Source organism: Pristis pectinata, chromosome 31 (assembly GCF_009764475.1).
Source record: "Pristis pectinata isolate sPriPec2 chromosome 31, sPriPec2.1.pri, whole genome shotgun sequence".
In the NCBI taxonomy this organism is placed as follows: Eukaryota; Metazoa; Chordata; class Chondrichthyes; order Rhinopristiformes; family Pristidae; genus Pristis; species Pristis pectinata.
The window spans coordinates 144,802-288,980 of NC_067435.1; the positions used below are offsets into that span (position 1 = coordinate 144,802).

Below are 144,179 nucleotides of genomic sequence, written 5' to 3' on the forward strand. Positions count from 1 at the left end.
TATCTTGTAAATATATCCCCTCATTTGAGGTTCTCTCACTATGGAAACATCTCCCTTGTCATGTCCCCTCAGGATCTTACATGGTTTACTCCAAACACCCTACATTGTTTTAACCTCTGAAGAATTTAGGTTTAACTTTCTTCAGCTGTTTGTGATAGGACAACCTTCTCATCCCAGGAATTAGCCTAGTGAATATCTTCTGAACTACCTCCAACTCTAGTATATCCTTTCTTAAATAAGAGGACCAAAAGTATACACAGTCCTGCAGGTGCAGCCTTCCCAACATCCTGTGCAATTGTAACTTTTCTATTTTTAAACTCCAGCACTATGGCAATAAAGGCCAATGTGCCTTTTTAATTATTTTTGCACCTGCATGCTAATTTTTTGCACAGGAGCACCTAGATACTTTGTTCCCCATTTACTTGCGGTGTCTCTCTATTTACAGAATAGTTTGCTTTTTTGATTCCTCTTACCAAAGTGCATGACCACACACTTTCCTATATTAACTCCATTTATCACATTTTTGCCCACTCATTCAACCGACCTATCTCCATTTGCAGAATCCAAGCATCCTCATCACAACATGCTCTACTATCTATTTTCAATTAATCAGTAAAATTGTATAACTTACCTGCATGCCTCCTCCAAGTCATTAATGTGGTTAGTAAATTTGTTGAGTGCCAAGGACTGATCCTAGAGACACTAGTAATTAAATTCCCCAGTGTGAAGATGCCCATTTATTCTAACTGTCTTCCATGTGATGACCAATCCTTTTCCATGAGCTTTTATCATGTACTGTAGCTTTTTGTGTGTTACGTTGGCGAATACTTTCTAGAAATCCAAATGCACAGGTTTCCTTTAATCTAACTCTGTCTATTACATCCTGAAGAACTCTGGCAACTTTGTCAAGCATGATCTCCCTTTCATTAAACCATGTTGACTTTGTTTTCATTAAATTTTTCTAATTGGCTGGCTACTTTTTTCTTTGATAATGGAACCCAACATCTTTCCAAAAACAAGATGTTGAGCTAATAGAGTTCTGCGGTCCTTACCTTCCACCCACCAACCTCTGCATTCAACATACCATCCTTCACAATTTCTGTCAGCTCCAAGTTTCCACCACTGGATGCATATTCACCTCCCCTTTCTGTAGGGATTGCTCCCTTCATAACTCCTTTGTATACTCTTCTGTCCCCACCCTACTACTTTCCATCTTTTGGCACTTTCCCATGCAATCATAGGGGGTGCAATAGTTGTAGTTTTACTTCCTCCCTCCCTGACATTCAGGGACCCAAAGATTCTTTCCAGGTGAAGCAGTGATTCACTTGCACTTCCAATCTAGTGTACTGTATTCACTGTTCACAATGTAACATTCTCGAAACTCGAAAAACCCCACACAGATTGAGTGATCATTTTGTGAAGCAATTGCTGATCTAGAAGGCGGAATAATAGATGAAGATAGAGAAGAACTGACCAATAAATTTGCTGAGGTGGAGTAAGAAATCCAAACACTTTCTCAAGTCCTTGCGGCTAAAGAGAAACCTGTTGCTGAGTTTAAGAAGAAGCCAGAATTGACTTCACTACATGAGCTTAATCAGTCCACAGGAGTGACCCTGAGCTTCGAGTTGCCTGCCCTGTTAAGTCACCATTCCACTCCCACTATGATCTCTCTGTAGACTCCTGCTCTGTTATAAGACCCAGCACAAGCTTGAGGAGCACCTTTTCATCTTCCATCTCGCACGTTGCAGTCTTCTGGACTTAACATTAAAGTCTTTAAGTCTAGGTAACATGTCTTTTGTTCTTGTCCATATAAGGACCATTTCTGCCTTCCATCCTGCTTTTCCTTTCTGTTTGTGTGTTGTCTGGCCTGCTGAACATGTCCCAGAACTACACAGCCATAAATTACACAACCATGATAGCTTATCCCATTTGCCACATACACATCTTACTGAAAACCAATTTGCATCTCTCTTTTCCAGATCCAAAACATTGACTGTTCTTCTTTCCACTGCATCTTTCCAGCTTTTCCTGCTTTTTTTTCCACTTTCTGTCTTTCTCCCTTCATGAACAAGGACAAAGCAATCACAGTTTTTGCTATCTCCTGGCACCTCCTGAGTGAATTTTGAGAAACTTCAACCATTGGCTCTACTATCTCTGCAGTAATTTCCTTTAAAACCTTCAGCTGCATATAATCTTATCCTGGCAACTTGTTTGCTTTTGGTCCCATTAGTTTTTCTGATACTTTGTCCTTCACGTTAAGGATCGGTACAAGTTTCTCCCCCTTATTTTGAAACTAGTCAATCTATTATCTTTGGGATATTTGCAGTGCCCTGCACCATGAAGACTGATGCAACCTATTGCATTCCTTCATTAAGTCTCCAGTCTCATGCTCCAGATGTCCCACACTTGCCTTAGCCTCCCTCTTCCTTTTTATGTATCCATAGAAACTCTTGCTATGTCTTTTAGTATTACTTGCCACTGTGGGTGGTTTGTAAGTTTGTAGATGATACGAAGATCGGTGGTGTTGTAGATAGTGTAGAAGACTGGCAAAGGATACAGTGGGATATAAATCAGTTGCAGATATGGGTGGGGAAATGGCAGATGGAGTTTAACCTGGCCAAATGTGAGGAGTTGCACTTTGGAAGATCAAACGTAAAGGGCAGTACATTGTTAATGGAAAGTCTCTTAACAGTGTTGATGTGCAGAGGGGTCTTGCAATCCAAGTCCATAGCTCCCTGAAAATGGTTACGTTGGTTGATAGGGCAGTAAAGAAGGCGTATGGCATGCTTGCCTTTATTAGTCGAGGAATTGAATTCAAGAGACAGGAAATTATGTTGCAGCTTTATAAAACTCTTGTTAGGCCGCATCTGGAATATTGCATTCAGTTCTGGTCACCCCATTTCAGGAAGGATGTGAAGGCTTTGGAGAGGGTGCAGAAGAGGTTTACCAGGATGCTGCTTGGATTAGGAGTCCACTTTATCATACAAGAGGTCCATTCAATTGTCCTATGAGATAGAAGCTGTCCTTAACCCTGATGGTGTGAGCTTTCAAGCTTTTGTATCTTCTGCCTGATGGAAGGGAGGAGAAGAGAGAATGTCTGGGGTGGGAGGGCTCTTTGATTATGTTGGCTGCTTTTCTGAGAGACCGAGAAGTATGGACAGAGTCCACAGAGGGGAGGTTGGTTTTCATGATGGACTGAGCTTTGTCCACAAGTCTCTGCAATTTCTTGCAGTTATGGGCAGAGCAGTTGCCAATGCAAGCTGTGATACATTCAGATGGGATGCTTTCTAAGGTGCATCTATAAAAATTAATGAGGGTCATTGGGAACATGCCAAGTTTCTTTAGCCTTCTGTGGAAGCAAGAAAGCTTAACAGTGCCTCTACTTTCTCAATTTCCAAATGATATTTACACCCAAGATCTTGAAGCTCTCAACCATCTCCACCTCAGCACCATTGATACATACAGCAACATGTGCTCCAGCCTGCTTCCTGAAGCCAATGACCAGCTCTTTTGTTTTGCTGACATTGAGGGAAAGGTTGTTGTCATCACAAAATGCTGCAAGGCTCTCTATCTCCTTCCTATACTATGTCTCATTCTTATTTGAGAGCCAGCCCACTACGGTGGTGTCATCTGGGAACTTGTAGATGAAGTTAGGGCAGAATCTGGCCACACGGTCATGTGTGTTCACCAGGTTGATCCCTCATTCTGAGGTATGACTGGTACTGCTCCTGGCATGCCCTCCTGCACTCTTCATTGAACCAAGGTTGATCCCCTGGTTTGATGGTGATGGCAGAGTGGAGGTATATGCCAACCCATGAAGTTGTAGATTGTGGTTGAGTACAATTCTGCTTCTGCTGATGGCCCACAGCACCTCATGGATTCCCGGTCCTGAATTGCTTAATCTGTTTGCAGTCCGTCCCATTTAGCATGATGGTAGTGCCACACGACACGATGAAGTGTATTATCACTGTGAAGATGGGATTTCATCTCCACAAGGATTAAGCAGTAGTCACTCCTACCAGTCCTGTTATGGACAGATCTGTGGCAGGTAGATTGGTGAGGATAAGATCAAGTAGGTTTTTCTCTCCTGTTGTTTCCCTCATCACCTGCTGCAAACACAATCCAGTAGCAATACCTTTTAGCACCCTGCCAGCTCAGTCAGTATTGGTGCTATCTTGGTGATGGACATTGAAGTCCCCACCCAGACTACATTCTGCACCTTTGCCACTCTCCGTGCTTCCTCCAAGTGGTATTCTACATGGAGTACTTTTGATTCATCGGTTGAGAGACAGCGGTAGTTGGTAATCAGCAGAAGGTTTCCTTGCCTAAGTTTAACTTGATGCCTTAAGATTTGGAGTCAATGCTGAGGACTCCCACAGCAGTTCCCTCCCAACTGTAGACCACTGTGCCGCCACCTCTGTTGGGTCTGTCCTGCTGATGGGACAGGAAGTACCCAAGGAAGGAGATGGTGGTGTCTGGGTTGTTGACTGTAAGGTACGATTCCGTGAGTATGACTATGCCAGGCTGTTACTTGACTAGTCTTTGAGACAGCTCTCCCAATTTTGGCACAAGTCCCCAGGTATTGGTAAGGAGGACTTTACAGGGTCATCAGGGCAATTTTTGCCATTGTTGTTCCTGGTACCTTGGTTGATTTTTGGTGTTTTGCCCAGTTTTGTTTCCTTGTGGCTTTCTAGCAGTTTATTACAACTGAGTGGATTGCTGGGCCATTGCATTACTGCCACATTACTGTGAGTCTGGAGTCACATGTAGGCCAGACCAGGTTAGGATATCAGATTTTCTTTCCTATAGGACTTCAGTGAACCAGATGGGTCTCTACAACAATTGTCTATGGCTTTCATGGTCATCATTAGACTTTTTAATTCCAGAATTCGAATTTGATTCAAACCCAGCTCACCTGGACTTTGCCCTGTGTATCGAGATTATTAATCCAGTGATAACAACACCGTGCCTCGCCTCCACCAAGGAAGGATGTTATTCCCCAATGAATTTAATACACCCCTCTCCATGGGTTTGCTTCTCCCTATCTGTGTAATACCCACCTCTGTGATCTCACTCCTCCCTATGTAGCCACCAATTTCCCAACCATATTTTCTCCAACTTATCTGTATTTTTCTGATGTTTGCCTCTTGAGCTTCTGCATCGTTGGTGGCTGTGCTTTCAGCTGGCCGGGCCCCAGCTCTGGAATACCCTTCCAATTCCTCTCCACTCCTCTACTTCTCTCTTTGGCTAGACTTTTAGTGACATGTCTCAATATCTCCTCTTGTGGGTGGCAGTAAACTTCGATATCAATCTCCAAGGTTCCTGAGAGCATTTTTGCCACAGTAAAACCAGTGAAGGATGTGGCTGTTATTGCAGTTCTCTTCAATCCATAAAAAGACATTGTGTTAAGAGAAGGAAAAACTCATTATTCTATATTGTTTATGACCTAATGACATCTCTGAGTTCTTTAAAGCCAGTAAATTTCCTATGAATTATTGCCATGTTGTAACATAATTCCAGTATGTGCACAGCACAGTCCTATGGACAGTATTTTAGTGATGTTGGTTAAGGTACAGATGTTGGCCAGGATGTATTATGCCATTTTACATCCACCAGAGAGGGTAGGTCACGTACTATACATCTAAAATCCCATCCAAAAGATGCATTGGCAACACTCCAGCACTTCCTCAGTACTAGACTAGAACATCAATCTAATCATGTGCTTGGGATATCAGAATTGAGGCTCACATGCATAACCTTCTGATTCACTGGGAAGCTACACACCATCCTGACTTGTACCTGCACCTCATGGACTACAGCAACTGGGGATGGGTAATTAAATGCTGGCTCAGCCTGTGAAGCCCACATCCTTTGAATGAATATAACGATATTCAAAGGCAGGTGTGCTGGCTGTAGAGTCAGTGATATTGATTGAGGCTCAGTTCCAAGAAGACTGCCAGGAGCATGGAGAGATAATGATTACTGAAGTAGAGATAGTGGTTGAAAGCTTGAATAAAAATTTCAATTTTATCAGCATTCACAATCTCAGGATGTTTCAAAGAACTTCTTGATTTTTCCAGTATTCCAATACAGGAAATGTGGCAAAATATTTGTGTACAGCAAGATCCCACATACAGCAATGTAATGATGACCAAATTATCCAATGCTATGGATTGAGAGTTAAATGTTTTCCAAGTTGCCTCTTTTTTTTCAAAATAGCCCTGTGGAATCTTTGCTTTCCACCTGAGAGGCAGTCTGGGCACTTCACCTGGAAGATGGCACCCTCAACAATGTTGCACTCTCTCAATAATATTCTAGAATGTCAGTCCAGACTTGTGTGAAGTTAAAGATCTCAAATCAGATGTAAATGTCAAGGCATTTTAATAACCTCGATCACAGAAAGAATGGCAACCATTTGTGGCGCCAAGGCCAGGACATGGAGCCACATGTCAGCAGTTGGGAAATGAGAAAGAGGAATGTTGGAAGGAGAAAAGTAAAGGATAAGACAATGACTCATTTTTGCCTTATCTGCCAAGGATGCCTCATGCTCCCTGTGTGCCCTCTTGATTTCCTTTTTAAGTGTACTCCTCCATCCTTTATACTCCTTCAGGGATTTGCTAGATCCCAGCTGCCTATACCTGATATATGCTTCCTTCTTTTTCCTGACCAGAACCTCAATATCCTCCATAAACCAGGGTTCTCTAATCCTGCCAGTCTTGCCCTTCTCTCTAACAAGAACATGTTGGCCTTGAACTCTCACTGGGACAGGCGATATTACAACTGGTTAATGACAGTGTATGTCAGATGCTCACCTTTGGTCAACCATCCACATTGGATTTATCGGAAAGTACATGGGGGAAGAGCTGTGTTAGGCTGCAAGATATTACTTATGGCAGAAGGGTGTCTGTGCAAGATAAAATAGGGTGACATCAGTATAAATAGAAATAAGATCCTGGCTATTATTTCAAGAACAAGATGTTCTTGGGTTCATCAAATTAGGACTAAAGTGAAAGATACAAAAGGGAAATTCCTTGTTCTGCATTTGCCAATAATGTAATCACAAGCAAGTGAGTTGTCACAGTGAAAAAGGAAAATTGACTCATATCTGTCCAGAACTCTAGTGTTCTCTTTTCTTCAAGAAATGTTGTCATTGTGGTGGTAAGGCCATCGATATCACATTGCGAGGCTTCTGACTAGTTGAATAGTGTCAGAAGCTAGAAACACCAGAGCTAGTTTTGAGGAACAGCTGCTCACACCCAGTGCTAACCAAAAGACTTGGTGGGGTGATGTGGTGGGGCGACTTTGAATTCTCCAACTTCTGGTACTCCTCATTGTCACCTCAATGTTCATGCGGCATGAACATTGAGGCCAGTAAACTGCTCCCCCTCTGTCCATTTTCTCTCTCCTCCTGATCTACACAGCCCCCGTCACCCTGTCTCTTTCCCCTCTTCCACCATCTGCATCTGCCGTCACCCACACACTCCTCCCACTGGTTCACCTTTCCCACGGCTCCCATCTGCCCTCCCCACCTCCCTCCCTTGGTTGCATATTCCACCTGCCTCTCCTATTAGATTTCATCATCTTCAGCCCTTTGTCACTTCCACCTATCACCTCCCAGCTTCTGGTGCTTTTCCCATTCTCCCCTCCCTCATCTTCCTATCACCGCTCCTCACCTGGATCCACCTATCACCTGCCAGCTCTTGCTCCACCCCTTCTGTTCTCTTTTTTACACTTTTACAGAGGGGCTATCTCCCCTCTATTGAGAAGGGTCTCAACCCGATACGTCGACTGTCCATTTCCCTTCCTGCCTGACCCGCTGAGCTACCCCAGCATTTTGTTTGTTATTGAAGTCAATGGAATCTACCTTCTAGAAACAAGAGTACAGCTTGTTACATTACACATTCAGAATAATTATCCATTTTTACACTGTGTTTTTAATGCTCCCTGATCTTTATCGTTGGGTTTTCAGGAATGATCTGTAGTGCAGCCTTTCCCAAGACTCTAAGGGTAATCTTGGGCTTTGCACATTCAGACAAAACTTGCCCTTCCTCTCCTTCAGAACTGCATGTTCCAATTTCACTTAAAGTGACTCAAACTGCTTCTCTTTAGTATGAAAATTCTATAAGTTTTCCAAAGTTAACAGGGGTACATTGCTTTAAACAATTTGCTATCTTCCATCTGTGTGTTGGATTCAGGGGAAAAACCCCTTACAATAGGTTCATTTGTGGTGGGCAGCATTATTCTGAACAGGAGTCCGACTGAGCTACCTGGATTGCTATGCTTTTACCTTGTCACCTATCAGTGTTCGGGAAGTACGGGGCCTTTGTTTGACATTCGGGATCCTACAGGCGGAGCATGTTGAAATTGAACACATGCCATTCTGAGGCCTAACCATTTCAAACGCACCCCCTCTACTAATAAGTTTTACACTGCAGCATCACCCCAGGCAGTTTGGTTGGACCAGGGAGACCACTAGCAAACTAATTGGGAAAGGAGTCATGAGTGTGGAGAGTAAGGGATCCAGAAGTTGTGGTACATTTTGCTCCTTTGGGGCCGATACAAATGACTGAATGCATACTGTTACTGGACCTCTTCCAGTCCCTCGCCTGTGCTGGTGATCAGAGGATCCACTGTAAGTCCCAGACTGTTCCAAACTAAAATACCATTAACAGTACAATTAGTACAATCCCAATTCATACATTTCTATTACCTGAATTAAGCAGGTCCATTGTGTTTCTGAAACATATCCCTTCCAAAAGGTGCCAACTGCATTCCCAAAGATAATGTGTGTACTGAGGTTTCTGATAATATTTTAAGGACTTTATCATTCTATTAAGTCTAGGACAGAGTCAACTTGACTGTAGAAAGCAGTTTGTCTGCAAAGCTAACTGTACAAGTTTTGCCTAGGCTTCCCATTCTGTTCTCTTTTTCCCTCTGGATCTGCTAGTTCCTGCTGAACATGTTAGTTCAGGTCCTGCCCTGTTGTGATAAATCCCTTGGTACCTGAGCTAGACTTCCTTCATGCCAGTCCTCATTATTCCTCATTCTAAGGGCTCGAGTCATGATAAACAGATGGAAATGGAATTGGCCCTGTTTCCAGTTGTGGGCTTTACTTCTCCCAGTCTGTGAATCAAAGTTGCTTAGAGTTGGCAAAGCAACTAAACACACTTGTTATGTAAGCCAATGCTGTTTTGTCTCCAGGCAAGGCACTCCATGTTGCATTTACTGTCTAACTACTTTGTGTGTTCTTGTCTTCAGATCTCTCCTCCCTTTCTCCCCATTACCTAGACAATGAGTCCAAACAGACGTTTTAATTGGCCTATCTGCCCAGAATCCTTCTCAGCTGAACTTCAGACGTGAATACTCCCTTATCTGCGTCGCTGGTTAGAAATCAGGAGCAGCCACCACCAGCCTGTCCCTGTGTACACCAGAAATGTCCCTGTGGTACATATTGTGTGTGTGTACCATGTTGTGTGCTTTTTGGTATGAATTTTGATATATTGTCTATCAGTTGTTGTTATTGCTTAACTGCTTTTTCCCTTCAGTAAAGGATGTTTGACGAGAAGGTCTATCTGAGTTATTTCCCAACTGAACAACATGGTTTCCCAACAGAAAACCAAAGAAGCTACAGTTGCTCCCTACCTTGCCACAGGAGGGTTTGTTATGGGAGTGCCAGCTACCAAATGGCTGCAGTTTCTTAAGAACTTCTGATCAGGTTTTATTCGGATACTTCATTTAATGAGATGATATAGAGTCATAGAGTTCTACAGCATGGAAACAGGCCATTTGCTGTCTAAGTTGCCTACCTGAGCTAGTCCCATTTGTCTGTGTTTGGCTCACATCCCTCTCAACCTTTCCTATCCATGTAACTGTCCAAATATCTTTTAAACATTGTAATTGTACCCGCCTCTACTACTTCCTCTGGCAGTTTGTTCCGCATACCCACCACCCCTCTATGTGGAAAAGTTGCCCCTCAGGTCTCCTTTAAATCATACCCTGACCACGGGAAAAAGATTCTGACTATCTATCTATGCCTCTCATAATTATATATTCTTCTATCAGGTCACCCCTCAGACTCTCTCAGGGAAAACAAGCTCAGTCTATCAAATCTTTCCCCATATTAAACTCCTCCAGGCAACATCCTGGTGAGTCTCCTCTTCACTCTCTCCAGTTCAGCCACTTCCTTCCTACAACGTGGTGATCGGAACTCTGCACGGTACTCAGCCTGGCCTAACCAGTGTTTTGTAAAGTTACAGTATATGACATCCCAACTTTTATATTCTATGCCCTGACCTATAAAGCCAAGCATGTCATATGCTTACTTCATCATCCTATCGACTTGAGTTACCAATTTCAGGGAACTATGGATTTTGAACCCCAAGATTCCTTAGTGCTCAACCATTTACTCTTTATGTGCAAACCTGCAGCACCCCCACCTCATGCTTCTGACGCCTAAAGCAGACACCTCAGGAGACTAAAGAGGTACTACCAGCACGGCCTCCACTAAATTGTTCAAATCCACTGGCAGCCTGTGGTGAGCCTGAACATCCATGTCATCTCCAAGGTTAACATCTCTTACGTGTCAACTATGCCCTTCATTCTCACCAGTTTTAATTATTAAATTAGATTCACGAGAATGTTACCAATATTGGAGGGCTTGAGTTATAAGGAGACACTCGATAGGCTGGAGCTTTTCTCCCTGGAGCGGAGGAGGCTGAAGGGTGACCTTATACAGGTGTATAAAATTAGCAGGGACTTGGATAAGGTGAATGGGTCACAAGTCTTTTTCCAAGGGCAGGGGAATCTAGAGGCCATAAGTTTAAGGTGAGGAAGGAATTTTAAAGGACATCTGAGAGGTAAGTTTTTTTTGCATAGAGAGTGGTTGATATCTGGAACATGCTGCCAGAGGAGGTTGTCGAATTAAATACAATCACTACGTTTAAGAGGCACTTAGACAAGCAAGGACTTAACCCATGCAGCCAAATGGGGTTAGTGTTGATGAGCTAAAAGGTCAGCATGGATGTGGTGGGCTGAAGGGCCTGTTTCTCTGCTGTACAACTCTATAACACACATGGAATTCACCTGGCATCTGACTGGGCTAGTGAGAAACCCAACAACTGTCCGTATTGACAGGGAAACCTCAGCTACTCTCAGTGCCGCCCAGTGTCAAGCAAACTCCATCATCACCTCAACAGTTTCCTCAATTTTCTTACCAGAATTCTGTAGTCACTACAGATAAACTTTCTGCTGGAATGAAGCTACAAACTGGAAACCATTGAATTTACATCTTCTCCACTGCAGAACCAAGGTCACTCAAACTTAATCACAGAGCTACAATACCCAGATGACACTCACTTATATGTTTGTTTGGAGGCTAAGCTCTTGACTGAAACATATAAGAGAATGAGCCTCTACAAAACTGCCCCTCCCAACTGGTAAAACACCACCCTCCAACAATCAAAGTCCATGACAAGACCCTGTAAAGTGTGGACCATTTCCCATTACCTTTGGAGTCACCATTCATTCAAAGAGATGAAATGTGCCGTTGCCCTTTGTTTGCTATCACTGCCTTTGTCCTTTTGAAGAGTGTTTGTAGATTTAGACCTTAAATCCAGCACAAAGCTTGCAATTTTACCCCTTATCTCTCCTCTATTTTTTCCCTTCTCACCTTAAACCTGTGTTCTCTAGATTCCACTGTCCTGAGGAAATAATTCTGATTATCCTATCTATGGTCATAATTTTATACATGAGGTCACCCCTCAGCCTTCTATATTCCATTGCAAATAAGCCCATCCTGTCCAATGTCTCCTTCTTACTACAGTCCTCCTTTTCAGGCAATATCCTGGTGAATCTCTTCTGCACTACCACATTCTTCCTGTAGTGTGGTGACCAGGACTATACCATAATGCTCCACACGTGATCAAACCAATGCTTTGTACAACCGCAGCATGATGCCCCAACTCTTATACTCAAATCCTCAGCTTATGAAGGCAAACATAACAAATGTCTGAGATCATATGGCTAGAATTCAGGAATAAGAAAAGTGCAATCACTATGATCGGGTTATACGATAGGCCTCCCAACAGCCAGTGGGTGATAGAGGAACAGATATGCAGGCAGATCATGGAGAGATGTTAAAAACAACAGGGTTGTTGTAGTGGGTGATTTTAACTTTCCCCAATAATGACTGGGACTCCTTCAGTACCAGGGGCTTAGATGGGGCAGAATTTATTAGGTGCATCCAGGAGAGTTTCTTGAAACAACATGTAGACAGTCTAATCAAGACACAAGTGTCTGTAATCCGGAGCAAAAAACAAACAGCTGGAGGAACTCAACAGGTCAGGCAGCGTCTGTGGAGTTATAAGATATTTATGGATAAGATTGGTCCTCTGGTGAATTGCTATATTGGGGAAACATAATTACAACAGAATTATGCAGTAACTGGAGAAAGTAGATGAGGAGTGGCTATTTGGGGTAAATCCATACCTGACACATAGGAATCTAGTGGCATGCAAAAGTTTGGGCACCCCTGGTCAAAATTTCTGTTACTGTGAATAGGTAAGTGAGTAAAAGATGACCTGAATTCCAAAAGGCATAAAGTTAAAGAAGACACATTTCTTTAATATTTTAAGAAAGATTACTTTTTTATTTCCATCTTTTACAGTTTTAAAATAACAAAAAACGAAAAGGGCCTGAAGCAAAAGTTTGGGCAACCTGCATGGTTAGTATTTAGTAACACTCCCTTTGACAAGTATCACAGCTTGTAAATTCTTTCTGTCACCAGCTAAGAGTCTTTCAATTCTGGTTTGAGGGATTTTCACCCATTTTTCCTTGCAAAAGGCTTCTCGTTCTGTGAGATTCTTGGACCGTCTTGCATGCACTGTTCTTTTGAGGTCTATCCACAGATTTTTGATGACATTTAGGTCGGGGGACTGTGAAGGCCATGACAAAACCTTCAGCTTGTGCCTCTTGAGGTGGTCCATTGAGGATTTTGAGGTGTGTTTAGGATCGTTATCCTGTTGTAGAAGCCATCCTCTTTTCATCTTCAGCTTTTTTACAGACGGTGTGATGTTTGCTTCTAGAATTTGCTGGTATTTAATTGAATTCATTCTTCCCTCTACCAGTGAAATGTTCCCCGTGCCACTGGCTGCAACACAAGCCCAAAGCATGATCGATCCACCCCTGTGCTTAACAGTTGGAGAGGTGTTCTTTTCATGAAATTCTGCACCCTTTTTTTTCCAAACATACTTTTGCTCATTGTGGCCAAAAAGTTCTATTTTAACTTCATCAGTCCACGGGACTTGTTTCCAAAATGCATCAGGCTTGTTTAGATGTTCCTTTGCAAACTTCTGATGCTGAATTTTGTGGTGAGGACGCAGGAAAGTTTGGAGAAAAAAAGGTGCATAATTTCATGAAAAGAACACCTCTCCAACTGTTAAGTACGGGGGTGGATCGATCATGCTTTGGGCTTGTGTTGCAGCCAATGGCACGGGGAACATTTCACTGGTAGAGGGAAGAATGAATTCAATTAAATACCAGCAAATTCTGGAAGCAAACATCACACCCTCTGTAAAAAAGCTGAAGATGAAAAGAGAATGGCTTCTACAACAGGATAACGATCCTAAACACACCTCAAAATCCACAGTGGACTACCTCAAGAGGCACAAACTGAAGGTTTTGTCATGGACCTTACAGTCCCACAACCTAAACATCATCGAAAATCTGTGGATAGACCTCAAAAGAGCAGTGCATGCAAGACAGCCCAAGAATCTCACAGAACTAGAAACCTTTTGCAAGGAAAAATGGGTGAAAATCCCTCAAACAAGAATTGAAAGACTCTTAGCTGGCTACAGAAAACATTTACAAACTATAATACTTGCCAAAGGGGATGTTACTAAGTACTGACCATGCAGGGTGCCCAAACTTTTGCTTCAGGTCCTTTTTCCTTTTTTGTTATTTTGAAACTGTAAAAGATGGAAATAAAAAAGTAATCTTGCTTAAAATATTAAAGAAATATGTCATCTTTAACTATGCCTTTTGGAAATCAGGTCATCTTTTACTCGCTTAGCTATTCACAGTAACAGAAATTTTGACCAGGGGTGCCCAAACTTTTGCATGCCACTAAAGGCCAGCTAGTTAGAGTTCAGGACCAGCATGTTCCTGCGAGGATGAAAAATAATGATGGCTAGATTTGGGAACCTTGGATGATGGATTAAGTTTAATCAAAAATAAAAAGAAGAAGGAAAGTTTGAGGAATCTGAAATCAGACAAGGCCCTTGTGGAATGTATAGGAAGCAGGAAAATACTTAAACAAGGAATTAGGAGGGCTAAAAGGGGCCTTTGCAAGCAGGATTAAGGAGAATTCCAGGAGCAAGACAGTAGTTAGGGAAAGGGTAGGACCATTCAAGGACAAAGGAGGGAATTTATGTGTTGATCCAGAGGTAGTAGGGGAGGTACTTTTCACCAGTACTCACCAAGGAGAAGGACAAGGATTGTGGTGAGGTGTTGCTATCCCATGGCATATCAACATTAAGAAGAAGGAGGCATTTCTGCATAGAAAAACCTAAAGGTGGATAAGTCCCTGGGGCCTGAGGAAGTGACGAAGATGATTGATGAGGGTGAGGCAGTGGATTTTGTTTACATGGACTTTAATAAAGCATTTGACAAGGCTCCTCATGGTAGGCTGGTTGAGAAGATTAAGTTACATGGGAGTTTATAACTTGGGTACAAAACTGGATTGTTCATTAAAGACAGAGGTTAGTGGTGGATGGGTGTTTTTCTGACTTGAGGTGTTCTACAAGGTTCAGTGCTGGGACCTCTGTAAGATTTGGATGAAAATACAGGTGGTCTACTGAGCAACTTTGCAGATGACATGGAAATTAGTGGAGCTGTGGACAGTGAGGAAGGTTGTCAAAGGATTCAGCAGAATATAGATCAGTTGGAAATGTGGGCAGAAAATTGGCAGATGGTGTTTAAACTGGACAAGTGAAAGGTGTTGCATTTTGGCAGTTCAAATGCAAGAGGAAAGAATGCAGTAAATGGCAGGACACTTAGGAGCATTGACGTACAGAGGGATCTCGTGGTGCAAGTCCATAGCCCCCTTGGAAGAGGCAACACGAAAAGATAGAGTGGTTAAAAAAAGGCTTTTTGCATCCCCATCAGTCGGGGCATTGAGTGTAAATGTTGTGAGTCATGTTGTAGCTGTATACAACTTTGGTTGGGACACGTTTGGAGTACTGTGTGCAGCTCTGGTTGCCCCATTACAGGAAGGATGTGGAGGCTTTGGAGACGGTGCAGAAGAGGTTCACAAGGGTGTTCCCTAGATTATAGAATATTAGCTGTAAGGAGAAGTTGCACAAACTCGAGTTGTTTTCTCTGAAGCAAGAAAGTTGAGGGGCAACTTGAAAGATGTATATAAATTTATTAGAGGCATTGATAGGGTAGATATTCAGAGCCCTTTTCCCAGTGTGGAAATGTCAAATACGAGAGGGAATAGGTTTAAGGTGAGAGGGGAGATTTGCAAGGGAAGTTTTTTATACTAAGAGCGGTAGGTGCTTGGAATATGCTGCCAGGGGAAGTGGTGGAAGCAGATTCAATATCAATATTTAAGAGGCAATTAGACAGACACATGAACAGGCAGGAAATAGAGAGATATGGACCATGTGCTGACAGATAGGATTAGTTTAGATTGGCATCATGATCAGCACAGACTTGGTGGGCTGAAGGGTCTGTTCCTGTGCTATACTGTTCTGTGCTCTAAAGGGTGTGTAGGAGGGCCAGGGGAGCCTCCAGTAACTGTCCCTCTATTCTTCATTACCCTTTGACACATTTGAGTAGCTGCTTCAACCTGTCAATCCCTTCCTTCCACTGGGTCTGTTCTGCAGCTCCAACCTCTCATTGACATCTTTCATGTTATTTTAATATCATCGTTTCAATTTCTGCTCCTGAATTTAGACTCAGCTTTCTTGAAATTCCATTTAATTATACCTTCTTTTTTTTCTATTATTCTTATTTGAGTTTGGAAGGAAGTTATTTCTGTCTTCAGGACAGTTTCCCCCCCTTATTTTCACACCTCTCATCCTCTTGCTCTTTCCAAAGGTGTTTTCCTTGCTTCTACCTCTGCATTCATTCTCACAATTTCATTCTGGGAGGAGGTGGTTGAGGAGGACTCTGATAGTGACTTTCTCTGTGGCAGACTGTAGTGAGAATCCTTGCAACTACCCTAATTGGATTTGTGGAGTTTGTGGGGAAGAAAATGAACAACATGGTTGCAAAAGGGTTAATGATTAACTGCATGTCCTTGCTACAGCATCATCAAACCTACCAAGAACCTATTGGTACACATACGGGACCTTGCTGTGATCAGCAGGTCTCTGTCATTGCCTTACTGTTAACACCGAATGGGTCGACTAGCCTCGGACACCTGAGGATCCACCGAAGAATATGTAAAGTACAGGGTTTGAGTCTCTGTTAAGGAAACAAAAGAATTCATATGTAGGGTTAACGTCCCTCACGTCCTGGGGTTAGAGGCCCCAAGGCCAAAGGAATAATGGAAGGATTGGAGTCGAAGGATGATGGACCCAATAAGGGGACACCGGTGGGCTCTGTAATTACGTTATGGTTTGGAAAGTATACTGTATGTCAGAAAATGAGTTCAGTGGACAAAAGATAATGGAAAGCCCTTTCCTCCGGAGGGAATCTTTAATTGGGATAGGATAGAGGCATTAGCTGAAACCCTGAATCATAGAGAGGAACAGAGTAAAACTGCAGGGTGGTGGGCATATCGGAACCGCAGGCAGGAAGCAGAGAAACTGGAGGAGGAATCATGGAGAATGAGGAAGGGGAAGGAGTAAAGTAGATGCAGGGAGAGAGAAGAAAGAGAAACAAAGGATAAGGAAAGTAAAGAACCAGAATTTTGGTTGGGAAAGAGGCTTAGCTGGCAGGGTAATGTCATCCACATGTTGACCAGACAATGACCAGGACCGAGCTGATGATGACGAGGAGCAGGGAGATGACTGGGACAGATTGTACCCTCCTTATCCACCTTTCACTGGTGGAAATAACAACCCTGAGGTTGCTGCAGGCCCTTGGGTATTACCTCCTTCACCCTTGGTGCTGTCCCCTCCCCAATATGTCCCTTCAGCTCACCCAGGACCAGAACGTAGAACATTACAGCACAGTGCAGGCCCTTTGGCCCATTATGTTCTGCCAACATTTGAAACTGAAAATTTGAACAGGTCTCTAAAAGCTCCTCATCCAGGGTCCTCAAAAGTTCATCCAAGTCAGGCCGTGACTCTGCACAAACCCTCCAGACCCTCCAAATGCCAATGAGAGCCTTTCCAAGATGGAAACCCCCTCCATGTTTATAGACCCTGGACTCCCTCTGAATTAAGAGCCACAGTGGAGTCCATGCCTAATCCCAAGGAAGACATGACAGAGTTCCAGTAGAAGATGGAAATTTTACAAAAGTGATACAGTTCCACCAAGGAGAACATTGAGGTGATGATGGATGCTTGCTTGGGGACTATGAAATGGAGGCAGGTACACAATAAGTGCAACTGGCCACAGGGCCCTGTGTCAGAGGCTGAACTAAATACCTTGTGGGGTAATGTCCTGACTGTGATGAAGGAACATTTCCCGTACATTATTGATTGGCACAGAATCAATAGCGCATTGCGAAAGTCGGACAAGGACGTTGGTGATTATGTTGAGTGCATGCGAGAAGTATTTGACAGTCATTCAGGTCTTGGCCCTAATCAGGGCGAGCCCGCATTGATTAATGCTATTGTAAATGGGTTGCAACCATGTATTAAGCAAATATTCTGTACTACTTGTATCGGCTGGGAGGCCAAGCCATTGGCCAAGGTTTGTGAGTGTTTTACAGCATTGTCAGCACCAAATCCACCATCAGCAGCAGAAGCAGAGGGGCCAGTTTGATAAAGTTTTATTGATGAAGTGGCAAGTTTGCAAAACGCTGCTGCTGATGGAGAAAAGTTGAACTGGCATAGGGCCGGCTGTTATCAAACAACCAAGGGTCTTTGGGTCACCCATGATGGGCATGCGGTTGCCCCAAGGAACCTTCTCCCTTGGTTTGCCCATGTGTGTTATTCTTTTACATGCATGGCAAAAGGGGGGAACGAATCATGTTATTCAACAAAGCTGATGTACACCAGACTTTGCTGCTTACGCCAATAAAGTTAGAATGAAATGTATGATTTGTCAAAAATATAATGTGGGAAAAACTGCTTCACAGCCCCAACCTTGGCAACCCCATGCAAATGGAGTTTATACAGATGCCTAAATGAACAGAAATGTAGCATGTACTGGTGATAATGGATATGTGTTTTAGATGGGTAGAAGTATACTCCACAAGGAGAAATGATGCCATAACTGTGGCTAAGATGTTGCTGGAAGGATTGCTCCTTGGTTTGGAATCCCGGAGATGATGTCAAACGATAACGGTCCACACTTCACTGGGCAAGTAGTAAAAGAAATGACAAAAGGTTTACAGTGTAAGTGACACTTGTCAGGCCCATACCATCTGCAGTCTACAAGGGTAGTGGCAAGGCAGAATGGAATTCCGAAGACAAAACTTGCTAAACTGTGTAGGGAAACAGGTTTAAAATGGCCAGAGGCCCTGCTCATCGTGCTTATGCTGATGAGGTTCAGCCCCAATAGAGTGACAGGACTGTCACCCCATGAGGTAGTAATGGGCTGTCCCATAAAGTTGCCTGTCAGTACTCCTTTGTTGAAGACATGGATATACACAGCATGAGCGAGGACATGTTGACCTACTGCGTAGTACTGACTAAGTCCTTGAGAAGTTCTCATTCGCAGGTATCGGAAGCACAGAAGGAGGCAACTAGCGAGACCTGCCGCATCTACAAGCCAGGGGACTACTTTTTTGTTAGAACGTACCAGAGAAGAATTGCTTAGACCCACAGTGGGACGGACTGTACCAAGTGCTGCTGACCACCCAATCTGCAGTGAAGCTCGAAGGACGACCAACATGGATACATCCATCACATTGCAAGCACACCCAGGTGACAGACTAATGTTTAAGCTATGCTCACTCAGCCTAATTGTAACTCAATGTGCAATGCATGGAAGCATAACTCAGCTGTCTTGCAAATGCAGGTTGTAGCCTCACAAACCAATAACACGGAATGTTGGATATGTTAGATAAGGTAAGATTTCTTTATTAGTCGCATGTACATTGAAACACACAGTGGAATGTATCTTTGCGTAGAGTGTTCTGGGGGCAGCCTGTAAGGGTCGCCACACTTCCAGCGCCAACACAGCATGCCCACAACTTCCTAACCTGTACGTCTTTACAGTGTGGAAGGAAACCGAAGCACCCAGAAGAAACCCACGCAGACACAGGGAGAACGTACTAACTCCTTACAGACAGCAGCTGGAATTGAACCCCGGTTGCTGGCGCTGTAATAGTGTCACGCAAACCACTACACTACTGTGTCTGCCCCATTTTTCTACCACTGCTGCCTCAGGGATACGCTCACACGTTTCCCTTGAATGAGAGCTGTTATAAAGGGCAGTGGGCAGCTTTGATAAGGAACGTTCCACTGTGGAGGCATGAGCCCTCCAAAGTGGAAACGAAGGGGGAAGCGCATTTTTATATCGGAAGGAACTTTACTCAAGGAAGCACTAGGGTGGGGTATTTAAAAATGGACCAGTGTCAGTACCTCGCTGACTACAATACCAGCGAGGCCTGCTTTAAATTCCCTAGCTTAGAACTTACAGGCCCTTCCAGCACATGGGAATGTAAGGAAGGGAACCACAAGGGACAGTTCCTAAGAGTGAGTCTGTTCTCCACTATGAAGATAAAGGTAGAGGTGTAACTGTCATTGGGTCTACAATCTCAGTTATGAGAGAGAATGGTGGCTATGGTTATCAAATGGATATTTTAGCGAGAACAATTCCATCTCCTGTACCTGGGGGGATCAAAACTGCACTGAATCGTGCTGGAACCTCATAGCTCTCAGAGACCTGAGACTGGCACACACCTGTAGGATCAGGTAGGACCAACTATAGGACTCCACTACCTGTGCCCCTAACTGGATGAGTTTCTCCCAGAGCTACACTGACTGATAACACATGCTTATTAGCTCTGGATTATTCTGGATTTGTGGTAACAACACCTATAAAACCCTACCCCTGTACTGGGCAGGGATGTGTACTATAGAAGTAATTGTCCCTGAGGCTTACAGGTAAAATGGTTTATGCACACACTCTTCACAACCATTTTCCCAGGAAGGGTCACCATAAGTGGAAGGTCGAGAATCCTGCTGCCACACAGAACACTGGGTTTCACAGGTTTATTTGAGTCCTATTACCTGGTTTGGGGGGTGGCAGAGTTGGAGAAGGCTGTGATTAATATTTCAGCCACCATAGAAAAGGTGGAAAACAACACCATAGATGATATACAGGCTCTGTAAATTGAAATAAAATCCTTATCTAAAATGGTGATTCAGAACGGTATGGCCCTAGACTTCCTTCTGACAACTGGAGGAGGGGTCTACGCTGCTGTCAATGAGCCTTGATGCTACTTTGTTGATCAGAGTGGCCGTCTGACAACAGATGTGTACGCAATACCAAAGCAGCTTAAGATTTTGCATAAAGTGGCAGAGAAAAAGTCCTTTGACTGGTGAGGATGGAGACCAGATGTTGGAGGGTGGTTGGTAGGCGTTGTAAAATGTCTGATAAAATATGTCCTCATCGCGCTGGCTACAATAATGGTGACCTCTGTGTCTGTGCAAAGAGCACTGTGCCTAGGCCATGCCTTATGTGGGACTATAAGAAACCAAAGGTCCTCTGAACTGAGTGTAATCTCCATATTCCCCGTACCTAAACTTGCAATAGAAACTGAGTAAGAAGCCTTCTATGCCTTGATGAACATACAGTATTATGATCAGTAAGAACTATCTTGGTTGTCCTTATCAGACAAAAGGGGGAGTGTGGAGTTTGAGTAGAAGAATATCATAGAATCATAGAACAGTACAGCACCATACAGGCCCTTCGCCCCACAATGTTGTGCCGACCTCGCCTAAGACTATCTAAGCCCTTCCTACCACATATCCCTCTATTTTAACTTCCTCCATATGCTTATCTAGCAATCTCTTGAATTTGACCAATGTACCTGCCTCCACCACTGCCCCAGGCAGCGCATTCCATGCCCCAACCACTCTCTGGGTAAAAAACCTCCCTCTGATATCTCCCTTGAACATCCCACCCATTACTTTAAAGCCATGCCCTCTTGTATTGAGCATCGGTGCCCTCGGAAAGAGGCGCTGGCTGTCTACTCTATCTATTCCTCTTAATATTTTGTACACCTCTATCATGTCTCCTCTCCTCCTCCTTCTCCAAAGACTAAAGCCCTAGCTCCCTAGCCTTTTGTCTTAATGCATATTCTCTAAACCAGGCAGCATCCTGGCAAATCTCCTCTGCACCCTTTCCAACGTTTCCACATCCTTCCTATAATGAGGCAACGAAAACTGGACACAGTACTCCAAGTGTGGCCTAACCAGAGTTTTGTAAAGCTGCATCATCACTTCGTGGCTCTTAAACTCGATCCCTCGACTTATGAAAGCTAACATCCCATAAGCTTTCTTAACTACCCTATCCACCTGCGAGGCAACTTTCAGTGATCTGTGGATATGGATCCCCAGATCCCTCTGCTCCTCTACACTGTCCAGAATCCTGCCATTTACCTTGTACTCTGCCTTGGAGTTTGTCCTTCCAAAGTGTACCACCTCACACTTCTCTGGATTGAACATCTGCCACTTGTCAGCCCAGCTCTGAATCCTATCAATATCCCTATGCAAGCTTCTACAGCCCTCCACACTATCCACAACACCACCGATCTTTGTGTCATCTGCAAACTTGCTAACCCACCCTTCCACCCCCTCATCTAAGTTGTTAGTAAATATCACAAAAAGCAGAGGTCCCAGAACCGATCCCTGCAGGACACCACTAGTCACAGCCCTCCAATCCAAATGCATTCCCTCCACCACAACCCTCTGCTTTCTACAGGCTAGCCAATTTTGAATCCACACGGCCAAGCTTCCCTGGATCCTTGGCCTCTGACCTTCTGAAGAAGCCTACCATGTGGAACCTTGTCAAATGCCTTACTAAAATCCATGTAGACCACATCCACTGCACTACCCTCATCAATCTTTCCAGTCACCTCCTCAAAGAACCCTATCAGGCTTGTGAGGCAAGATCTTCCCTTCACAAATCCATGCTGGCTGTCCCTAATCAGTCCATGTTTCTCCAAGTGCTTATAGATCCTATCTCTTAGAATTCTTTCCAACAGCTTACCCACCACAGACATAATGCTCTCTGGTCTGTAATTCCCTGGACTATCCCTACTACCTTTATTGAATAAGGGGACAACATTCGCCACCCTCCAATCCTCCAGTACCATCCCTGTTGACAATGAGGACTCAAAGATCTTAACCAACGGTTCAGCAATCTCCCCCCTCGCCTCACGAAGAAGCCTGGGGAATATTCCATCAGGGCCCAGGGACTTATCTGTCCTAATATTTTCTAACAACTCCATCACATCCTCTCTCTTAATATCTACATACTCCAGAACATTACCCTCACCTACACTGTTCTCAGCATCATCAAGACCCCTCTCCTTGCTGAATACTGAAGAGAAGTATTCATTGAGAACCTCATCCACTTCCACAGCTTCCAGGCACATACTCCTACCTTTGTCTTTAATCGGACCTACAATTACCCTAGCCATCCTTCTGCTCTTCACGTACGAGAAAAAACCTTGGGATTCTCCTTAACCCTGCTTGCCAAAGCCTTTTCATGTCCCCTTCTCGCTCTCCTCAGCCCTTTCTTAAGCTCCTTCCTTGCTACTCTATGTTCCTCACGAGCCCTGTCCGATCCTTCCTGCTTACACCTTATGTATGCTACCCTCTTCTTCCTAACTAGTTGTTCCACCTCTCTCGTCACCCACAGTTCCTTCACCCTACCATTCCTTCTCTGCCTCACCGGGACAAATTTATCCCTAACATCCTGCAAAAGATCCCTGAACATCGACCACATCTCTATAGTACATTTCCCTTCAAAAATGTCACCCCAATTTACCCTCCCAAGTTCTCGCCTTATAACCTCATAATTTGCCTTCCCCCAATTAAATATCTTCCCGTCCTCTTTGCTCCTATCCCTGTCCATGACAATTCTAAAGGTTATGGAGCAATGGTCACTGCACCCCAAATGCTCACCCACCGATAGATCTGTCACCTGACCCCGTTCATTACCTAAAACTAGATCTAATATGGCATTCCCTCTAGTCGGCCTGTCAACATACTGCATCAAGAATCCATCCTGGACACACTTAATAAACTGCGCCCCATCTAAACCCTTGGCACTAAGTGGGTGCCAATCAATATTTGGATAGTTGAAGTCTCCCATTATAATAACCCTGTTATTTTCACATCTCTCCAAAAACTGCCTCCCAATCTGCTCCTCAGTATCCCTACTGCTACCGGGTGGCCTATAGAATATTCCCAGAAGGGTAACTGCCCCTTTCTTATTCCTAACTTCCACCCATATTGACTCTGGAGAGGATCCTTCTACATTATCTACCCTTTCTGCAGCTGTAACTGTGCCCCGGACCAGTATCACCACCCCTCCTTCTCTCCCCCCCCCCCCATCCCTTTTAAAACACTGAAAACCAGGAATATTCAATATCCATTCCTGCCCCAATGTCAGCCATGTCTCTGTAATAGCCACAATATCATAGTCCCATGTACTTATCCAAGCTCTCAGTTCATCTCCCTTATTCCTGATGCTTCTCGCATTCAAGTAAATGCACTTCAGCCCATCCACCTTACTACTTTTATAGCCTGTACTCTGCCTCTCCATCCTCAAAGCCTCTCTACCTGTCAGATCTGACTTTTCCCCATCCCCTTCTTCCTCTGACCTACTCCTTTGGTTCCCTTGCCCCTCGCAATCTAGTTTAAACCCTCCTGAACTACCCTAGCAAATCTGGCAAGGATATTGGCCCCCCTCAAGTTCGGGTGTAACCTGTCCTCTCTGTAGAGGTCCCAATATTGTCCCAACTTCTCCAATATTGATTGGAATGTCCTTAACACAAGAAGTTAGATAGGGTGGGATTTTTTCAGTGCATCCAAGAAGGGTCTTGAAACAATATGTGGAGAGTCCAACTAGAGGAAAGAACCTAGTTTTGGAAAATGAGCCAGGCTATGTGACAGCCCTGATAGTGGGTGAACATTTTGGGAATAGTGACCACAACTTGTTACATTTTAGGATAGTTATGAGTAAAGATAAAATTGTATCTTGCGGAAAGGTACTAAATTGGGGGAGGGCAAATTACGACAGGACAATACACAAGCTAAGGGGTGTTGGTTGGGAGCAGCTGCTGTCGGACAAGTCCATGTTTGACATGTGGGAGATGTAACAGATTCTGCAGATACTGGAATCTGGAGCAACACACAAAATGCTGGAATAACTCAGTAGGTCAGGCAGCATCTATGGAGGCAAATAAACAGTTGACATTTTGGGTCAAGACCTTCCATCAGGACTGGAAAGGAAAACAGCAGAAGCCAGAATAAGAAGGTCAGGGGAGGGGGAGGATCACGGGCTGGTGGGTGATAGGTGAGTCCAGGTGGGTGAGGGACGGGGATGAAAAGGGGAAAGGTGGGTGGGTGAGGGAGGGGGGATGAAAAAGAGTGATGTAAGAAGCTGAGAGGTGATAGAAGAGGCAAATGGCTGAAGAAGAAGGAATCTGGTAGGAGAGGACAGTAGACCATGGAATAAAGGGAAGGAGGCAGGGAACGTATGGGAAGGTCAGGTTGGAGACTAACAAGGTGGAATATGAGGTGTTGTTCCTCCAACCTACGTCTGACCTCAACATGACAGTAGAGGAGGCCACGGATATACATGTCGGTATGGGAGTGGGGTGTGGAATTGAAGTGGCTGGCCACTGGGAGATCCTGGCTGTTGTGGCGCACAGAGCGAAGGTACTTGACAAAACTGTCATTTATTGCATTTGGTGCTCCTGGTGCGGTGCATCAGTGAGAGCCGACACATATTGGGTGACGGCTTCGTCAAGCAACTTTGCCTCATCCGCAGCAACAGCCAGGATCTCCCGGTGGCCATCCACTTCAACTCCATAACCCACTTCCATACTGACACGTCTATCCATGGCCTCCTCTACTGCCACGTTGAGGCCAGATGCAGGTCGGAGGAACAACATCTCATATTCCGCCTTGGCAGTCTCCAACCTGACGGCCTCAACATAGATTTCTTCAACTTCTGGTAATCCCTCCCCTCGTCCCACTCCTCCTTTTTCCCCTTCCCTTTGTTTTCCCTCATCCTGTCCCCCTCATCCCTTCTTTTTCTCCTCCCCTGCCTTCATGACCTGTCCATCCATTCCCCATCTCCTTCCCTTTATTCCATGATCTACTGCCCTCTCCAACCAGATTCCTTCTTCTTCAGCCCTTTTCCTCTTCTACCTATCACCTCTCAGCTTCTTGCATCACTCCCTCTCATCCTCCCTCCCCCACCCATCTACCTTCCCCTCTATTACCTGGACTCACCTATCACCTGCCAGCTTATGCTCCTCCCCCTCCCTCGACCTTCTTATTCTGGCTTCTTCCCTCTTCGTCTCCAGTCCTGATGAAGGGTCTCGACCCGAAACATCCACTGTTTATTTGCCTTTGTAGATGCTGCCTGGAGTTCCTCCAGCATTTTGTGTGTGTTGTCTGTCATATGGGAGTTGTTTAAAGTCCAGCTAGTGAGAGTTCAGGATCTGCATATTCTAGTAAGGAGTAAGGACAAGAATGGTAAAGTAAGGAAACATTGGATGACCTGAGAGGTCCTAAACTTAGTCAGGAAGAAAAAGGAAGCATACATAAGGTTTAGGAAGCTAAAATCTGACTGGGCCCTTGTGGAATATAAAGATAGCAGGAAAGTGCTCAGGCAGATGATTAGGAAGGCCAAAAGAGGCCACAAAATGTCCTTGGGGAGCAGGTTCATGGATAATCCCAAGGCATTTCATACATATTTAGAAAAAGAGGATAACTAAGGAGGGGTTAGGTTCACTCAAGGATAAAGGAAGGAATTTGCGCTGGGAGTCAGAGCAAGTGGCTGAGGTACTAGGTGAGTGCTTTGCATTGGTATTTTCCGAGGAGAAGAAATTGGAGGATAGTGAAAACAGAGTGGGGCATGCTAATGTGCTAGGTCTTCTGAAAAGCATTAAGGTGGATAGATCCCCAGGGCCTGATGGCATTCATCCCAGAATATTGAAAGAAGCAAGTCAGGAGATTGCTGGTGCTTTGACAAAGATCTTTGTGTGCTCACTAGCAACAGGTGAGGTCCCAGAGGACTGGAGAGTAGCAAATGTTGTGCCTTTGTTCAAGAAGAGAAATAGGGATAATCCAGGTAATTTTAGGTCAGTGATGTGTGGAGATGAGAAGAACATAGAACATAGAAAATTACAGCACAGTACAGGCCCTTCAGCCCACGATGTTGTGTCAACATTTTATCCTGCTCTACAATCTATCTAACCCTTCCTTCCCATTCTCTATCATTCATGTGTCTATCTAAGAGTCTCTTCAATTTCCCAAATGTATCTGCCCCACAACCTCTGCCGGCAGTGCGTTCCATGCGCCCACCACTCTCAGTGGTCCCTCCATCCCCCCATACCTTTCTTCAATCACCTTAAAATTATACCCCCTTGTGTCAGCAATTTTTGCCCTGGGAAAAAGTATCTGACTGTCCACTCGATCTATGCCTCTTATCAACTTGTACACCTCTTTCAAGTCACTTCTCAACCTCCTTCAAAAGAGAAAAGCCTTAGCTCGCTCAACTATCCTCATAAGACATGCTCTCCAATCCAGGCAGCATCCTGGTAAATCTCCTCTGCATCCTCTCTAAAACTTCCACATCCTTCCTATAATGAGGCGACCAGAACTCAACACAATACTCCAAGTGTGGTCTAACCAGAGTCTTATAGAGCTGCTACATTATCTGGCAGCTCTTGAACTCAATACACCAACTAATGAAAATCAACACACCATACGCCTTCTTAACAACCCTATCAACCTGCACGGTAACCTTGAGGGATCTATGGACATTGACCCCAAGATCCCTCTGTTCGTCCACACTGCTAAGAGTCCTGCCACCTTGTATTCTGCCTTCAAATTTGATCTTCCAAAGTGTATCACTACACATATTTCACACATCTGCCACTTCTCAGCCCAGCTCTGCATCCTATCAATGTCCTGCTCTAACCTACAGCAACCTTCTACACTATCAACAACACCACCAACCTTTGTCTCATCAGCAAACTTACTAACCCACCCTTCCACATCCTCATCCAAGTCATTTATAAAAATCACAAGGAGCAGGGGTCCCAGAACAGATCCCTGTGGAACACCACTGTTCTTCGACCTCCAGGCAGAATACACTCCATCTACAACCACTCTCTCTCCTCTATGGATGAGGCAATTCTGAATCCACACAGGCAAGAGTCCCTGGATCCCATGCCTCCTGACTTTCTGAATAAGCCTTCCATAAGGAACCTTATCAAATGCCTCCACTGCTTGACCTTCATCAATGTGCTTTGTCACATCCTCAAAAAATTCAATCAGGCTCATGAGGTACGACCTGCCTCTCACAAAGCCATGCTGACTGTCCCTAATCAGCCTATGCTTCTCCAAATGCACATAAATCCTGTCCCTCAGAATCTTCTCCAAATCATTTGCCCACCACTGATAAGACTCACTGGCCTGTAATTCCCAGGGTTGTCCCTACTCCCTTTCTTGAACAAAGGAAAAACTTTTTCCACCCTCCAATCATCTTGCACTACTACTATGGTGAGTGAGGATGCAAATATCATCACCAAAGATACAGCCATCTCTTTCCTCGCCCCCCACCCCCCCAATAAACTTGGATATATTCTGTCCAGCCCCGGCGACTTATCTATCCTAATGTTTTTCATAAGTTCCAGCACATCCTCTTTCCTCACATCGACATGCCCTAGCGTATCAGCTTGTCGTACGCCATCCTCACAAACATCAAGTTCTCTATCACTGGTGAATACTGAAGCAAAGCATTCATTAAGGACCTGCCCTACCTCTTCTGACTCCAGGAACATGCTTCCTCTTTTATCCCTGATCGGTCCTACCCTCACTCTCCTCATCCTCCTATTCTTCACATACGTGTGGGATGCCTTGGGGTTTTCCTTGATCCTATTCACCAAGGCCTTCTCATGCCTCCTTCTAGCTCTCCAAATTCCATTCTTAAGCCCCCTCCTGGCTACCTTGTAACTCTCCAGGGCCCTGTCTGATCCTTCCTTTCTAAACCTTAGGTAAGCTTCTTTCTTACTTTTGTCAAGATGTTCTATGTCTCTTGTCAACCATGGTTCCTTTACTTTACCATCCTTACCCTGCCTCAATGGGACAAACCTATCCAGAAGCCCATGCAAGTACTCCCTAAACAACCTCCACATTTCCATTGTGTACTTCCCCAAGAACATCTGTTCCCAAGTCACGCTCCCAAGTTCCTGCCTAATAGCTTCATAATTCCCCCTCCCCCAATTAAATACTTTCCCATATTGTCTGCTCCTATCCCTCCCCAAGGCTATGATAAAGGTCAAATGTCACTGTCTCCAAAATGCTCTCCCACCAAGAGATCTGAAACCTGATCAGGCTCATTGCTGAGTACCAGGTCCAGAATGGTCTCTCCTCGAGTCGGCCTGTCCACATACTGTGTCAGGAATCCTTCCTGGACACACCCAACAAACTCTGCTCCATCTATCCCCTTTACACTAAGGAGGTGCCAATCAGTAATAGGGAAGTTGAAATCACCCATGACAACAACCCTGTTATCTTTGCACCTCTCCAAAATCTGCGTCCCGATCTGGTCCTCAGTGTCTCTGCCACTATTAGGGGAGTCTGTAGAAAGCTCCCAATAGAATGATCACTCCCTTCCTGTTTCTGACTTCCACCCACACTGATTCAGTGGACGATCCCTCCAAGACCTCCTCCCTATGTACAACTGTGACACTGTCCCTGATCAGCAAAGCCACTCCCCCACCTCTTTTACCTCTATCCCTGTCCCCTTAGAAACAGCTAAACCCCGGAATATCCAGCATCCATTCCTGCCCTTGTGACAGCCAAGTCTCTGTAATGGCCACAACGTTATAGTTCCACGTACTTATCCATGCTCCAAGTTCATCACCCTTGCTCCTGATACCTCTTGCATTAAAGAGGGTAAGTCCTGGGTGAAACAGGATGGTAATGGCTACTGAATAACAAGAAGTGTGTCTGGGGGGAGGTGCAAAATCTAAATTACCAGAACAACAGAGAATAAATTGGATATATGAAAATGGCTGATTATCTAAGATGGCTGATTCCATTATTGAGGCAGTGATGAGCTCAGTTAGAAGATATCACCCAGTGCTTTGCTCTGCTTTGTTTAATTTTGGATTGCTAGTGAGTGATATGGTGATAGAATTGTTAGGTTTCTGTTAGGCCATGTGAGAATGTAATTTGCGGTGGGAACTTGATAAAGAATACAGTGGAAATTTGGTTGTTGGGGTGGAGGTGTTATCGAAAAATTAACACTTGGAAATTCACCCATCTGTGATGCTAAATGTGGATTATTCTTAAGAACCGTCTTCACACTCTCCCTTCACATTCTCTCTTCCACTCCCCCCCACTCTCTCCCCCCCATTTCCTCTCTCCCCCCCACTCCATCTGCCCACTCCCTCCCCCCACTCCCTCCCCAAACTCCCTCCCCAAACTCCGTCCCCCCACTCTCCCGCTCCCTCGCTCCCTTCACTCCCTCCCCATTCCCTCCCGCACTCCCTCTCCCCACTGCCTCTCCCACTTCCTCCCCCAGCTCCCTTCCTTCACTCCCCCCCAACTCCTTCCCCCAATTCCCTCCCTCCCTTCACTGCCTCCCTCCAATCCCTCCCTTCTCTCCCTTCCTCTGATGCTCTACCTCCCACTCTCTCCTTTTACTCTGCACTGTCTAAGCCACCCTTTCCAACCAATAGGAAGGGAAAGTGTCACTGAGGGTGCCCGGTCCTACCTATAGTTGCCTGTCTGTCAGCAGCAAACAATAGGTAGTGCATTCCAGTCACATTTCTCATCAACCGTCTTTCACACAAGAAGCAGAACTGGAAAAAACACACTGCCAACAAAAGTTCCAAAACTCAGAGCACATTAACATTAGAAATAGAAACAGGAGTAGGCAGTTCAGCCCCTTGATAAGATTACAGCGAATTTGCTACTCGACTTAATGCCCCTACACCCACCTCATATTTCTTCACTTACTTAACAGCTAAAAATCTACAGCACATGTGTGCATAGTGAGGGAGACCCAAGGCCTACTGGTATCAGATTCTCATCCTGTGGTGTAATAAAGCTGCCATAATGCTGAGACTGTAGGATCCCAGGGAAATACTCCAGATTTGAATTTAAACTTGGGTTTAAAGTCTGGTGCATGAATAGGTTATGGAGTCTGGGACGCCGGCCAGATCTGAGTTTCTCTCCTCCCCCATTTGGGTGTGTCTGTGACTTCATCTGTTGAAGTTTTGGCAGATGATCTCAGCAGTATGAAAAGGAAGAGAACAGTGCCTGAGTGAGATTACCACCGAACAGTTGCAGTTCAACATTTTTGAGAACACCATGCGATCTGGATACAGCTACCTTATGCTCGGTATGTTAAGTGAAATTGATCTCAGAAAGATTACGCTGTGTAACATAGTGTTTTACCACTTTTAGATGTTTAAACTTTGTTTTTTCTTCTGTAAGAATGATTGGTTTTCTTTTCTGACTTTGTTTTACTGTCAGTCTCAAAAGTTTCCAATTTCCTTCCCCTCATCTATATAGTAAAGGATTCTTTCCATTTCCTCTTAAAAGCTTTTCTGACCAGATAATTAGCCTTTGACATGACTGCCCTGATCTCCTGGTGTGGGTGTTTATGTCTTTATTCTATGCCTATTTCACAGTCTTTCCCTCTCTTCATTCCTTCATGATCTCTCTTGTTTAATTTTTCTTTATCATGGTTACTTTTCCTTCTCTGGTGTCCCATTCCAAGATCATTCCATTTCTGCATATTCTACTTTCCACACTGTTTACTCAACATGTGAATGTTTCCACCAGCTGTCAGAACAGTCCTGTGGACTAAAAATAGCTAGCTTTTCATATGTGCAGTGGTGGAAGTGACTGGGAGACAATGAATGCTGCTCTGAGCAGTCTCCAAGAAGCCCACAGGTTTCAGGCAGCTGGTGCAGACAGGGCACTGTGAAGCTGTTCTCCCTCCAGTTTTGATTGTATGTTATCGTAAAACATTCATGAAGTTGTCAACCTGAACTGTGAAAACTCACTCATGAGTACAAGACATTTTTAGACTGGATCGTAAGTTGAAAAAACTATTGGATCATATTTTCATTGGAATTGGAATATTGGGTTCACAAGAAGCGTTTTGCTTGGGCAATGTGTTGGCGTTAAAAATATTTGTTAATCATCATTGGGTTGTTTTCTCTGGAGCATCGGAGGCCGAGGGTAGACCTGACAGAAGTTTATAAAGTTATGAGAGGCATAGGAAGTCAGAATCTTTTTCCCAGGGTGGAAATGCCAAATATTAGAGGGCATTGCTTTTCTGTGAGAGAGAGAAAGTTTAAAGGAGATGTGTGGGGCAAGTTTTTTACACAGTGAGTGCTGTCAGGAGTAGTGGTGGAAGCAGATATGATAGTAAAGTTTGAAAGGCACTTGGACAGCCACATGAACAGACAGGGAATGGAGGGATATGGATTATGTGCAGGTAGAGAGGAGTAGTTTGAATTGGCACCATGGCCATCCGAGGGGGCTGTTTTATATTCTATCAGCAGCAGCAGCACCTTATGCGCCCAGAGAACAACTCATAATGGTGAAGGCATATCCTGCACATTTTGCTGGTGTATCAATGTAATGTCTCACTGCTCAGTCAGATGGCTTTTGCTGAGACTGTGGATGATTCCTTGCATGACGGTGGGAAACACTACTTCAGCAGGACTGATACCAGACCATTACAAAGTCTGTACATTTTGTTAATCCAACTCCTTTGTGGGTGGTTTTACCCCAGGACCCCTTGTGGGTGTTTGTATGCATGACTTCAGAGGCCGAGGCACTGAGTGTAAGAGTTTGGATGCCATATTGCAGTTGTACAAAACATTGATTGTACTGCATCGGAGGGTTGTGTGCAGTTCTGGCCACCACACTACAGGAAGGATGTGGTGGCAATAGAGAGAGCATAGAGATTCACCAGGGTGTTGCCTGGAATGGAGGGCTGTAGTTATAAGGAGAGATTGGATAGGCTGGGATTGTTCTCACTGGGGTGCAGGAGGCTAAGGGGTGAACTTCCAGGGGTTTATAAAGTTATGAGGGGCATAAATAGGATAAATAGTCAGAATCTTATTCCCAGGGCTGTGGAGCCTTGAACTAGAGGGCATAGGTTTAAGGTGAGTGGGGAGAAATTAAAAGGAGATCTGATGGGTAAGTTTTTTACACAGAGGGTGGTAATTATCTGAAGCGAGGTGGTAGAAGCAGATACAATTATAATGTTTAAAAGATGTTTGGACAGTACTTGGATGAGAAAGACTTGGAGGGGAACTGGCCTAATGCAAGCAAGTGGGATTAGTGTAGTTAGGCTTCTTACCAAATTAGGAATTCAGATTGTGTTTAACCATAGGAACCATTGTTAACAAATTTACTCTGCTCACTGGATTCCTTCTACATGGCATTACTGAGCCATGATAGGCTGACAATAGACCCACTCCTACTAATCTGAGGCATCGGGGCCTATTGTAAGAGACACTGTGGTTATTTTACTCTGCACAATCATGCCCAGCCAGTGTGCCTTAGATGAATTCCATGGAAAAGTATTCCCTACGATAGGCTTGCAGTGTGATTTTGCAAGTCCCCACATATTAAGTATCAGAAGTGCCAAGAATCCATCAAAGGCCAGGATTCCATAAAATGAGCTTCCAGCCATGATATCCACTGAACAGTACTCAGGTCTGGCTGACCCTTCTCCAGGTCTTGGTCACTGACCTTAGTATTCCAACTGGTCACCATTAATCTATAGACATGGCTCAGCAAAACTTCTTATCAAAAAGAATTGATTTGCCGAAAGTTCACAAGACAAAAGCTCAGAATGGTTTCTGCTTGGATGTGAGAGCAGATTCCAGCCTCCATGTTTGAGACCCACTCCAGTGGTTGCCAGTGGGACAAATGGTCACTTGAGTGAGGTAGAAGAGGGACTGGCCGGCTGTACCTGATGGTAGGTACTTCAGCATGGCTGGGAGGGTTCGGGAGGAGAGGGGTAGTGTGGCAGAAAAGAGCAAAAAGTAGATTGATTCTCTTCATGAACAGCAGAAACAGATGTGACTAATGTGAGTTTGATTTTGGGTCCAGAAATTTGACTCTGTGCTTTCACTTCTGTGAAATTGGAACTCATAAAGCCAAGTTATTCCCTCCTTTTGCAGGTGCCCCCACCCCCTCCTTGGACCTTTATTGGTCAAGAGGCTTGGAAAGCCCGACCAGCTGGACAACCGTTCCAGCAGCAAAGTACAACATTTCACTTTGTACCTTTGACTTGCGTTTGCAAATCACCATTGGAGGGAGCTGCTTGCTGGCAATCACTGGCTGGTAGAAATATTATCTATGAAGGGGGCCTCGCATACGCAGTGTCCTGAGCTGACAGGGTTTGATGCCGTGACCCTTGATGCTAATTGTTGTGACCATCTGGGACATTTCTCAGACAAACTGAGAGCTAGCAAATCACTTATGAAAATACTGGATGCCAGATGTGAGCATTCCCTGCCAATTGCCTCCCACCTTCCCCTCCCACCTCCCCCTACCCCTCCCTTCACTATCAACACCCCGCTCTCCTTCCTGTCACTCACATCTTTGCCTCCCCCTCCCCCTCCCATTTCCGTCCCCACTCCAACCCATCCTGGAGCCTTAGAGCTCACAGCTCCAGTTCCCCTATTTACAACTTTCCACCTCAGCTGTCTGGTTCAGCTTGTGTGAAACTTCATTTCCTCAACCCACATTTCAATGGTTTTTCTTTCACACTCTGTTAACCCTTTCTCACCTCAACTACTGATAGGTTCAGCTAAAGCCTGTTTTCAAACCAGACAGCAGCAATACTTCCCCTGACTCCACCACCTCCACCCTGAGAGCTGTGTGGTAAATTTAGAAGGTGGAGCACACTTATACAAACAAATAGTTCACACTCAGTGCTTATAATCAGAGTGGGTAGGGAAGGGGAAAAAGTAGAAGTCTCCTGGTGAGATGCAGCTAAAATATTTGTGAATCTCTGATGTAAAGCCACCTCTCCGATTCTCTGTTCCATTAGCCCTTTGCCACTGTGGGATACTTTCATGGGTTTGAAGCACTGAGACTAGAATCAGTGGTGTGGCATTGTCATTACATGTGCTGTGGCTGAGAATGCTGACAGGGTCCTTTCCGTGAAGGACATCAAGACAACAGTTGGCTTTACTAATAAAATCCTTGTAGCCATCATGCTCTGACCTGGCCATCTGGCCATCCTATCACCTCATTGGGAACTCAACTGCACAGATAGAACAGGGTTTGTTTTACTGTACTGAACATACAAACTCTGAAAACTGGATTTTTGAATCTCTGTGCAGCCCTGGTTTGTAGCTGGCATTTCAGAGGGGAGATGCTAATCATGGCAATTTGCCAAACATGACATTTTCCAATTCGTGGAAAAAAGGGAATGTACATGGATTTTAACATAATATTAGAATGTGCCAGGAAAAACAATGGTGATTTTCTTTTTTGCGATTGTCACCACATTATGTCATAATGAACAATTATCTGGCGGCTTATTGAAGAGTACATTGCAGTGCTGAATGAACCTTAGTGCTGTGAGAACTTCTGTCATTTTTCACCCCAAATCAAGCATGCAAGCTGAAATTTTATTCACAGCTGACAGAAATCATCTTGCCTGATTCCATTTTCTGTAATTTGTAAGAAAAAAGGAACAAAATATGTTTATATAGTCAGGCAACATCTGTGCATCAGAACTAATCAAGGATTTCAGAGCCAAAACGTTGATAGTTTCCCTTACTCAGATGCTGTCCGACCTGCTGACGTTTTACAGCATTTGCTGCTTTTGATTCAGATTTCCAGCACCTGTAGTTTTTTTTGATTAGCATTTATATTGTGTCCTTCAGGACTTCATAATGTCCTAAAGTGCTTTACAGCCAATGAAATCACTTTTGTAAAGCATGAATCCCAACAGCCAGTTTGTCCATAGCAAGCACCACTGTGGGAGTGATCAGAATATCTGTCTGAGTAACATTGGCCAAGAATTATCATTAGCCAGAACATCTACACAATTCCTGTGGTAACCTAGCATCCTTTTTGGAACCTGAGATGGGGCTTTGGCCTAACAGCTGGCTGGCATCCCTGTCTGTAGCACTACACTGGCAGGTCAGCCAGGGTTTTTGTTTAGATCTCTGCAGAAAACCTTGAATCCGTAAATTTCTGAGGCAACAGTGGTACTCATTGAAACCACTATAACCAAAACTTGACACCAGAAGTTCACATATTGCAAGGACAATGGAATCATAAGGGGATGCAAGGAAATGCAAACTGTGAGGTCTACCCATGGCCTTTACCAATGGTGAAACAGAGTCATGGGGCACATCCTTGAGTAGGTATGGCTTGCACTGGATAAAGAATAAAGTTCCCTCTACTCTCTTCCATCAAACACTCTACACTGCCCCATCAAGAAATCCCTGTGCAGAGATAGCATGGGATAGTAAGTGTGATTGTTAATGATCTGTTCAATTTAGGACATATTCATTATACAAAATAATGTATTATAGGTGCTGGACTAGGAATGGCTAAAAATCTCATATAAGAACCTAACAGTCATCTGCAAAAAAGTATTCACATCCTATCAGTCTGTGCTTGTTCTGAACCTTGACCTCCTAAAGAAAAGACTAAATTTACATATAAACAGGATATTATTATGCAAAAGAACTTCTGCAACTCTCTACAAGAGCTAATATGATCTTCTCAGCCTCAGATGATGATGTTTTTTTCAGTGCTCTGGTGAGATGAGCTTTGTAACTCAGAGCAAGTCACTCCATGATGCTTCCTGGGATGCGGAGCATGCCTTATGAAAGCAGGTTGATGGAACTTGGCCTTTTCTCCTTGGAGAGAGGGAGGATGAGGGGGGACCTGATAGAGGTATATAAGATGATGAGAGGTATTGATAGGGTAGATAGTCAGAGGCTTTTCCCCAGGGCTGAATTGATGGCCACAAGAGGACATAGGTTTAAGGTGCTGGGGAGTAGATATAGAGGAGATATCAGGGGTAAGTTTTTTACTCAGAGAGTGGTGAGTGTGTGGAATGGGCTGCCGGAAATTATGATGGAGGCTGATACGTTGGGGTCTTTCAAGAGACTGTTAGATCGGTATATGGAGCTGAGTAAAATAGAGGGCTATGGGTAAGCCTAGTAATATCTAGGGTAGGGACATGTTCGGCACAGCTTTGTGGTCCAAAGGGCCTGAATTGTGCTGTAATTGTTCTATGTTCTATGTTCTATAAATATGAGCTCCTCTGCTGCCTATCTGCTGCACCAAAACTTGTTCACCTACACCCCAGGTTTTGCTCTCTTTCACTTCTGGTCTCCATCTGATCTCTTACTTCCCTGCATAATTGGTGGCTCTCCAGATCCTGAGTTCTGGCATTCCTTTCCTAAACCTCTCCACTTTATCCACCTTATTGTTCCTTAAAGGCTGCCCTTAGTATCAATTCCTTTGTTTGATATTGCTGCAGGGACATTTTATGACATTAAAAGCCAGCTAAAGCCATGACAAATGGCAGGGCTCGGGAGAGTGTTATAGAACAGAGAGACCTTGGGGTATAAGTACATAGTTCCCTGAAAGTGACGACACAGGTAGACAAGGTGGTGAAAAATGCATATTGCGTGCTTGCTTACATCAGATGGGTCATTGAGTACAGTAGCTGGGATTTCATGTTACAGCTATACAAGATGTGGTTAGGCCACACTTGGAGTATTGTGTGAAATTCTGGTTGCTGAGCTATGTGAAGGATGTCATTAAGCTGGAAAAGGTGCAGGAAAGATTCACCAGGATGTTGCCAGGACTGGAGGGCTTGAGTTATAAGGAGAGACTGAATAGGCTGGGACTTCCTTTTCCTGGAGCATAGGAGACTAAGGGGTGACATTATAGAGGTTTATAAAATCATGAAGGCCATAGACAGGTTGAGTGGTCACCATCTTTTTCCCAGGATATGGGAGTCTAAAACTAGAATTCATAGATATAAGTTGAGAGGGAAAAACATTTCATGGAGAGGGTGGTGTGTATAATATAACATAATCAAAAACCCACATTTTTCCATATTATAATCCATCTGCTGTGATCTCACCTGCTGACTTAGTCTGCCTATGTGTTCCTGAAGTCTCTACATCCACCTGCATACCCACAATCCTGTCTAGTTTTGTATCATCAGCAAGTTTGGAGGTATGACATTTTTTCTTCTCAGCTACAGGCCCCGTCCTCAGCAGATCATAAAAGGCTGTTGCCTGTTTATTGAGGTATTAGAGATAAAAGAGTTCTCATCCAAGCCACTACACTCTCAAAAAATACCCAGTTGTCCAGTCTTTGCTAAGTTATGTCACTCTATCATCTTCAATTCTGACACCTTTCTGCGACCAAACTTTCCCTTCCTCCAAACCAATCATTCCCACTGCTATAACCCCCTTCTTTACATCGTCCAAACAGTGTGGACAAGTTCCTATGAGCCTATAGGTAATGAGCCGTTTCCTACTAAATCTGGTTGGACCATATCAAACTCTACCAACTTCACTGCCCATTACTCATGGATAATTTTATGTTAAACAGAAGTAACCTCTGGTTTCTTTCCTTTAATTTCAGCTGTCTCCAAAAACTCTTTGCTCTTCCCCTCTCAGCAAAGGTATAAGGAGAATCAGCAAGCATTGTTAAATTGTCCAGCCATTGACCATCTCGTTCTTGTAGTACTCTGTTGATTGCTTGAACAATTTCTCATCTCCCCTTTTCACAAGACACCAGATTCTACAGAATCGAATAGCACTACTGCACAGGGAGAGGTCGGAGGTCAGATACATCATGGAATGTTTATCTGAGATCTGCCAACACTCTTGAAAACAGAACAGGGGAGTTTTCCCAGTATCTTGGTCAATGTCTGTTTTTCAACTGCTTACAGATTAATTGGACATGGATGTCACTGGCAGGGCAACGTTTGTTTTCCATCATTAATTGCCCCTGAATTTAGGAGGCATCTAAGAGTTGTCCACATAGCGGAGGGTTTGGGGTCACAAAGAAGCCAGCCGAGGTGAGAGGAACGGATTTCCTTCTCTGAAAAAAGTTAGTGAGCCGGCTGAGTCTTAACAACAATCCAATAGCGTCATGACCACCTTTACTGGAACTCTTTGCTGGAAAACTTTTTTTCAGCTCCTTGTTGTGGTGGGATCTGAGTTCATGCTCAGGATTATTCTTTCAGTGATTTATCCACAACACTACTGTACCTGGAGACTCAAGAGGCTGCAGATGTGGGAATTTGGAGCACCACACAAAACACTGGAGGAACTCAGCGGGTCAGGCAGCATCTATGGAGGGAAATGGACAGTCAATGTTTTGAGTTGAGACCCTTCATTTGGACTCAGATTTCCCTCCATAGATGCTGCCTGACCTGCTGAGTTCCTCCAGCATTTTGTGTGTTACACTACTGTACATTACTCTTTGTGGAGGTTTGCTGTGCACAAAATGAATCTTATTAGCTTAGTTGTCCTTTGAGACATCCAGAGGCAGTGATAGCTTAAACAAACAAAAGTTTTCTCTTTTTAATGTATTTGCCATTGTTTGAAGCTATTTTCTTCAGTAGCCTTAAATACTTCTTCCCTTCCCCTTTCCCCTGCACACCATTCCAAACCTCACCTTTGCTCACTTACACCAAAGAATCCTTATTGCCACTAACATCTAAATGATTCCCTTTCTTACAGTGTAACTATTTTTAGGCTCTAGGTGTTGCTGGCAATGCTGAAATTTATGACTATGGCTAATTATCTTTGAGAAGGTGTTGGTGAATCAGTCGCCATCATTGCTATCTGTGAAATGGAGGTTTCGCCATAGATGCAGTTAGTAGAATTTCCAGGATGTAAACCCATCTCTGAGTGACTGATGTAATGCTTCCCATTCAAGGTAGACGGTGATGTAGAGAGGAGTTGTAGGGTCATAGAATTATTCAGCACAGCAAAAGGACCTTTGGCCCAACTGCTCCATGCCAACCAAAATTCCCATTTAAGCTAGTTCCATTGGCCGGTGTTTGGTCCATATCCCTCCAAACATTTCTTTTCCACATACTTGTCCAAGGGTCTCCTAACTGTTGTTAATGTACCTGCCTCAACCACTTCCTCTGCAGCTCATTCCATATACAGATCATCCTCTGAGTGAAAAGGTTGCCCCTCAGGTTCCTCTTAAATCTCTCCCCTCTCACTCTGAACATATGTCCCCTGGTTGTTGATTCCCCAGCCCTGGGAAAAAGACTATGCGCGTTCATCCTATGTATACCCCTCATGATTTTGTACATCTTGACAATATCATGCCTCAGTCTCCTATGCACCAATGAATAAAGTCCCAACTTGCTCAACTTCTCTCCATAACTCAGTCCCTTGAGTTGGCAACATCCTAGTAAATGTTCATGTTGGTGGCATGCCTATGCATCTTGTGACTTCATTACAGATTTTTCCCAAGGGGCCATGCATCAGACAACTCTTAGTACTTTTCTTGATCACATATTTGCAGAGTCACTGTGTTTTTCTGTTAATTTAATCAATTGGCAAAGCTTAACCATGACTACTCTCCTTTGCAGCTCTGTAGGAATGGAATAACATATGAAATGGATTCTTCCAATGTCTGACCCAGTTTGTTCTGGCTTCTTTGCAGTGATTTACTTCAGCCACCTAAAGGTTCAAGCTCTAGCCTATCCTTGTCAGCCTGGATTCTATCTTCAACAAAATGGTAGCTGTGTTGGTGAGTCAGAATGCAACAGTTTCACTCGAGGAAGCTCCTTACTATTCTTTCTATCTGTACCTGTATGCCAGAACTCAGCAAAGGAAATAAACAGCTCATTTTCTTGGGCTATCCACAACTGAAGGAACCTTCATAGTCTGAAATGAATGGGAGGCTGTGGTGTCCAAACATCCACATTCATACACTGGGCCTGAGAAGTGGTGTTAGGGGTATCAGAAAAACAAGAGCGTGAGTCAGCTCCACCATTCATTATGATTGTGACCAATCATCCACATTCAGTGCCCTGTTCCAGCTTTCTCCCATTACCCCTTGATCCCTCTAGCACTAAGAAAAAATTTAACTTCTGGAATATATTTAATGATTAGATTTCAACTTGTTTCTGTGGTAGAGAATTTCACAGATTCAGCACCCTGTCTTAAATGATTAACCCTTTATCATTAGACTAAAACCCCTGGTCCTAGGCTCCCCAGTTATTGGGAACATCCTTACTGTGTCTAACCTTCCAGTCCTGTTAGCATTCCTATTCTTCTAAACTTTGGTGATTAATAAACTCTAATTAATACAACTCTCCAGGCATCACTGCTACCATCCGAGGCATCTGTCTAGTGGACCTTTGGTGAATTCCTTCCATATTAAGAACATCCTTCCTTGCACACCATACTCCAGGCACAGTCTCACCAGGGTTCTGTACATTCCTACTCCCATACTCGAATTCTCTTGTGACAAAGGAGAGCAGTTTATTTTCTGTCCAATCACCTGCTGCATCTGAATGCTTACCTTCAGCGACTGGTGCAAGGGGATACCCAGGTCTTGTTGCAACTACCTTTCCCAATCTATCACTACTCAGATAATCTGCCTTCCTGTAACTACCAAAGTGGATAACCTTAAATTTATTCACATTTTACTGCATCTGCATGTATCTGGCCACTCCCTCTATCTGTCCAAATGAACCTGAAGCTTTTCTGCATCCACTAGGCTCACATTCCCACCCAGTTTCATGTCATCTGTAAAACTGGAGAAAGTACTTTTAATTCCCTCCTCCAAATCATTAATTTACAATAAGTAGCTGGGGTTCCAGCACTGATCTGTGTGGTCCCTCACTAGTCAATATCTGGCACTTGGAAAAAGACCTGTTTATTATTGTTTCCTGTGGGCCAACCAGTTCTGGATCCAGATCAGCACCTAACCCCCATCCCATGTGCTTTAATTTTGCATGCCAGTCTCTTATGTGGGATATTATCAACAGCTTTCTGAAAGTCCAAATACATCACATCCACTGGTTCCCCCTCATCTATTCTGCACACTACATCCTCAAAAAGTTCCAGCAAATTTGTCAAGCATGATTTCCTTTTCACGAATCCCTGTTGACTTTGTCTACTTCTGCAAGTCTTCTCCAAGTGCTCCAGCTCTGATGTCAGGCTATCCAGTCTATAATTCCCTGTTTTTTCTCAACCACCTTTTTTAAAGATTGGGGTTACATTTGCTCTAGTCATTTGGAACTGTTTCAGACACTAAAGAATGTTGGAAAGTGATCATCAATATATTGACTATTTTCAGGGTTATTTCCAAAAGTACTTGCAATACAGACTATCAGGCCCTGGAATTTATCAGTCTTTAATCCCTTCAATATCCCTAACACCATTTGCCCACTAATACTGATTTAGTTTAGTTCCTCCCTTTCACTAGACCCTGTGTTCCTCAACATTTCTAGGAGGTTATCTGTATACTCCTTTGTGAAGACAGAATCTAAGTATGAATTTAATTGGTCTGCCATTTCTCTATTTATTCCCCTTTATAATTTCCCCTGTTTCTGACTGTAAGAGATCCACATCCTATTGATATTTGAACTTTCTCTTCAAATATCAATTTAAGTTTTAAACAGTTTTTATATTCTCTGTAAGTTTACTCCCCGATTCTATGTTTCTTTTACTAATCAATCTCTTTTTTCTCCTTTGCTGATTTCTAAACTGTTTTCAATCTTCAGGCTTGCTATATTTTCTGGCTTTTTATATTTCTCTCCTTGGATCTAATACTATCCCTAATTTCTTTTGAAATCCACCGATGAGTCACTTTTACCATTTTATTCTTGCACCAGACAGGAATGAACAATTGTGGTGATTCTTCTATGAACTCTTTAAATGCATGCAATTGATTATCCACTGTCAACTCATTGAGTGATGTTTTCCAATGTATCCCAGGAGGTGGGATAGGATCAGCCACGATGAACCATGGAGTGTGAGAGGTGGCATGCAGTAGCATATGGCTGATCTTTGCTCTTATATCATACGTTTTTGTTTTTTTATTAAAGTCTGGATCTTTTTTCTCCTCAATTCAGATGATGATGAGTGCGAAGGAGGGGAAAGTACTGTAGAAGCTTTGTGTGGTACCAACACTGTTTGTAGGAACACGATAGGAAGCTTCTTCTGTAATTGTAAGAAAGGATATATGAACTTGAACAATGATAGTAACTTCACAACCCGGACCAACTGCAGAGGTGGGTGACAACACTCATACTTTGGTAATTCATGCATTGCTTTTTTGACTCAATAGGGAGTTTGTCCTTTGAACTTGGCATGGGTCAGGAGATGCAAGGTCTTTTCAGGTACAAAGTGGAAGCATTCAAAAATCAAACCTCCTGACACTCTCATTTCAATGTTGCTGTCAAGTCCCTGCCAATTCCTTGGACATCAGTCCCATTCCCCCGCATTTTCCCCTGCTATTTAATTCCAATTCAAATCTCCAATTGACTCAGTTTTTCCTTGCATTCCCCCAAGTCCTTGAGCCGTCTACTTATGGGAAGTTAATAAACTTCCCTCTGTTCACCTTGTCTAATCCTGTTGTGAACTTTTCTGTCTCTATGACATCTTTTATGGCCTGTGGAAATCCAGTGAATCTAATTTTCATCTCACTGTTGTTACCCAAATGTGATATAAGATGTCACTGATTTGTGATTTCCATCTGTTGAATCAAGTAATCCAATCAGACAAGAAGTAGTGGCAGTTTTGTTTAAAAATATAGTGGACCCTTTATGAAACTAAACTCCTATAATTCTGAGATTTTAAGGTACTGAGACCTCAGTATCTGTACATGGGAACAACTGCCAACACCTTGGACCCAGCTTCAGTGATCATTCTTTATGGATGGCAAGGCAGTTAATATTGTCAGCCTATTTGTCCATGAATGGTATAACAGACCAGCAATTCCTAAATCAGCAATGGCTGTCACACTATATAGCTGTCAGGAGCAGGATAGTCCTGGACAATTTCCTTCTCCCACACCCCCACCACCCATGCCCCTTCAGCAACCTCAGGAGTGCTAATGTGGCATGTGATGCTCTAGATTCTGTCAAGTACCAAGTACAGAACATGGATCCAAGCCCTGCAGCTTCCAAGATCTACAGAGTAGTGTGAGCACCACAGTTGGTTTGATTACCAGTCTCTTTATCCTTATTGCCTGAATGTTAACCCAAATGAAATGTTTCCAGTCCAGAAGCTTGATCACAAAAATTTAGCATGACCCTCCAGGTCATGCTTTAGATGGCTGTCTAAAAATCCAACAGCTCGACTTCAGCGGTGTAAGTGAGTTCCGCCTAGTATAATGATCCTTGCCAATATCACTAAAAACGGATTATCTGCTCATTAATCCCTCGCAGATTTTGAAGTTTGCTGTGTTTCAATTAGCTGCTATACTTCCTTTATCATTACACTGGCCAAGAGTCCTTCATTGGCTGCACAGTGCTTTTAGATATCAGGAGGTTGTGAAAGAGGCACTAGAAATGCAAGCATGTTCTGATTGCCTGTGTCACCTGTTGAGGTGACTGAGTCGCTGCTGTGGGACCCTGCTGCACAAAATCATGGAATCTGATACATCAGTGTGGAGGTTCATCTTGAGTAACAGTAGCAAGTGAATAGTGTTACAAAGGCTGTCTATGCATGGCCAGATATCCAATTCTCTTAAAATCCATAGAGAAATTTCTAGCCTGTTGTATTCACGAGGAAGCTCTTACGTGTTTAAATTTCTTGTTTTTTCAAATACTTATCAACTCCCCTCTTAACTCTGCTTCCCTAAGTCTGCGAATCTCAGCATTCCACCTCTCCCTAAACCTAGGTAAGGACAAGGTCTGGGATCAGATCTGGGTCCAGTGCCAGTCCTAACATCCTCTCACTACTGTATGAAGAATGGTAATACATGCAGAGTTGGAGACTGGTTGATGCCTATTTGGACCAAGGCAAGAGTCAGCAGACATGTGGGGATAGAAGACAAAAGAGAAAATGCATTTTCAACAAAAAAATTATACTACTTTTCAAATAATCCGATACTTACTGCTGCTTTATACTCAGAGTAAGCTGTACTATTGGTGTCAGGTCCTAATCTCTAAAATGGGCAATTGTCCAAAACTGGGAGATGAAGCTAGATTTATCCAGCATGATTTCAAAGCTTCAGCGGAACTCATCAACCTGGTGCAGATGACCCATTCAAGACTGTAAGCCTGCTGCTGCTGCAAGTATTTGAAATGCCAGGCAGCACACTTAACAAAATAACTTGTGTGGAGTGATGGAATTCACATGGAGCCGAATACTTACCTGGACACAAACAAAGCATGTAACCTGACAGATTTGGTTCAACTGGCATGGAGTAGCATGATGTGGCCTGGCTGTGATATTAATACCACAAAGCTAGAGCTGAGACACCACCAAGCAGTTAACAGGGATGCATGGCTAGCAGATGAAATATTAACCAACAGATGCTATGATGGTTTTAGTTCTGTGCTGTGGTAAATGCAGGTGATAAGGGCAGGTGTTCCAAATTGTTGGCAGGGATATTTTGATTATGATGTTTGTTAGACAGTTGATTGAATGGTACTTGATTCTTTCTCAGTATTTGGATTGGCTGGAGTATTGGAACTTGTGTTTGGGCATGCCTTGAGGTGGGAATGTTTACTTATTCTGTTTTCTTGCTGTTTCATCCTATTATTATTTATGCTTAGGGCTTAAGCACGGCTTTTACTTTTAGTTCAGTTCAGGGATCTATACTCCTTGATTTGTGTCCAGCAAAGTTGGTTATTTTTGGCTATTAACCAAAAAATTAAATCAAAATATGCATCTACTATTAGTCTCTCAAGCACAACCAAATCATAATAAGCATTAACAGTTACAGACTAGTGCAGGCTTTGTCTTGATTATTTCCTTGATAAGAGCTTTATTTTCTTTCATGTATCATGAAAGCCTTTCTCTTCTTGCCCCAGTTCCCTGCACACTTGTGTTTTGCTGTCATTTACATCACAACAGGGGACTGCCCAGAACATTACACAACAATAGGGATGGTATGAGCATTTTAAAAAAACCTGTGTGGCATTTCTGACGCAAAATAAATTAAAGTGTTAATTTTACATGATTGAAATCTCTTGCCAGCACAGAGACTTATGTGTGAAAAAATAATTTAAACTCTGGGAGCTCTGTGAAAAATAAGAGATAAGCTGTTGTGAAAAATTTGGGAAGAAAATGTTTGGATTCTCAGCCAAAAGCTGTCCTGCATAAATGTCAAGGGTCATGTGCTTAATGAAATGGTTGATTCCCTTCCATTGACTGATGATAAAATGCCTACAATCTTCATAAAATATTATTTGAAATGTTATCTGGTTTGCTGATTGGTGATCCATTCTTCCAGATTTTACCACTGATATTTTCCTGATATTTCATCACACTTCACAATTAATGTATATAGACATACAATACCATCCTTGCTGCTTGTTGAAATAATTGTTTGTGACCCAGTCTGCTACTTCACCCTAAGATAGAAATCACCTCTCAACTGTTTAAAGGACCATAAAGTTGAGACTAGCTGAGGGAGGAATAAGGCAAATGTTTAAAAAAATCGGAAATGCTATAATAGCTTTTAATGTCTGACATGTATACACATTAGAAATGTAATTAATGACTTACTGAACATACATATCAGGATAGGTCCTTCAGAAATACTGTAACTTTAGTCAGAAATGACACAATTGAAATGAATTTTACCAATGGCCCATTTACAAAACACCTCCTCTGTCGCACACTGCATCGATCTCAACAACACAGCTGATATAGAGGTCACTCTTTCCTTTTCCTTCAGCACCTGAACCCTCAAGAAGAGTAAACATGCAATGTGAGGATGCCATGTGAGGATAAGTCTAGGTTGACTGAATGGCATGGTATTCACAAGCTGATTCATAATGGTCTTCCTGATTTTTCTGCTGAGGCAAAACATTGGCTTCTTGGCAAAACGAGGCTCTCCCTGCAAATTTAGTTCTATTGGTCAATGCACTTTAACTAATATAATGTTACAATCAGGGATAAATTTCTGGGCATATGGGTATATTCAAAAAGAAGCAATAGGCATTTTTTAGGTATTAAAGGGTATTGATTTAGTGCAGAGAGGTGATAGATCAGCCATGTTCTTACTGAATAGTAGAGCAGGTATGAAGGACCGAATGGCCAACTCCATTTGTTTCTTATCTTTCTATGCTCTCATACAATAATCTTTTTTATCTTTTTCACTTTTTTTCCCTGTTCTGCTATTTCTTAACATCTGTACCATCTTGGTTACCAAATGAATATTCTATAATCTTATCACCTAATTATTCAAGTTAATTACTCTTTCTTTCTACTCTTTTCCAACTTTGCATCATGGATCTTGGGCTCCTGCTGGCAGATAAACCCCACATAATGAAACTTGAATGAAATAATGGAGTTCTCAACAACCAAGTCTGATCAGAGGGAAATAGAAGCAGTCTTCTACCCATGAAGAAGCATTCGGTGAAGAGATCTTGCTGGAGCTGGGCATGGCGGAGTTGATAATGGGTCTCTCAAAGCACATAAGCCCTTGAGTGGAAAAGCCATTGTAGCTCCTTACTGTGGCTTGCTGAAAGCCTCTGTCCAGCCTGAGATGCCAATGGCATCAGGCAAGTCCGCATATTAAGTATGGTCATCATCATAATGCTTATGAACCTCACTGGTCCTTTGAATAGCTGATGGGTATTCTGTTGTATCACAGTTTTCAATTACATAATTATCTAATTTATAAAATCTTCTCAGTAATATTCAGATTGGACCCTTTCCTTGATCTACTCAATTGACAGCAAACTTACTGGCACATTCTTACACCTACTGGATGGATCACCAGCTATCAGCACTTTGCCAAGAAAACAGACATGGAGATAGGACTCATCTGGGGAAACAAGGTCACTGCAGCCCAGTACAGAAAATATATTATATTCACTTGTCCATTTCATATTTATTACAGAAAATAATGAATGTTTCCAAATTCCACCAGTGTGTGGGCCAAATGCAATATGTTTTAATACAATGGGGAGCTTCTACTGCCTTTGCAAGAAAGGATTCATCACATCAGGACTAACTAACTTTACAGATGGTTATACAGGGTGTACAGGTAAGTATGTTACAGAGCTTTTACAACGCATGATATCCCTGTGCTAAGCTGAGGGTACCACAGCATTATTGTGATGTTGGGTGTACCTGATGGTAATTGTTCAGTCCCAGGCAGATAAGAGAAGGATATTTAAAAGAAAAAAAAGAATAGAAGAGAAATAAAAAGCTGGTACAGTGAGATTGCAGGCAGTGCAAGTGTCTCACGACTCCAGCCACCCAGGTTCAATCTGATCTTGGTGCTACCTGTTGGCACATTCTCCCCATCTCCCCTGGTACTCTGGTTTCCTCTAACATCCCAAAGATAAGGTAAGATGGCAGGCATGGTTAGCGTAGCGGTTAGCGTAATGTTATAACAGCGCCAGCGACCCGGGTTCGATTCCGGCCGTTGTCTGTAAGGAGTCTGTACGTTCTCCCCGTTACTGCATGGGTTTCCTCCGGGTGCTCCCATTTCCTCCCATATTCCAAAGACGTACGGGTTAGGAAGTTGTGGGCATGCTACGCTGGTGCCGGAAGTGTGGCGATACTTGCAGGCTGCCCTCAGAACACTCTACACAAAGATGCATTTCACTGTGTGTTTCGATGTACATGTGACTAATAAAGAACAATATCTTTATTAGACCCCAAGTGCATGTGGGTAGTTGTAGAATTGGAATGTGGCAGGAAGTTAATGGGCATTTGAGAGAGAGAAGGTTCCAGCAAACCAGGTGAGGGAACGGGATTGCTTTGCCAGACTCAATAGGCTGATAACCTCCTACATCATAAGGAATCACTGACTTAATGTTTGCATTCAGAGATGAGAGACTTGGCCTCTTTGTGATTCACTTTAACCAGTCTGTCTCAGTGTTTCTCTGATCTTGGCCAGTAAGGCCAGAAGAGGGGAAAGAGGTTGGGCTTCCTGCTTCTGCTTACAAACTGCTGACTTGGGCTGAAACATTGGTGAATATCAGCTGAGAGGTTTGGCCTTGCACTGAGGTTGCTTCAGAACATGAATTAAAGATGATTACTTGGACAGCGTCAAGGAAAGCATCTGGAAATGATTGAACCAAATTCAGGAAGAGTCTCTGAGAAAATAAAGGCTAAAAAGAGCTGAACAAGAAGAAACATTTTATGAAAAAGAAGCTTCAACAAAGCTCCGAACGGATAGTGCTGATATCAAGATTACTTGGCGTTTACTCTTGAACTTACCTGATAAACCTGTAACTCCAAATAATTGACCTAAAATCCATCAGTCCTCACAGAACCATAGAATTGTACATCACAGAAATGGGCCCTTTCTACCCACATTGTCCAAGCCAACTGTGATGCCCATCTGCACTAATCCCATTTGCCTGCATTAGGCCTGTATCCCTCTGTTTTTCCTATCCAATTACCTGTCCTAATGTCTTTTAAATGCTGGAAATGTATCTGCCTCTATTACCACCAATGGAAGCTTGTTCCAGATACCCACCACCCTCTGCGTGAAGAATTTACCCCTCAGATCTCCTTTAAATTTCTCACCTCTCACCTTAAACCTCTGCCGTCTAGTCCAAGACTATGATTGATGAATAACATGGAGCAAAAACCTGATTACATCCTATGTTGGTTTTGCTGTCTTTGAGGCGACAGGAAGATAATTGGGATTCAGTGGAGTGATTTGTTTTTTGTTTCAAGCCAGGTGGTGAGCCAATTGAATTAATGCAGCTATAGAATTTGAAGGGAAGTTGAGTCTTTCTTTGATCTGCCCAGTTATTTGCCCTGGATGGATCAGATTCTGGATCAAGTTTCTGCCTGCACATGCCTAGATTTAGCAACATGTGGCACACAATGAAGAAACCTGCATAACCACTTGGAGTACATTGGAAGGCACCCCAGAATGATGTAGACTTCTTAACCATATATTGAGGATGTTTATGGTGTTCTCTACAGTGATTCTGGTGTCCGGATGGTTTTGTTACAGCCATGCTCTGCAGAAGTGTAAAGTAATGACAAAGGAACAAGAAACCAGCGAAGAGAAGTTGGCCTCTCACCTGCAGGAGGATCCTTTTGGGATGTAGTGCCTCTGAAGATGTCTGGCACCTAGCTCTCCCCAAAGATGCATGTGTCATGACTGCTGTCAGGATATGCTGCTTTGACCGTGAGCTACATGCCCTTCTGCACTCCTGACTGAACCATAACTGATCCCAAGACTTGATAGTAATGTCAGAGTGAGAGATGTGTAGGGACATACAATTACAGGTAGTGGTGAATATTCTGCTGGTGTTGATGGACCACAGGTCCTCGTGGATGCTTAGTTTTGATCTTTGTTGGATATGTTATGAATCAGATTGGTAACGTCACAAAACTCAATGGAGGTTGTCCTCCTGGGAAAGTGGATTTTGTCTCCAGAAGGACTGTGTATGTGGTGGTGTTACAAACCAGCAACAAAACAAACACACTGAGTCATGATTCAGTGTTAAAAATTATTTTATTAATCATTACTTATGATAATAAGAAAAATAAAAGTAAAAATGTTAGTATGTTAGAAGTAAAAATGTTAAACCTTGAACATTAACCCCAAAACTAAACTCTTCGTGCGTGTGTGGCAAAGTCCCAAACTCCAAGTCCAGGAATGGTTCTTAAAGTTCAGTTCAGCAAGCCATAAGGTGAAACATGAGCAAAGGCTTTCTCAACAACCACCTTTGTCTGAAGATAAGACGTAGATGTGGTGAACATAGAGAGAGTAATCACGAAATCCAAATGTTCCACGATGGAACCCAAACGACACCTCAGTGTTTTCTCGGTAGTGACTTCCTCACCCCGAAAACTTGTGGTCGCCCACGCAAATACCTGTTTCCTTCTACAGGTCAGCAGCAAAGTGAACTCCACCGGATTACTTCCAATTTCCATACGTGGATTGCAGTGACAGACACAGTTATTGTTTCTCATCCATCAATAGAGAAACTAGCAGGCTGGTGTCTCTCTCCCTTTTCTCTCTCTCTCTCTTTGACTGCCTTCTTCAACAACGTCATTACGTCCTTTATCTTCTGTTGATGGAAGCACGCCCCACACACACACACACACACACACACACACACACACACACACACACACTACTAACTCTATCTTAAAGGGACATTCACCGAGTCGGTAACAGTGGTTACTTCCACCTGAGCTCTCGTGGACAGATGCATCAGCCACAAGTAGGTTGGTGAGGCCGAGGTCAAGTACGTTCGTCGTTAATTCACTCATGACCTGTTATAGACCTAGTCTGGCAGCATGTCCTTCAGGATGTGACCATCTCAATTTGTTGTGGTGTTACGAGGGCATTCTTGTGATGGACATTGAAAGTCCCCACCAGAGAATGTTGTTTAATGTGGAAGATCACTGATTCATTGATCAAAGGAGGCAGAAGGTGGTAAAGAGGAGCTTTCCTTGCCCACGTTTGACCTAATGCCATAGAACCATGGAACCATAGAACCATAGAACCATACAGCACAAAACAGGCCCTTCGGCCCACCGTGTCGTGCCGTCCATCAGACCACCCTCACACTACCAAACCCCTTCCTCCCGCATATCCCTCTATCTCACGTTCCTCCATATGCCTATCCAACAAGCTCTTGAACCTGTTCAATGTATCTGCCTCCACCACCACCCCAGGCAGTGCATTCCATGCACCAACCACTCTTTGGGTGAAAAACCTCCCTCTGACATCTCCCCTGAACCTCCCACCCATAACTTTAAAGCCATGACCTCTCGTCTTGAGCATTGGTGCCCTGGGAAGGAGGTGCTGACTGTCTACTCTATCTATTCCTCTCAATATTTTATATACCTCTATCATGTCTCCTCTCATCCTCCTCCTTTCCAGTGAATAAAGCCCTAGCACCTTAAGCCTCTCCTCATATTCAATACTCTCCAATCCAGGCAGCATCCTGGTTAATCTCCTCTGCACCCTCTCCAATGCCTCCACATCCTTCCTATAATGAGGCGACCAGAACTGAACACAGTACTCTAAGTGTGGCCTAACTAGAGTTTTGTAAAACCGCATCATAACCTCGCGGCTCTTAAACTCAATCCCGCGATTTATGAAGGCCAACATCCCATTGGCCTTCTTAACTGCTCTTTCCACCTGCGAGGCAACTTTCAATGAACTGTGAATATGAACCCCCAGATCCCTCTGCTCCTCCACACTGCCAAGTACCTTGCCGTTTACCCTGTACTCGGCCCTGGAGTTTGTCCTTCCAAAGTGTACCACCTCAGACTTCTCTGGATTGAACTCCATCTGCCACTTGTCAGCCCAGCTCTGCATCCTATCAATATCCCTCTGTAAGCTCCGACAGCCCTCCACACTATCCACAACACCGCCTATCTTAGTGTCATCCGCAAACTTACTAACCCAGCCCTCCACCCCCTCATCTAAGTCATCTATAAATATCACAAAAAGTAGAGGTCCCAGAACCGATCCCTGTGGGACACCACTAGTCACTGTCTTCCAATCCGAGGGCACTCCTTCCACCACAGCCCTCTGCTTTCTACATGCAAGCCAATTCCTAATCCACACAGCCAAGCTTCCTTGGATCCCTTGGCCTCTGACCTTCTGAAGAAGCCTACCATGAGGAACCTTATCAAATGCCTTACTAAAATCCATGTAAACCACATCCACCACACTGCCCTCATCAATCTTCCTGGTCACCTCCTCAAAGAACTCTATCAGGCTTGTGAGGCAAGATCTTCCCTTCACAAAGCCATGCTGGCTGTCCCTAATCAGTCCATGATTCTCAAGGTGTTCATAAATCCTATCCCTTAGAATCCTTTCTAACAGCTTACCCACCACAGACGTGAGACTCACCGGTCTATAATTCCCTGTCCTATCCCTATTACCTTTTTTGAACAAGGGGACCACATTCGCAACCCTCCAATCCTCCGGCACCACCCCCGTAGACAACGAGGACTCAAAGATCCTTACCAGCAGTTCAGCAATCTCCTCTCTAGCCTCTCGAAGCAGCCTGGGGAAAATCCCGTCAGGCCCCGGAGATTTATCTATCTTGATATTATTTAACAACTTCAACACATCCTCTCTCTTGATATCAACACCTCGAGAACATTACCCCTACCAGCACTCCCTTCCGCATCATCAAGACCCCTCTCCCTGGTGAATACCAAAGAGAAGTACTCATTCAGAACTTCTCCCGCTTCTGCTGCCTCCAGGCAAATTCTCCCATCTTTGTCCTTAATCGGACCTACCTTCACCCTAGCCATCCTCCTACCCTTCACGTACTTGAAAAAGGCCTTGGGATTTTCCTTAACCCTACTAGCCAAAGCCTTTTCATGTCCCCTTCTAGCTCTCCTCAGCCCTTTCTTAAGTTCCTTCCTTGCTACCCTATATTCCTCACGGGCCCTGTCTGAACCTTGCTGCTTATACCTCACGTATGCTACCTTCTTCTCCCTAACAAGTCGTTCCACCTCTCTCGTCACCCACAGTTCCTTCACCCTGCCATTCCTTCTCTGCCTCACCGGGACATATTTATCCCTAACATCCTGCATAAGATCCCTGAATATCAACCACATCCCCATGGTACATTTTCCTTCAAAAAGGACATCCCACTTTACACTCCCAAGTTCTCTCCTTATAGCCTCGTAGTTAGCCCTTCCCCAATTGAAAAACCTCTTGTCCTCTCTGCACCTGTCCCTGTCCATGACAATTTTAAAGGTTATGGAGCAATGGTCACTGTCCCCCAAATGCTCACCCACCAATAGATCATTCACCTGGCCCGGTTCATTTCCTAAAACTAGATCTAACATGGCATTCCCTCTAGTCGGCCTGTCAACATACTGCATCAGGAATCCCTCCTGGACACACTTAACAAATTCTGTCCCATCTAAACCTTTGGCACTAAGCAGGTTCCAGTCTATATTTGGGAAGTTGAAGTCTCCCATTATAATAACCCTGTTATTTCTGCTTCTCTCCAAACACTGCCTGCCAATCTGCTCCTCTATATCTCTACTGCTACCGGGGGGCCTATAGAATACTCCTAGTAGAGTAACTGCTCCTTTCTTGTTCCTTAACTCCACCCATACGGACTCTAGAGATGATCCTTCTACAACATCCATCTTTTCCACAGCCGTAACAGTGTTCCTGACCAGTATGAGATTTGAAATCAATATTTGACGAATCCCAAGACAATTACCTATATAGAGCTGTATCACACCCTCAAGGGAGTTTGTCTTTGAGTGGGACATGAAGTACCCTGGATTACAATGGAAGAGTCTAACACATCTGCAATGTATAATTTTGTGAGTATGACTATGTTAGATTCGACTCTTTTAAGTAGTTTTTTCACATGAATAGTGTTTAATACACTTCAAGTGGCTGCACAAGGAATGGCCACTTATTAGCTTATTGGTTCGTCCATCAGGCGAAAATGTGTTTTCTCATTGCTTGATTTGGCCACAGGTATCTAATAGGTTTCCTGATTGGACTATTGTTAGCTAAGGATTACCTCTTATCTCAGGTACAAAAGGTGTCATTTTTTGTTAATCTCTCTCTTGCTCTTCCCCCGCCCCCCCTGCCCCCCCCCCCCCTCCACTGGCCTGAGCTCATCTTTAGTTCCTTTTGTCTCGGCTCATCTCCTAATAGTAAAGCTAGTGCCATGTGCTCTGTGACTGTTTCTTTGTTTTAAACTTTTCCAATAAAACTTTGTGAAGCACAAAGTTGTTTTCAACTCATTCCTGGACTCCTGAAAGAACCTGCGGATTTGAAAATAACTGGATCCGACAACTATGTCAAACTATTGCTTGGTTAGTTTGTGGGACAGTTCTCCGAATTTAGTCATTGTTCACCAAATATTTGTGTGAAGGATTTTGCAAGTCAATTGGGCTTGAAGTCTATTTGCCATATCAGAATTCAGTGCCCTAGGTCACCGTTGCATGACTTTTTCAGTTTTATTGTTTAAGTTTATAACCCAACGTTCCAGGACCCACTCTGCTAAAAGCCAACAGGAAGTGAACTTGTCAAAGACAGAGCTCACTGGAAGAAGCCCTTCGAAGAACACGTCATCTGTTAATTTCTCCTTAAAGTGAATATTCTTCACCATCCCAGGGTGAATTATCACATTGGCATCAGCCCTAACTGACAAGAAATTGGAAAGGCAACATGCTAGGTGAAAAACAACAAAGTCTATGGTATGTCCCTGTTGAAGTTCTAAAGTTTGGCAGACAGATATGTCAGTCACAAATTTACAACCCATATGTCCATGTCTGGGAAGAGGAGGATATGCCAAAAACTTTGGAGATGCCACGATTGTGCCAATCTTAAAGAAAGGAGACCAATTTGATTGTGGTAATGACAAAGTTCTGATGAAAGGTCTTTGACCTGAAGTCTTAACTCTGTTTCTCTTTCTACAGGTGTTGCCAAACCTGCTGAGTGTTTCCAGCATTTTCTGTTTTTATTTCAGATTTACAGCACCTGCATTTTTAAAATTTCATTTGATATCTGGTTCCCCGAGATGTGGGATCCAGAGCTGGACTGGATGGTGATGAATGGCCAGAATGGCCAAGGAGATTGTCAGGATGTTTCTCATTCCAAAAATCAATGAGTATGAGTCAAACCCATGGAGCCCAAATGCAAGATGCACCAATACACCTGGGTCTTTCAACTGTGTCAGTACCAAGGGATTTGTCTCAACCAATAGAATAAATGCTCAATGCCAAGGTACAGATCAGTCTGCAGTGATACAAAACCCAAGAAGGTTTTTCATAAATTCTCATCGGAAATATTCACAAAGATTCAGTTTGATTGCTGAGAAAGAATACATCCTGATTGTTTATGAAAACTAGTCTTACCATTCAAAGGAGAAATTTGCAGGGCAGTGGCAATAGAGCTGGTAATTGTGATAACAGAGTACACAGAAAAACTGACAGTGAAGTGCAGGTACAATGAAACATTTTCTTGCAGCAGTATCACAGCCACGTAGGTTCAAACAACACACAGAACACAAATACACATAAAATCTTAACACATAATACCAGACACTGAAGAAAAAAAGATTTTTTTTGGACTAATATATTGTTTTGCACAATCAGAGACATGTCCATGGTAGAGATGGTCGGTAGTGTTCCGTTGCTGTGCTAGGATTAGGGCTGTGCAGGTCAGTCCAAGAACCTGAGGGCTGCAGGAAAGTAGCTGTTCCTGAACATGGTGGTGTGGGACTTCAGGCTTCTGTACCTCCTGCCCGATGGTAACAGCGAGAAGAGGGCAGAGGCTGGATGGTGGGGATCCTTGGTGATAGATGCTGCTTTTTTGAGGCAGCACCTCCTGTAGATACCTGTTAAGTGGCTGCTTTATCTTGGATGAATACTTAAAATCCATTGGTGATCTAGGTGTTACTGGCAAAGTCGATGCTTACTACCAATCCCTAATTGCCCCTGAAGTGGAGGTGAACCACCTTCTCGAACCACTGCAGTCTTTAAATGGAGAGACTCCCACAGTGCTGCTGAGGAGGGAGGTTCAGGATTTAGACTTAACAACAATGAAGGAACAGTAATATATTTCCAAGTGAGAATGATGTGTGACTTGGAAGTGAACCTACAGATGGTGGTGTCTCAGGCACCTGCAGCTCTTGTCCTTATACATGGATTTAAATAAATCATAATTTAACCCATGCCAGATTCTTTGAATGGCCAGTAGGTAAGTAGTAATAATTGTTCATATTATTTTGATAGGCTAGAATCTGTCTGTCCTCACTAACTGCAATGAAAAGCTTAATATTAATTATCCACTTTATTCTTTTTGTTTCTGTTTGACCGTGTGCATTAGAATATTTGCTTCCTTTAAACATATCTATAACTTGGTATTAATATTTCATCTTGAGTCGTTTCTTCTTAAGTATGTCAGTTGTTGTAAGTTAAAGGTGCCTTGGAATGATATCAATCTCATTGGGTCAATTATAGCAGTCCAGATTTATAGGTACCAGCTGCCTTTGTCTGACAGGTGAAGCTGAGGAAGTTCCTGTTTGTTCTCTTTAATTACTTATCCATCTTTAAAGATCTCCTAATGTAACATCTTGTGAAGATTCTGTGAGCAACCTTCCTGAACAATATGGTGAATGCAGTAAGAGAACTGCTGTAGCGTTGAATAGCTAGTTAGCTTTCGGCATCTTATGACGTGTTTCCAAGCTAGGATACTCTGTGACACATGGGGAGAATGTGGAGGTTTGAGTGCCTCTATGTACTACTGCTTTCTCCTTCTCAGTTCTGGAGGTTGCTGATTTGGTAGGTGCCATTTAAAAACAAACTTGCTACAGAACATTTTGTAGATGTAATACTCTGAACCTAGATTGTGCCAATTAAGTGGCTGCTTTTGTCTTGGATTAATATTTAAGATTCATTTTTGTGATCTGGGTCTAACTGGCAAAGTCAGTGTTTACTGGCTATCCTTAACTGCCCTTGAGGTGGAGATAAATCACTTTCTCAAACCGCTGCCATCTAGTTAGTGAAGGACTCACGTGGTGCTGCTGAGGAGGGAGGTTCAAGATTTAGACGCAGCAACAATGAAGGAACAGTGCTATCTTTCCAAGTGAGGATGATGTGTGATTTGGAAATATACCATCAATCTTCAGATAGATCACTTCGTATCAATTTGATCAATTTGCACTAAAATGGACTTTAGTATTTTTTTCTAATTGTGTTCTTTTGTGTAAAAATTGAAAATAATTTCTATTTATACTTTTTCTTGTGAATGCTGCTTATATAATGTGCTTGTGATGCTGCTGTAATCGGTTTTTCATTGCACTGGTGCAGACACGTACCTGTGCGTATGACAATAAACTTGACCTTGACTTTGACAGCTGCTGCCATTGTCCTTTTGACGATTGGAGTTGCTGGACTGGGAAGTGCTGTCGGAGTAGTCTGGTGAATAAGTACAGTGCATTGTGGAGATGGTATATAGTGTAGCTACTGGGTGCAGTGGTGTAGGGGATGCACATTTCTTGTAGTTGATGGGTTACCATTCAAATGTGCAGCTTTATCCTGGATGGAGTCAAGCTTTTACAGACTGGTTCATGCTGCAGTCACGGAGGCAGGTGGGGAGTATTCCATCACAGTCCCGACTTGTAGGTGATGGAAAGGCTTGAGGTACCTGGAGGTAAGTGAGTTGCTGCAGGATATCCAGCCACTGATTTGCTCTTATATCTGCGGATTTGTATGGCTGATCCGGTTGAGTATCTAGTCAATGGTGATGTTATGTTTGTTCTTCATCAAGAGACAAACTTCACGTGGGTTTAACATCTGAACATTTTTATTAACCAACACCAGAGTGGCTTGCTTTCCCTCTCTTTTTACAGCCACTTCCTGTTCCCCCATGTGACCCCTTGCATTGCTGACTGGGAACTGTAGTTCTTTATCATAATTTCATAATAACACATAATAACACAGGTGAGTGCCAGGATGTTGATGGTAAGGGACTCCGCATTGAATATCGAGGAGAGGTGATTGAACTCTATTTTGTTGTCGGTACTTTGTGCTGACCCAGTCCTCTTCAGTGGAGCTGCTGTAGAGATGGTTGATGGCTTCAAGTTCCTTGGCATCCATGTCGCCAGCAATCTCACCTCATCCCTTCATACTGGTGTGGTGGTCAAGAAAGTGCACCAGTGTAATTACTTTCTTTGGCGTCTGAGAGGATTCGGCATCATCCACGAGAATTCTCTCGAACTTCTACAGATTTGCTATAGAAAGTATTCTCAGCCTGGTATGACAACTGCTCTGCTTTGACCTGTTGGAACCTGCAGAGAGAGGTAAACACTGCCCAGTCCATCACAGATTCGTCACTTGCTTCCATCCACTTTGTGCCTTTCAGATTCTTGAGTGTGGTTGGATATACATTTGTCCAGGCAAACAGAGAGTATCTGTTATCTCCTGATGTACCCACTTGGTGATGAAAAGGCTTTAGAGAGTCAGAAAGTTCTTCATGACACAAGTTAGGTGCCGGGATCTGACCTGTGCTTGGAGTGCAGTATTAACATAACCAGTCTATTTAAGTCTGCAGTAAACAGTAATTCCTAGTATAGTGCTGGTGAGGTATTCGTCAATAATAGTGCACTATTAGCGAAAGGGGAGTTGACTTTCCATTATTGGAGTTTATCAGTATCTAAGACTCGTGGCATAAATGATATCTGCTGTTAATTAGTCCATAAATATTTTATCTTCTTTTCATTTGGAATAAACAAATGGAAACCCCAGTCCTGAAGAAGGGTCCTGACTCAAAATGTTGACTGCCTGCTTTTCTCCACGGATGCTGCCTGGCCTGCTGAGTTCCTCCAGCATCATAGTGTTTTTCATCTCGATTCCGGCATCTGCAGTCCTTTGTTTCTCTAGATGGGAAATCTTGTTTACAATTTCCCTACAGTTGACCAGCTCTCCCTGTCCAGGCTAATCCAGGAAGAATGGAGGCTTGGATAAGAGCTTGGAGTGTGAATGGCTCCTGGTGGAAGTCAACACGTTGGCCCTGAAAGGAGCACTGTCTCTGTTGTTGGAAGCGCATCAGTTGCTTAGAGCACTGAAAGTTGTTTATGTCTCTGAGTGTCATTGCTCCAGATATTGCAGCATTACATGGCGGCAGGTGTCACGGGAATTCATGTCAGGGAAAGATTAAAGCAGGTGTGAGAGATCATCAGTGCATGAAAGTTTTGTATCACATTTTAAGATTGCTTTTCTACTCCAGATATCGATGAATGTGAAAATGACCCAAATATTTGTGGTTCAAATGCAACATGCATCAACAATCTTGGAAGTTTTAAGTGCACCTGTAACGACGGATTTGTCTCAACCACTGGAGATATGTTTACTGATAAAGCAATAACTCAGTGTCAAGGTAAAGACTTTTGTGTGAAGATTGCAAATCTAAAGCATTCACCTCTCTTCTTGTAAATAATTGAATTTGCACTTATTCACAAATAAATGTGCTTATTGTCAGAGTGTCTGTTGAATCAAAATTGAATTAAAAAAACAAAAAAAATTGAATCAAAAGTTCATAAATTACATATAACAAAACAATTTACACACCTATTGAGACAGGGCAGAGGACTGGGACGAATGAGATGATGTGGGAATTATTTGTGATTTTCACAACTCCCACATTGAGTGTTTGAGCGAGGTTCATGGCTTTGAATGAGCACAGCGATATATTATCTCACATTCAGATTAATTTTATTTAATCTTGTACATTGATTTAAATAAATCATAATTTAACCCATGCCAGATTCTTTGAATGACCAGTGGGTAAGTAGTAACAATTGTTCAAATTATTTTGATAGACCAGAATCCATCTGTCCTCACTAACTGCAATGAACAGCTTAATATTAATTATCCACTTTATTCTTTTTGTTTCTGTTTGACCGTGCGCATTAGAATATTTGCTTCCTTTTAACATATCTATAACTTGGTATTGATATTTCATTTCAAGTGGTTTCTTCACAAGTATGTCAGTTGTTGCAGGTTAAAGGTGCCTTGGAATGATATCAATCTCATTGGGTCAATTATAGCAGTCAAGATTTATAGGTCCCAGCTGCCTTTGTCTGACAGGTGAAGCTGAGGAAGTTCCTGTTTGTTCTCTTTAATTACTTATCCATCTTTTAAGACCTCCTAATGTAACATAATTCATTGACGTTAAAAGTTGAGGTGTTCAAGTTTTTATTGATGTGATTATTAATGCAGTGCCAACCACTATCTCTGATTGATATAGAGCTGTTGGAATATTCTGTTTCATTCTTTCACAGTGCCCATTCTTTTGAGATTCTTAATTTTAAATGTCTCTTTATATTAGTTTTCTCTCTTTCTGTCCATCGAATCTTTTATTTCTTTCTTGAAACATGTCATCATTCTAATTTATCCTATTTTGTCATGTCCTCTGTTCTTTCTTAATCCTTAAATCTCATTAGTGAATGGTTTCATTCTTATCACTAATGTACACCTGTTACACCTGTTACTCTCACTGTGTGCTTTCACTTCCAGTTCCCTGAAGCACAGAGATTACCTCAGTGATTAATTTAGCTGTGGGAAAGATTTAGCTTTTGGGGCACCATGCACAACCTCATTTATACTGGATTTGAGTGCTTTATGATGACTGTCAGTTCTGGGAACACAAGAGTGGATCCAGTTGATTGATCCAGTGGTATAAGTGGTAACTGCCAAAAGGGAGTTTAAAAGAACATTGTCTTTCCAGGTAAGGAAGTGGTTCATTTGCAATCTAGTCTAATGTAGTAGGTGTTCAAAATGTGGCCTCCTTTACACTGGAGAAATCAAACACAGAGTGATTGATCACTTGGCGGAACACCTGCGCTCAGTCAGCACCATTGACCTCAAGCTCCCTGTTGCCTGCTATTTAAATTTACTACCCCTCTCCCACTCTGACCTCTCTGTTCATGGCCTCCTGCACTGTTACAATAGGACCCAAATGTAAGTTCAAGGAACAACATCTCATTCATCATCTTGGCATGTTGCAGTGTGCAGGACTCAATGTTGAGTTCTCCAACTTCAGGTCACTTGGTCTTTCTTTATCTGTACCAGGATTGGTCAAGTGTCTCACTATTCCTGTCCTATTTTCCATGTGTATATTCTGGTGTGCTCAGCATATCCCAGTAGGTTAGACTGTACATCAGCCCAACATCAGCAACACATCATAAGGACAAAGGAGCTTAACTGTCTATTTAATGACTCCTAGAAAGTGGCCACACAAGTTGATAGAGTGGTAAGGAAGGCGTATGGCATAATTGCCTTCATTGATCAGGGTATAGAGTATAAAAGTTGGGAAGTTATGTTGCGGCTGTATAAAACTTTGGTCAGATCACATTTGGGGTATTGTGTGTAGTTCTGATCTCCCCATTACATGAAGGATGTGAAAGCTTTGGAGAGGGTGCAGAAGAGGTTCACCAGGATGCTGTCTGGGTTGGAGAGTATGAGTTATAAAGCACGATTGGACAAACTTGGATTGTTTTCTCTGGAGCATCAGAGACCTGATAGAAGTATATAAAATTATGACAGGGGTAGACAGAATAGACAGTCAGAATCTTTTTCCCAGGGTCAAATACAAAAGGCACAGGTTTAGGTGAGGGGGAAATGTTTAAAGGGGATTTATGAGGCAAGTTTTTTACACAGAGGGTGGTAGGTGCCTGGAACTTGTTGTCAGGGGAAGTGGTGGAAGCAGATATGATAGCAATGTTTAAGAGGCATTTGGACAAACACATGGATAGGCAAGGAATGAAGGGATATAGACCTTATGCAGGCAGATGGGATTAGTGTGGATTGGCATCATGATTGGCATAGATATAATGGGTTTAAGGGCTTGTTCCTGTGCTGTACTCTTCTATGCTTTATGTTCACTGCCCTCCCACATTCTCCATTACTTGGACTAACTTGCATTCTCTATTTCTTAGTATTGATGAAGCATTTTTGACCTGAAATGTTGACTGTTTCTCTTTCCACAGATGCTGCCTGACATGCTGAGTTTTTCCGGCATTGTCAGTTTTTTTTATTTCAGATTTTCAGCATCTGCAGCTTTTTTGATTTTCAGAAGTACTTTGGTTGGATTGAAACCATTTGAAGTCAGGATTTAGGAGATTTCTGTTGAAATAGTGTCGTTCATGATCTGAACATTTCTCAAAGTGAGTTACAGCTAATTAAGTATCTTCAAGTGTAGTGACATTAGTGATATAGGTAGAACAGTAGCCCACTTGTGCACAACAACCACTCAGAAAAGGGCAATTAAATATCAGGCAGATAACCTGTTCTTGGTAATGATTTAAAGATAAATATCAGGACAAAAGAGAATTCCTTTGTTTTTAGTCATATAGAGAAAGCTCAGAAGTAAACTATTTGGCCCATCAAATGCAGCCTGACCATCAAGGATTTATTTTTACACTAATTTACCCTCACCCATTTTATTCTTCCCATATTCCCATCAGTTCCCCACTCATCCCAGATTCTACAACTCACCTACACGCTAGGAAGAATTTACAGTGGCCAGTTAACCTACCAATCCTCACATTTTTGGGATGTGGGAGGAAACCGGAGACCCCAGAGGAAACCCACAGGGACACAGGGAGACCATGCAAATTCCATACAGATAGCACCAGAGGTGATGATCCAACCCTGGTCATGGTGCTGTAGAAGACAATGGGAAGTGAACTCTGGTGAACAAAGGGTTACTAGTTATATAGTTGCTGTAAAAGCTTTAGCCATCTGCTTTTGTAGAATGTGGCTTGATTGATAAGAAGTTACTGAGCTATGAAACCTCAAAACCACAAGGAGACAGGGTTGTGTCTAACTGTGAAAGATGTGTTAACCTGCCTGGCTGCACAGAGCAGCCTCGGCTTGACCAATGGCAGCATGAGCTGGTCAAGCATACCCAAATATGGGTATGCCTGTGCAGTATGTGGACACCCGCCGGAGAACAATATATTTAAGCTAAATTAGCACCCTGTATTCTTTGAGTCGGGACACGTGCAGGGAAGAGCAGCATTGACTGTTTGCTCCTCCATGTACCCCCACTCCCACGAACGTTAAACAATAAAGAACTTTTTGTACGCTCCTTGGTTCTGCTGTTGTCTGCTTTATTACAGTGCGGGTTGACTTTCACATTGGCTTAGTCAGCAGGATTCGAACCTGCGCAGGGATTAGTGAGTACTTGGAGAGGGAATATATTACCATCAATGTCAGCTGTGTCTTCCCTCCTCCTAGTAGATCTGGGCTCTGTTTTTACATGTTCAGCTACTCGTCCTACTTCATCATTACTGGTGAGAGACTGGGTTTGGGGTAACTGCTCTGAATATCGGGGTCCCAGTGGTGGTACTATGACTGGTGGCACTTGGGATATGTCTGGGGCATATGAGGGTGGTCTCACCCATGAGGAATCTTCCAATTCCTCATCCTCATCATTCTGCAAGAATAGGGTCGCCATGCCTGACAATGTGTCCCTGGGGTCATTATCAATCTTATTATCTTTGGCCACTTTATTAATAAATTGGTGCTGTGCCTGGGCTTCGTTATCTCTGTGCTTCTTTTCTTGGTTGTCATACCATTCACACTCAGCCTTTAATACCTCCCAGTCTTTGGTGCACCCTCTTTAGTACATAACTCAATCCGTCTTCTACTTGCATTAATAAAAAATAGAGCTTTAGAGGCAGGAACTCTCTTCTTCAAATAAACTTTTATGTCAACATAAGGTGGTCAGACAGGACATAGGTTTAATGTCCTGTGTGAAAGCCAGCACCTTCAACAGTGCGGCACATTACCACATTGGAAGTATCAGTCTTTCCATTTTAATTTCCTCTTGATTGCTGGTTCAAATGCTTTATTTTCTTTTAACAGATTTGATAGATTTTCATCCCAAGAGTTCATCACTTAAGGTAAGAACTTGTTTGGAAGTACACTATGACCCAGTCTCTAAGCACAGTTGTGGTGACATTTTTAATTCAATTTCTTCTCCGTTTTTCTAATATAACCTGCTTGAGCTTCCTGGAGGGCAGGTTTATGATGAATGGATGCTCTCCAGTAAATAGCTCCAGTGACTATTCCTGCATCAGTCTCAGGAGCTGACAATTTCTTTATTTGTAAATGAAGGAAGAAATAAACTGATGATTGCAGGCTAATTAGTTTACCTTCAGTAGTGAGCAGAATATTGAACTGTCTCACATTTCATTTAGTAAAAAAGAATAATCTGGCTCCATCAGTGTATATGTTAAGGTGAGGTTATGTCCAAGTAAATTGATTTCTGGAGGAGGTAAGAAGGATAATTGATGAGGGCAGTGCATTTGATATAATGTACTTGGACTCTACAACCTTTTGACAAGGACAACAGAGCAGGTAAATACAAAACTTAACAAAAGGAAACGGTACTTTTATGACTGCAAGGTGTAACTGGTGAGTTCTATGGGATCAGTGTTCAGTCTCTAGCTTTTTATGAAAAACAAATTATGTTTAGCTAAGTTCAGTGGACAAGATTAAGTAGTTTACAGATGACCCATCAAATGGCCATAGTTATTATCAATAAGGAAAGTGGTGACATCTGGAGGATGTAGACAGGGTGGTCAGCTGGGCAGAAAAGTGGCAATGAAATTTAATCCAAAAGAGTGTGAGGTAGTACATTGGGTGGGAGGAAGAAGGAAGGTACAACAAAGCAAGAGAATATGCAGTAAATGAAAGGATATTGAGTGGTGTAGAGGAACAGACGGACCTTGGAGTGTATGTCCACAGATGCTTAAAGGTAGATAAAGTGGTTAAAAAGGCACTGTTTTCTGTTCCAACAGGATATCAATTCATTTGCTGAGCAGTCTTTCATGAGTTTTTCAAAGCTCTGCAACACAAATTCAATGGAATTACACAAGTTCATTTCCAACTTCCTGGAAGTCATGGAAAATTATACAATTGCAGCTGCCCAGAATTTACATCACAATGAAATAAAAAAGTTCTCTTCCAAGAACGTTGGTAATGTAACAGTTTTGTGGTCTGAAGTGTTGAATGAAGTTCTGTTTTAGTCATTGGTTTCCCTCCACACTGGTTTCCGATATACAGTATGCACTCATCAGTCAATGAAAGTGTAAATTTATGGCAATGAGGGAAGAAAGTGTTGTAGTCTTGGGACCAACAGTCTTTCCCATGGGTAGCAAAGTCAAAATTGCTTGAAGAGTAACCCTTCCATGTGCTGTTTGTGGGATGTCATTGCTGGTGTTCTGTGGATTGATAGTTGGTCCATTTTATAGAAGTAATTAAATGAGTTCAACAGATGGGATTCCCACTTCTTAGAAATTAGCAATCAAAAGACAACTTGCCATTCCTACCGATGGTAGAAATTTGTCCTTTGTTGATGTATGAAATATGCAATGTAATGACAAATGTGCATTGAACTCTGCTTCTGTAGTTCTATTCCTCTATAGTCAATGTTAGTATACTGCGCAATCAGTGCAAATAACAGAACAAATTTCTATCCCCATCATCCCAGGTTTTAATTAGAAATTCTGCTCAAACCTCTCCTCACTCTCTTCATCACAATGTGAAATTGGAGGTGACTTATCACAGGTTCCTCAATGAAGGAAATAGTTTGAAACAAAAGTGTTTAAAATCTGAAATACTCAGCAGGTCAGGCAATATCTGTGGTGAGAGAAACAAGTTAGAACATAGAATATATCTTAATGTTTCAAGTTGATAAACTACATCAAAACTGGCAAAGGCTTAGGGTAAACATGTTTTATAAGATTGGGAAAGGGTAGAGGCAGCAGAAAGTGAAAAATGAAAGGAGTAATAGTGTAGGTGGTTGCTAATGGTAAAAGTAAAGAAACAGGAAGTTGGACTGGAAGATGAACAGTTTGGGAAGGCAAAATACTTCTCTGAAATTACAATACCATGAATGCTGGATGAAAAGAAAGTTTCTTTCATGGAAGCCCTTAAAAAAAATGTGCTATACAACTTAAGGAACTTGCTCCATTTGTAATGACGCTGACAAATATGAGTTATCAGAGAAAGATGCTGAAATTCTCAATGCACAGAATATTGAGACCAACTGGCTGGGTTTCTGGAAAGGGAAGAATTGAGAACCTTTCTGAAAGCTTATAGTTATTTTCTCCCTGAAGATGTGACAAGTTACTGTGTGATATTTTCTTCCTGTTTTTAATACTATTGCTGATGTTCCTGTTTCTGTGTGTTTCACAGAAATCTTGATGCAAGCAATTCGGAACAATACAATCCCAAAGGATAAAAGGTCAAAATTATCCACTACAAAAAACAGCCTGGACATTAGCTGGAACAGTGTGGCAGGAAAAGCGAACTTTGGTGAGTCTAAACTTGGAGTTGATCCTTTTTATAGTTTTTTGCCGCCTCATTGGAGGCCAAAATACTGCTTTGGTTGTAGATTCCTGTGTGTCACAGGGCCAAGGTGTCTTTGTTCTTTCCTAATTCATGCAAACAATGCACCAAGGTTCTAGATGTACTGGTTAATGATGTAAAAAACTTTAGCTTATATAACAAAACAAAGTCCAATGAGTAGGATGCGTGACTTTGCCAAAATAGAAGCAAACACAAAGGTCATAAAAGGTAAGTTTCTGCATTGATATATTTACAGTAAACCATTATCTAAAGTAAGCACATAAATAACCATTCTTTGAAACTTGGTTTGATGCTGGGAGCTTGTCTGGATTGGTTAGTTTTACTGTATCTCGCCTACCACTGAGTGTTTACATTCTATGCTTGCACTTCCTGGTGACAGAAATCAAATTAAAATTAATCTCAAATACCCAAACCCACACCTCTGTACCATTTTCAAAATAAGAGATTATCAATCAGGGCAGGAATGAGAAGAAACTTCTTCACATGGTGGGCAGTCAATTTTTGGAACTTCTTATCTAGGAGGACTGTGGAGGCTCAGACTGATCAGGTCCTGCTTGATTGTGTTTCTGCGGGTAGTGAATGCATCAACATGAGGGATATATCTGGTTCTCATCTCTACCTATTATCCACAATGCATTGGTACAAGTGACCTACACAGTCCTTGCAGAAACCAAGTCCGATCTTCACACTGAGGACACCTTCCATGTGATGTATTTCAAATTTGCTAAATGGTACAGAGTCACAACAGATCAGGCAGCTTAAAGCTGACTATCCATGGGACACTGTACTATCAACAGCAACAGGGATGTCCACCATCACAATGTATAACCTTGTAACCTACACATCCCTTATTTGACCACTTCTAACAAACCAGGGCATCAATCCTGGTTCACTCCACAGTGCAGAAGCACATGCTGGGAGCAGCACCATGTGTACCTAAAAATGAAGTGTCAGACTTATGAAGCTGCAAAATATTAGCATGCAATGGACAGAGCCAAGCAATCTCACAGCTGATCTCATCAAAGGTCTGCAGTACTACCACTCCTAGTTATAAATGATAACAGACATTTAAATAACTAACAGGAGGAGAGGCTCCAAAGTCATCCAGATCCTCCATGATGGTGGGGCCCAACAAATATGTGCTAAAGATGAGGCTGAAACATTTGCATCACACTCAGCTAGAAGTGCCAAGTGGATGATCTTGAGATCCCCATCATCTCAGAAGCTAGTCTTCAACCAGTTCAACTCACTCTAGGTGATATCAAGAAATGGCTGAGAGCATTGGACAGAACAAAGGTTGTGTGACCAGACAGCATCCCAGCTGTGTATTAAAGACCTGTGCTCCAGATCTAGATGTGTCTCTAGTCAAGCTGTTCCAGGACATTTACAATACTGGTATCTAGAACCATAGAACCATAGAACCATACAGCACAAAACAGGCCCTTCGGCCCACCATGTCGTGCCGTCCATCAGACCACCCTCACACTACCGAACCCCTTCCTCCCACATATCCCTCTATCTCACGTTCCTCCATATGCCTATCCAACAAGCTCTTGAACCTGTTCAATGTATCTGCCTCCACCACCACCCCAGGCAGTGCATTCCATGCACCAACCACTCTTTGGGTGAAAAACCTCCCTCTGACATCTCCCCTGAACCTCCCACCCATAACTTTAAAGCCATGACCTCTCGTCTTGAGCATTGGTGCCCTGGAAAGGAGGTGCTGACTGTCTACTCTATCTATTCCTCTCAATATTTTATATACCTCTATCATGTCTCCTCTCATCCTCCTCCTTTCCAGTGAATAAAGCCCTAGCACCTTAAGCCTCTCCTCATATTCAATACTCTCCAATCCAGGCAGCATCCTGGTAAATCTCCTCTGCACCCTCTCCAATGCCTCCACATCCTTCCTATAATGAGGCGACCAGAACTGAACACAGTACTCTAAGTGTGGCCTAACTAGAGTTTTGTAAAGCCGCATCATAACCTCGCGGCTCTTAAACTCAATCCTGCGATTTATGAAGGCCAACATCCCATTGGCCTTCTTAACTGCTCTTTCCACCTGTGAGGCAACTTTCAATGAACTGTGAATATGAACCCCCAGATCCCTCTGCTCCTCCACACTGCCAAGTACCTTGCCGTTTACCCTGTACTCTGCCCTGGAGTTTGTCCTTCCAAAGTGTACCACCTCACACTTCTCTGGATTGAACTCCATCTGCCACTTGTCAGCCCAGCTCTGCATCCTATCAATATCCCTCTGTAAGCTCCGACAGCCCTCCACACTATCCACAACACCGCCTATCTTAGTGTCATCCGCAAACTTACTAACCTAGCCCTCCACCCCCTCATCTAAGTCATCTATAAATATCACAAAAAGTAGAGGTCCCAGAACCGATCCCTGCGGGACACCACTAGTCACTGCCTTCCAATCTGAGGGCACTCCCTCTGCTTTCTACATGCAAGCCAATTCCTAATCCACACAGCCAAGCTTCCTTGGATCCCTTGGCCTCTGACCTTCTGAAGAAGCCTACCATGAGGAACCTTATCAAATGCCTTACTAAAATCCATGTAAACCACATCCACCACACTGCCCTCATCAATCTTCCTGGTCACCTCCTCAAAGAACTCTATCAGGCTTGTGAGGCAAGATCTTCCCTTCACAAAGCCATGCTGGCTGTCCCTAATCAGTCCATGATTCTCAAGGTGTTCATAAATCCTATCCCTTAGAATCCTTTCTAACAGCTTACCCACCACAGACGTGAGACTCACCGGTCTATAATTCCCTGTCCTATCCCTATTACCTTTTCTGAACAAGGGGACCACATTCGCAACCCTCCAATCCTCCGGCACCACCCCCCGTAGACAACGAGGACTCAAAGATCCTTACCAGCAGTTCAGCAATCTCCTCTCTAGCCTCTCGAAGCAGCCTGGGGAAAATCCCGTCAGGCCCCAGAGATTTATCTGTCTTAATATTATTTAACAACTTCAACACATCCTCTTTCTTGATATCAACAACCTCGAGAACATTACCCCTACCAGCACTCCCTTCCGCATCATCAAGACCCCTCTCCCTGACAATGTGAAAAATTGCAGGGTGGTGTTCTGTTCACAAGAATCAGGACAAATAAATCCAGCTGAATGGTGCATAATCATCATCAAAATGATGGAAGGTGTCATGGGCAATGCTTTCAAGCAGTAATTACTTGTCAATAACATGCCAGCTGATTCCTGGTTTGGGTTTCACCAGGACCATGCTCCTCCACACACATGCTCCTTAATCCCTGAGATAACGTGAGAGTGACTACCTTCGACAGCAAAGCAGTATTTGATGGAGCACAGATTAAAAAGCATCTGATAAACTAAAGTCAAAGTGCATCAAAGGGAAAACACTCCAATGATGTCCAATGATGAAGTCATACCTTGCACAAAGGAAGACAACTGTGGTTGTTGGAGGTCAATCATCCCACTCCCAAGACATCACTGTAGGAGTTTCTCAAGGCAGTAGCCTATGCTCAACCAGCTACTTCCAACATGTCAAAAGTTGGGATACTTGCTGACGATTGCACATTGTTCAATCTCATTCGCAATTCCTCAGCAAGTGAAGCAGCCCATGCCTGCATGCTACAAGACATAGACAACATTCAATGGTAAGTAACATTTACACCACAAATTCCAGGTAATGACCATCTCCAGTCTAACCACCTGGCTGGGTAGTTGATGTGATTGACATCACCTAGCATCTTCATCAACCTTCTAGGAGTCACTATAACCCTGGGCCTCAACTGACAGCCACGTAAGACAATGAGGTAAATGATAGTATTACTGTACAGTAGGCACGAGGAGACGAATAGCGAACTCCTGCTTCTATTTGTATTATTATGATTTGCTGCAATTTTGATGCAACAGATTCGCAACAGAAGGGACAAAAGGAAAACAGCATCATAATTATGACCACCATTCATGAAAGGTTTTTGGTGCATAGATTTCTGAGGGCAAATCCAAACAATCCTGGAAATGGATGGTAAATCTTGACAAGTACTGCACATGGGAGTAAATCCAGTCCAATCCTGAATAGTGAGGGTAAATTCAATCCTGTTCTAGATATGGAGAGTAAATCTTGTCCAGTCATGGATATCAGGGGTAAATCTGCCCAATAATATTGAGAAGGTTCCATCCAGCTCAGTATCATTAGATATTAATTGCAAAAATTCAGGTATTTCATTTCCAAATTTTATTCACTTTCCTAGTTCAAGTTACATTTAAGCTTTTGCTTTATCTGCCCCTAATTCCCTGAGAATGAAATGGGGCTCTGCTGACAAGTGTCATCATTTATAGCTTTCCATACTCCTGAATGTTTCATCACATGAGCAGCTTTGACCAACCAGTCCTGTCCCCAATGCTGCTGTTGGTCGCATGACATGTCCGGAAATGCAATGCAGTCGTGGTCAATGGAAAGAGATCTCATGTCAATCAAATAGCAAACTTTTACTCATCTTTGATATGCTTTTAATTCACAAACAAATATATTTCACTAAAATGGAAATAGAAAAAGCCCATCTGAAGGTTTTATTCCCAGATTGCTCACATTAGCCAAGGAATTAATCTTTATTTCCTGGAGAGTTGGCATCTCTGCTCCTGAACCCCATTGTTGTGACACGAAGGGTAATCTGTTCAATGTTTAACATTTCCTTTGTACAGATGTTGCTGCCGTTGTCCTTATCTCCTACAAACATCTGGACTCCCTCATGGAACCGATTCTTTTGGAAATCAATAACAAGGAATCCAAGCTGGACCTGATATCTGAAGTTGTTACTGTCACAGTAACTAACAAGGACAGGAAACACCTCCCTGACCCAGTCATCCTCACCATGGAGAACAAGGTTTGTTCAAAGGCAAAATACTGCAGATGCTGGAAATCTGAAATAAAAACAGAGGTCAGGCATTCAGAAGGTCTGAGCAATATTTCCTCAGAAGGTACTGCTACAATGTTGTTGGGTCTGGAGTTCCAGGATTTAACCCAGTGATGTTGGAGAAATGGCAGTGTGAGGATGGTGAATGATGGAATCAGAATCAGAATTATTATCACTGACATATGTCGAGAAATTTGTTGTTTTGCGGCAGCACTACAATGCAAGACATAAAGACATAAAAATTACTATAAGTTACAAAAAATAAATAAATAGTGTAAAAGAGGATTAATGAGGTAGTGTTCATGGGTTCATGGACTGTTCAGAAATCTAAAGGCAGAGGGGAAGAAGCTGTTTCTGAAATGCTGAATGTGGGTCTCCAGGCTCCTCTACCTCCTCCCCAATAGTAGTAACATGAAGGAGGTATATCCCGGGTGATGAGGGTCCTTAATGATGGATGCCACCTTCTTGAGGCACTGCCTCTTGAAGATGTCCTTGATGGACGTGAGGGTTGTGCCCATAAACCTGTTCCCATGTGGAGCCACAAGAGACTGCAGATGTTGGAACTTGGAGCAGCAAACAACTAGTAAACCCTTATCTCATCATCATCCTTGTCCTCTTCTTGGTGAAATACTGATGTGAAGTAGGTAGGTGGGCTGAGGAATGCAAATGAAATTTAATTCAGATAAATGCAAAGTGATACATTTTGGAAGGACAAAATCAAGGTAGGGCGTATACATTGGATGGAAGGGCCCTGGTACTATTGTGGAACAGAGGAACATTGGAGTACAGGTGCATAGCTCCCTTAAAGAGGAGTCACAGGTAGACAGGGCAGTGAAGAAGGCTTTTGGCAAGCTGGTCTTCAGTCAGAGCATTGAATATAGAAGTTGGGAGACTATGCTGCGAATGTACAAGACATTGGCGAGGCCACACTTGGAGTATTGTGTTCAGTTTTGGTCACCCTGTTATAGGAAGGATGTGATTAAACTGGAAAGAGTGCAAAAAATGTCTACAAGGATGTTACCAGGACTCGAGGGACTGAGTTATAGGGAGAGATATCTCATAGAGGTATATAAAATCATGAGGTGCATCGATAGGGTGAGTGGTCTTTTTGCCAAGGTTGGGGAATTAGAGGACTAGAGGACATAGTTTTAGGGTTAGAGGTGAAAGGTTTAATAAGAACCTGAGGGGCAGTTTTTTACACAGCAGGTGGTAGATCCATGGAACCAGCTGCCAGAGGGAGTGGTTACCATAGAACCATAGAACAATACAGCACAATACAGGCCCTTCGGCCCACCATGTTGTGCTGACCTTCAAACCCCTCCTAAGACTATCTAACCCCTTCCTCCCACATATCCCTCTATCTTAAATTCCTCCATATGCTCATCTAACCATCTCTTGAACTTGACCAACATATCAGCCTCCACCACCGCCCCAGGCAGCGCATTCCATGCACCAACTACTCTTTGGGTGAAAAACCTCCCTCTGACGTCACCTTGAACTTCCCACCCATTACCTTAAAGCCATGCCCTCTTGTATTGAGCATTGCTGCCCTGGGAAAGAGGCACTGGCTGTCCACTCTATCTATTCCCCTTAATATTTTGTACACCTCTATCATGTCTCCCCTCATCCTCCTTCTCTCCAATGAGTAAAGCCCTAGCTCCTTTAGTCTCTCCTCATAATCCATACACTCTAATCCAGACAGCATCCTGGTAAATCTCCTCTGCACTCTCTCCAATGCCTCCACATCCTTCCTATAATGAGGCGACCAGAACTGGACACAGTACTCTAAGTGTGGTCTAGCCAGAGTTTTATAAAGCTGCATCATTACTTCATGGCTCTTAAACTCGATCCCATGACTTATGAAAGTTAACACCCCATAAGCTTTCTTAACTACCCTATCCACCCATGTGGCAACTTTCAGTGATCTGTAGATATGAACCCCCAGATCCCTCTGCTCCTCTACACTCCCCAGAATCCTGCCATTTATCTTGTACTCCGCCTTGGAGTTTGTCCTTCCAATGAGTACAACTTCACACTTCTCTGGATCGAACTCCATCTGCCACTTGTCAGCCCAGCTCTGCATCCTATCAATATCCTTCTGTAAGCTTCAACAGCCCTCCACACTATCCACAACACCACCGATCTTAGTGTCATCTGCAAACTTGCTAACCCACCCTTCCACCCCCTCATCTAAGTCATTAATAAATATCACAAAAAGTAGAGGTCCCAGAATTGATCCTTGTGGGACACCACTGGTCACAGCCCTCCAATATGAATGCACTCCCGCCACCACAACCCTCTGCTTTCTACAGGCAAGCCAATTCTGAATCCACACGGCTGAACCTCCCTGGATCCCTTGGCCTCTGACCTTCTGAAGAAGCCTACTATGCGAAACCTCGTCAAACGCCTTACTAAAATCCATGTAGACCACATGAACTGCACTACCCTCATCAATCTTCCTGGTCACGTCCTCAAAGAACCCTATCAGGCTTGTGAGGCAAGATCTTCCCTTCACAAATCCATGCTGGCTGTCCCTAATCAGTCCATGATTCTCTAAATGATCATAGATACTATCTCTTAGAATCCTTTCTAGCAGCTTACCCACCACAGACATAAGGCTCTCTGGTCTGTAATTCCCTGGACTATCCCTACTACCTTTTTTGAACAAGAGGACAACATTCACCACCCTCCAATCCTCCGGTACCATCCTCGTGGACAACGAGGACTCAAAGATCCTAGACAACAGTTCAGCAATCTCCTCCCTAGCCTCATGAAGCAGCCTGGGGAAAATTCCGTCAGGCCCCGTGGACTTATCTGTCGTAATATTTTCTAACAGCTCGAACACATCCTCTCTCTTGATATCTACATACTTTAGAACATTACCCTTACCAACACTGTCCTCAGCGTCATCAAGACCCCTCTCCTTGGTGAATACTGAAGAGAAGTATTCATTGAGAACCTCACCCACTTCCACAGCTTCCAGGCACAACTTCCCACCTTTGTCTTTTATCGGACCTACCTTTACTCTAGCCATCCTTCTGCTCTCCACGTACGAGTAAAAAACCTTGGGATTCTCCTTAACCCTACTTGCCAAAGCCTTTTCATGTCCCCTTCTCGCTCTCCTCAGCCCCTTCTTAAGTTCCCTCCTTGCTACTCTGTATTCCTCATGAGCCCTGTCTGACCCTTGCTGCTTACACCTTATGTATGCTGCCTTCTTCTTCCTAACTAAGTGTTCCACCTCTCTCGTCACCCACGGTTCCTCCACCCTACCATTCCTTCTCTGCCTCACCAGGACAAATTTATCCCTAACATCCTGCAAGAGATCCCTGAACATCGACCATATCTCTATAGTACACTTCCCTTCAAAAATGTCATCCCAATTCACACTCCCAAGTTCTCGCATTATAGCCTCATAATTCGCCTTCCCCCAATTAAATATCTTCCCATCCTCTTTGCTCCTATCCCTGTCCATGACAATTCTAAAGATTATGAAGCAGAGGTCACTGTCCCCCAAATGCTCACCCACTGATAGATCTATCACCTGACCCGGTTCATTACCTAAAACTTGATCTAATATGGCATTCCGCCTAGTTGGCCTGTCAACATACTGTGACAGGAATCCGTCCTGGACACACTTAACAAACTCCGCCCCATCTAAACCTTTGGCACTAAGCTGGTGCCAATCAATAGTTGGGCAGTTGAAGTCTCCCATTATAATAACCCTGTTATTTTTGCATCTTTCCAAAATCTGCCTCCCAATCAGTTCCTCAGTATCCCTACTGCTACCGGGAGGCCTATAGAATACTCCCAGTTGAGTAACTGCTCCTCTCTTATTCTTAACTTCCACCCATATTGACTCTAGAGACGATCCTTCTACATTATCCACCCTTTCTTTCTGCAGCTGTAATATTTTCCCTGACCAGTATCGCCACCTGTCCTCCTCTTCTCCACCCCCCCCATCCCTTTTAAAACTCTGAAAACCAGGAATATTCAATATCCGTTCCTGCCCTGATGTCAGCCATGTCTCTGTGATAGCCACAATATCGTAGTCCCATGTACTTATTCAAGCTCTCAGTTCATCTCCCTTATTCCTGATACTTCTTGCATTTAAGTAAATGCACTTTAGCCCATCCGCCTTACTACTTTTATAGCCTGGACTCTGCTTCTCCTTCCTCAAAGCCTCTCTACCGGTTAGATCTGACTTTTCCTCATCCCCTTCTTCCTCTGACCTGCTCCTCTGGTTCCCATCCCCCCCGCAAAGGCAGGTACATCAGATACATTTACGAAGTATGTGGACAGGTATATGGATGAATCAGAATCAGTGTTATTATCACTGACATATGTCATGATATTTGTTGTTTTGTGATAGCAGTACAGTGCAAGATATAAAGACATAAAAATCACTATAAGCTACAAAAGAAATAAATTGTGCAAAAAAGGAATAACGAGGTAGTGCTCATGGGTTCATGGACCATTCAGAAATTTGATGGCAGAGGGGAAGAAGCTGTTCCTGAAGTGTTGAGTGTGAGTCTTCAGGTTCCTGTACCTCCTCCCAGATGGTAGGAACGTGAAGATGACAAGAATTTAGAAGGGCATGGGCCAAGTGCTGGGAAATGGGTTAGCTTGAATATACCTCTTGGTTGGCATGGACATGTAAAAGCCAAAGGGTCTATTTGCATTTGCATACCTTATGGCTCTATGACTCTGAGTATTCACTTAGGACCTCACTCACTTCCTCTGTCTCCAAACTTAGATTTTCTCCTTTGTCCTCGAGTGGACCTACTTTTCTCCAGCTACCCTCTTAGTTTTAATTATACAGTATATAAAATGCTTGACCATTCTCCTTAATCCTACTTGCCAAAGACATTTCATGGCCCCTTTTGGCCCTCCTACTTCCTTGTTTAAGTTCTTCCCTTGCTTCCTTGTTACAGTTCTTGATTCCTCAACCCTGGGAAAAAGACTGAGTGCATTCACTCTATCTATGCCCCTCATATTTTATACAGAAGTGATGGTAAACGAAGGATCTGCTTGCCTTCTTGGGGATGTAAGATCCTAAGGCACTACTTTAAGACTAGTTTAACTGGTCTTATCAGGTTGTTGCTTGTGCGAGCTTCCTGTGCTGCCAGTTATCCTACAACAGAAATTATACCTCAAAAGCTCTTCAATGGATATGAAAGGGTATGAGATGCCCTGAAACCACTTCTTGAAGACAAACTTATATTCTGTTAAAGTTCCAAGCCAAACCCATGAAATACAAAACATGTCGGATGTCAATTTGTTCAACAGATGATGAGTTAATTATTGTCATTCTTAAATTTTTTTTTGCTCTTTTACTAGTTTAATAATGAAACAGCAAAATGTGTCTTCTGGGATGCATCAGCTAGTACCTGGTCTACTCGTGGCTGCAAAGTGGACATGTCCAACACGACACACACAGTGTGCAACTGTAGACATCTGACAAGTTTTGCTGTGCTTATGGCCCTGGATGAAATAGAGGTACAGTGTACATAGGGGTGTTTAAAGACTGTGGGTGGGAAGTGAGGTGGGATGGGAAGTTGACCATAGGGTGAAGGAGCAGTGAGAAGATGTCAGTATTCAGGGGTCACCATCCCTGCATGGTTTGATAATCTCATTCTATGCAGTGGCAGCAGTCAAGAGGGAATATATTCATCCTCTGATGTTGCTGCTTTTCAGTGGTGCTTAGTCCCAATGTAGAACTGCTCCTTGCAACCAAACCCAGCATTTGCCAAAGGCGCCAAAAGCAATGTATCACAAGAGTACCGTGAAAAGACTATTTATATGTACCAAGGCTCATTACAGAGATAATTAATCAAACACCACACAAAGAGATAACAGGACAGGTGACCAATAGCTTAGTTTTGGAGAGAGGTTTAATGGAGGAGAGGTTGTAATAGATGAAAGTCTTTACATCACCAGCACTCAGTCATCTTATACCCACTAGTTGGGCTTTGGCTCAAGGGGCTTAGGTGCTAAAAGGGCGAGGAAAGGTAGGTGACGAGGAAAGAAAGTAGTATGAGTGCGGTTTTCTGTACTTGGTGTCAGATGTGGGAGTTCCCAGAGTCTCCCTGCCTCTGGGAAGGCTACATCTGCACCCGGTGTGTTGAGCTGCAGTTCCTAAGGAACCGTGTTAGGGAACTGGAGATGCAGCTCGATGACCTTCGTATGGTCAGGGAGAATGAGGAAGTGATAGAAAGGAGTTACAGGCAGGTGGTCACACCGGGGCCACAGGAGTCAGGCAAGTGGGTCACAGTCAGGAGGGGGAGGGGGAAGAGACAGGTACTAGAGAGTACCCCTGTGGCTGTACCCCTTGACAATAAGTACTCCTGCTTGAGTATTATTGGGGGAGACAGCCTACCTGGGGGAAGCAACAATGGCGGTGTCTCTGGCACAGAGTCTGGCCCTGTGGCTCAGAAGGGTAGGGAAGGAGAGAGGAGGACACTAATGATGGGGGACTCTATAGTTAGGTCGGCAGACAGGCGATTCTGTGGATGCAGGAAAGAAACTCGGATGGTAGTTTGCCTCCCAGGTGCCAGGGTCCAGGATGTTTCAGATCGCGTCCAAGATATCCTGCAGAGGGAGGGAGAACAGCCAGAGGTCGTGGTACATATTGGTACCAATGACATAGGTAGGAAAAGGGATGAGGTCCTGAAAAAAGACTATAGGGAGTTAGGAAGGAAGCTGAGAAGCAGGACCTCAAAGGTAGTAATATCAGGATTACTGCCTGTGCCACGTGACAGTGAGTATAGGAATAGAATGAGGTGGAGGTTAAATGCGTGGCTGAGGGATTGGAGTAAGGGGCAGGGATTCAGATTTCTGGATCACTGGGGCCTCTTTTGGGGCAGGTATGACCTGTACAAAGAGGACGGGTTGCACTTGAATCCCAGGGGGACCAATATCCTGGCGGGGAGGTTTGATCAGGCTACTGGGGGGAGTTTAAACTAGAATTGTTGGGGGGGTGGGATCTGAACTGGAGAGGCTGGGGAAGAGGTGTTTGGCTCTCAAATAGGGAGAGCTAGTAGTAGGTATGAGAGGGAGGATAGGCAGGTGATAGAGAAGGAACGTGCTCAGACCGATTTGAGATGTGTCTATTTTAACGCAAGGAGTATAGTGAACAAGGCGGATGAGCTTAGAGCTTGGATAAATACTTGGAGCTATGATGTGGTGGCCATTACAGAGACTTGGATGGCTCAGGGACTGGAATGATTACTTCAAGTGCTGGGTTTTAGCTGTTTCAGAAAGGACAGAGAGGGAGGCAAAAGAGGTGGGGGAATGGCTCTGTTGATCAGAGATGGTGTCACGGCTGCAGAAAAGGTGGACGTCATGGAGGGACTGTCTACGGAGTCTCTGTGGGTGGAGGTTAGGAACAGGAAGGGGTCAATAACTTTACTGGGTGTTTTTTATAGGCCGCCCAATAGTAACAGGGATATTGAGGAGCAGATAGGGAAGCAGATCCTAGAAAGGTGTGATAATAACAGAGTTGTTGTGATGGGAGATTTTAATTTCCTAAACATTGATTGGCATCTCCATACAGTGAGGGGTTTAAATGGGGTGGAGTTTGTTAAGTGTGTTCAGAAAGGATTCTTGACTACAAGAGGAGAGACTGTGCTTGATTTGGGATTGGGAAATGAACCTGGTCAGGTGTCAGATCTCTCAGTAGGAGAGCATTTTGGAGATAGTGATCATAATTCTATCTCCTTTACGATAGCATTGGAGACAGATAGGAACAGATGGACTAGAAAGGTGCTTACTTGAAGTAAAGGGAAGTATGAGGCTCTCAGGCAGGAAGTTGGAAGCTTAAATTGGGAACAGATGTTCTCAGGGAAAAGTACAGAAGAAATGTGGCAAATATTCAGGGGATATTTGTGTGGAGTTCTGCATAGGCATGTTCCAATGAGACAGGGCAGTCACAAGAGGATACAGGAACCGTGGTGTACAAAAGCTATAATAAATCTTAGTCAAATGGAAAAGAAAAGCTTACGAAAGATACAGAGAGCTAGATAATGTTAGAGATCTGGAAGAGAATAAGGCTAACAGGAAGGAGCTTAAGAAGGAAATGAGGAGAGCCAGAAGGGGACATGAGAAGACCTTGGTGGGCAAGATTAAGGAAAACTCCAAGGCATTCTACAAGTATGTGAAGAGCAAGAGGATAAGATGCGAAAGAATAGAGCCTATCAAGTGCAGCAGTGGGAAAGTGTGTATGGATCCAGAAGAAATATCGGAGGTACTTAATGAATACCTTACATCAGTATTCACTACGGAAAAAAGATCTGGGTGATTGTAGTGAGGACTTGCAGCAGGCTGAAAAGCTTGAGCATGTAGATATTAGGAAAGAGGAGGTGCTGAAACTTTTGGAAAGCATCAAGTTGGATAAGTTGCCAGGACCAGATGAGACGTACCCCAGGCTGCTGTGGGAGGCAAGGGAGGAGATTGCGGAGCTTCTGACGATGATCTTTCCATCAATGATGGAGACAGGAGAGGTTCCAGAAGATTGGAGGGTTGCGGATGTTGTTCCCTTATTCAAGAAAGGGAGTAGAGATAGCCCAGGATATTATAGACCAGTGAGTCTTACTTCAGTGGTTGGTAAGCTGATGGAGAAGATCCTGAGAGGCAGGATTTATGATCATTTAGAGAGGTATAATATGATTAGGAATAGTCAGCATGGCTTTGTCAAGGGCAGGTCCTGCCTTACGAGCCTGCTTGAATTTTTTGAGGATGTGACTAAACACATTGATGAAGGGAGAGCAGTAGATGTGCTGTATATGGATTTCAGCAAGGCATTTGATAAGGTACCCCATGCAAGGCTTATTGAGAAAGTAAGGAGGCATGGGATCCAAGGGGACATTGCAATGTGGATCCAGAACTGGCTGGCCCACAGGAGACAAAGAGTAGTTGTTGAAGGGTCATATTCTGCATGGAGGTCAGTGACCAGTGGTGTACCTCAGGGATTTGTTCTGGGACCCTTACTCTTTGTGATTTTTATAAACGACCTGGATGAGGAAGTGGAGGGAAGGGCTAGTAAGTTTGCAGATGACACAAAGGTTGGAGGTGTTGTGGATAGTGTGGAGGGCTGTCAGAGGTTACGGCAGGACATAGATAGGATGCAAAACTGGACTGATAAGTGGCAGATGCAGTTCAACCCAGATAAGTGTGAAGTGGGTTATTTTGGTAGGTCAAATATGATGGCAGGATATAGTATTAATGGTAGGACTCTTGGCAGTGTGAAGGATCAGAGGGATCTTGGGGTCCGAGTCCATAGGACACTCAAAGCAGATGCACAGTTTGAATCTGTGGTTAAGAAGGCATATGGTGTATTGTCCTTCATCAATCATGGAATTGAATTTAGGAGCCGTGAGGTATTGTTGCAGCTATATCGGACCCTGGTCAGACCCCACTTGGAGTACTGTGCTCAGTTCTGGTCATCTCACTACAGGAAGGATGTGGAAGCCATAGAAAGGGTGCAGAGGAGATTTACAAGGATGCTGCCTGGAATGCGGAACATGCCTTATGAAAGCAGGTTGAGGGAACTCGACCTTTTCTCCTTGAAGCAACGGAGGATGAGGGGGGACCTGATAGAGGTGTATAAGATGATGAGAGGCAATGATCGTGTGGATAGTCAGAGGCTTTTCCCCAGGGCTGAAATGGTGGCCACAAGAGGACATAGGTTTAAGGTGCTGGGGAGTAGGTATAGAGGATATGTCAGGGGTAAGTTTTTTACTCAGAGAGTGGTGAGTGCGTGGAATGGGCTGACGGCAACAGTGGTGGAAGCGGATACGATCGGTTCTTTTAAGAGACTTTTGGATAGGTACATGGAGCTTAGAAAAATAGAGGGCTATGGGTAAGCCTAGTAATTTCTAAGGTAGAGACATGTTCAGCACAGCTTTGTGGGCCGAAGGGCCTAAATTGTGCTGTAGGTTTTCTATGTTTCTATGTTTCTAAACCTCATTCCTTCCTCTGAACTATAGAGGACTGTACCAGTAAGATGTACTATGGAGATACTATGTCGACCAAGTTGTAAGTTTAAGTTCATGTTCATTGTCATAGGATATAAATGCCATGAAAATTAGCTTTTTGCAGCAGCAGCACAGTGCTTGGCACTGGTATTCGTATTGGTTTATTATTGTCACTTGTACCGAGGTACAGTGAAAAACTTGTCTTGCATACCGATTGTACAGGTCAATTCATTACAGAGTGCAGTTACATTGGGTTAGTACAGAGTGCAGTGATGTAGTACAGGTAACAGTACAGAGAAAAGTGTCACAGCTACAGAGAAAATGCAGTGCAATAAGGTGCAAGGTTACAACAAGGTAGATCGTGTGGTCATAGTCCATCTAATTGTATAAAGGAACCGTTCAATAGTCTTATCACAGTGGGGTAGAAGCTGTCCTTAAATCTGGTGGTACGTGCCCTCAGGCTCCTGTATCTTCTACCCGATGGAAGAGGAGAGAAGAGAGAATGACCCGGGTGGGTGGGGTCTTTGATTATTCTGGCTGCTCCACCAAGCCAGCGAGAGGTAAAGTCCAAGGAGGGAGGCTGGTGTTCGTGATGTGCTGGGCTGTGTCCACAACTCTCTACAGTTTCTTGTGGTCCTGGGCAGAGCAGTTGCCGTACCAAACCGTGATGCATTCAGATAGGATGCTTTCTATGGTACATCGATAAAAGTTGGTGAGTGTCAAAGGGGACAAACCAAATTTCTTTAGCCTCCTGAGGAAGTAGAGGCACTGGTGAGCTTTCTTGACCATGGCATCTACGTGATTTGACCAGGACAGCTGTTGGTGATGTTCACTCCCAGGAACTTGAAGCTCTCAACCCTCTCGACTTCTGCACCATTGATGTAGACAGGTGCTTGTACACCACCCCCAAGACATGACAAATATAAGTTAACATAAACTTAAATTAACATAAATGTCAATACAGATAAGTTTGGGGTGATGCATTTTTGAAAGTCAAACCAGCGTGGAACTTATGCTATGAATGATAGGGCACTTGGCAGTGTAATGGAACAGAGGGACCTAGGAGAACAAGTGCATAGTTCGTTGAAAGTGGCGTCACAGGTAGACAGGGTGGTGAAAAAGGCATTTAGCACACTGGCCTTCATCAATCAGGACACTGAGTATAGGAGTTGGGACATTATGTTGCAGTTATATAAGTCATTGGTGAGGCTGTGCTTGGAGTCCTGTGTACAGTTTTGGTCACTGTTAAGGGAAAGACATGGTTAAACTGGAAAGAGTGCAGAAAAGACTTACGAGGATGCTGCCAAGACTAGAGGGCCTAAGTTATAGGGAGAGTTTGGCCAGGCTAGGTCTTTATTCCTTGGAACGAAGGAGAATGAAGGGCGACCTTATAGAAATGTTTAAAATTATGAGAGGCATGGATAAGGTGGATGGTAAGTCTTTTACCCAGGGTAAGGGAGTCCAAACCTCGGGGGCATAGATTTAGGGTGAGAGGGGAAAGATTTAAAAGAGACCTGAGAGGCAACATTTTCACACAGAGGGTGGTGAGTATATTGGAATGAGCTGCCAGAGGAAATAGTTGAGTCTATTGGTGGCGCTCGATAAAGTAAGTCACAACTTGGCTTTGCTCCAGTCACCTTCTAATCTTTCATATACCACCCTTTAATAAGTCTTTTATAATACTGGCACAAGTTTAATTTTGATTTTTAACTGTTGAAATGTACACCAGAGTTAAAGCGTCAGCTAATGGCAATGGTAATGGAGACCAACCTACTTTGGAAGCTATTTCTAATCTAGATAAAAAGTTTGACCGGAGCTTTGCAGAATTGAAGTCCCTTTTAAAGGACTTTGAAGACAGACAAAATACACTTATCCAGGAAAACGCTAAAAAAATGCAATTAATTGCTGAAGTCGACCGAGCTGGTAAAGAGAGAGATGCCAAACTCCACTCACTTGAAAAAGACTTAATTATGACCAAGCAAAACCTGTAAAAGCAACAACAGGGGATCAGCGACCTGGAAGGGCGCAGCCGAAGAAGAAATTTTAGAATCATTGGTTTACCAAAGAACACCAAGACTGGTAACCCTACGGATTTTTTTTCTAAACTTCTGGTCGATGTGCTTGGTTCCGAAATGTTTCCTGTTCAGCCTATTCTTGATAGAATTCATTGAGCAATAAGATCCAAACCTGCCCCAGACCAAAAACCTCGGCAAGTAATATTGAGATTTCACTATGTCAACATCAAGGAACTCTTGATTCGTACTGCTCGTGGACGTGGAATGATTCAATTTAAACAATTTAAACAAATAGTTGAAGATTACACCCCAGAGGTTATGAAAGAAAAGCTGACTTACAAACCAATTATGGCTCGTCTCTACCAAAGCAATTATCATCCTGCATTATTATTCACAGCAAGGTTGAGAATTACACTAACTGATAAATCTTGCAAATGGTTTAAATCCGTCCAAGAGGCCGAAGTATTTCTTATGAACTAGCTTTTAACTTTAGAAGATTAAGAAATGTGGAAGAGACACAGTTTTCTTCCTTTGATTTACTACCTACTTGGTTTATTAATTTTTAGATTAATTTTTAGATTTAAACCTTGCCTTTTCTTTCTTTTAATAATTTTAATGTTTTGTTTTAATAATAATTAAGAATCTAACAAAATGACTGATCATTTGCTTTCTTTTCGAAATAATTATAAAACTGTATTTTTTAAATGTCGACTGTTAATGCCCTTAATGTCAACTTGGACATCTGCCACCAATAGAACTTGGGTGAGTTCAATTAGAGGTTAGCTTTCTGGCTGCCCACAGGCCAGTTTTTGGGCTGTTGGGGGAGGGGGGTGGGGCTGTTTTAAGGTTTTTTTCTAAACCGATGAACTACAAATATGTCTAAATTGCCGTCATATCCACTTCCTCTTTGAACTTTTTTACTTCTTCCTGCTAGTGGGGCTCTAGTATAGCAAGATTAACCCTTTACATACCATATGTTTTTTAATCTGTTAAAATGGATGACTATTAATTTTATCTCATGGAATACTAACGGCTTAAACAATCTGATCAAGCACAAGAAGATTTTTAAAGTTTTTCACAGATTAAATGCTCAGATCATTTTTGCCCAAGAGACTCATATCAGGAGGAAAGATAATCAACGTTTTTTTAGATTTTGGAGGGGTCAACAGTTTCATTCAAATTCACAAGCAAAGGTGAAAGGAGTCTCTATTTTTATAGACTCCTCAATTTTGTTTGTTCATCATGAAACAATATCAGACCCAAATGGTAGATTTTTTATTAATTACCAGTTTACTTCATAATAAAAAAGTTGTTATGGTTAATGTTTATGCACCCAATGTAGATCACCCTGAATTTTTTAAACATCTGTTTGCATTTTTTCCTAATTTAAATGAATACACTTTGATTATGGGTGGAGATTTCAACTGCCATTTAAACCCTTTGATGGATAGATCTGTGTCAAATCCTGCACTTTCAAACAAATCCACTGCCTTTATTAAATCTTTCTTAGTTGTATCTGGAATTTTAGATGTTTGGAGATTTCTACACCCATACAATAAAGAATTTTCATTTTTTTCTCATGTCTACCATAATTACTTGAGGAGTAATTATTTTTTTATTGATGCTAGACTAGCTCCACTTATTATGGACTGTAAATACGATGCAATTGCCATTTCTGATCATGCACCATTGAAAGTATCAATTAAATTAGCAGATGTATCCTTTGGTATCAGACGATGGCGATTTAACCCTTCTCTTTTACAATACTTAAATTTTGTCCAGTTTATTAAAGAACAGATTTCATTTTTCTTTTTAACTAATTTTACTGAAGAAATCTCCAGAGGGATAATATGGGATACTTTTAAAGCATACATTCATGGTCAAATTATTTCATATTCCGCTGGATTGAAAAAACAAACTAATAATGAAATACGTATGTTAGCTGACAAGATTAAAGAAATTGATAAAAAGTATTCTGATACTCCTAATCTGGAGCTTTATAAAAAGAGAACAGAACTCCAATTACAACATAGTTTATTGTTAACATCTTCAATTGAAAATCTACTACTTAAAACCAGAAGTCAATTTTATATACATGGTGACAAATCTGGTAAATTATTGGCCAACCAATTGAAAGCTACTTTAACTAGATGTCAGATTAATAAAATTCGTAAACCAGATGGTACCTACACGATAGATCATGTTCAAATTAATAAATCCTTTCAAGAATTTTATTCTTCTTTATGCCAATCAGAATCCCCGGAGAACTCTACATCAATACATGAATTTCTAAGAGATTTGAAGATTCCCCAATTATCTTTAAATGAATGTTCTATATTAGACACACCCACTTCAGAGGAAGAAATAAAGAAAGTAATATTTTCAATGAACTCGGGTAAAACACCTGGCCCTGACGGATATACAGCCGAACTTTTTAAATCTTTTTCTGACATTCTTGTTCCCTGGTTAGAAAAAATTTTTAAAGATGCCCTATAAGTAGGTAAACTACCACAGTCCTTCTACGAAGCAACTATTTCTTTTATTCTTAAAAAGGATAAAGATCCCACTGAATGTGCATCTTATAGACCTATTTCTTTATTAAATGTAGATTCAAAAATATTTTCCAAAATATTGGCCTTTAGATTGGAAAAGGTTCTTCCTCAGATTATCTCTGAAGATCAGACAGGATTTATTCAAAATCGTTATTTACATTTTAATATTAGGAGATTAATGAATATTATATATAACCCTTCATCCCAAATTCCAGAATGTGTTATCTCACTGGATGCTGAAAAGGCGTTTGACAGAGTCGAATGGGAATATCTTTTCATTCCACTTCAAAAATTTAATTTTAGCCCTAAATTTATATCTGCGATCAAACTGATTTATTATACACCTATGGCTTCAGTACTTACTAATAATCAAAGATCCCCCTTGTTTAGACAAGGTTGCCCTTTAAGTCCTTTATTATTTGATATTGCTTTGGAACCCTTGGCTATTGCACTCCAGGATTCTTCAAACATATGTGGTATTACTCGTGGACAGAAGATTCATAAGATATCTCTTTACGCAGATGACCTGTTACTTTATATTTCTAATCCAGAGCAATCTATCCCCGCAGTACTATCACTACTAGATCAGTTTAGTGTTTTTTCTGGCTATAGATTAAATCTTAATAAGAGTGAACTTTTCCATTAAATATGCAAACCCCAATTTACAGGCAATTACCTTTTAGATTAGTAACTGACTATTTTATGTATTTAGGTGTTTAAATAGGTCCTTATGTTTCTTGGTAATTTTAAGTTAATTTACTGCCTTTAATTGACCATGTTAAACAATTATTTACTAAATGGTCCCCACTGTCTTTATCATTGGTAGGCTGAATTAATGTGGTCAAGATGAATATTTTACCAAATTTTTTATATTTATTTCAAGCGATTCCAACTTTCGTCCCGAAATTTTTTTTTGACACTATTGATTCTAAAATTCTTTCATATATTTGGCAGAATAAAAACCCAAGGCTAAGTAAGAAATATTTACAAAAACTAAAAAAGGATGGTGGTATGGCCCTGCTTAACTTTAGATTATACTATTGGGCAATTAATATCAGATATTTAATTTTTTGGATACAAGATTTAGATGTAATTCAATGTCCCAAATGGGTACACCTTGAGCATCAATCAGTACATGGATTTCCATTAGTTTCTATTTTAGGAGCTTCACTCCCTTTTGCACTTACCAAATTAAGTAGATATATGATTAACTCAATAGTTAAACATACAATACAAATATGGTTTCAATTTCGTAAATTTTTTGGATTGAATAAATTTAACTTGTCAAGTCCCATTCAATCTAATTTTTTTCTTTCAACCATCCAGAGTTGACTCAGTTTTTTCTATATGGAAAAGGAAGGGAATAATATGTTTTTGTGATTTATTCATTGATAACCGTTTTTCATCTTTTGAACAATTGTCTAACAAATACAATTTGTCTAGATCACACTTTTTTCGATATTTGCAGATTACAGACTTTTTAAAATCTACTATACCCTCTTTTCCGACACCATATAAAACTGAAATTACAGAAAAAATTTTAGGTCTTAATCCTTATCAGAAGGGCTTGATAGCAATAATCTATGATTTAATTATGAAAATACGTCCAGAATCACTGGACAAAATTAAGAATGAATGGGAAAGTGAACTCCAGACAGCTTCACCTACAGAGACATGGAAGAAAATTCTTCATTTAGTTAATACATCTTCAACGTGTGCCAGACACTCATTGATACAGTTTGAGTTAGTTCACAGGACACATATGTCAAAAGATAAGCTAGCCCGTTTTTATCACCATATAAATCCTATATGTGACAGATGTAAATCAAATGTGGCTTCTCTGACACATATGGTTTGGTCCTGTCCTCTTTTGGAAAAATATTGGAAAGACATTTTTAACATTATCTCAACTGTATTGAATATTGATTTACAACCTCACCCTATCACTGCAATTTTTGGATTACCAAGGAGAGAGTCTGGCCATTTATCTGTTTCCGCTAACCGTATGATTGCCTTTGTCACATTGATGGCCAAATGATCTATTTTGCTTAAATGGAAGGATCCAATACCCCCTACTACTTTTCAATGGTTCTCTCAAACTATATCATGTTTAAACTTGGAAAAAATTAGGAGTGGTACTGTTGATCCTTCGCTTAAATTTGAAGATATTTGGAGTCCATTTATTCAATACTTTCATATGATATAGATCCCTTTTCAATAACTTTTCAATTTAGAGGAATGGAGTTGACGACATAATATTGCTCTGTTTCTATTGAGAAATTTCAGTCCAGTTTTTTTTTTCTTTTTTTTGTCTTTTTTTGTCAAATTTTCTTTTAGTTTGGTTTGATATATTATTTACAATTTTTTATTGATTTGGGTATTTTTTTTCTTTTCTTTTATATACGCAATAAAACTTTTTCTTTCCTTTCTTTTATACTATATTCATTTACTAAGAGATCGTGAGATCTAAAGTTTTTTTATATATTTTATTATTCTTTATGATTATCTATGTCATGATTGTTCTCTTGATCTCTTTGTATTACATGTACAATCATCTATGTTATATATTAATTTGTATTAATTTGGAAACTGATAAAAAGATTGAAAAAGAAAGAAAGAAAAGATTTAGGGTGAGAGGGGAAAGATTTAAAAGAGACCTGAGAGGCAACTTTTTCACACAGTATATGGAATGAGCTACCAGAGGAAATAGTTGAGGCAGGTACAATACTATCATTTAAGAAGCACTTGGACAGGTACATGGAGGGGTGGGGCCTGAGGGATATGGGCTGAACACAGGAAATTGGGACTGGCTGGGTGGGCACTGTGGGTCAGCATGGACTGGTTGGGCCAAAGGGCCTGTATCCATGATGTACTGCTCTATAACTCTAAATTGTACATAACTTACACGACAAAATAAACAAAACAACATTAGCACAAGAGAGAGAAAAATAAATATAGTCCATTAAAATAGGTTTGATTCTTATGATAATGTCAGCTGGGGTGACAGAGAGGGTGCTGTAGCTGGCCTTAAACCACCAACCACCCTGGCCCTCGAGTCTGCTGCATTCAACAAGATCATGGTTTATTTTCTACCTCAATATCATGTTCCTCATTGTCCTTGATTCCTGTAATATCTAGAAATGTCTCCACCTCTGTCTCAAATGCAATCAGTGGCTGTTTCCAGTGTTTTCTGGGGTATGGGGTTCCAAAGCAGAATTAGCGTGAATGGAATGAATGCAAATAGTGTTTTGGACACAGAGCAGTACAGCAGAGGGACAGGCCCTTCGTCCACCATGTCTGTATCAACCATGTTGCCAATTTAAACTAAACATCTGCCTGCACGTGGTCCATATCCGTCCATTCCCTGTTCATGTGTCTGATTTAATGCCCCTTAAATGTTGCCATCATTAAAATGGCCCTTTTCTCTTCTTAGGAGACTGATGGTTACAATCTGAGGATGATCACTATTTTTGGCATTCTTTTCTCCCTGGTGTGCCTTTTCATTTCAATCCTCACCTTCGTCCTGTGTCGTGCCATTAAAAGTATCAGGACCACCATCCACACACACCTGTGCATCAGCCTTTTTTTGGCAGATTTGCTCTTCATTGTTGGAATAGATAAGACCAAGAACATGGTAAGTGAAAATAAATAGTGGTAACTTCTCCCAATGAACCACCTGATGAACTGGCCACACCTGTGTACAAGATGGGTCAATTGCTAAAGCTAATCCATATCACCGTTTATTTACCACATTCAACATGCATCTATTTGTGTTTACTGATAGAAGTTACTCCTAAAGTTAATATTGAATAAGATAAGGAGAACTTTCCTTGCTGCCCTACATAATAATAATTGCTCAGCAAACAATGCATTAATTATCTGGTCGTTATCATTCTGCTATCTGTGGGATCTCACTGTGCACAAATTGGCTGTCCGGTTTATTTTGTTGCCTCAGTGACCACGCTTCATAAGTGTTCCATTCACTGTCAAGCCATTTGTGACCTAAGGTTATGAAGGCATGGTATAAAACTTGCCTGCTTAGAAATTCACTTGCGTAGTCCTTTTTTTGAGCTTTAAGCAAATGAAAATCAATTTCTTTTCTCCTAGACTAATTGTGTTAACAACCACAGAGCTTGTATCTACGCTGTACATAGAACATAGAACAACACTGTGCCGACATTTTATCCTGCTATTGAACCCTTCGCTCCTGTAGAACTCTCCATTTTTCTGTCATTCATGTGCCTAGCTAAGAGTTTCTTAAATGTCCCTAATGTATCTGCCCCCACAACCTCTATCGGCAATGCTTTCCATGCACCCACCACTCTGTGTAAAAAACTTACCCCTTATACCTTCCTCCAACCACCTTAAAATTATGCCCCCTGATGTTAGTCATTTTTGCCCTGGGAAAAAGTCTCTGACTGTCCACTTGATCTATGCCTCTTATCATCTTGTATAACTGTATCAAGTCACCTCTTATCCTCTGTCACTCCAAAGAGAAAAACCCTAGCTCACTCAGCCTATCCTCATAAGACATGCATTCCAATCCAGGCAACATCCTGGTAAATCTCCTCTGCACCCTCACTAAAGCTTCCACATCCTTTCTATAATGAGGTGACTAGAACTGAACACAATGCTCCAAGTGTGGTCTAAGTAAAGTTCTATAGAGCTGCAACATTACCTCGCGGCTCTTGAACTCAATATCCTGACTAATTAAGGCCAACACACCATATGCCTCCTTAACAATCCTATCAACCTGTGTGGCAACCTTGAGGGATCTATGGACATGGACTCCAAGATCCCTCTGTTCCTCCACACTGCTAAGAGTCCTGCCATTAGCCTTGTATTATCCCTTCAAATTTGATCTTCCAAAGTGTATCATTTTATCACTTTACACTTTTCCGGGTTGAACTCCATCTACCAATTCTCAGCCCAGCTGTGCATCCTATCAACACCCTGTTGTAATCTACAGCAACCTTCTACACTATCCACAAAACCACCAACTTTTGTGCCATCTGCAAACTTACTAACCCACCCTTCCACATCCTCATCCAAGTCATTTATAAAAATCACAAGGAGCAGGCGTCCCAGAACAGATCCCTGCAGAATATCCATGCCGTATTGCTCTATGGCTCTTTGACTAATTGTGTTAATAACCACTTCAGGTCATTTTACATTTTAATGAATATTCAAAATGGCACTGCCAGAAGTCCCTTACATGATGTCCTTGCGAGAGGCAGACAAGGCAATAACATTGCCTGTATAATTGCTTGGATCATTGTGGTGGAACTCAGAGCAGGTTACCTGGAAGCAACCTTGGTTGGTTATTCACTGGACAACCTGATCTTCACACAGCAGCACTGGGATTGGGTCCTAGTTGAGGCAGCTACCTTTCATTCTTTAGCGCCTCCCACACAGTACTCACCACCTCTCCTCCATACCCTCAAAACTCTCTAATGTCCCTGCTGACTGCCAGAGTGACATCCAGCCCCTGAACCCACAAGGAAGCCCTTGTTCTCCACCATCCATATTTATCTGATAGCCACCTGTGACCATTAAACCCTCCCGTGATCCTCAGCTATTGGCCTTGTTCATGAAACATGTTTACCCACAGACCCCAATTAGATCCATTGGTTGCCAGCCTACCTGATTACTCACCATCTTCCCATCTTCCCCAACTCCTAGAATGGCTTAGACCCCAAGCAGTATGTTTCACACCAACACCACACACTGACTCCACACACCAACCTCACACACTGACCTCACACACTCACCCCATACACCTGCACAAACTGACCCCCCCACAATAGCCCCCCACACAGACCCCACATACTGACCCAGCAGGGGCCAGTGTCTGAACGAGCCTCAGCTTTCCCCACGTCCCTCTGTCTCTTCACCTTATCCACTTGTCAGTCTGGATAGTGGCTCAGTGGTTATATGTTCCTGTTGGTTAAACCTTGTTGTTCTTTTGCATCACTTATAGACCATTTGTGCCGTCATCGCAGGATTCCTGCATTACCTGTTCCTGGCCTGTTTTGCCTGGATGCTTCTGGAAGGTGTCCAGCTTTACCTCATGGTGGTGAAAGTCTTCAATGCGAAGAGTCTTCGTTCGAAGTACATGTATTTGTTTGGCTATGGATGCCCCCTGATTGTGGTTGGCATTTCAGCTGTTGTGTTTCCTAAAGGATATGGAACAGAGAAATTGTAAGTATGGACAAACTGTATATTTCTTTGCTTGCATTGCACTTTTAATACATTGAGTTTCTATGACAGGAACACAGGAGTGGGCCTAATCCACCAGTCAGTGATACTGTGGCTGACCTTTTACCTCAGTACCATTTTTCACAAATGATATTAATTGCTTTAATTTCCAATCTCTCTTTTGCACAAGCGCAAGGGCCAAAACTCCTTTGTTGCTACCTTCTGAATCTCCATACCTGCCTCAGTCACACCCCAACAGATCAAACCCACAGTACCTAATTTAAGAGGTGTGACTGTCTCTTGGATGAAAGAATCACCTGGGACTGATGGAATCTATCTCAGGATGCTGAGGAAGCAAGAGAGGAGATTTCTGGGGCCTTGACTGAGAACTCTCTATTCTCTTCTGCCACATACAAGGTGCCAGAAGATTGGAGAGTAGCCAGTGGTGTTCCTCTGTTTATGAAGGCCTGTAGAGACAAACTAGGAAATGATAGGCTGGTGAGCCTTACATCTGTAGTAGGAAAATTATGGAGAAGATTCTTAGGGACAGGATTTACTCACATTTGGAAAAGCATGGACATTAGGGATAGTCAGCATGGCTTTGTGCAGGGGAGGTCCTGTCTCACAAATTTGATAGAGCTTTTTGAGGAAGTGATGAAGATGATTGATGAGGGTGGGGCAGTGGATGTTGCCTTCATTGGTTGGACCATTGTGTAAACCTACCATGGGAAAAGATTCTGACAATCTACCCTATCTATGCTTCTCACACTCTTATATATATACTTCCATCAGATCACCTCTTGCTGCTAGGGAAACCAAACAGAGACTGGATTGGAGGACTTCAGTCTCTCCCCATAACTGAAGTCCTCCAGTCCAGGAAACATCCTGGTGAATTCAGGAATTTCACCTCCTCTCCACTCTCTCCAGTGCAATCACATCTTTCCAAAAGAGTGGTGACCAGAAATGCACACAATTCTTCAAGTGTGGTTTAACCAGTGTTTTGTAAAGTTACAATATAATGACCCAGCTCTTATAGTCTATGCTCTGACCTACTTCACCATCCTTTCTACCTGTATTGCCACTTTCAAGGAACTTTATACTTGGACCGTTAGGTCTCTCTGTTCAACAACTTGCCTTATTGCCCTACCACATACTGTATAGGTCCAACCTTATTTGACTTTCCACTTATTTGCACTTGTTGGGGTTGAATTCCATCAGCCAATGCTCTGCCCAACTTTCCAACTGATCTGTATCCTGCTGTAGCCTTAGAAAGCCTTCTTCCCTATCCACAACACAGTTTTTGTGTCATCCATAAGCTTATTATTCATACCTCCTACATTCTCATCTAAGTCGTATATATATAAATAACAAAGGTCCCAGCAACGATCCCTGCAATGCACTACTTGTTACAGACTTCCACTCAGGGAAACACCTGTCCACTGCTGCCCTCTGCTTCCTATCACCAAGTCAATGTTGGATCCAATCGACCAACATGTTTCTGCCTACCACGCCGGCCTTTGTCAAATGCCTCACTGAAGTCCATTTGGGCAACATCTACTGTCTTTATCAATCTCCTTTGTTAACTCCTCAAAATACTCAATCAAATTAGTGAGGCAGGATTTCCCATGCACAAAGCCATGCTGACTATCTCTAATCAGCCCCTGCCTTTCCAAATGTACATATTCCAAATATACAAATGGAGCAGACTCGATGGGCAGAATGGCCTACTTCTGCTCCCTTGTCTTGTGATCTTGTGATCCTGTCCCTTTGCATTTTCTCCAATAATTTCCCTACCATTGACAAGAGGCTCTCTGGCCTCTAGTTACCTGAATTATCCCTGCTGCCCTTCTTAAATAATAGATATTCTTGCAGTGAAGGCAACATGCCTTATTGCTCTACCGCATACCTGATTGCTCACTGTACCTGAACATTAACTTTCAGTGATTTATCTACAAAGAAACCCAGATCACTCTAAACAACAGGAGGTTTCAACAGGCCCAGCTTTCTCCTTAAGGAAGTCACATGTGAGCTCTTTCCAGCTTGCGAGGAAGTGAGTTGGGGGACGGTGGATAGGGAGACCGAAAGAGGGGCAGATATAAAGGGTGTAGTGGAATGAAAAGAGTGGGGTCATTGACTAATCATCCAGTGGGAGGAACATTGCTGAAAATGACCAACCCCTTCCCAACCCAGTATACCCTCCAGTGCAAGCAAAAGGACCAGAGCTTAGATTCATGCTGCAGGTTGTTGCCCAATGGCGATCAATGTAAATCAGGGTCAGTACAGAACTGAGTTCAGCAGTAATTACCCATCACTGGAATAGTCAGTCCCTGCCTGGGCTCATACATGAAACAAGGCCAGTTGAATAACAATGTTACTGGTGTGACTGTGAACACATATGTGTGTGTGTGTATGTGCGTGTATGTGTAAAATGAAAAAATCTACTTGGAAACCCATTTTTTTCACTCTCTCTTTCCCCAGTTGTTGGTTGGATCTGAAGTCAGGCTTTCTGTGGGCTTTCCTGGCACCAGTCTGTGTAATTATTCTGGTAAGTTTGTAAAAGTATGAAAGCAGAGAGAATATCAGTTTAATCCAGACAAGGGTGAGGTGATGCATTTTGGGAACACGAGTAAAAGGCTAGGACATACACCATGGATAATAGGGCCTTAGGGAGCATTGAGGTACACAGCAACCTTGGGGTACAAGTCCATAGGTCCTTGAAGGTGACAACGCAGATAGATAATCTGGTGAGGAAGATATATGGGATACTGGCCTTCCTTGTCAGGGCACTGAATACAGAGGTGTGGAAGATATGCTTCAACTTTATAAAACCTTGGTCATACCTCAGCTGTGTATAGTTCTGGTCACCAAGGTCTAGGAAAGATGAAATAGTGCTGGATATGGTGCAGAGGAGATTTACCAGAATGTTGCCAGAGATGGAGCAGTTCCATTATGAAGAGGTTCTGGAGCGGCTGGTTCTGTTCTCCCTGGAGTGGAGCAAGTTAAGAGAGAACATGATTGAGGCATATAAAACTATGAGGGGTGTAGATAGGGTAGACTGCAGGAAACTTTTCCCCAATCAGAGGTAAATAAAACCAGAGAACATAGGTTTTGTATGAAGGGTAAGAGATTTAGAGGGGACATGAAGGAGACCTTCTTCACCCAGTGAGTGGTGAATACCTGGAACACAGTGCCGGACAGAGAGAATGGTGGAAGCAGAGATGCTGACAGTAGTTAAGAAGTGTCCAGGTGAGCACTTGAATCGCTTAGGCATGGAGTGAAATGGAACAAGTGCTGGGCAATTGGATTAAAACTGTAGGGTGCCCATTGGTCAGTGTGGATGAGTTGGGCTGAATGGCCTGTTTATTTCTGTAGGATTCTGTGATCTACAGTGCTATAGCGCCAGTACTGGGAGGTAGATTTCAAACTGAAAGCTCATTTTCCACCAGCACAGGCAAGATCAGCTGAATGTTGTCCTGTGTTTACATTTTCCATGATTAATTTCTGCTTCACCTTGGCCATCACTCTCATTCCACACATACAGGGATCTCCATTTCTGCCACCACAAAACCTGATGTTTCAGTATGCCAGCAACAGATGACATATGTATTAAAATAATTAACTCAGGAGCCCCCACCCACTGCTGGAACTGGACACTAGGCAGTCCTTGAAGGTGCTGCTTCATTCCCTTCCCCCAGGGCTGGAGGTACTGTGGAGCTGGGTGTATGAATCAAAGAGGTGAATGATTACTGAGGCTCAGCGTTCTCCTTTGTGGTTAAGGCCTAATAGATATGACAGTGAGGGAGGGGAAGTACCAAGAATGGCCTACCTCATCATTCTCTTGTGGACTAACTGGTGGCAGTTCTAAGACTTAGAAAGGGTAATTTTTCAGTTGTAAAAAGTTTGGATGATGATATACTTGATTGCCTCTGCCTCTATCATTGATCCTTGATAAAAGCCCCCAGGTGCATTCCTTTCATCTCCTGGCCCATGGATGTGAGTGTGTTGTGTTGTTCACCTAAACTGGACAGCTAAATCAACAACCACTGAAGCTTAGAATGACACCAACTCTGGTTTGGCCACAGTGCTGAATATTCTCTGGTTACCCTCTGGAGTAACCTTGGGTATTAAGATTCAGCAACATCAAGTTGGCTGATAGTTCTTCAAAGAGCATTGGCAAAATATGTGTCTTTTATCGCTGGTTTTCATGGTAATTCTTTATACCAAATCCATAAATAATTTAAGATCTACAATACAATATGATTAAGTTTGAAATCATCTCCTCAGGATTGCTGGAACACCACAGTAACATCTACATTACTTTGTCTTCTGAAAGTCCTTGTGATTAAATGATTGGTTAGGATCAAAACAGAGAACAAACAGGTTCAGATGTAGCTATTTTTCCAGAGAAAGATGTTTCCATGGAAATGCGACTACACTAAAGATCACATCAATAAAATATTATTACAAAAAAACATGGCCTATCTCATGTCTTTCTCTTTCCTTTGAAGGTCAATGGAGGATTCTTTATTATTACTGTGTGGAAGCTGGTCAACAAGTTTTCAAGTATTAGTCCTGAAATTGGCCAGTTGAAGAAAATCAGGTGAGAAAATCTGGTACATGGGATGGTACCTTAAATGGTTTATACAAGTATCCAGGCATTTCTGTTTATATACAGTAGGTCCAAACAAATAGGCTAGCACTTTTAATATTTAAATCCTTTTTTCTACTATTTACTTGAAGCTGCTAGTGCTAACAGATCTTGCTGTTCTGATTTAGGATTCACTCACCAACAGTGAGCCTTTCCCAAACTTACCAAACCAAAGGGGTAAAAACACCAAGTAAGATAGAGTAGACTGAAGGCTGCAGGGAGAACAGCTGACTCCAGGGTCATAGATTAGCCATTAAATGGATAACACATGTGACAGGGCAAGTTCATGTTTCACCCAGTCACTGTTAATGTACCTATTATCTACCGAGGATGTGTGTTCAAGGATTGGCTTCCTCTGGTTACTGCTTTGGTGCTAAAAGTATTAAGCTTTGCATAATTCAGTTTGAAATGGACAATGAAAATTTCTCAGTAAGGGCCAACGTCATAATTCCCATTTTTTTCAATAAATCCTCTGGATTTTGGGTGCCACAAGCCACACCTAGGTTTATTGGTTGCCTTCTTTAACTGCTGCAGCCTATGCATTGAAGGACTCACTGTTTTGTTGGACAGGAATTTCAGGATTTCAGCCGAGTGATCACAAATAATTTTTAAAAAGCTGCTAGAAGCAGTGACATGATTATATTGCATCTTTAAAGCATGAACAGTAGTGAGTGGTGCAAAGCAAAGAATTGGATGGTGTCTTATATTCAGTTCCCTCATACCTCTTGTTTTAGGATCTTTACCTTCACTGCTGTTGCTCAACTCTGCCTCCTGGGATGTACATGGATACTTGGCATGTTGTACTTCCAAAAGGAAACGATTGTTATGGCCTACATCTTCACCGTGTTCAACAGCCTCCAGGGAATGTTCATCTTCATCCTGCATTGCCTCCTTAACAAACAGGTAAGTAACCCTCACTGGAAGGAAGAGTCACCCTCTGTCAGGAGAGGTTCCTTCTAATGCAGTAGGAAAAACAAGACAAAATCCAGTCTATTCATTGAATAACCAGGTGCAGTGAAGAGGAGATAAGGATGGATACCCCAGAACATTGCTCAGTGGTCATTTCTGGACTGCATCTCTGGTCATTCTCAATGTGTTGATGAGGCAGGTGAAGATGTTCCCTCCATCCCTCCCATTGTTCTGTCTATACCCATGGGTAACGCATGGAAAATTGGGTCTATAGACCTACTGGGGGAATGTGCCAGGAGTCAGGACTGAATGTATCATCTAGGGCAGGGTTCTGATATTAGAGGGGTTTTTTCTGTCTGCTTATCACCTCTGCATTCATTCTCACATCCAGTCACTGTAAGTGGTCCCTTGTTCAAATGTTTGACCTTCACACCTGAGCCTAGAGCAGGAGTGTTGTTAGGCAATATCGGGAATATGTGATAGGAAGGATGTGATAGTTCTGGAGAGGGTGCAGAGGAGATTGACTAGGATGTGCCTGGGATGGAGTGTTTCAGTCATGAGAAGAGACTGGAGAAGCTGAGTCTGCTTTTCCTGAAGCAGAGGAGTTTAAGAGGGGACATGACTGAGGTATATAAAATTATAAAGGGCATAGATACAGTAAACTGCAGGAAACTTTTCCCCATGTCAGAGGTGAATCAAACTAGAGGACACAGATTTAGAGTAAGGGGGGAGAGATTTAGAGGGGATCTGAGGTGGACCTTTATAACCCAGAGAGTGGTGAGTACCTGGAACACACTGCGGAAGAGAGTGGTGAAAGCAGTTGCTGACAGCAGTTCAGAAGTGTCTAGACGAGCACTTGAATCACCCAGGCATTGAAGGCTAAGGGCCGAGTGCTGGACGGTGGGATTATTTCAGAGGGTGCCCAATGGTCAGCATGGATCTGATGGGCCAAACAGCCTGTTTCCATGTTGTATAACTCTATGACAACAGTGGACAACATTATCTACCATAACATCTACATAGCTGGACCTCAGAGAGGAATCTATAGATGCTGGTGAGTGTTCCAGGTCCTGGCTGACTTTAACAACTATATTGAGCATAGTTGGTGGAATTGAGAGCTTCATTGGGGGTTGACGTCAACAAACTCAGGGCAGGGCAGAGATGGAAGAAGGACCTTCCTGGGCCGCATAGCTGATCACTTCTGGTTTAGCAATGAGAGTGAGCCAGCCAGAAGCCAGCAGCCTTGGGCCTGAACATGGATGGCCTTGGTGTAATGACCACTGCCAATTGCATGGATAAAATTGTACAAGTTCCATATCACATTGTCTTACAGGTGAGGGATGAGTATGCCAAGTTCTTCCTCGGTGCCTGCTATCTGAAGAAAGCCTCAAAATACTCTGAGTTTTCAACCTCTACTACACAGGTATGGTTGCGATATGTCATGCTGTGTCCAATACATGGGAGGCTATAGGAATAACCAGTTAGCCATCCTTAATGTAAAGTAAAAATTAAAGAGAGTGCACCTTGTGCTTCAGGCCTGAAGATGTTAAAGTCAGTAGCAGTAACGAAGACTATGAATTTTTGCTAAAAATGATCACCCTTGTCCTTCAGGGAAAGAAATTTGCTGTCCTTATCTGGTCTGGCTACAGTTCTGCCAATCAGGTTAACTCTTATCTGCCTCCTGAGTTTATGGGCAGTTAGGGATAGACAAAAAATGCCAACATTCGCAGCAACACCCACACCCTGTGAATGAATCAAAAAGGAAACAAAGGCTTTAAGGACGCAGCAATCAATTACCATTCCAACAAGAGAGCTGCAAATTCCCACCACTCTCTGTGTCTTCAGCAGATAACTTCCTAACTTCACTCAGAGGAGGCCAGGGACTAGATTTAGCCCTTAATCTCACATTCCCCAACTGGCAGGAACAGTTTCTTCAATTATTTTAAAACTTCAATCAAGCCAGTCCAATTTCCTAAATTTCAGACTATACAGCCTTATCTTCTGTGATCTCTCCAAGTAATTTAACCTTTAAATCTGGGTGTCATTCTGCTAATTAATTCTGCACTGCCCCTGCCTACAGCAGGTCACTACAGGCAGTCCCCAGGTTATGACAGGGTTCCATTCCTGAGAACTGTTCATTACACAAACTGTCCATAAGTCAGAAATAAACAACAGTGAGTGGGAGAAGGTCAGAGGAACAGCCATGACGGGGGACCGAGAAGGTGCAAGAAGAGTGGGTGCCAACCAGCCTCACTGACTCAGTGAGTGGGCAAGCATGTCTGCTCAGCAATCCCAGCTCTGCTCAGCTTCACCCAGCCCCTGATTGTTGTGGCTCAGGAGTGGGGGCGGGGTGGGGGGTTGGCACATGGAAATTCCCTGTTCTCACTCGGCAGAAGTTTCCTGCAGCCCTGCAGCAGCTGATCCATCCCCATCCCTCCCACTGGTTTCCCAAATGCTTGTTCGTATGTACAGGGTGTGTACAAATTGGACTTTGCACCCGGGGAGGGCCTGTATATTCTTCCTAAACTGAGGTGCCCAGAATACCTGCCAGTAATCCAGGTGCACTTCTGAAATATAGTCACTGCTGTTAAATTGGAAATGCAAAGAATGTTTTGTGCAGCAAATTCCCACAAATAGCAAAGGGAGGGTGAACAGATAATCCAGGTTTGTAAGATTAATTGAGGGATGAATATTGAACAGAGCACGGGTTCAATGCACCAGCTTTTGTCTACTGCCTCAGTGTGAAACATTCATGCCACCAGGTCAAAATGTTTTGGACTTATGGTCTACTCCAGATTTGAGCCCAATATTTAGAGTGCAGCACTGTTGGAGGTGCCATCTTTCAGGTGAGATGTTAAAATGAGACCCACTTCCATAAAAGATCACAAAGCACCATTTCAAGGAAGACCAACATTTATCCCTCAACTGACATCATTAAAACATAAATAATCCTGGCCGTTATTGTTTGTAGATGCTTTGTATGCGCCAATTTGCTGCCACTGCCTCTGCAGGCAACAAGTAAATAGGAGCAGGAGGAGGCCACTTGGCCCCTCAAGCCTGCCCCACCGTTCAGTATGATCATAGCTGATCTACTCTGGCCTCAACTCCTCTTCTGTGCCAATTCCTAAAACTCTCAATTCCTCGATCTTTCAAATATTTATCTATTTCCACCTGAAACATTTCCAATAATCTGGCCTCCACCACCCTCGGAAGCAGAAAATTCCACAGATTCACCACCCTCTAGGGAAAGAAATTTCTCCATACCTCAGTTTTAAATGACTGGCTCCTTATTCTGCTGTTGTCTCCCCTTGTTGATGACTCTCCCACGAGTGAAAACATCCCAACATCTCCCCTGTCAAACCCCCTTAGGGTCTTACCTGTTTGAATAAGGTCACCCCTCATTCATCTAAACTCCAAGGAATATGAAGCCAACTTATCCAGCCACTCTTGACAGGACAATATTCTCATTCCAGGAATTAGCCTGGAGAGTGTGCAGTGGTATTATATCCTTTTCTAGGTAAGGGGACCAAAACTGTGCACAGTATTCTAAGGCATGGCCTCAGAAACACTACGACTGTAACAAAACCTCCCTATTCTTTAACTCCAACCTCTTTACAATAAAAGCCAACATGTCATTTATCATCTTAATGACTTGTTGCACCTGCCTGCTAACATTTTGTGCTTCGTGCACTAGAACACTGAGATCCCTCTGAACTTCACTCACTTTCAGTTTCCATTCAGACAATAATCCACCTTTTGATTCCCCTTATAGGAGAGCATGACCTCACACTTCCCCGCACTAACTCCATTTGTCAGTTTTTCTCCCACCCACTCAATATCTTGTTGCAGAATCAAAAACTTCAAAACCATTGCATTGGCTGTGAGGCACTTGGCAAATCCTGAGCTCATTGAAGTTGCTTCATATAGGCCCGAGCTTTCTTTTACAGGAATAATGGCAAAGAAATGGTTTATGATAAAAATTACACAATTATATTGTGCAATATCTTTATGGGCTGTATGATAGATTTTGGGAAAGGGGAACTTTGTGTGTACGCATTGTGCCCCAGAAGCTGCACTGTGGTGTTCCATGATGTGAGATTTCAGAGGAGGGGTACAGGAATAATCACACTTTTGTACTTGGATTGTACAGGTTGCAAACAGTGCCAGATCTGATTGCAGGAACAGGCATGTGACAAGGCCTGTACCTGTTCCCATTAAATGGGCTGTTCCTACCTTTTCCTGTTCCTTAATATTTCTACCTGTATCTGTCAGTCAGGATAACTTTATTTCTCCAGGATGATTCTTGAAAGTTTGTTCTTTTAGCAGTGATGAGCAGCACATTCCCTGACACCATATCGTCCTGTGGCTGTTGGAGAAGTGTGGTCACCATTCCCGAGAACCACCCTTCTCTCATGCAAAAGTCTGCACTGAAACTACCCTCATCCACTACCAAATCCCGACAAACCAATTCATTGCTCCATTCATTGACTCACCCATCGTCCCACACTGCCCCAGTAAACATCATACTGTTCCGCTGGTGCCCCCACCCATTTCCCACACTGCCCTTTCCATTTACCCCATTCTTGTCCTCATCTACTGTTGCCACACACTCCTCCGCACACTCGGCCACACGCTCCTCCGCACACTCGGCCACACGCTCCCCCGCACACTCCCCCACACACTCCTCCGCACACTCAGCCACACGCTCCCCCGCACACTCCCCCACACACTCCCCCACACACTCCTCCGCACACTCGGCCACATGCTCCCCCACACACTCCCCCACACACTCGGCCACACGCTCCCCCGCACACTCGGCCACACGCTCCCCCGCACTGTCTCCCGCACACCGCCCCTCACGCTGCCCCGCACGCTCCCATGCATACTCAGCCACACTCTCCCGCATGCTCCCCCGCACACTCCCCCACACACTCAGCCACACGGTCTCCTGCACACTCCCCCACACACTGCCCCACACACTCAGCCACACACTCCCCCGCACACTGCCCTGCACGCTCCCCCGCACACTCTCTGGCACACTCAGCCATATGCTTTCCCATACGCTCCCCCACATACAAACCTATACATTCATTCACTGTCATACACACTGACCCACACAGTTCCCCCCACACACAACCCCATCCATTCCCTTCACACCAATTCACACACACACAGACAGACTGAACACATGGATACCACAAATATTCATCCTCCCAAACCTTCACAGACTGAGGCACTCACTCCCCTCACACACTCATTCCCCTCACACAACCCTCACACACTTACTCCTACGCTGCCTGCAGACAGCCCACAGTGCAAGTGATGGCTTGTGTTGGTTCTCATTGTTTTGCAAGCTGTGCTGTGGTGGGAGATGTCGGTTTCATTCAACATGTTCTGTGTGTTAGAACGTTGTGTCTCTGCAGTACAAGCCCAAACCAGTATGTATACTGGCTGGGACAGGCTGTCATGTGTTGAATTTCAGCTGCTGATGATCTTTTTTTTGCAGGGCCTGAAAAGCACGCATGAGACAGGAATGTGAACAAAAGCACAAAGGCCTTGCAGGGCTGGCTGCAGCTGCTTATAAAGCAAGAGGGAGCACAAGAGCAGCATCACACTGACTTGCTTTGCTTGGGACTGTAATCTGAGACTGCCCCATCACTGTTGCTATCTTCTCCCCATTCTTACCTCCACCGCTCTGCAGAAATTCGGTACAAACTTCGGAAGAAAGGGGAAAAACTTTGCCATCTGAGAGCTGGTCTGTTTCAGCTCTCTGCTTCTATTGAGCCTGTCCATAGCATGAATTCATTGGACTCTGGGATTTGAACCAGACCGTACAATAACATAAACAACAGCACCCGGCCTGGATCCTGGGGAATTGAAGAGTTCCCTTTCACTTCAAGGACCTGCCTGGGCAGATGTGATGATGGTCCCTTTGCATTCAAGTTTGGTGAATCTCTAACTGGTGACTTATGGACAGAAGTTGGGAAGGAGTGGCCACCTGGGATTCAGCCATCAGAAGGTGAGGAAGAATAGGGATGGTCTTTGAGCACTATTGGGTTTGGGGCTGCAGATGTTTGGAAGGAGTTTGTATTGGGTGAAGAATGGGTAAGGATTGCTGTGGATGCTTAGGAGATTTTGAGTTGAGTTATGGACCAACGCTGGTCAGGGAGTGTCTCATCCACTACCCTACCCTTGACCAGCTCTGACCCTCGAGGTGACTCCTAACCTTTGGTTCATGTGAGTTCATACAGCAGAGGGTGCAACTCCCAAATTGATTTTTGGCTGCTCTTGGCTTGGTGACACAAGACTATGGCAAGAGTGCAAAGACCTTTTCAATCAGAGCCGATCATTATGTGGGGCTTTCTAGGAGCCAATAAAAGCACATTGCAAATTTCACTGACAATGTCACCTCCTGATTATCTCAGGTACATCTGAAGCACAGATGAACTTTTCATTATACAAATGATGTTTGCAGTGTCCAAGGGTGCCAAAAGGTTATTTTCAACAGGAATATACTGGCTCTTGCCAGGCACGAAACCAGAATCTGGCCCAGACTGCTGATCAACCTTGAAAAGGACCAAGTATAATTTCCACAGCAGAGAAATACCACAAGGTCTTCACCACCAGTTAGGAGCAACCATCACATGAGAATACCATCTGCCCTGGTTCCCCTCTAGTTCACAGGTCAGTATCTGATAGCAGATCACTAGGGCAATACTCTGCAACGCCCCCCCCCCTCAGCCACATTGTAAATGGGCAGAGTGGGCCATGAAGGGAGCTTCTCAACAACAGCTGGGGATGGAGCACTGAATCTTGTTTTTTCCCGAGGCTGATAAATGAAGGTACAGTCAGCAGTGAGGTGTGAATGTGAAATCCCCATGCCCCTAGTTTGCCAGGTAACTGCTGCAGGGGAGACAAATGCTGTTTAACCTGCTCAAAAGGCAGGAAGCAGGGTGTTACGTTGGTGAATCCGGTTGTACTCTGTTATAGTACGCTGCTGTGTGGAAATGAAAAACTGTTCTGAAAATGCAATGCCTTTATTTAATAAAAAAATCACATTGATCTGTGGGTCCTGTTAATATATTTTTTCTCATAGTCATAAGTGCTTCTAATAACTGAGTAAATAATTGAGGGCAGATTTGAAATTAGAAGCTGTAATTTTAACCAAATGGGAGTAGTGCAGACCAGACACCTCTTTGAATGCCCTATCCCAGTGGATTGGGATTAAACCTATACCTGTTCTGCACCTCTGGTTCCTGCCCAGGAATGTAAACTGATCCCAAAACTAGAGGCTGGGATTGTCAGAAGCAGATTTCCTCCTGTACTTGGCCACGTGGATCTGTCCTAAATGTTCCAGAATGTCTATGGTTGATACCTGTCTGCACCCACCTTTTTCCAGTTGGGATTGAACAGGTTGAGCTTACTGGGGGAACAGAGACCTCTGCCCAGTGATGCTAATACACTCCAATCCAGCAACATCCTGGTGAATCTCTTCTGCATCCTCTCCAAAGCCTCCACATTCTCGGCATAAAATGCTCCAATGTGGACTAACCAAAGTTTTATACAGTTGCAACAAGACTTGCCAACTTTTATACTCAATGCCCCGACTGAAGGCGGCAAGCTTGCCATATGCCTTTTTTGCCACCTCATTCACTTGTCAAGGTCAAAGTCAAAGTTGAGCTTATTGAAGATGCACAATACATGTATGTACAGGTACAATGGAAAAACTTACTTGCAGCATCATCACAGGCACATAGCAACATATAAGCAGCATTCACAAGAAAAACAAAAACTAAACATAATTTACACACAATTTTTACAAGAAAGAACACAATTGGAACAAAAAAAATGTCCATTTTGGTGCTTGTGTTGACAATTTCAGGGAACTGTGGTCTTTCATCCCCAAGATCCCTCTGTATATTGATGCTCCTAAGGGTCCTTCCATTTACTGTATACTTTCCTCTTGCTTTGACCTCCCCTTACACTTATCTGGATTAAGCGCCATATGGCATTTCTCTGCCCAAATTTCCAACTGAACTGTATCCTGCTATACTCTTTGACAACCTTCCTCACAGTCCACAATTCCAATGTTATGTCATCTGCAAACTTACTTTTCAGATCACCTATATTTTCATCCAATATATTACAAACAACAGAAGCCCCAGCACTGATCCTTGCAGAACACCACTGATCACAGACCTCCAATCAGAGAAACAACCCTCCACCATTACCCTCAGTCTTCTATGGCCAAGCCAATGTTGATCCAATTTACTAACTCACTGTGGATCCCATTTGACATAATCTTCTGAACCAAACTTGTTCAAGGACCTTGTCAAATGCTTTACTAAGGTCCACATAGACAACATCCACTGCTGAACTTTCATCAATAATCTTCATGATCTCCTCCTCCTGCAGAACCTCCCTGACACAAAGCAATGTTGACTCTCCCAAGTAAGCTCATGTCTTTCCAGATCTAAGGAAATCTTGTCCCTAAGGATCTTCTCCAATAAGTTTCCTACCACTGCTGTAAGGCTCACTGGCCTATCATTTCCTGGATTATCCCTATTGCTCTTCTTAAACAAACAAACAACATTGGCTATTCTCCAGTCTTCTGGGACCTCACCTATGGCTAAAGAGGATATAAGGATTTCTGTCAAGGCTCCAGCAATCTCTGTCCCTGCCTCCATCAGTATGCAGGGATAAATTCCATCAGGCCCTGGTGACTTATCCACACTTAATGTTTTTCAATACACCCAACACCTCCTCCTTCTTAATACTAAGACACACCCTAGAATATCAACACACCCCTCCCTAATCTCACCAACATCCACGTCCTTCTCCTTGGTGAATACTGATGCAAAGTTCTCATTGAGGACCTCACCCACTTTCTCTGGCTCCACACCTAAATCTCCTCCCACTCTTTCCTTCACCCCCCCCCCCCTTGCTCCTAATATGCTTTGGGATTCTCCTTAATCCTACTTGCCAAGACAATTTCATGGCCCCTTTTAGCTCTCCTAATTCCTTGTTTAAGTTATTTTCTGCCGGCTTTATATTCCTCAAGGATGTCCAATTTCAGCTTCCAAAACCTTACATTTGTTTCCTTTCCCGTTTTGACTGAATTTACAATATGTCTTGTCATCCAAGGTTCCTGAACCTTGCCTTCCTTAACTTTCATCCTCACAGGAACACACTGGTCCTGAACTCTAATCAACTGGCCTTTAAAAGACTGCCACATGTCAGATGTGGATTTACCTTCAAACGCCGTTCCCAATGCACTGTCTTCAGTTACTGAAAATACTGTTGTAATTAGCTTTCCCCCAATTTATCACTTTCACTCAAGGTCCAGTTTTATCCTTATCCATGAATACCTTAAAACTTATGGAATTATGATCACTGTTCCCAAAATGTTCCCCCACTGAAACTCTGATCACCTGGCCAGGTTCATTTCCCATAGCAAGGTCTCATGTGGCCCCTTCCCTGATTGGTTTATCTACACACCATGTCAAAATCCCTCCTGGATGCACCTAACAAATTCTGTCCTACCTAAGCCCCTGTCACTAAGGGAGTCCCAGTCACTATTGGGGAAGTTAACATCACCCACTACAACAATCCTGTTTTTAACATTTCTTCATAATCTGCCTAGATATCTGTTCCTTTATCTCTTACTGGGCTAAATTACAACCTCATCATAATGACTGCACCTTTCTTATTCCTGAGCTCTATCCATATTACCTCAGTGAATGAACCCTCCAGGATGTCCTCTCTAAGTACCTCTATGATATTCTCCCTGATCAGTAATGCAACTCCCCACTCCACTTAGGTTCTTCTCTATCGCCTCTGAAACACCTGAAGGCAGGAAATTTGAGCTGCTGATCCTGTCCTTCTCTCAACGAAGTCTTTGTAATGGCTGCAAAATCATAGTTCCACATATTAATCCAGGCTTCAAGCTCATATACCTTGTCCATTACACCTTGTATTAAAACAAATACACTTCAGTCCCAACCTGTTCTTTAATCTGGCCCTGCTTATTCTTCTTATTAGACTTGCTTAAGCTAACCTCACCCTTCTCCTCAATCCCTCCACCTGCTGACCTCCTGCTCTGGTGCCCACCCCTTGTCACACTAGTTTAAACCCTCTGGAAGAACACTAGAAAACCTCCCTGCCAGGATCTCGGTGCCCCTCCAGTTTAGGTGCAACCTATCCCTGTTGTACAGGTCCCACCTGCCCTGAAAGAGAGCCCAATGATCCGGTTATCTGAAGCCCTCCCTCCTGCACCAGTTCCAAATAACAGGCCAATTTGAAGCTGATGAGATAGAGTGGAGGGTGGTCAATGTCGGAGGGGAGAACAGGGTTAATAGCCATGAGTTGGGGTATTAACTTTCATTTGCCTTTCATTTAGGTGCTAAGGTGGGGCAGCAGGTTCACAGCTCCATGAACCTGGGTTTGATCCTGACCTCAGGTACTGCTGGTGTGGAGTTTGCACATTCTTCCTGTGACCATATGGGTTTCCTCCGAATGCTCTGGTTTCACCTACATCCCAAATATTTACCCATAGGTACCTTGGCAACTGTAAATTAACCCTTAGTGTAGGTGCTCAAACACAAAAATTCATGGAGAGTTGATGGGCAAGTGAGAGGGAGTAAAATTCAGGGACACAGGGAAATAATACTGGCAATGGGATTGTTCTGCTGGCAGCGGCATGGACCTGATGGGCCAAATGGCCTCTTTCTATGTCATAAAATGTAGAGTTCTCCCAAGCCCAGAGGCAGCAAAGATCTGAGCCCCAGTGGTCACCCACCTGACACCAGGACACCTACCACCAGCCCTTTCCACATCAAGCCAGGGGGAATGGGGTGAGGGTAATGATTCACTGTTGCTAGGTGTCACCGTCTTTTTAAGTCTCAGGAGAGAAATGTACCTGCAGTGTTTGGATGGAAATCAGCATATCTGCAGTCCAGGTAGCGGAACTGTGGATAAGGACATTACCAAGGAGAAGACAAGTATGAGATTGAAGGCAATTTGTCTCAAAGCATTAACATTGGACATAAAATCAGCCCAACACATCCCAATCCATTCACCTCCTCAACAGCAGTAAAGTGTCAAACTTGTTCACAAGGCACAGTGGTGGAGCAACAATTCATGGAAATATAGCAATTGGAGAGTGGTGTGGGAATCATAGGGAACAGAGGGGTGGTGTGGCAATGCTGGGGGGCAGTGGGGTGGTGTGGGAATCATAGGGAACAGAGGGGTGGTGTGGCAATGCTGGGGGGCAGTGGGGTGGTGTGGGAATGCTGGGAGCAGTGGGGGTGGTGTGGGAATGGTGGGGGGAGCGGGGGTGGTGTGGGAATGGTGGGGGGCAGCGGGAGGTGGTGTGGGAATGGTGGGGGGCAGCGGGAGGTGGTGTGGGAAGGGTGGGGGGCAGCGGGAGGTGGTGTGGGAATGGTGGGGGGCAGCGGGAGGTGGTGTGGGAATGGTGGGGGGCAGCGGGAGGTGGTGTGGGAATGGTGGGGGGCAGCGGGAGGTGGTGTGGGAATGGTGGGGGGCAGCGGGGGCAGTAAGGGGCACAGTACCATTAGGGGCTGTAGGGACAGAAGGGAACAGCAGAGGCCAGTAGTATTTGGAAGAAGTAGGTGGTGGTGGGGATTGGGGAAACAGTAGGGGTGGAAGGGATGGAGGAAACGGTGGGGCGGGGGAGCGGTAGGGATGTGGAAACGGTAGGGATAGTAGTCAACATTTGGAGGCAGAGGGCATATGTAGGGATGGTAGGGGCAGAAGGGAATGGTAAAAGGCAATTGGTGGAGGTAAGGCACAGAAGGGTAAATAGAATGCAGTACAGGGAGAATAGGGTACATTAGCAGTGGTAGGTGTAAGTAGGGGGCAGAAGGGGACTTTGTAATACCTTCAGGTAGTTAACCATAAATGAAGCACTTTTGCTGTGGCTAATTTGTAGTAGACAGTTTGTGTACACTGTGGTCACACAGAGTAAAGTGTGAACAAACTGTTTTCAAGATTAGGAGGAGACAGCATGGTTTTTGTACAGGGAGATCATATCTCACAAATCTGATGGAGTTTTCTGAGGAGGTAGCTAAGAAAATTAATGAAGGCAGAGTGATAGACGTGGTTTACATAGATTTTAGGATGGTTTTTGACGAGGTCCCGCATTGTAGACTGGTCCAGAAGGTTAAGGGCCATGGGATCTGAGGCGTGTTGCCAAACTGGATCTAAAATCGATGATTAGAGGAGGCGGAGGGTGGTGGTAGAGGGGTGTTTGACTGGAAGTCTGTAACCAGTGGTGTACTGCAGGGATCGGAGCTGGGACCTAATTGTTTGTGATGTATATCAATTACTTCGATGAGAATGTAGGTGGTCTGACTGGTAAGTTTGCAGATGACACAAAAATTAGCAAATCTGTAGATAGTGAAGAGCATTTCTAAAGATACAGTGGAATAAAGATCAATTGGAAAATTGGGCAGAAGAGTGGAAGATAGAACTTAATCCAAACAAGTGTGAGGTAATGCTCTTTGGGAAGTCAAATTCTGCTAAGATGTATAAAGTAAATGGCAGGTGCCTTAAGAGCATTAATGTAATAAGACACCTTTGGGTGCAAGTGCATAGGTCCATGAAAGTATTGACACAGGTGGACAAGATAGTGAAAAAGGAATTTTGGTACACTTGGCTTCATAGGCCAAGGCATTGAGTATAAGAATTGGGACATCATGTTGCAACTGTACAAAACATTGATTAGACTGCACTTAAATATTAAAATACAGCTCTGGTCACCACACAACAGGAAGGATGTGGTAGCAATAGTGAGAGTACAGAGAGGATTTGCTAGCATTTTTTTTTAGAATGGAGGGCTGTTGTTATAACGAGAGATTGGATAGGCTTGATTTGTTCTCAGTGTAGTGTAGGAGGCTGTAGGGTGACCTTTTAGTAGTTTATAAAATTATGAGTGGCATAGATAGGATTGATAATCATAATCTTTTCCCTAAGGCAGGGGAGTCTAGAACTAGAGGGCACAAATATAAGGTGAGCAGGAGAAAGATATCTGAGGAGTAAGTTTTTCACACAGAGGATGGTAGCTATCTGAAATGAGCTGCCAGAGGAGGTGATAGAGGCAGGTACAATTACAATGTTTAAAAGGCATCTGGGCAGGTTCTTGGATAGGATCGGAATAGTGGGATACAGATCTAATGCAGGTAAATAAGATCCCTGTAGATAGGCATCAGGGTCGGTATGAATGCGATGGGCTGAAAGGCCTCATTTCTGTGCTGTATGATTCTGATTCAAAGTGCTAGTTGAATGATAAATATTAGCCAGGATAACAGGGGCTCTCTTCTCTTCATTAAAGAAGTACCATACCAAGGTTAATGAGAGGCAGACTGTTTAAGGTCTCGTCTTGCAGACTCTGAAAATACATTTGCCTTTGTTCATTATCACTGAACACCTCAAGGATAGCAGCAGCTGATGTTATACCTTCACACACTTGATGGAACAGGCAATGCAGAGGTGAATTCAGCCAACAGTCACCACCTATTGCAGAGTGACCCTGGCCTTCATGTTGTACATCTATTATGATGATACTATGATTTCTCAAACTGAATGCACTAGGCAGTAGTTCTATGGCTTAAATAGTTTCCCTTAGTACAGAAGCTGGCCATTTACACTTCCCCAGGCAGTTCCTCACAGAGTCCAATCAGCCATTACTTGTCCAAACCATTCAACATGTAATGGAGCTTTACCACTGAGTGACAAAAGCATTTGAGAGTTTTCAGTAAAAATGAGAAGAGAAAATTGGAGAAAATCTAATGAGTATCAGCAGAAATCCCTTTTTATTTGAAAGCCACTTAACCAAAAAAATGAGCAAGAGACTAACCAGGCACACTTGACAGGCATTTATGGAATGCAAGGTTATAACTTTGGATGGGCACTATAGCAGTTCAACAAAGTAGTAGTAGTAATAATAATAATAGAATAAATATTCACAACCATGTATTTTTAAAATGAAAAAGAAATGATTAAAAATCAACATTCAAATCAATGTATTTCTCATGCTTAAGTCCAAGCTAAACTATTACCTATTAAAATGAAAACTTAAAGGTGATTACATTAATGAAAAATTCTGTGTCTTTATATCATTAATAATTATTCACTTGCAGTCCAGAAACAATGCTACACAATATCGCAATTTGGCCTGGGCTGCATAATTTTGAATTGCTGGGTCAAACAATTTTGACACATCAGCTGTCAGGATATAATTACTAGCTCTGGGTCCTCAGAGGGTGGAGGAAGCAGTGTCCTGCAGTCCTTCATTTTCCTGATATTCCTTTGTAACAGCCTCATAACAACCATTTTATACCATATCGTACTTCTGGGTGGTAGTGTTGTGTTTGAGCTAAAACTGAATGGTGTTGTTTCTGTAGATGTAAAGGACACTAGGACATGAAGGCTCAAAAGGATTCCTATGGTGCTGTAAATTTCTATGGTTCTGCGATAAGCATTATGTAGCATCCTTCAGGATATTGCAATGTACTTTGCAGTCGATAAAAAATATTTTCAGTGTAACTACTATTGTAATATCAAGTAAGCGACAGTTAATTTGTGCACACCAAGATCTCATGCAAAGCAATGTAGTAAACCAAAAACAAATGTTGATTGCCTGATAGTTAGAGATTCCCTGCTTGTCTTGCACATGTTTTATGGGAACGTTCCCATTCACCTGAGGGGCTCCAGGTTAAAGCCAAAAGATCTTATCTCCAATAATGTTGGAGTAGAGGAAGATTTAGGGTGGTGTTAATTGATAAAGGAATGTTTGTCAGGGTTGGATTAAAGTTAGCATTATGGTACAATGAGATGGTAGTGGAGAATTCAGGAGTCTCAGGAAGAGTAGGTTATAGCTACTGCTGGACTCACTGAGTTCCTCCAGCAGATTATTTAATGCTCCAGATTCCAGAAACTGCAGTCTCCTGTGTCTCCAGACATTGAAAGCACTTGGTGGAAGGATCAGAGGAGAGATGAGGAAAAATGTTCTCACCCAGAGGGTGGTGGAGCTTAGCACTCACCACCTGAAAGGGTAGGACAGGCAAAAACCCTCATCACAGTTAAAACAGGACTTGGATGTATGTTTAGAGAGCTGTGACCTGTAGGGCTACAGACAAAGTTCTGGGAGGTGGGATTGGTTTCAAGAGCTCCCTTTCAATCGGCACTGATGCAGGGTCATAAATTCTACCTGATTCTGTGAATGTAGAGGAGGACAAAGGAATGGAGGTTTGGGTTGAAATTAGTGCAGGGGAAAGTAGGGAAGGATATGGTTAGGGTAAATGAAGGGGAGGATAGGATAATATGGCACAGAAAGAGGCCATTTGACCCAACTAGTCCATGCTGGTGTTTATGCTCCATTCAAGCTTCCTCCTTCCTCTTTCCTCATCTGTCTATCAGTGTATCTACTGTTCCTTCCTCCTTCAGCCACTTGTCCAACCTTCCCTTAACTACATCGATACACTTCCACCCTTCTGTCTAGGAGCGAGATCCATGTTCTCATTACTGTTCGGATAAAGAATTTTTCCTGAATTCCACACTGGATTTCTTAATAACAACCTTGTACCAAGGACCTTTAGTTATGTTCTTCCTCATAAGTGGAATCATTCTCTCGATGGGCACTAACAAGTCCTTCATTGTTTAAAGATCTCCATTAGGTCACATCTCAGTCTTGTCTTCTCAAGAGAAAAGAGTCTCAGCCTGTTCCTCCTTTCCTAATATACATACTTCTAGATTTCAGGTCTCATCCTTGTAAATCTTCTCCACACCCTCCCAAAAATACAAGAAAATAGGAGCAGGAGGAGGCCACTTGGCCCCTCAAGCCTGGCCACCCATTCAGTACGATCATGGCTGATCTACGATGAGCTGAACGTCTCTTCTGTCCCAGTTCCTCATCACTCTCAATTCCTTGATCTTTCAATATTTATCCACCTCCACTTTAACTGTATCTAATGACCTGGCCTCCATCAGCCTCAGGGGCCAAGAATTCCAGAGATTCACCACCCTCTGAGAGAAGACATTTCTCCAGTTTTAAATGACTGGCCCCTTATTTTCTAACTATGTCTCCTTGTTTGTGATCCTTCCACTAGTGAAAACATGTCAACATCTCCTCTGTCAAACCCCCTCAGGCCATCCCTCATTCTTCTAAACTCCAAGGAATACAGACCCACCCTGTATGGCCTCTCTTCATAGATCACCCCAGGGATTACTCTAGTGAATCACCTTCAGACTACCTCCAATGCTACTATATTGCCTTAAGTATGGGGACCAAAACTGTGCACAGTATTCCAGGTGTGGCCTCACCAACACCCTGTAACAGAATTCCCTGTTCTTAAATCCAAACCCTTTGCAATAAAGACCAACATGCTGTTTGCCTTTTTAGCTACTTGTTGGACCTGCCTGATAACCTTTTGTGATTCATATATTAGAACACCAAAATCCCTCTGAATTTCACTCACTTGCAGTCTCTCCACACTTCCCCACATAAAATTCCATTTGCCAGGTATTTGCCAATCACTCTACCTGAATCCTATTTGCAGAATCACAATATCCTCATCAGATGATGGGTTCCACCTACTTTCCTTCCACCTACTTTTGGATCATTGGCAAACTTGGAAACTTTTCATTGATGTGAATAGTAAACAATTGAGGCCAAGAACTGATCCCTGGACTATTCTGCTAGTTACATCTCTCCAGCCTGAAAATAACCCATGTAGTCCAACTCTCTGTTTTCTAAGTGACAGCCAATTTTCAATCCATGTAAATGCACCTCCTTCAACACCACCAACTCTTAACGTATGCACCAGCCTCTTATCCTCTTCCCCGTGCCTCTACATAATTTCTATAACAAAATAAACAGAATTATACAGAAGGGCAGAGAGGTCTCTGGTGTAGTGGTGGGGAGATATGTTAGAATTGGGGAATGGAAGTCTGGGATAGGGGAAGGTAAGGTACAGTTAGGGTAAAGGAAGAAGGTTATTAGGATTAGTGTTAGAGTAGGGGAAGGAAACGTTTCTGTACTAGAAAACAGGTTATGGATCAAGTCAGTTCAAGTTGTGGAGGGTCAAGGCTAAGTCAATAGAGAGCTGGAGTAGGAGGTGGCAAGGTTAGGGCAGAATTGGGACATTGATGCAAGGTCAGGGGATGGTAAGGAAGAAGGTTATGTAGAGTTCAGATGGGGTAGGATAAGATAGGATTGGGTTGTGGAGGGTGGGGGTTAAAGCATTAACCTAAGGAGGTTATGGTGTCTGTAAGGTCGGGGAGACTTATGTTGGTGAGTTAGGGTTAAGGTAGAGTATGGTATCCATGAATAAAGTTAACGTCGGAGATATTCATGTAGTGGACAGCAAGGTTAATGTACAGGTGAGTAGAAGGCTGGGTTAGTGTAGAGGATGGTTCCTGTAGGGTGTGCTCTATGTAATGAAGGTTAGGGCTTGGATAGAGGAGGTTAGAATTGGGACAGGGAATGATTAAGGAGGGTTAGGTTGGTGAATTTACCTCTGTCATGATTTTGCCTCCATTGAAGGTGATGGCAGAAGGGAGCATATATAACCAGGCAGTTGTGACTATTGGTTAAAGACTAAATATTTCCCACTGAGCAGAACTGTTGGTACGACAGTGGATGCTGTCTGGAGAAGACTGGAGAGACCAGAGTGAAAATCAAACATAGCAGAGAGGGAGCAAAGTGTGGGATGGGCTTGGATGACACATGCCCAGTCTAAGTGCAGTGAAGTTGCAGCAGCTCGAGATACAAGAGTAAAATGGGGAATGGTGGTTACATCAAAGTGAAAAGCCAAAGAGAAGCAGGGACTCTCAACTGTAAGTAACGGTGTTTGTAGTCGATTTGAAATTGTCGGTTTCTTGTGAATTCTTCAAGCCCTGAAATCAAATAAATAGAAATATTTATCACAGGCAACAGTTGGCTCCATCAGTTACAAAGCTTTTGTTTTGTTCACAGCCTGACACTGGGAGCTGACTGTATCATGGAATATTTGTTGTTATCAATTTAAGTATGAAACGTTCTGCGATACTTCACAGTGGAAGCAGGTTAGAGAGGTTTGTCTCTGGAACAAAGCCACTGTAAGAAATTAGTGCTTTACAGAATTGGACTTCTTTTATAAATTAAGTCCCTTTGTTTGTTAGTTTAAATTACCAACTATTCTCCATTATCTTAGAGAGAGACTCTACGACACTGAACCATTGTGTTTTGTGAATGCCACACTGCATCTGGTTAGCTGGAATGATGGTGAGAATCACCTGTGGATGACAATCTGCCATCTTTTTTTTAGAAGACAGTGCGAAGAAGGGGCTGGAATGGGCCAGAGGGGGTGAGAGGGCAGTGAAATGAGGCTGAACCTCTCCACTGCCAACAACCACCTTTGTGGAGGACAGTCATTGCCTTCCAGCCTGGCCAATGTCACAGGAGCTTCACAGAACACTCCCAGCAGTAATGAATTCCACATCACACAGACCACCCCAAGAATACTGTTGCTCTGTTAGCAGTCACTGTCTTTTCTCACCTCGAGCATCCTCAAAAAATAATCCGTCTCCCCTGTACACCTCACTTTGCTGTCGATACTCAGACGCCTCAAAACATTAGCCCTCCTCCCCACTCACTGCCTTGCCCTCTTCCTCCCTTCATTGACTGACTGACTGCAGTATCATTGGTGACCCCAACTCACCTTCCAGTTGGTACCCTGTTTGGTGTAGGTGCTCGTGCTTATGGAGATGTTGCAAAGACGGTTCCGTAACTCAGTGCGAATCTGTTGAGAGTAGAAAGGATATTGAAAAGTGTTGGTGCTGAGAGATCTCAATCTCTGTTCTCTCTAGAGTATTGGATTCACATTCCATAAAAATAACTTTGGTCTTCACCCCAACCTCTACCCACACTCGGGTTACCATCCCTTCCAACAGCTCCACCTGTTGGCTCTGTACCAGTACGGATTGCCATTTCCCTGCACGCCATCATTCCCCTTCAGTTCCGTGGGACATGGTGCTCAGCTTGGAATGCAGGCCAACACTGAGCTATCACAGACCCCAGCAGGGACATCTCTAACCATCTACAACCTTCTTCATAATGAAATCCATCCTCACCTCAGTCTAAATGACCAACCCTTTATGCTATGTAAATGACCCCACTTCTTGACTCTCCAGCCAAGGGCAAATGTTCCTTAACACCCAACCTTCAGAATCTTCAGTATCAATTGATGAATAAATGTTGTCCAGTACACTGGGCAAATTTCCAAGTTCTTTTCCTCCACTGGACTCTCACTTCAGTGGCCCCTTAGAAGGACACCACAGCACTCACCTGGGAGCATCAGCCAAGATTTTATTCAGGGTAATGAAGTGCAACCTGGAACCATGACCATCTAACTCAGAGTTAACAACATAATCAATGGATCCAGGGCTGTCACCTTTATTATAAATGTTCTACTTTCCATCCACACGTCATTAGAGTCATAGAGCATAGAAGCAGGTTCTTCAGCCCATCTCGTATATGCCAACCATCATACCAATCTATATTAATCCCAGTTTCCTGCATTAATTTCACTTCCCTCCATGCGTACTCATTCAGGTACCTGTCCAGATGTGTCATAACTGTTGTTACTGTTCCTTCCTTCACCAACCCTCTGGCAGCTCACTCCAGACACCAACTACATTTTGTGTGGAAAATTTATCCCTCAGATCCTCTTTAAATGACCTCACTCTCACCTTAAACCCAAGCCTTCGAGTTTTAGATGCCCCTACCAAGGTAAACAGTTTCTGGCTATCTACCCTATCTATGCTTCTCAGAATTCCATGTACCTGCTGCTGGTGACACTGTAGCCACATTGGGAATGTGTGCCTATCCCCAGCACCAATGTCTTATTCTGACCTGAATCAGTGATCCTGACCCTATAGTCATTCCCAGAGGCAGTGTGCGTCAGAGTAATGGAGCTACAAAAGCTGTAGCCCAGTTGCAGCCCGAGCTCCCTGCTCCAAGCTCCTTAGCAGGTGTGACACTTGGCAGGATCACCAGTTTGAGTTAAATACATTGACTTATTTTCAATGAACCCTACCTGTTTGTTTATGAGGCAATGCAGGACGAGAATGAAAACTCCTTGGAAACTGTTGATTCCAGTAAAGATATAGGCCATGATGATAGTGCTCTCAGAGAAATGCAACAGGCCGAAGACCCAGGTACAACCCAAGAGTATAAGCTGGCCGATTGCTGTAAAGGTGAATGATCTGCAGAAGGAAAAACATCATTAAAGTGTTTGGAAGTCATTACAGATCTTCAGATCAGTGGCCTCCCATAGCCGTTGTGCCTCCAACACAAGCCCTGGCTTGTCACTCCTTGTGGCAATCCATCTTTCAGACAAGACAATGAACTGAGCTTTTCCCATTTCTCTCCAGCTGGAAATGAAAGTTTCCACCGCTCTATTTCAAAGCTGAGCAGGGCAGTTCCCACCGGTGCTCTGACCACTTTTTATCTCTCAACCAACAATGGTGAAGCAAATTACTTGGCCATTGCTGTTTATTAAACCTTCCATGGTAGGGTCAGCTGTACCTCACTTCCTATATTATAGCAGTGACAACACTTCAAAAGTTCCTCCACAATCTCAATTTGTTGAACAATAAATTACAGCTAACTAAAATAACCCCAAAATACCTTTTCAGCTGCAACATGGTCTGTGGCATTGTGAAAGGCATTATAGATGTTGTAACTGGAAAGCCACTTGCTGACTAGAGTACTAATGACATCAAGACTTTATTCAGTCTCAATATAAACATACATGCAGGGGAATTCAAGTGGGCAGGTTCAAAATGTATAATGTTTGATTTAATGATATGGTGACAGATGATTGACAACCTATCAGATGTGACTGTGACTATTTTTGATGAGGCTGATGGTCAAGTAGCTCTTTGGGACCTCCTGTATAAATTTGAGACAGAGAGTTCGTCTTGGTATGTCCATGTTACAACGGTGCCAGATACCTTGCTTCTCCAATGCACTGTGTTCCTAATGTCTGGTCCATTCATTTCTGTTTCCTAATAATGGCTGTCCTGAACCATCCAGTTGACTTCACACCTGGTTACAACACACTCAACAATTATTCCCCTTATCTCTATCTCATCAATGTGTCCTGGCTTAGAGTTTCAATGTGTCCCCCAAGTGTTGATGCTGACAGTAAACACAGCCTTTTGTCTCATCATGACCTCCCACATACCTCTTAACAAGTATCCTAGAAGGGCTCATGGATGCGTCACCTTGGTTGTCTGGCCCAAAACCAGACACATACACCTTCAATATAACCTCTTAAGTCTATGTGAATGCTGAGGTTAGCTTCAAGTGGCTGTAGCCTTTGTAGGTATTGTGCAGTTGCAACCAATGGTGATCCACACTGGAAGTTACTTACTTATTACAACTTAGAAGAAAGTCAATCCATCTGTATGTCTCTTTCACTCTCTCTATCTCTGGCAAAACTGAGTTTGGTGATATGGAAATATTCCCTTTGGTGTGTGATTTAAGAATAAGGTGGGATCAGCAGTAATCTTCAAGGGTAGAACAAGCTCCAGAGGCTGAGTGGCATCTGCTAATTCCTATGGTCGCTCTCTGACTCTCAGATCCAGTTATAATTTGTTCCCTGTCCCTAGTAGATGGTATATGGAAATAGGACTTATGTAACCCTGTCCCCAGTGGATGGTAATACACAAAAAGTGCTGGAGAAACTCAGCAGGTCAGGCAGCATCCATGGAGGGAAATAATCCCCACCCCTTCTTTTTCTTCCCCTCCCCCCCCACTCCTATGTCTCCCCTTATTCCTATGGCTCCCTTCATCCGCCTTGATAACCTGCCCATTTCCTCTCCTCCCCTCCCCCATCCTTTATTCCATGGTCCACTGCCCTCTCCTACCAGATTCCTTCTTCTTCAGTCCTTGGCCTGTCTGTCTGTCTATCTACCTATCACCTCTCAGCTTATTACATCTTCTCCCCCTCCCCCACCCACTACCTTCCCCCTCTCACCTGGGCTCGCCTATCACCTGAACTCACCTATCCCCTGCCTGCGTGTACTCCATCTCCTCCCCCCACCGTATTCTGGCTTCTGCCCTCTTCCTTTCCAGTCCTGATGAAGGGTCTCGGCCCGAAACGTCGACTGTTTATTTCCCTCCATGGATGCTGCCTGACCTGCTGAGTTCCTCCAGCACTTTTTATGTATTGCTCCAGATTCCAGCATCTGCAGAATTTCTTGTGTCTCCTAGTAGATGGTATATCAAAACAGGACCAGTCATAGACTATTCCCATTTCCGATCCAGACATTGGCCTCAGTTTTCTCAGGTTTATTTGCAGTTTGCTGATTGAGGCTGCCTCTTCCATTCATTCAGTGTTAGTTTTCCTATGAGGCAGAAATCCAATTAATTCAGTAAAGCACCAATGGCTTCTAAAGGACAGCAGACAGTTTATAATTACCTCACTTTCTTATAGTGTGGAACATCTGAGTTGAGCATTGAGAATTTATCAGCCAATTTCCATATGGTAATGATGAAGAAAATTGAATTGAGCTACAAATAGAAAACCAAGAATTAGTTTTCAACATTGAACATCGCTGTTGTTTACTAATTAAATAAAGAAAGAAATCAGTTGCATTTCCTCAACACCTTTCTCAACATTAAGAACATCCAGAGGGCTCTACAGCTAACAAAATATATCTAGGTAATCTGGTGGATATTGTGAGTTAGAAAATCAGCAGCTACACAGCAGGATACCACAAACTGCCATAATTTTGTTTTAAATCAAGTTAAAAGTCACTGTTGTTTTCAGGTGAAGTGCCAAACAGGTGGCACAGTGGTGCAGTTAGTAATGCCGTTGCCCAACTCAGGCAACTTGGGTAAATCTTGGTTCTGGGTGCTTATGTGTGGAGTTTTCACACTCTCCCTGTGACCAAGTGTGTTTCTTCCAGGTGCTATGGTTTCCCCCCACATTCCTAAGATGTGCTGGTTGTTAGGTTAACTGACTGCTGTAAATTGTTGCTGGTGTGTAGGTAAGTGGTTGAATCTGAAGAGAGTTGATGGGAATGTGGTGGAAAATTGGATTATTGTAGGATTAGTGTAACAGGGTGGCAATGGTTGGCGTGGACTTGGTGGGCTGAGGACCTGTTTCTGTGCTGTACGAATCTCTCTCTCTATGACTCTAAGTAAGCTAGATTTGGGAAATCCAGCACTATTAAACATCTATCAAGTGAAGTCAGCTGATTCAATTTTGGTGAGGCTCCTGGAACACAATGTAATTGAGCAGACTGGTCATCTCACACTGTCCTGTCCTTAGACTGTGGGCTCTGGCGTGTACGGGGCCTTTGGGGAGATGTGGGTGACAGCGAATGTGGACACCAGGAACAGTTTAATGCTCACATTGGTTTGAAAGTATAACATGCATGCAGGTCAGTTAGTTGCTTAATGAGTAGCTGGGGAGTATTCCTGACAACTTTCTGCTCAAAGCTCACATTCACTGACATTCACAGAAGTAGAGATGTGGGAGTGTGGGAAAGAAGCTGCTGGCAGAACCTGGTAAGGTCTGTTCTAAATTTAAGATTTAAAATAGTAAAGAATATTGGTGAGATAGTAAAAACTAAAATAACTTATAGTATAAAATAATTAAGCCATTAATTAATACATGGGATGGCAAAACAAGCAATGTGTCATGGCTGTAATATGCAGGAGCTCCTGGACAACTGAATATGGGGCAAATGTGTCTGTGGTAAATGTTTGCAGCTTGAGCAGATTCAGCTCAGTTACTGTGGACACTGCAACACACTAGGGCAGAATGCTTCAGTCCAGAAGGCAGTCTCACCCAGAGATAGGGTCTTCCCATTTGTCAGTGGTCAGGAGAGGGAGGAAGGTAGGTAACGGATCAAGAGGAGGGGAATGTGGGAGCCTCAGCCTTTGCACTGGCAAATGGGTATGAGGTTCTCTCAGTGTGTTTGGATACGAATGGGGCTGCAGGGTGGCTGTGCCAGCTGACCATGGTACAGGAAGCTATTCAAGTGGAGGGACAAAATGTGGAGAGAGTGTTAGGATTAAAGGACCATAAAAGTCAGAGGTTGACAATGTTCTCTGCAGAGAAGTCATCATCCAGTCTGCCTGATTGAATTTTTTGAGGATGTGGCAAAGCACATTGATGAAGGTAGAGCAGTGGATATTGCGTACATGGATTTTTTAGTAAGGCGTTTGATAAGGTTCCTCATTCAAGGCTTATTCAGAAAGTCAGGAGACATAGGATCCAAGAAAACTTGGCTGTGTGGATTCAGAATTGGCTCGCGCATAGAAGACAGAGCGCGGTGGTAGATGGAACATATTCTGCCTGGAGGTCGGTGACCAGGGGTGTTCCGCAGGGATCTGTTCTGGGACCCCTGCTCTTTGTGATTTTTATAAATGACTTGGATGAGGATGTGGAAGGGTGGGTTAGTAATTTTGCTGATGATACAAAGGTTGGTGGTGTTGTGGATAGTGTAGAAGGTTGCTGTAGATTACAACAGGATATTGATAGAATGCAGAGCTGGGCTGAGAAGTGGCAGATGGAGTTCAACCCAGAAAAGTGTGAAACGATACACTTCGGGAGATCGAATTGGAAGGCAGAATACAAGGTTAATAGCAGGGCTCTTAGCAGTGTGGAGGAACAGAGGGATCTTGAGGTCCACGTTCATAGATCCCTCAAGGCTGCCATGTAGGTCAATAGGGTTGTTAAGAAAGTGTATGGAGTGTTGGCCTTCATTAGTCAGGGTATTGTGTTCAAGAGCCATGAGGTGATGTTGCAGCTCTATAGAACTCTGGTTAGACCACACTTGGAGCATTGTGTTCAGTTCAGGTCACCTCATTATGGGAAGGATGTGGAAGCTTTCGAGAGGGTGCAGAAGAGATTTACCAGGATGTTGCCTAGATTGGAGAGCATGTCTTATGAGGATAGGTTGAGCAAGCTAGGGTTTTTCTCCTTGGAGAGAAGGAGGATGTGAGGTGACTTGATAGAGGTGTACAAGATAAGAGGCATAGATCAAGAGGACAGTCAGAGACTTTTTCCCAGGGCGACAATGGCTAACTCGAGGGGACATAATTTTAAGGTGGTTGGGGGAAGATATAAGGGGTACGTCAGGGGTAAGTTTGTTTTTTTTTACACAGAGAGTGGTAGAGTGGTGGGTGCATGGAATGCACTGCCGGCAGAGGTTGTAGGGGCAGATACATTAGGGACATTTAAGAGACTCTTAGATAGATACATGAATGATGGAAAAATAGGGGGCTGTGTGGGAGGGAAGGGTTAGATAGATCTTAGAGCAGGATAAAATGCCGGCACAACATTGTGGGCCAAAGGGCCTGTACTGTGCTATAGTGTTCTATATTCTATGTGTTTCTCTTTGTTGCTGGTGCTTGACCCAGACTTCCATCATCCTCAGTTTCCTGCTCCAGTATTGCCTGCCATATGCCAGGGTTCGGGATATCTGCTCAGTGGATGGGCAGGAGGCAGGTGCCATGGTACATGTAGGTACCAATGATATAAGTAGGACAAAGATAGGGAGACACAAGAGACTGCAGATGCTGAAATCTGGAACTAAATATCAAACTGCCAGAGGAATTCAGTGGGTCAGGCAGCATCTGCGAAGGCAGAGAGATGGTCGACGTTTCAGGTTGAGTCCCTGCACTACGGCTGAGAGTGAAGAGGGGAGACAGCTGCTATAAAGAGTGGGAGGGCAGTGAGGCAGAAGCTGGCAGGCAAAAGGTGGAATCAGGTGAGGAAGGGATGATGGGCAGATGGAGCCGTGTGGGGAAGGGAAAGAAATGGGGTGAAGGAGGGCTGGGGGGGGGGTAGTTAGAAGATGGGGTCAGACCACCTGGGTGTATCAGAAGAAGAGATAAAGGAATAGGTGGAGTGAGTTACCTGAAACTGGAAAATTCAGTGATCATACCACTGGGTTGTAGACTACTCAGGCAGAATGAGGTGTTGTTCCTCTAGTTCACATTTGGCCTCAACTCTGGCAGTAGAGAAGGCCGAGGACAGAGAGGTTGGTGAGGGAATGGGAAGGGGAATTGAAATCACATGCAACTTGCGGATGATCATGGCGGACAGAGCGCAGGTGCTCGGCAAAGCAGTTGCCGAGCCGTTACTTGGTCATGCCGATGTAGAGAAGGCCACATTAACATCACCGAATGCAATAGATAAGGTTGGAGGGATGGTTAGGTCATAGAATTATACAGAAGGTCACCGCTTCACCTCCTTCACTCCAGAGAAAGAAGTCTTAGCCTATCTAGCCTCTCCTTGGAACTCAAGCCCTCCAGCTCCAGTAACATCCTCATGAGTCTTTTCTGAACCCTGTCCAGCTTAATGACAACCTTCCTATAGCTGAGCAACCAGATCTGCACACAATACTCCATGTGTGGTCTCACTAATGACTTGTACTGTTGTAGCATGACATCCCAACTCCTGACTCATGAAGCCAGGCGTGCCAAGCACCTACACCACCCCGTCTACCTGTGTCACCACTTTCAGGGAACTATGTACCTGTATCTGTAGGTCTCTCTGTTCTGGAACATTCTTCAGGGCCCTGTTACTGTGTAGGTCCTGTACTTGGTTAACTTACCAAAATGCAACAGCTTGCACTTGTCTGAGTTAAATTCCATCTGCCTGTTGTAATCTTCAACAATCTTCTTCAGTGTCCACTACACTAGCAATTTTGGTGTCATCTGCAAACTTTCTAATGAGTCATCCAAATCATTAATAAAAATGACAAACAACAGTGGACCCAGCACTGATCCCTGTGGCACACCACTGGTCACAGGCCTCCACTCTGAAAAACAACGCACCACCAACATTCCTTTCATTTAGCCTTTTTTTCCCAATTGGCCAACTCACACTAGATCCCATGTGATCTCACCTTCAGGACCAGCCTATCATGCAGGACCTTGTCAAAGGCCCTACTAAAGCCCATGTCAACAATGTCTACCACCCTGCCCTCGTCAGTCCTCTTGGTCACCTCTTCAAAAAGTTCAATTAAATTTGTGAGATACGATTTCCCACACACAAAGCCATCCTGACAATCCCTTACCAATCATTGCCTTTCCAAATGCAGTTAGATCCTGTCCATCACAATCCCCTCCAGTAACTTTCCCACCACTGATATTAGGCTCACTGGTAGTTCCCTGCTTGTCCTTGCAGCCCTTCTTAAGGCAGATTATCCACTCTCCAGTCTTCCGATACCTCACCTGGCTAATGATGACACAAATATCTCTGACAGGCCCCCTTCAATTTCTTCCCTAGGTCCCTGGATGGTGGCGAGGTAGAAGGTGTAGGGATGAAGAAAGGGGTGCTGTAGAACGAGGAACTGGGCACCAAATTAAGAAGCAGAATCACAAAGGTAATATTTAAAAAGGCTTCTGGTTCAATGGCACTGACACCAGTAATGGGGAAAGTGGGAGCTATATCTTTGCAACAATTGGCACTTGAACTCTGCTGGAACAATGTTCTACTGAGCTGCATAACTTGGGAAGAAAGGAGGATTTTAAATTAAACAAGAGGACAACAGATCAAAGTTGTGAAGATGTGATAAATCACAGAGTAAAGTCTGGAGAGCAAGGCGTGGACTGTGAAGGAAGGGGTATAGAACACAAACATTAAAGTAAGTCCACAGCTAGAGCTTAGCAAGATAGTGGGGTACATGTAAACAGGAAATAATCAGGTGGACAAGGGAAGCCTAGAAGTGGAGTTTATGGAGTGTTTACAGGTCAGGATCTCAGGACAACACATTCTGGAGCCATGTAAAAAACAGATTATTTATGACCTGATATTGCACAACAAGATGAGATTAATTAATGATTTTATGGTTCAGCTAACTGGAAGAAAAAACATGTAATTGGGAAAAGGAAGGAGTCAGGTAGGAAAGTTGGATACAATCTATATAAAAATATAGTAAGGAGTGGTTCAAAGGTTAACATGGAAGGAAAAAGTAAAAGATTTCTCATTTATTCTTGGGATCTAGGTAACTGGTAAGGCCAGCGTTTAAAGCCCAGCCCCTGTTGTCCCTCAGAAGGTGGTGGTGAGCCATCTTTGTAAACCACTGCACTCCTTCTGGTGAAGCTGATCCCATAAAGCTATTGGGAAGGAAGTCTCAGGATTTAGATCAAATGACGATGAAAGAACGGTGATAGGTTTCCAAGTCAGAATGGGGTGCTACTTGGTGATGGCATTCCCATGTGCCTACTACTCTAGGATTGGTTCAATGATCACTGGGATGCTGGAAATCTGAAACAAAACTAGAAAACGCTGGAAGTGCTCCATGGGTCAATCAACAGCAACAGCAACAAAGAGAGAAATAAATGTAGACTGGGTGACCTCTTTGCAGAACATCTCTGCCTGGTCCAGAGGGTGGACCTATAGTTCTAGTTACCTGTCACTTTAATTCTCCTTATCACTTCCACTCTGGCCTTTATCTTCGGCTTGCTCCAGTGATGCCCAGTATAAGCTCAAGGAATAGTTCCTCACCTTCCACCTGAGTATGTGGCAGCCCTTGCAATATCGAAGTTAACAATTTCAGGTGACATTCCTTACTCTCTGTCTCCACACATTTTAATTTATTTCATTTCGTTTTCTCTGTCCAACTGCCAGTTTGGACAAATTTGATCTCTGCAGACCCTATCACAGACATCATCATCTCTCCACCCCCTCCACCTGGTAAACTTCAGACTTTTCCAATTCTTTTGAAGGGTCCTTAACAATAAACACTGACTCTTGTTTCTCGGGCCATGGGTGTTGCCTGATCTGCCGAGTCCTTCCAACATTCCCAGTGTTTGTTGTGGTCATGGATGTTGTTTTTTTTGGTGAGGGGCAGGAAAATAAAAAGGACTGTGGTGTTTCTGGAAAAGATTCCCAATGGCACAATGGGTTTTCTGTTCCCAGGGCCTGTTCATTGCCAACAGGTGAGGAGTGTCTGGGGCCTGGATAAGAAGCCAAGAAATGTTGAGGTCAACAAATCATACAGCAAAGGGAAGGTTTTTGTAGGCAACTTAGCATGAATTAAAACAATGAAAGAAAGACAGGCCACCAAGGAAACTGTGACTGTAAAAGGGAGCAGGGCAGAGAGAAACAGGTCCTAGCAGATGAGAAGTGTTTCTGTCTTCCTGGAATGTGAGAGGGCCTTGAGGGAATGAGGCTCTAAAGAGGAGAGTAGCTCTCAAGTCTTAAACAGACTTCATTGAGGGTTATCAACCCCATTCAAATGGTTGCAGTGACTGTAAAGAATTACACCTTATTTCACAAGTGCTAGTGGTTTTGAACTTACCCCAATAATGGCACAGACTGGTCCAATAAAAGCCCAGATAAATCCAGATTTGAAGTTCAACCAGCAACTTGAAAAGGAGAGAAAAAGTTTGTCATTTTAACTCCACAATATTCATTGAAGAATTTAGTTTCACTACAAAGTTCCTGGTCGAACTGTTCCAGACAACAGCATGTGCTGCAGAAGGATCATATTTCCACTGTCCTCAGCTTTTCTGGAGTACTGTCTTACCTTATTCCCATTGAAGACCCTGGGTGGAACATTCTCTTGCATTATACTACATTTTGTGCTTTGTGTAGTGAGTTTTATTGCAAAAATGCCTGCATTTCCTTTCAAGCTCTTGTGTGCACTTTTCTAAGTTTCACCCATGTCCTGCATAAGCATGATGTGTACACACACACACACACACACACACACACACACACACACACACACACACACACACACACACACACACACACACACACACACACACACACACACACACAGGTCTCCTGATGTATGCTGTAAAATTGCATGATGTGCTGCTCACATTTTGATATCACTTGCAAAAGTAAATCTCTGGGCCTGTGAACTGGGTGGCGCACTCACCAGAATACCTGCACTGAATAGAGATTTGCCATTAACTGGTCCATGGACATACAGTTTGATGTGCACATTTTCCTGGATCATCAATTGGTGTCCTTGGCATTCACCTTCACCACTCCCACCTCTCACTGACAAAGTTCTTGTGTGTCCAGTGAACCCTTCCTTCAACCACACAAACCACCAATTGTTTGCTTGACCCAACAATCTGCTGGAGGAACTCAGTGGGTCAAACAACATTTATGGAGGGAAGGAATCAATGACATTGCGGGCTGAAACCCTGCATCAGAGAGTCTGACAAGTGCACATCAGAGCACAGAGATGCAGAGATGATGTCTATGAGACAGACAAGGGCAACAAATGCATTGGAAACTTGAAGTCACTGGTGTGCTGGTGTTCAAAGGACAGGATGTATAACAGTAGCTGCAGGAAGAGTGTTCACACATACGTGAAGTACGGTGAAAGTGCACAATCCAGAAAGTGACTGTAAACTGCAGCTTCCCATTGTGCTTTGAGAAGGCTCAGAATGTGATTGTGAGATCAGGTCTGGCCACCTGAGCCAGTTACCCAAAGAGCTGGTCTTCATATTATCCAAAGATAGAATAAAGGGGAGGGGCTGCAGTGGAGGGGGTGGGGGAGATAATGCAGGGCAGGCAAGGTTCCTGTGGAGATGAATGGGGTTACCAATGAGATGAGTGTGGTTACTGTGGAGACAGGTGGGGTTAATGTAGGGTAGGAGGGATTACAGACGAGAGAGATGGGGTTAGTGCAGTGAAGGGGGTGGACTTACTCTGGAGGTGCTGGGGGAACCGGTTATACACCAGCAGATGTTGACAGGTGGGCCACTGACACAGGCAGTGCATTCAGGAAGGTGACCTGCTCACTCATTGGGAGTTACGCCATCAGATTGTTGGCAGTTTACCCTGGGATGGAGGTGAGTTAATGCAGGGTTTAGCTCACAGCAAGGAGTGAGGAATAAGGAATTCTGATCTGTTGCCATTTATAAAAACAAATATCCTGGCCAGCTGTGCACAGCTGGTGGTAACCACATTACTGCTCTGCTGTACACAGAGGGCAGAGGAGACTCCAGCCCCGCAGTCAGTCAGCATGTTGCAAGCCACTAGAGTAAAGTGGAGACTTGGGACAAAAAGAAACAACAAGAAGATATCCAGAGAACAAAGAACCTGCAATGTGCTATTTTGCATATTTTCAGTAAATGGGTTCCTGACAATTTAACCGAATTTACAAACCTATATTTTTAATTGTAACTAAACAGAAGGTAATTATAAACCTGCACATTGAGTTATCAATGTATATAAACCTCCAATATAAGTCAGTCTTTTCCTGTTTAAAGGGGGAAGTGTTGTGGTGCAAGGAAACATTCTGGCTGGTGAGTTCCTGTCCCCAGAAGAGCGGGTGCTTTGTGGCCAAACATCATAATGACGTCTGCTGCAGCTTTAGCTGAAGACCAACTTCCACAAGTCAAAGCCCTGTTGCTTTGGCCTTCCATTTTAAAGTGAGTGAAGCAGTGATAGTAGTTCAGCTCTAGAGATCAGTCCAGCAGAATCCACAAACTCTACACCTCAAGTGAACGTTAGGACGGCAGGAAAGAAAGGAATCACATTAACTGATTGAACATTTTCTATTTTCAAACTTTCCAGTAAGTTACAATAATCTAAGTAATAAAAGTATCCTGGCTTGATGCATCATTTAAATAAGAGATAATGCCATTGTGGATAGAAACTCCATACTTACTAATCTGTCTCATAAGCTTCCAGACTGCTGGCCACTGTGGCACTGACGATGATAAGCGGAGTCCCATAGCCCACCAGGAAGAGGTACTTCTTCCGAAGACTCCTCGAATGGAAGACCTTCACCACCATCAGATAAAGCTGGATTCCTTCCAGAAGCATCCAGGCAAAACACGCCAGGAACAGGTAATGGAGACAAATGGCCACACCCTGGCATATCAACTGAAAAACATACACATTCCAAATACATAAGTCAGGACAGTATTTGAGTTATTAAATTCAATCTATACTTTTTTCAATCTTTTTTCTCGATCAATCCATGTATGGGATGTGGGTTCACCGGCAATGCCACCATTTATTGTACATCCTTTTGTGACTCTGAGCAGGCTCCACCACATGGCAATCCAGTGGTTCGGATACCACGACTGGTTTAATTCAGGTTGGCTGATACGGTGGGACGTGAACTTGCATCATCAGATCAATGATCCAGATCTGTCCAGTAATTCAACCACTAGGACACTTAATCCCTGATCTCTGCTGAGTTGCTGCTTGTGTTGTGTGTGTCCCTTTAAAGGCTGGCTCCTGATATTGTGGCTGCATTCCTGAGTGATGACAGCTCGACTATATTGAAACACATCAAATGATTAACATATGTGCTGAAACAGAAGAAGCACATCATTGTGCCAGAGATTTACTAAGGATTGCATGTCGAATTTACAACCCTAAGGGCACATGTTCGAACGGTGTTAGTGTGTTATAACCAGGAGAGGGAGCTCCTGAGCCACACTATTGACTCAAAAGCAGAGGGGCTATCAGTTGAGCCATTAAAAGCTGAAAATGCTAGAAACACAAAGCAGGTCAGGCTGCACCTGTGGAGAGAGAAACTGAGTTGACTTTGATCTGAAACATCAGCTCTGTTTCTCTTCCACAGAGGCCCCGTCTTGTTGAGGTTTGTCATCATGTTCTGTTTTGCTACAGATTTCCAGCAGCTACCGTTTGATGTTTAATATTTGTTGAGTAGCGTCTGCCAATTGTAATACAAGGTTTGTGGGCTTACCTTATTACCAGTTTTTGAAGTGTTTACAAGAAACAGGAATTCCGCCAGGAACATACTCAGGCACAGGTGTGTGTGAATTGTGATCCGAATGCTTCTGATGGAGCGACAATAGAGGAAGATGATGATTGACAGCAAGAGACAGAACAAAGACACTGACACTCCAACATAAGTGATTAATTCCAGGTTCATCTTATGGGTATCCTTGGTAAGGAAGAGGAAAGAATTATATATTGAAATGTGTAATAATCCAAATTAACTCCTTTCATTCTACACCAAACACAAAACAAAACTTAACAAACAATACCCAAGATCATACACATTCATTCCCATGCCTTTCAAAATTCTAGGACATTACATGATATGCACATACAGTAACACTCCAATAATCCACTATCTGATTGTTTGGAACTCCTGATGTTCAGCATGTGCTCACTGGGGCATTTCCTGTGCTGCCTTTAAACACACCAGGGCCCCATTTCTTGGTCCCTTTAAACACACTTGTAAAATCTTTTTTAAAAAAGTGTGCTGGTGTATTAACATTCAGATGATCTGCCAGTCCAGCATCACCAGAGTCCTGAAGGTGCTGCAATATAGGAGTTTTACTGTATATGCACAGATACATAGTTTATCTATATAAAGAGCATACCCACTGCAGCCTACAACCAGTGGAAAAGTATATTCTAAAATCTCTTATTGTTATTTAGTTGTTTAAAGAATGCATTTCTATTCTTTCCTAACCAGAGGAAGTTCCACAGCAAGTGATGAGTTGTTGAAGGGTAATGACTGTTGCATTATGGGAATTAAGGCATCTAACTGCACAAGGCAAGGTTCCAGAAATAACAACACGATAACTGTCTGAACGACATTGCTTCAAGGAAAAAAACTGGTCATGCTGCACTTCTTCAAATAGGGACATCAATTAGATGGGGTGGACAGTGGGGACAGGTTATTACTGCATCCAGAACAGAGTATCACTGACCTGTTGTAACCTGCCTCTATACGGAGGATCCATTCACTGTATGTAAATCAGTAGCAAGCTTTGACCCACAAACTTCAGATCTAATAAGAAGAGTACTCCCATTGAGCTATAGCTGGAAACATGGAAGCCTCTGCTCCTGGTGTGTCTCACCATATCCAACAATGTAATGCCTTGCTGGAGTCGAACTCAATCCCTTGGCTCATGTTGCCAATACACCATTAGTTTAATGAAGCAAGCTGCCAGCCCTGGGTACACAATGTCCCAGGTCTGATCCCTACTTTTCTCAATGGGTTTCCTTAGAAATGGGAGCAAAGGGGAAGGTTAATTTCTTCTTTGAAGTGACTTTGCTTTAGCTTTTAATTATTTCTGAGATTTTATGTGCTTCAAACTAACCTTCTTTAATAATTTTAGTATAATTTTTCTTAAATTTAATAATCTTGTCAAATATCAGAGATATATATGAAGTAAGGTTTGACAGCCTGCAAAGCTCTGCCCACCCTTTATGCCCTCATTAGCTGTGAGGCACCTTTAAGAGCAGTACCACAGCCCTGTGCAGCCCAGATGTTACTGTTGGGCTTGTGGAGTTGCCCTTCCCATCTGGTCCTGGTAAGCACAAGTATTCAGGGACCACGGGCACCAACACAGCACCAACCTGGCCCAGCACAGTCCTGGCAACAGGGAGAATCCATTGGTCACTCTCAAGCCCATTCAGTCATTCAACAGACCCCAGATGATCTGAACCTGGACTCCATCAATCCCACCCTTCCCTTCTGGTCATCCAAGTTTGTTTTCCCAAGGCAAACTCTTGCATTTATTACACACCAGAGAGATATTTAAACAACTATAGATTGTACCGGGATGGAGTTGGGAAAGCAAAACTGCAAAGCTGGTCAGGTGTGTGCACTGGCAGGATATTGTTTCTTTACTGAAATCTATCACTTTACATCCATCAGGTTTCCAGCCTCCTGTCTGCCCTTCCCAGTACGCACACGTCGCAACTGTAGGTGGAGTTGCATTCTGCAGAAAAGGAAGGGAAGATTATTGAGTAATTAGTTCTGAACCAGTTAGATAACAAACTTAAACATTCCAGCACATACAAGCAGATGATTGGCTCAGGGTCTCTGGCAGAGTTTGTGCCTTCTCCTCCCACCCTATACAATCAAAATACAACTAATGTTCCCCATTTCTTTCCAAATAAAATAAAATTTTATTAGCCTGGATTGGAGAGTATTAGCTATTAGGAGTTGTTGGACAAACATTGATGAAGGTAGAGCAGTGGATGTGGTGTACATGGATTTCAATAAGGCGTTTGATAAGGTTCTTCATGGAAGGCTCATTCAGAAAGTCAGGAGGCATGGGATCCAGGGAAACCTGGCTGCGTGGATTCAGAATTGGCTCACCCATAAAAGACAGAGGGTGGTGGTAGAGGGAGCATATTCTGCCTGGAGGTCAGTGACCAGTGGTCTTCCGCAGGGATGTTCTGGGACTCCTGCTTTTTGTGATATTTATATATGACTTGGATGAGGATGTGGAAGGGTGGGTTAGTAAGTTTGCTGATGACACGAAGGTTGGTGGTGTTGTGGATAGTGTAGAAGGTTGTCGCAGGTTACAACAAGACATTGATAGGATGCAGAGCTGGGCTGAGAAGTGGCAGATAGAGTTCAACCCCGAAAAGTGTGAAGTGATACACTTTGGAAGATTGAATTTGAAGGCAGAATACAAGGTTAATGGCAGAACTCTTAGCAATGTGGAGGAACAGAGGGATCTTGGGGTTCACGTCTATAGATCCCTCAAGGTTGCCGCACAGGTCGATAGGGTTGTTAAAAAGGAGTATGATGTGTTGGCCTTCATTAGTCAGGGTATTGAGTTCAAGAGCCGCAAGGTAATGTTGCAGCTCCATACAACTCTGGTTAGACCACATTTAGAGTATTGGATTCAGTTCTGCTCAACTCATTATAGGAAGAATGTGGAAGCTTTAAAGAGGGTGCAGAGGAGATTTACCAGGATGCTGCCTGGATTGGAGAGCATGTCTTATGAGGATAGGTTGAGTGAGCTAGGGCTTTTCTCTTTGGAGAGAAGGAGGATGAGGGGTGACTTGATAGAGGTGTACAAGATGATAAGAGGCATAGATCGAGTGGACAGTCAGAGACTTTATCCCCAGGGTGAAAATGCCTAACACGAGGGGACATAATTTTAAGGTGATTGGAGGAAGGTATGGGGTGGGGGGAATGTCAGGGGTAAGTTTTTTGTTACACAAAGAGTGGTGGGTGCATGGAATGTACTGCCTGCAGAGGTTGTGGGGGCAGATACATTAAGGGACATTTAAGAGACTCTTAAATAGCCACATGAATGATAGAGAAATGGGAGGGAAGGGTTGACATTTGGGAGGGAAGGTTTAGCTAGATCTTAGAGCAGGATAAAATGTGAGCACATCATTGTGGGCTGAAGGGCCTGTACTGTGCTGTAATGTTCTATGTTCTACATTCTATGTTAAACTTGTGTGTTTTCACTGGAGCTTCAGAGGCTGAGGGAAGACCTGATAGGAATTTATAAAATTATGAGAGGCACAGATAGAGAAATAATCAGAATCTTTTTCAAGTACTAGAGAGCATAGCTTTAAGGTGAGAGGGGGAAAGTTTAAAGGAAATGTGCAGGGCTAGTCTTTTACAGAGAGAGTGGTGGGTGCCTGGAATGTGCTGCCGGGGGGTGGTGTGGGGGGCAGATATAATGTCGACGTTTAAGAAGCATTTAGACAGATATGTGAACATTGCAGGGAATGGAGGGATGTGGACCATGTGCAGGCAGATGAGATTGGTTTTGATTAGCATCAGCAGACATTGTGGCCAAAGAGCCTGTTCCTGTGCTGTGTTCTGAAACATATAGATACAGCTGACATCACACATGAAAAGATGAAAGTGGTAAGCAGCTTTTGCAATTTTCTCAGCTGGGTAGGGGTGGGGGATGTGGGGGTGGGCAGGGGGCAATGGTTTGGGGTTAGGAGGGAGGACTGCGTGATCTTCTCAGCAGGCAGGAGCCTGATAGCTGGCCACTTTGCATCCAGAGCCCCATTAAGACCAGTCCAGAAGGAAACAGGAAATTAACCTTCCCTGCAGGGCTTCAGTGGTGACAGAAGTGAATGCAGATGCTGGAATCTGGAGCAACACACAAAACACCAGAGGAACTCAGCGGGTCAGGCAGCATTATGGAGGGAAATGGACAGTTGGCGTTTTGGGTTAAGACCCTTCACCTGGACTGACATTAGTGAACTGTTGTTCTACACAAAAAGGAAATAGTCTCAGGGTTGTCATCACTGAAGCCAGATTGTTCCAAATTATTTTACTGTGTTCAGACCTTGTCTAAATACGTTTCCCAATTTTCACTTGAGGCAATGGATTACCAGTTCTGTAACTCAACCATAACCCTTCCATCTCCTTACTCTGCTTAAATATATATCTGCTAATTTCCTGATGATTCCTTGGGGCAGTTCCTTTGTATTCTCATTGGTCTTTGCGTAAAGATATTGCTGCTATTTGATTTGTCTGCAAGCTAGGCAAATCTCACCTTTCTAAACACTTACATAAATTCAATTTTAACTACCAAGCCTTATTAAAATCAAGCCAGGAAAGTGAGGGAGGAGTTAAATATGTTACCACTGCTAATTTTCTGTCCTCATCTGACTGCCTCTGGTCAGCAAAGAAATCTCCCCATTTGTAAAAATTTGGCTTCATTGGTGCAACTGAGCCCCGATTTCCACACTCGGACCAAGTTTATCACAAGATGGAAGGCAGCAGAAGTAGACCACCAGACAGTATTTGTTTAAGATTTCCTTGTACATCAGAAGGAGCAGGAGGGAATGACCAGCCCTCAAGGGGAAACCTTGAGGGTCTCCAAATCCAAGGGTGCAGTCCCAATCCTCCCTACAAGGGACTCCAAGACCTTGTATGAGATCTGAGCTGAGGTAAGGCCACAGTCTTGTTCTCAGGGTAGGGGAGTCTAAAACTAGAGGGCACAGGTTTAAGGTGAGAGGGGAGAGATTTGAAGGGAACCTGAGGAAAAAGTTTTCCACACAGAGGGTGGTGGGTGTATGGAACAAGCTGCCAGAAGAAGCTCTAGAGGCAGGAACAATTACAACATTTAAAACATTTGGACAGATTCATGGATAGGAAAGGTTTAGAGGGAAGAGTAGTTTGCAACAACAACAAATTATTATTAGCTCCAAGAATTTTGGTGGCACTGGTAATACAACACTTACTGCCCATCCCCAAGTTGTCCTGATAACATTAAGAATTAACCACGAGATGTGGGATTGAAGCCAGATGTAGTTGAAGCAGATTGTGTGATTCTAATTTATTTTATCCCTTCCTTGGAGTGTTTGATGGGGTAAATACAAATTTACTCTACACCTAAACTGTGCTTTCTCCATTCTGAAAGTGTTTGATGGGACAGTGTAGAGGGAGCTATAATCTGCATTTTAATTTTGACTTTGGAGTGTTTGATGCAGCCGTTAAATACTGTAACGTTGAGTTTCTTACTCCCCAAATGACATTTCTCATATAAATAAGATCAAAACATTCATGTCACATTTGACGATCAGAATTCAAGTGACAATGAAAGACACACAGGAACCAACCTGGACCAAGTCGAAGTGGAAAGTGATGGGAGATAAGAGATTCCCTGTCTTCATGCCACTGATGCTCACTGTCAGCACATCTGAAACCAATTTTGATTTTACTTCAGGTTTCGTTGACAAGTAACCAGTGTCCATTCCTGATTCTGAGCCTTTGAGGGTGAAGATACCAATGCAAGCAAATCCTGAGCATCAGGTAAAAATTAAACAGACAGGCATGAGGAAACAAATTCACATTACAAGAACACACAAAAATAGAAGAACATAGGAGTAGGCCACTTGGCCCCTCAAACCTGATCCAGCAATCAATATGACCATGTCTGATTCATGCTAACCTCAACTCCTCTTCTGTGTCAGTTCCCCATCACCCTCAATTCCTCAATCTTTCAAATATTTACCTATCTCCACCTTAAATATATCTAATTATCTGGCCTCCACCACTCTTGGGGGCAAAGAATTCCAGAGATTCTCTGCCCTCTGAGAGAAGAAATTTCTAGACACCTCAGTTTTAAGTGCCTGGCCCCTTATTTTGTAGCTATGTCCCCTTGTTCATGACTCTTCCACTTGTGAAAACAGCTCAACATCTGCCTTGAGAAGCCCCCTTAGGATTTTATATGTTTGAAAAAAAAGTTTGCCCCTCATTTATCTAAACTCCAAGGAATACAAAGGCAACCTGTCCAGCCTCTCTTGATAGGACAACCCTCTCATCCCAGAAATTATTCTGGTGAGTTTCCTTCAGGCGACTTCCAAATGTAAGGGGACCAAAACTGTGCTCAGTATTCCAGGTGTGACCTCACCAACACCCACAACTAGAACTAAACCTCCCTACACTTAAATCCAACCCATTTGCAATAAAGGCCAACTTTCTGTTTGCCCTTTTAGCTATATGTCGCCCCGGCCTGATAACTTTTTGTGCTTATTGCACTCATCTTCCTAGATCCCTCTGAACTTCACTTACTTGGCAGTCTCTCTCTACTTAGACAATAATCTAACTTTTTGATTCCTCACACCAAAGTGCAGGAGTTCATCCTTCCCCAGATTTTGCACAGTCACTCAATCTATCTGCATCCCGTTACAGAATTACCATATCCTCATACTCTGATACCCCTCCACCTGTATCATCAGTAACCATGGAAACTTTACATACTGTTCCTGCCTCCAAGGACCGATCCCAGGGGTACTTTACTATCTACATCCTTCCCAGCTGAAGAGGATCAATTAATTCCAACTATGATTCCTACTAAAATTTAATCCAGGGTAACACATTTGCTCATTGCCATGGGCTCTTAATTTATACACCAGCCTCCCATGTGGCATATTGTCAAATGTCTTTTGGAAATCTAAATACACTCCTTCTACAGGTTCCCCTCTATCAACTATCCCTATCATATCCTCAGAGAATTCAAACTAATTTGTCAAACATGATTTACCTTGACTAGGTTTGATTCTATTCAGCTTTCTTAAATGATTAGTTATTTCCTCTGTGATTATTGATTTGTAGCATTTTGTCAACAGTAGATGTTAAACTAACTGGCCTATAGTTCTCCACCTTCTGTCTTCTTCCCATTTTGAATAAGAGAGTCACATTGACTGTTTTGAAATCTTCTTGTATCCTCCTGGAATTTAGTGAGTTTTGAAAATTTCAATCAATGGGCCCACTTTCTCTGTAGCCACTTCCTTTAAAACCCTTGGGTACAGTTCATCGGGTCCTGGTGATTTGTCTGCCTTTAGCCCCGTGAGTTTCTCTAATACTTTATCCCTTAAGTATGGCACTTTTTAGCCTGTCTAGGCTAAAAAGTGCCATACTTAAGGGATAAAGTATTTTATCCCTTAAGTCACTTTTTAGCCTGTCTAAGGGATATCTGCAGTGTCCTCCATGGTGAAGGCTGATGCAAAAGAAAAAGTGACTTATCTACCATTTCTGTTTCTTGTTATTAATTCACCAGCCTCTTCTCTGGAGGTCCCACAATTTTCAATTTAACATTATTCGTAACCTACTCTGTTAACCACAGATTGTGCCTCTTCCTCATGGAATCCCTCTTCCTAATTGGGACGAATTCCTGCTGAATGTTGTGGACCAGCTGTTTGAGCACCTGCCACTCTTCATCTGCTGACCAGTCTCTTAGCTTATTTTCCCAGTCCTCCTCAGACAACTCCACCTTCATACCATAACAACTGGCCTTACTTAAGTTGGAGACATTGGTTATGGACCTATGGTGATCACCCACAAACTGAATCTAGTATTGTATCATTTTGTGGTTACTACTTTCTCGAGGATCTTTAACCACAAGATCTCCGATCAATCCTTCCCCATCACTCATGACCAACATAATATAGCCTGTTCCTCAAGAAATTCCTCAACTTTCTAAGAAGCAACTGCTGATGAATTCTGCAAATTCTTCTTCTATGACACTCTTGTCAATATGCTTCATCTAATCAATATGCAAATTAAAATCTCCCACGGATAATTGCCATTCCCTTCAAACATGCCCTGGATATTTCCCCATTTATGTTCCACCCCACTGAGAGGTCACACTTTGGGGGCCTATAAACTACTCCCACCCACGTCTTCCTTCCCCTACTATTCATGATTTCAACCCAAACCGATTCTACATTGCTGTCCACTGCCTCGATATCACAACTCCAACACTGCTCTGAAACCTTCCTTGATTAACGATTCTATCCTGGTTTCATTTCCCTTTGGCTTGTTCTTTTTGAACATTGTATAGCCTGGAACGTTGAGCACCCAGTCCTGCAACCATATCTCCATTATGGCTATTAGATCATACTCATATGTTGCTACCTGTGCCATTAACTCATCCATCCTATTGCAGATAAAGTCCTAGAGTTATACAGCATGGAACCAAGCTCTTTGACCCAACCTGATCAAGGTGCCTACCTGAGCTAGTCCCATTTGCTTACATTTGGCCCATATCCCTCTAAAGCTTTCCTATCCATGGACCTGTCCAAATGTCTTTTAAACATTATAATTGTATCCACTTCCATAGCTTCCTCTGGCAGCCTGTTCCATATACCCACCATCCTCTGTGTCAAAAGGTTTCCCCTCAGGTCCCCTTTAAATCTTTCCTCTTTCACCTTTAAACCTATGCCCTCTAGTTTTAGACTTCCCCACCTTGGGGAAAAGACCAAGAACATCCACCTTATATACACCCCTGATGGTTTTATAAACCTCTGTCAGGTCACCTCTCAGTCTCCTTCACCCCAGGGAAAATCGGTCCCAGCCTGTTCAGTCTCTCCTTATAACTCAAGCCCTCCATTCCTGGCAACATTCCTGTCAATCTTTTCTGCACCCTCTCCAGCTTAATGACATCCTTCCTGTAGCGTGGTGATCAGAACTGCACACAATACTCCAAATGAAACTTAACCAATGTTCTGTACTCAATGACCCAACTCATGAAGGCAAGGGTATGCTATGTGTATTGAAATAAAGTTCATTGAGCTTTGATTTTTTTTTAGGTACGAGAGGACATGGCTTTAGGGTGAAAGGGGAAAGGTTTAGGGGGAACGTTAGGGGGAACTTCTTTACTCAGAGAATGGTGGGAGTGTGGAATGAGCTGCCATCTGACAATGGTAAATGCCAGCTTACTCTTAAGTTTTAAGGATAAATTGGATAAATACATGGATGGGAGAGGTCTGGAGGGTTATGGACTGGATGCAGGTCAATGGGACTAGCGGAATAAAGTTTCAGCACAGACTAGAAGGGCCGAATGGCCTGTTTTCTGTGCTGTAGTGTTCTATGGTTCTATGGTTTTTATTAACTCTGGATTCACTCTGTGTTTCATACATTTGTTTACATTTTCTGCTGCCTGTCACAATTTGCTTGTCGTTTCCCCCTCACTATCGTGTGTCATTGTGCTCTCATTTCCTTTTGATTTATTAAACTTTCCATTCTTGGAGCCATCTCCCCTTCTGCTTAGTCTAAATCCCTGTCAATAACCTATTTACATGATTCGCCATGACACTAGTCCCAGCACAATTCAGGTGAAGCCCATCCCAATGCAACAGCTCTCTCCTTCCTTAGTACTGGTGCCAGTGTCCCATGAATCAGAACCCATCTCTACCACACGATGCTATCAGCCATGCATTTACTTCTCTGATCTTATTTACCCTTTGCCAATTTACATATGGCTAAAGTAACGATCTGGAGGTTATCAATCTTGTGATTCTGCTTTTCAGTTTTGCCGAGCTCCTCATAATCCCTCAGTTGAACCTCCTTCCTGACTTTACCCATGTGGTTAGTGCCTACATGGAGCATGACACTTGGATCCTCCCCTTGTCACTCCAAGTTCTTCTCCAGCCCAAAAGAAATATTGAATATAATATAGCTCAGGATTAGGCCCTTCGGCCTACCATGTCTGCACCACCTATGATGCTAATCCAACTAATCCCTCCTCCTGTACATGGTACACATCCCTCTATTCCCTCCAAATGTAGTGTCCTCAACTCTAACACCAGGCAGGCAATACAGCTTTTGGGACTTTATCTTTGTCAGTTCTCCTAACATTGCTATCCACTATGACTGTTATGTTTCTCTTTCCTTCCCCCATTTAAGTGGTTTCCTGTGCCTTGGGGCTATAGACAACTTGCATATCCTTCCTGCAGTCCCCACTCTTGTCAACACAGGGAGCAAGAACCTTGGACCTGGTGGCAAATGCTAGGGCTGAGTCCCCTCTGAAACTATCCTCTGGATACCTCTACCTGTCTCTTCTGTAGTCACACCATCCTGTCCCCGATCATTTGCCTTTTTATAGATAGTTAATCTGAGGGGTGTAACTGCCTCATGGAACACAGTTTCCAGGTAATCCTCCCCCTCTCTGATATGTGGCAGTATTTGGAGCTCAGACTCCAGCTCAACAACCTGAGCTGATGTTCCTTGAGCAGCCAACACTTGCTGCAGATGTGGTCACCGTTCACCACAAAGGGGCCCACCAGTTCATACATTAGCTGCTCTACATGGAGAATGTGTCAAATCTCAGCCAGACATGAGGCAGGACTTAAGCACCTGAAAGGATACTGTTGTGGGTGACATACAGCTTTGTCATCCTGAAGGTGACTGCTTTGTAGAATGAGTCAACAATCAAGGACATTGTCATGGAATTCAAGAGACTGCCCAGAAGAATTGAGGAAGATGGAGGGAAAGTGGACAGGTCCAAAAGTAGGATGACCTCAGCAAAACAAAAGAGAACTGAACTAGGGACCTTTTCAAGATTCATGGGACAAAGAAGTGGATCAGTTCACTTCTCCACCATTTCCCTTAATTGATTCAGAGTTAGTAAATGTCCCTATGATGTAATGAAATAAATCTTTCCCACTTATTAACAGCATCTTTTTCTCACAAGTCTTGAGATAAAAGCTAACATGGACTCTGATGTAGCTTCATAACTGTTCTTTTGGAATTATGGTTCTGCAGGTCCTTTTCAATAGACCTCACAGAAGTACAGGAGTATAGGCAAGGGACAAGTGGACTTCAATTTACCCTTTTGACAGTAGCATAGGCTTTGGGACTATTCCTTTCTATGTCGTCCATGAATTTCCTCAGGGAATCCACCCAACTAGCAGAAGATTGATAGATATTGTCTCAGGTGGCATAATGGTAACCTGATATAGAAGCTAAAGTTCAGAAGGATACACGATTTAACAGATGTATTCTAGAATTAATACCTCTCATAGGTTTCTACATATGCTATTTTGTCACACTTTATTGTCGCAGCTACAAACACTGCGCAGCATAAGGGAGGGAGAGAGTTTTGTAGACACGGTGCATCAGGTGACAGTCACCCCGCTTAGGGTAGGTACATCTGAGGTTCAGGAGGCAGATAGAATGGTGACGGTCAGGGGAGGGAAGAGGAAGAAGAAGTCAGACAGGCAGACAGGACAGAGAGCCCCGGAGGCTGTTCCCCTCAGTAACAAGTTTTCTGCCTTGGAAGCTGTTGAGCGGGATGACCTGCAGGGGCCTAGCTGCAGTTACCAGGTCTCTGGCACTGGGACTGGTACTGCTGCTCAGAAGGGAAGGGTGGGAAAGAGACATGCGGTAGTGATAGGGGACTCGATAGTCAGGGAAACAGACAGGAGGTTCTGTGGCAGTGAGCATGAATCCCGGATGGTATGTTGCCTCCCAGGTGCCAGGGTCCGGGATGTCACTGATCGGGTCCACAGAATTCTTGAGTGGGAGGGAGAGCAGCCAGAGGTTGTGGTCCATATTGGCACCAATGACATAGGTAGGAAGGGGGATGAGGTCCTGAAGAGTGAGTTCAGGGAGCTAGGCAGAAAATTGAGGAACAGGACCTCAAGGGTAGCAATCTCGGGATTGCTGCCAGTGCCACGTGATAGTGAAGGTAGGAATAGGAGGAGGTGGCAGATAAATGTGTGGCTGAGAAGTTGGTGCAGGAGGGAGGGTTTTAGATTTCTGGATCATTGGGATCTCTTCTCGGGAAGGTGGGACCTGTACAGAGAGGACGGGTTACACCAGAACCAGAAGGGGGCCAATATCCTTGCGGCGAGATTGGCTAGGGTGGTACAGGAGGGTTTAAACTAGTTTGTGAGGGGGAAGGGAACCGGAGGAGTAGGTCAGAGGAAGAAGGGAATGGGGAAAAGTTAGATCAAACAGGCAGAGAGGCTTTGGGGAAGGAGAAGCAGAATACAGGCTGTAAAAGTAGTAAGATAGATGGACTGAAGTGTGTTTACTTAAATGCAAGAAGTGTCAGGTAAAAAGGGGGATGAACTGAGGGCTTGGATAAGTATGGGGGACTATGATATCGTGGCTATTACTGAGACGTGGCTGACGTCAGGAGAGGAGTGGATATTGAATATTCCTGGTTTTCGGTGTTTTAAGAGGGATAGGGAAGGGGGGAGAAGAGGGGGAGGGCGATACTGGTCAGGGACACTGTTACGGCTGTGGAAAAGATGGATGTTGTAGAAGGATCATCTCTAGAGTCCGTATGGGTGGAGTTAAGGAACAAGAAAGGAGCAGTTACTCTATTAGGAGTATTCTATAGGCCCCCCGGTAGCAGTAGAGATATAGAGGAGCAGATTGGCAGGCAGTGTTTGGAGAGAAGCAGAAATAACAGGGTTATTATAATGGGAGACTTCAACTTCCCAAATATAGACTGGAACCTGCTTAGTGCCAAAGGTTTAGATGGGACAGAATTTGTTAAGTGTGTCCAGGAGGGATTCCTGACGCAGTATGTTGACAGGCCGACTAGAGGGAATGCCATGTTAGATCTAGTTTTAGGAAATGAACCGGGCCAGGTGAAGGATCTATTGGTGGGTGAGCATTTGGGGGACAGTGACCATTGCTCCATAACCTTTAAAATTGTCATGGACAGGGACAGGTGCAGAGAGGACAAGAGGTTTTTCAATTGGGGAAGGGCTAACTACGAGGCTATAAGGAGAGAACTTGGGAGTATAAATTGGGATGTCCTTTTTGAAGGAAAATGTACCATGGGGATGTGGTTGATATTCAGGGATCTTATGCAGGATGTTAGAGATAAATATGTCCCGGTGAGGCAGAGAAGGAATGGCAGGGTGAAGGAACCGTGGGTGACGAGACAGGTGGAATGACTAGTTAGGGAGAAGAAGGTAACATACGTGACGTATAAGCAGCAAGGTTCAGACAGGGCCCGTGAGGAATATAGGGTAGCGAGGAAGGAACTTAAGAAAGGGCTGAGGAGAGCTAGAAGGGGACATGAAAAGGCTTTGGCTAGTAGGGTTAAGGAAAATCCCAAGGCCTTTTTCAAGTACGTGAAGGGTAGGAGGATGGCGAGGGTGAAGGTAGGTCCGATTAAGGACAAAGGTGGGAGAAATTGCCTGGAGGCGGCAGAAGTGGGAGAAGTTCTCAATGAGTACTTCTCTTCAGTATTCACCAGGGAGAGGGTCTGATGATGCGGAAGGGAGTGCTGGTAGGGGTAATGTTCTCGAGGTTGTTGATATCAAGAGAGAGGATGTGTTGAAGTTGTTAAATAATATTAAGACAGATAAATCTCTGGTGCCTGACGGGATTTTCCCCAGGCTGCTTTGAGAGGCTAGGGAGGAGATTGCTGAACCGCTGGTAAGGATCTTTGAGTCCTCGTTGTCTACGGGGGTGGTGCCGGAGGATTGGAGGGTTGCGAATGTGGTCCCCTTGTTCAAAAAAGGTAATAGGGATAGGCCAGGGAATTATAGACCGGTGAGTCTCACGTCTGTGGTGGGTAAGCTGTTAGAAAGGATTCTAAGGGATAGGATTTATGAACACCTTGAGAATC

At 43.3% G+C, this 144,179-nt stretch overlaps 2 protein-coding genes across 4 annotated transcripts; one reads left to right on the forward strand and one right to left on the reverse strand.

Moving 5' to 3' along the window:
- The first annotated feature begins 30,610 nt into the window (after positions 1-30,610).
- Positions 30,611-104,650, forward strand: LOC127584951 (adhesion G protein-coupled receptor E2-like). 3 transcript variants are annotated; one of them, XM_052041997.1, is made up of 17 exons: positions 30,611-30,729; positions 40,044-40,130; positions 42,466-42,624; positions 47,415-47,561; positions 59,232-59,381; positions 63,875-63,912; positions 64,813-64,990; positions 66,212-66,331; positions 71,084-71,265; positions 76,633-76,791; positions 89,267-89,467; positions 91,814-92,034; positions 94,510-94,576; positions 96,540-96,631; positions 97,414-97,582; positions 98,922-99,011; positions 103,095-104,650. In XM_052041997.1, the coding sequence occupies exons 1-17, from the start codon at positions 30,699-30,701 to the stop codon at positions 103,125-103,127; spliced, it is 2,124 nt and encodes a 707-aa protein (XP_051897957.1). In that variant the 5' UTR covers positions 30,611-30,698; the 3' UTR covers positions 103,128-104,650. The 3 variants fall into 3 exon arrangements, with proteins under 3 accessions (XP_051897957.1, XP_051897958.1, XP_051897959.1); XM_052041998.1 differs by lacking the exon at positions 47,415-47,561; XM_052041999.1 differs by lacking the exons at positions 47,415-47,561; positions 59,232-59,381.
- A 6,744-nt stretch (positions 104,651-111,394) lies between these two features.
- Positions 111,395-130,366, reverse strand: LOC127584858 (adhesion G protein-coupled receptor E5-like). The gene is made up of 7 exons (XM_052041825.1): positions 130,313-130,366; positions 129,260-129,477; positions 126,923-126,989; positions 120,076-120,167; positions 117,685-117,853; positions 116,308-116,388; positions 111,395-115,504 (listed from the first exon to the last, which is right to left on the reverse strand). The coding sequence occupies exons 1-7, from the start codon at positions 130,364-130,366 to the stop codon at positions 115,439-115,441; spliced, it is 747 nt and encodes a 248-aa protein (XP_051897785.1). The 3' UTR covers positions 111,395-115,438.
- Positions 130,367-144,179: the final 13,813 nt, after the last annotated feature.

Excerpts from the sequence above, each read along its gene's own strand:
- LOC127584951 (XM_052041997.1), top strand. The coding sequence starts at position 30,699 with ATGCGATCTGGATACAGCTACCTTATGCTCG. Across the intron at positions 30,730-40,043 it reads ATACAGCTACCTTATGCTCG|TGATTTACTTCAGCCACCTA; the intron begins GTATGTTAAGTG and ends GCTTCTTTGCAG. Across the intron at positions 94,577-96,539 it reads CAGTCTGTGTAATTATTCTG|GTCAATGGAGGATTCTTTAT; the intron begins GTAAGTTTGTAA and ends TTTCCTTTGAAG.
- LOC127584858 (XM_052041825.1), bottom strand. The coding sequence starts at position 130,366 with ATGTTCCTGGCGGAATTCCTGTTTCTTGTAAACACTTCAAAAACTGGT. Across the intron at positions 120,168-126,922 it reads CAGTCTGTGCCATTATTGGG|CTCAATTCAATTTTCTTCAT; the intron begins GTAAGTTCAAAA and ends TTCTATTTGTAG. Across the intron at positions 115,505-116,307 it reads AACAGGGTACCAACTGGAAG|GGCTTGAAGAATTCACAAGA; the intron begins GTGAGTTGGGGT and ends ATTTGATTTCAG.